General features: G+C 43.8%; 6 protein-coding genes and 1 pseudogene across 7 annotated transcripts; 4 read left to right on the top strand and 3 right to left on the bottom strand.

The window, feature by feature from the left end:
* Positions 1–3,427: 3,427 nt before the first annotated feature.
* Positions 3,428–33,622, bottom strand: LOC109893004 (DENN domain-containing protein 2D). The gene is made up of 14 exons (XM_020485974.2): positions 33,204–33,622; positions 29,213–29,311; positions 24,790–24,935; positions 24,572–24,684; positions 23,793–23,862; positions 23,605–23,682; positions 19,642–19,782; positions 17,580–17,728; positions 17,274–17,445; positions 16,485–16,535; positions 16,112–16,193; positions 11,632–11,871; positions 11,392–11,454; positions 3,428–6,673 (listed from the first exon to the last, which is right to left on the bottom strand). The coding sequence occupies exons 2-14, from the start codon at positions 29,301–29,303 to the stop codon at positions 6,639–6,641; spliced, it is 1,431 nt and encodes a 476-aa protein (XP_020341563.1). The 5' UTR covers positions 29,304–29,311; positions 33,204–33,622; the 3' UTR covers positions 3,428–6,638.
* Positions 33,623–41,950: 8,328 nt separating this feature from the next.
* LOC109869849 (cryptochrome-2-like) lies at positions 41,951–43,694 on the top strand (annotated as a pseudogene).
* A 21,474-nt stretch (positions 43,695–65,168) lies between these two features.
* Positions 65,169–69,268, top strand: LOC109893009 (transmembrane protein 263). The gene is made up of 3 exons (XM_020485987.2): positions 65,169–65,541; positions 66,317–66,401; positions 67,353–69,268. Exons 1-3 carry the CDS (start codon positions 65,533–65,535, stop codon positions 67,658–67,660), a joined length of 402 nt encoding a protein of 133 aa, XP_020341576.1. The 5' UTR covers positions 65,169–65,532; the 3' UTR covers positions 67,661–69,268.
* A 230-nt stretch (positions 69,269–69,498) lies between these two features.
* On the bottom strand, positions 69,499–79,791 carry cry3b (cryptochrome circadian regulator 3b). Its single transcript, XM_020486001.2, has 14 exons — positions 78,871–79,791; positions 77,630–77,802; positions 74,668–74,776; positions 74,369–74,511; positions 74,104–74,288; positions 73,842–73,939; positions 73,482–73,622; positions 72,587–72,898; positions 72,269–72,420; positions 71,856–72,058; positions 71,571–71,669; positions 71,337–71,420; positions 71,004–71,212; positions 69,499–70,693 (listed from the first exon to the last, which is right to left on the bottom strand). Exons 2-14 carry the CDS (start codon positions 77,785–77,787, stop codon positions 70,649–70,651), a joined length of 1,938 nt encoding a protein of 645 aa, XP_020341590.1. The 5' UTR covers positions 77,788–77,802; positions 78,871–79,791; the 3' UTR covers positions 69,499–70,648.
* A 386-nt stretch (positions 79,792–80,177) lies between these two features.
* On the top strand, positions 80,178–88,269 carry rbbp5 (retinoblastoma binding protein 5). 2 transcript variants are annotated; one of them, XM_020486028.2, is made up of 14 exons: positions 80,178–80,538; positions 80,956–80,981; positions 81,116–81,288; positions 81,674–81,814; positions 82,128–82,290; positions 82,421–82,530; positions 82,726–82,845; positions 82,947–83,100; positions 83,284–83,355; positions 83,523–83,640; positions 83,725–83,794; positions 83,938–84,179; positions 84,286–84,363; positions 87,588–88,269. In XM_020486028.2, exons 1-14 carry the CDS (start codon positions 80,520–80,522, stop codon positions 87,638–87,640), a joined length of 1,539 nt encoding a protein of 512 aa, XP_020341617.1. In that variant the 5' UTR covers positions 80,178–80,519; the 3' UTR covers positions 87,641–88,269. The 2 variants fall into 2 exon arrangements, with proteins under 2 accessions (XP_020341617.1, XP_020341611.1); XM_020486022.2 differs by having other exon boundaries at positions 80,387–80,538; positions 84,286–84,504.
* Positions 88,270–88,919: 650 nt separating this feature from the next.
* On the bottom strand, positions 88,920–105,705 carry LOC116374231 (uncharacterized). The gene is made up of 6 exons (XM_031825604.1): positions 105,270–105,705; positions 97,318–97,586; positions 97,029–97,140; positions 94,711–94,803; positions 94,066–94,562; positions 88,920–93,890 (listed from the first exon to the last, which is right to left on the bottom strand). The coding sequence occupies exons 1-6, from the start codon at positions 105,312–105,314 to the stop codon at positions 92,432–92,434; spliced, it is 2,475 nt and encodes an 824-aa protein (XP_031681464.1). The 5' UTR covers positions 105,315–105,705; the 3' UTR covers positions 88,920–92,431.
* Positions 105,706–124,019: 18,314 nt separating this feature from the next.
* LOC109893040 (protein BTG2) lies at positions 124,020–126,577 on the top strand. The gene is made up of 2 exons (XM_020486040.2): positions 124,020–124,539; positions 125,122–126,577. The coding sequence occupies exons 1-2, from the start codon at positions 124,392–124,394 to the stop codon at positions 125,472–125,474; spliced, it is 501 nt and encodes a 166-aa protein (XP_020341629.1). The 5' UTR covers positions 124,020–124,391; the 3' UTR covers positions 125,475–126,577.
* The last annotated feature ends 10,018 nt before the right edge of the window (positions 126,578–136,595 follow it).

The raw sequence follows: 136,595 nt of genomic DNA, 5'->3' as shown, positions 1-136,595 counted from the left end.
GGATATACATCTGGTATAATAGAAGCAATTATTGATACCATGATTGAGGAGAATGGCGCCGGAGGGGATGGCTGCTGTTTCACGGGCTCCTAACCAATTGTGCTATTTTTAACATAAGGTTGATGCAACCGCCTTAGTACTGAAAATAGTTTCTGGATATCAGAACAGTGATTACACATGTCGAACTGGACAAACATTTTTTATTTAATTAGTCTGAGGCAAAGGATATAATGTTGCTCCCAGACAAGGCCCAAATCCCCCTCATTTTTCCTTCTTTTCATGTAGAGAAGGGAATACAGGAGTGCAGATCAGGTTGCCTTGTGAGAATTTATTGGCAAGTAGGTAACCCGCCTCTACCATCTGTTCTATTGGCCAACGTGCAATCACTGGAAAATAAACTGGATAAGCTCCGTTCACGACTATCCTACCAACGGGATGTTAAAAAGTGTAATATCTTATGTTTCACTGAGTCGTGGCTGAATGACGACATGGATACAGTTGGCAAGGTTTTCTGTGCATCGGCAGGACAGAACAGCTACATCCGGAAAGACGAGGGGCGGGGGTGTGTCTATTTGTCAATAACAGCTGATGGGCGATATTTAATATTACGGTAGTCTCAAGGTATTGCTTACCTGAGGTAGAGTACGTCATGATAAGCTGTAGACCACACTATCTACCAAGAAAGTTTTTGTATATTTTTCGTAGCCGTCTATTTACCACAATAAACCGACACTGGCACCAAGACTGCACTCAACAAGCTGTATAAGGCCATAAGGCGCTCCAAGTGGCCGGGGACTTTAATGCAGGCAAACTTAAATCCGTTTTACCTAATTTCCACAAGCATTTCATTTGTGCAACCAGAGACAAAATAAAACTCTAGACCACCTTTACTCCACACACAGATGTGCGTACAAAGCTCTCCCTCACCCTCGATTTGGCAAATCTGACTATAATTATATCCTCCTGATTCCTGCTTACAAGAAAAAACTAAAGCAGTAAGTATCAGTGACTCGCTCAATACAGAATTGGCCAGATGACACGGATGCTACACTACAGGACTGTTTTGCTAGCACAGACTGGAATATGTTCCGGAATTCATCCAATAGCATTGAGTATACCACCTCAGTCCCCGGCTAAAATCAATAAGTGCCTCAACCAGAAGCCATGGGTTACAGGCAACATCCGCACCGAGCTAAAGGGTAGAGCTGCTGCTTTCAAGGGACTCTACCCAGACATTTATAACAAAAATCCTGCTATACCCTCAGACGGACCATCAAACAGGCAAAGCATCAATATATCAATATATCAATAAATATTGGACTACAATTGAATCCTACTACACCGGCTCTGACACTTGGATGTGGCAGGGCTTCCAAACTATTAAGGACTAACTGGCAAGTGACTTCACTGACATTTTTAACCTCTCCTTGACCGAGTCTGTATTACCTACATGTTTCAAGCAGACCACCACAGTCTCTGAGCCCAAAAAAGTGAAGGTAACCAGCCTAAATGACTACCGCCCCAAAGCACTCACATCAGTAACCATGAAGTGTTTTGAAAGGCTGGTCATGGCTCACCGTCATCCCGGAAACCCTAGACCCACTCCAATTCGCATACCGCCGCAACAGATCCACAGATGATGCGCTCCACACTGCCCTTTCCCACCAGGACAAAAGGAAGAACTATGTGAGAATGCTATTCATTGACTACAGCTCAGTGTTCAACATAATAGTGCCCACAAAGCTCATCATTAAGCTAAAGACCCTGGGACTAAACACCTCCCTCTGCAACTGGATCCTGAACTTCCTGATGGACCGCCCCCAGGTGGTAAGGGTATGAAACAACACATCTTCCACACTGATCCTCAATACGGGTGCCTCTCAGGGGTGCGTGCTTAGTCTCCACCTGTACTCCCTGTTCACCCACGACGTGGCCAAGCACAACTCCAACACCATCATTAAGTTTAATGATGACAATGGTGGTAGGCCTGATCACCGACAACGATGAGTCAGCCTATTGGGAGGAGGTCAGAGACCTGGCAGTGTGGTGCCAGGACAACAACCTCTCCCTCAAAATAAGCAAGACAAAAGGAGATGATAGTGGACTACAAGAAAAGGAGGGTCGAACACGCCCCCATTCACATCGATGTGGCTGTAGTGGAGCGGGTCGAGAGTTAAGTTCCTTGGTGTCCATATTACCAACAAACTACCATGGTCCAAACATACCAAGAAAGTCTTGAAGATGGCATGACAAAGCCTATTCCCCCTCAGGAGACCAAAAAGATTTGACATGGGTCCCCAGAGCCTCAAAAAGTTCTACAGCTGCACCATCGAGAGCATCCGGACCAGTTGCAACACCGCCTGGTATGGCAACTGCTCGGCATCCGACCGTAAGGCCCTACAGAGGGTAGTGCGTATGGCCCAGCACATCACTGGGGCTAAGCTTCCTGCCACCCAGGACCTATATACTTGGCAGTGTCAGAGGAAGGCCCAAAAATTGTCAAAGAGCCCAGTCAGTCAAGTCATAGACTGTTCTCTCTGCTACCGCAGGCAAGCAGTACCTTAGTGCCAAGTCTAGGTCCAATAGGCTCCTTAACAGCTTCTTACCCTAAGCCATAAGACTGCTGAACAATTAATCAAAATGGCCACACAGACTATTTACATTGACACACCCCCACTTTGTTTTTACACTGCTCATACTCACTGTTTATTATCTATGCATAGTCACTTTACCCCTACCTACATGTACAAATTACCTTGACTAACTTGTACCCCTGCACATTGTACCTGTACCCCCTGTATATAGCCTCATTGTTATTTTGTGTTATATTAAACTATTTTTTACTTTAGTTTATTTAGTAAATATTTTCTTATAACTGCATTGTTGGTTAAGAGCTTGTAAGTAAGCATTTCACGGTAAGATCTACACCTGTTGTATTTGGTGCATGTGACAAATAAAATTTGCTTAGATTTGATTACCTTCATTTCTGGATATAACAGTCTGCAGTACCCTGGTCGGCCTTTAACTTCATTGCTCCAATGAAATGGGGGCAGTCGTTCTCCCCTGCCACAAAAGTATTAAACTGTCAAGAGGAGTAAAACAAGGTTGTCCACTATCGGCATATCTATTTATTATGGCCATTGAAATGTTAGCTATTAAAATCAGAGCCAACAATAATATCAAGGGGTTAAAATCAAAGGTGTCATTGTATGCTGATGATTCATGCTTTCTTTTAGATCCCCAATTTGGATCCCTAAACAGCCTGAGGATCTAGATACTTTTTCTAACCAAATTATGTTGCAGACAATTACATTGATGGAATCTACAACCTGCACTATTAAAAGCTGGTCTACCTCCATTTTTTTTTTTTTTTTACAAAAACATGAATGAAAAACAAATAAGTTAACAAAAATAGTTAAGATTTTGCTACCATGGAAAGGAAAATAACTTTATTTGTGGGACAAATCACCCTGATGAACTCTTTAGTCATATCCCAGTTTACCTATTTGCTTATGGTATTGCCTACACCTAGCAACCTGTTTTTTAAAATTATATTAGCAAAAAATATGACATTTTATATGGAACGGCAAGCCAGACAAAATAAAACGGGCCCATTTATATAGTCAATTTGAAGGGAAGAATTTAAAATATTAAAGCATTAAACATCTCACTAAATGCAGTGATTTACAAGTTATATTTAATTCCATACTGGTTCTGTAGCAGATTAGTAAGAATGTGTCACCCCATGTTCAAGAATGTCCTTTTCCCTTTATTCAGATTACAACCTCACTTTTGTTTTTTCAAAAATGAAATCTCCAAAATATCTTTATTTTTTAAAACAAGCCATAGAAAGTAGTTGAAATTTCAGTTTAATCCACCAGAAAAGACAGAACAAATAACACAACAAATATTGTGGTTAAAGTGAAATATACTAAATTGTTTAAAAAAGATATAATCGTTGTAAATGATAAATAAGACTGGTGGAGTTGTCCAGGTAGACCCATTAGACCCATTGTAGCAGCAATCGACTCTGACATCCAACATTTCTAAATTTGTGGATTACCACATTAAACCGATGGTTGAGAATCTCCCATTTTATGTCAAAGACACTAGTCACATGATCTCATTGATAGAGGGCTTAGGAAGGTTACCAGAGGGCACCCTGCTGGCCACTTTTGATGTGGAGAGCATGTACACTAACATCCGGAGGAGGCTTGCAGGCGCTGCAACACTTCCTTCAGCAGAGACTCTACCCCTGCTCCATCCAATGATTGCATCTTACAACTTACTGAATTGGTATTATCCCATAACTACTTTGTCTTTGAGTCAGACTTTTCCCTTCAAATTCAGAGTGTAGCCATGGGCTCCCCTTTTACCCCAACTATGCAAACCTGTATGTGGGACAATTTGAAGAAGCATTCCTTTATAAAACAGAGACACACCCCTTACTTGATAAAATACTTCTATGGACGAGATACATAGATGATGTCTTTGTGCTCTGGGAAGGAAGTCAGTAGGAACTAAATGAATTCCAAACTCTACTAAACGAGAGCTTTGAATATCTCATTCACCATGCAGACTGATAAGAGAAAAATAAACTACGTGGATTTATGGATTATCAAAGAGAATGATGCATTACACACAGACTTGCACACAAAGCCCACAGATCGCAATACCTGGCTATGTGCGCATAGTATGCATCCCCTTCCCCTCAAGAATGGTCTACTATATTGCCAGTTATGCAGTTAAACTAATCTGTGGCCACCAGTCAGATTTTGAAAGCAATGCTAAAAGAATGACAGATAAATTCAAAATGAGAGGCTACAAGGACAAAACTCTTGATGCTGCAATGATGAAAATATCTAAAAAACCAAGAGGAATGACAAAAAACTCAACCAAAGAAGAAAAACAACGCATCCATCTTTTGCACTAAGTGCACCAAGGGTTCGGAGAAAATGAAAGGAATCCTGAAAAAGCACGGGATATTCTGCAATCTGACAAAAAACTGCACACCTCTTCAAGAAACCCCCACAAGTGGTCTATAAGCGTGGACACAATATTGGAGCTAGTTTCGTGAGATCTGACATGCCCTCTGAGCCCACCAAATGGGAACTACAAATGTGGCTCATGCACACAGTGCAATAGCATTATAAAAAAGTATTTCTTCAGACACCCACATACAGGTCGAAAGATCCCTGTTAGGGGTATCATCTCATGCAAGACCAAGGGAGTAATCTATTTCATCACCTGTTCATGTGGAAAAGCCTACGTAGGACAAACGAAAAGACAATTAAAACAACACATAGCTGAACACCGCAGCTCAATCAGGTGTAAAAACATTGACTATCCAGTAGCAGCTCATTCTGTTGAAGGTAACCATCCCATCTCCTCCCTCAAGTACACAGGCATTGAGCATGTTGCTCTACCAAGGAGAGGAGGTAACATCGAGATCCTACTACTACAAAGGGAGGCTTACTAGATATCCTATCTAAAAACATTGACCCCTAGTGGTCTGAATATTGACTTTGATCTCAGGCCCTTATGGACAAATTTTCCTTCATGAGCTAGTCTTGTAAATTGAACAAATATTTTTTCAGCTTATTATCGTACACCTAATATGTTCCCCCTGTTGATGCCCATTATATATTAAGGTCGAACCAAAAGATTACATGTAACAAAAATGAAATTGAATGAAATAAAAATGCATGTTGATGCTAATATGTACAATATTCTATTATGTTTCTATATGATAATAGTGTAATATATTTAATATGCCATATAGTATTTTGTAACCGTTTCACTAGTTCATTTGAATTGACTTAATCATTATGACACCTCTCACTATTGTCATTGGTTACACTAATTGCACTGTTTGTCTACCTGGTTCAAGTATTCATGAAATTACCCTGAGGAAGGCACAGAGATGCCGAAACGTTGATAAATACCCATTATATTGCTGAGAGTTTATACATGAGTGTGAGACTTACTTTATTTTTTACACATTTTTACCCCCCCCCAAAAAAAACATGGAAATGTCCACTCTACCCAAAAATACAACCAACTAAATCCAGCATTACTGCAAAAATGGAAGAGGCAAGTGGAAGTGGGAAAAGGTAAGGAACTTGGCTGTTTACCCTGCATTAAAGACCAACATTGGTTAAAGACAATTCTGATTTTCAAAAAAGTATATCACTTGTATTTAAGAACCAAAACAAGGAACAACTGTGCCATATACAGTAACAGTCAAAAGTTGACATATCTACTCATTCCAGGATTTCTTTATTTTTACTATTTTCTACATTGTAGAATAGTGAAGACATCAAAACTATGAAATAATCATGTAGTAACAAAAAAAGTTAAACAAATCTAAATATATATTTGAGATTCTTCAAAGTAGCCACCCTTTGCCTTGATGACAGCTTTGCACACTCTTGGCATTCTCTCAACTAGCTTCATCTGGAATGCTTTTCGAACAGTCTTGAAGGAGTTCCCACATATGCTGAGCACTTGTTGGCTGCTCTTGCTTTACTCTGAGGTCCAACTATTCCCAAACCATTTCTATTGGGTTGAGGTCAGGTGATTGTGGAGGCCAAGTCATCTGATGCAGCAGTCCATCACTCTCCTTGGTAAAATAGTCCTTACACAGCCTGGTGATGTGTTTTTGGTAATTGTCCTGTTGAAAAACAAAATGATATTCACATTAAGTGCAAACCAGATGGGATGGCATATCGCTGTAGAATGCTGTGGTACCCATGCTGGTTAAGTGTGCCTTGAAATCTAAATAAATCACTGATAGTGTCACCAGCAAAGGACCCCCACACCATCACACCACCATCACATGCTTCACGCTCTATCAGCAGGACAGAACAGCAGCCTCTGGTAAGACACGGGGTGAGGGCCTATGCATATCTGTAAACAATAGCTGGTGCATGATATCTAAGGAAGTCTCAAGGTTTTGCTCACCTGAGGTAAAGTATCTCATGATAAGCTGTTGACCACACCATCTACCTAGAGTTTATCTGTATTTTTCGTAGCTGTCTACAAACCACCACAGACCGAGGCTGGAACTAAAACCTCACTCAATGAGCTGTATTCCGCTATAAGCAAACAGGAAAACGCTACCAGAGGTGGCGCTCCTAGTGGCGGCGCTCCTAGCGACACCAGGATGCTGCCTTCTAGGCAGAGTCCCTCTGTCCAGTGTCTGTTCTTTCGCTCATCTTAATCTTTTCTTTTTATTGGCCAGTCTGAGATATGGCTTTTTCTTTGCAACTCTGCCTAGAAGGCTAGCATCCCAGAGTCGCCTCTTCACTGTTGACGTTGAGACTGGTGTTTTGCGGGTACTATTTAATGAAGCTGCCAGTTGAGGACTTGTGAGGCGTCTGTTTCTTAAATGAGAAACTCTAATGTACTTGTCCTCTTGCTTATTTGTGCACCAGGGCCTCCCACTCCTCTTTCTATTCTGGTTAGCGCTGTTCTGTGAAGGGAGTATTACACAGCGTTGTACGAGATCTTCAGTTTCTTGGCAATTTCTCGCATGGAATAGCCTTCATTTCTCAGAACAAGAATAGATTGATGAGTTTCAGAAGAAAGTTATTTGTTTCTGGACATTTTGAGCCTGTAATCGAACCCACAAATGCGGATGCTCCACATACTCAACTAGTCTAAAGGCCGATTTATTGCTTCTTTAATGAAGACAACCGTTTTCAGCTGTGCTAACATAATTGCAAAAGGCTTTTCTAATGATCAATTTGCCTTTTAAAATGGTACACTTAGATTAGTTAACACAACGTGCCATTGGAACACAGGAGTGATTGTTGCTGATAATGGGCCTCTGTACGCCTATGTATTCCATTATTTTTTTTTTTGCCATTTCCAGCTACAATAGTCATTTACAACATTAACAATGTCAACACTGTTTCTGATCAATTTGATGTTATTTTAGATGGACAAATTGTTTTTGCTTTTCTTTAAAAAACAAGGACATTTCTAAGTGACCAAATTTGGAATGGTAGTGTAGGTCCCAGAGGCTTCTAAACAGCTTCTATCCCCAAGCCATAAGATTCCTGAATAGCTGTCACGCCTTGGCCTTAGTTATCTTTGTTTTCTTCATTATTTTGGTTTGGTCAGGGTGTGACATGGGGGATTTATGTGTTTTAGCCTGGTCTAGGGGTTTTGTATGTTTCCTTTCTAGGTAGTTTTGTATGTCTATGGTTGCCTAGATTGGTTCTCAATTAGAGGCAGCTGTCTGTCGTTGTCTCTGATTGGGAACCATATTTAGGCAGCCATGTTTTTGGGGTATTTTGTGGGTGATTGTCTTCTGTCTTTGTGTTTATGCACCAGATAGGACTGTTTTGGTTTTCACTTTTGTATTTTGTAGTGTTCATGTTTATCATCTATATTAAAGATGTTCAACACTAACCACGCTGCATTTTGGTTCTCCTCTCCTTCAGCGGAAGAAAAACATTACAATAGCTAATCAAATGGCTACCCAGACTATTTGTATTGCCTCCCCCCTCATGCTGCTGCTACTCTCGGTTATTATCTATGCACAGACACTTTAATAACTACCTCATGTACATAATTACCTTGACACAGGTACCCCCTATATACAGTCACGCTATTTGCAACGGCCGTTGTTGGTGGAAGAAGAGGAGGACCAATGCGCAGCAAGTGTCCATATTGATAATTTATTATCATGAACACAAAATAACGAGACCGAAACAGTCCTGAACGGTGAATACAATAAAACACTGAACAGAAAATAATCACCCACAACTCAAAGGTGAAACCAGGCTACCTAAGTATGGTTCTCAATCAGGGACAACGATTGACAGCTGCCTCTGATTGAGAACCATACCAGGCAAAACACAGAAATCCCAAATTATAGAAAAAAGAACAGACTGCCCACACCAACTCACGCCCTGACCATACTAAAACAAAGACAAAACAAAGGAACTAAGGTCAGAACGTGACACTATTGTTATTTACATCTTTAATTATTTGTTATTCTTATCTCTTACTTTTTTGGGGGGGGATTTTCTTAGAACTGCATTGTTGTTTAAGGGCTTCTAAGTAAACATTTCACTGTAATTTCACGTTGTTGTATTCGGCGCATGTGACAAATACAATTTGAAATATATTTTATATTTGAGATTCTTCAAAGTAGCCACCCTTTGCCTTGATGACAGCTCTGCACACTCTTGGCATTCTCTCAACCAGCTTCACCTGGAATGCTTTTCCAACTCATCCCAAACCCTCTCAATTGGGTCCTGTTGAAAAACAAAATGATAGTCCCACTAAGCGCAAACCTGGATGGGATGGCGTATCGCTGCAGAATGCGGTCGTAGCCATGCTGGTTAAGTGTGCCTTGAATTCTGAATAAATCACAGACAGTGTCACCAGCAAAGCAACTCAACACCATCACACCTCCTCATCCATGCTTCACAGTGGGAACCACACATGCAGAGATCATCCGTTCACCTACAATGCGTCTCACAAAGACACGGTGGTTGGAACCAAAAATCTCAAATTGGACTCCTCAGACCAAAAAGGACAGATTTTCACCAGTCTAATGTCCATTGCTCGTGTTTCTTGGCCCAAGCAAGTCTCTTCTTATTGGTGTCCTGTAGTAGTGGTTACTTTGCAGCAATTCGACCATGACGGCCTGATTCACTCCATCTTCTCTGAACAGTTGATGTTGATATGGGTCAGTTAATAATTTATTTGGGCTGCAATATCTGAGGCTGATAACTCTAATGAACTTATCCTCTGCAGCAGAGGCAACTCTGGGTCTTCCTTTCCTGTGGCGGTCCTCATGAGAGCCAGTTTCATCATAGAGCTTGATGGTTTTTGCAAATGCACTTGGAGAAACTTTCAAAGTTCTTGACATTTTCCAAATTGACTGACCTTCATGTCTTAATGTAATGATGGAATGTTGTTTCTCTTTACTTATTTGAGCTGTTCTTGCCATAATATGGACTTATTTGACCAAATAGTGCTATCTTCTGTATACCATCTCTACATTGTTACAACACAACTGATTGGCTCAAACGCATTAAGGAAAGAAATTCCACAAATTAAGACACACCTGTTAATTGAAATGCATTCCAGGTGACTACCTCATGAAGCTGGTTGAGTGAATGCCAAGAGTGTGCAAAGCTGTCACCAAGGCAAAGGGTGGCTACTTTGAAGAATCTCAAATATATATTTTGATTTGTTTAACACTTGTTTGGGTTACTAGATTATTCCATGTGTGTTATTTCATAGTTTTGATGTATTCACTATTATTAGAAAATAGTAAAAAATCATGAAATGAATAGGTGTGTTCAAACTTTTGACTAGTACTATGCATGTATGTATGTACGTACGTATGTATGTATGTATGTATGTATGTATGCAAATATATATTGGGGATTGGAAATTATGCAGAGAATTACATTGATGGAATCTACTTTCTAGCCGCACTATTAAATCTGATCCACCCCCCAACAAATGTTATGAAATCCTATACTGTCACCCTCAGCCAGCATCACAACTGTATACAACTATTTGACATTGTACACTGTGTTATATAATTGTAAAAAATGTATTTATTCCTCGTGTCACTATTTCTATTTTAAATATTTTTTTATTTAATATTTGTATTTCACCTTTATTTAACCAGGTAGGCTAGTTGAGAACAAGTTCTCATTTACAACTGCGACCTGGCCAAGATAAAGCATAGCAGTGTGAACAGACAACAACACAGAGTTACACATGGAGTAAACAATAAACAAGTCAATAACATAGAAGAAAAAAAGAAAAATAATCTATATACACTGTGTGCAAAAGGCATGAGGAGGTAGGCAATAAATAGGCATGAGCAGTGAATAATTACAATTTAGCAGATTAACACTGGAGTGATAAATGATCAGATGAACATGTGCAGGTAGAGATACTGGTGTGCAAAAGAGCAGAAAAGTAAGTAAAATAAAAACAGTATGGGGATGAGGTAGGTAAATTGGGTGGGCTATATACCGATGGACTATGTACAGCTGCAGTGATCGGTTAGCTGCTCAGATAGCAGATGTTTAAAGTTGGTGAGGAAGATAAAAATCTCCAACTTCAGAGATTTTTGCAATTCGTTCCAGTCGCAGGCAGCAGAGAACTGGAAGGAAAGGCGGCCAAATGAGATTTTGGCATAGGGATGATCAGTGAGATACACCTGCTGGAGCGCGTGCTACGGGTGGGTGTTGCCATCGTGACCAGTGAACTGATTTAACTCTGTATCGTTGAAAAAGGATACGTAAGCATTTCACTGTTGGTCTATACCTGTTGTTTTAAGAAGCATGTGACAAATAAGTTGTTCATTTTGTCTGAAGATGCCTACATTTACACCACAAGCCCTCTCACCTCTCATTGCTTTCTCTTTCTTCTTACTCTCTTGGTACTCCGCAATTTTTTTGTGGAAGAATCCTACATTTAAAAAAAAAAACAAGACAGGTGAAAAGCAAATTAATCATTGCTAGGTGGTAAGTGAATATACATCTATGAAAAATGTTTTTAAAGTTAACCACACATCTATCTTTGGAAGTACAAAGTTATATTGTATTCTACTACATTCTTTTCTGTCAGATAGTGATGCGGTCAGACCTTCCTGTGTGGGCCGTCTCTCCACTTCCTGTATGAAGATGTCAAACATCTGTGTCTGGATAAAACGCTTGACAAAATGTTGGCTGGCCTTGTGCTCGGAGGCCTTGCAGAAGCTCTTCTTCTGGAACACCCCGGGCTGCCTACCGCTGCTGCCTTTGACATGGGAGGAGAAGTGACCCACCGTCTTCACAAAGAAGGAGAGGAAGGCCTCCGAGACCACCTTGTTTAACTCCTCTGAGGCTAGACACAAAACACAGAGTGAAGAGAATACAGACGTTTCAGTCAGGATGCTGAGGAAGTGTCTATAAAAACACATGTTGGAAGTCCTCCGACAACACGCCTCTACTATGTTCTGAGGCTGGACAAAACACGACGTGAACAGAAGATTCAGTCAGTTTTAAAGTATTGTCTGCTATAAGACATCCTATGATGCTGACACAATCATAGGTTGGAAAGAGCATTTCGTATTATTCTGTTCGTAAATACCGTATACTCCATTTAGAATGATATGTTACGTTTCGTATGGTATGTATTAATTTGAGGATGTCCATCACCCATTTTGTATGATGTTACCCATTACAATTTGTACAATATGTTACGAATTTGTAAAACGTATTATATGTTACGAATTCTAGCTAGGTGGCTAACGTTAGCTAGGCTAGGGGTTAGGGTTAAGTTTAGGAGTTAGGTTAAAGGGTTAGGTGAAGGGTGAGCTAACATGCTAAGTAGTTCCAAAGTAGCTAAAAAGTTATTAAAAAATGACAAATTAGCTAAAGTTGTCCATGATGAGATTGAACTCGCAACTTTTGGGTTACTTTTGGGTTTCATTTTTGCCTTAAGTAACCATCCGTCCTCTGAAACCATAGCAAATGTAACATTTCAAACTAAAGAGTGTCACGGATTTACATACAGAATAACACAAAATGCTCTGAGACCAGGTTGCTGGATCAACTTAGGCATTGCAGTACTAGAGGTCGACCGATTAATTGGAATGGCCGATTAATTAGGGCCCATTTCAAGTTTTCATAACAATTGTAAATCTATTTTTGGACACCGATTTGGCCGTTTATTTATTAATATTTTTTTTTACACCTTTATTTAACTAGGCTAGTCAGTTAAGAACACATTCTTATTTTCAATGACGGCCTAGGAACGGTGGGTTAACTGCCATGTTCAGGGGCAGAACGACAGATTTTTACCTTGTCAGATCGGGAATTCAATCTTGCAACCTTACGGTTAACTAGTCCAACGCTCTAACCACCTGCCTCACATTGCACTCCACGAGGAGCCTGCCTGTTACGCGAATGCAGTAAGAAGCCACGGTAAGTTGCTAGCTAGCATTAAACTTATCTTATAAAAAAACAAATCAATCATAATCACTAGTTAACTACACACGGTTGATGATATTACTAGTTTATCTAGCGTGTCCTGCGTTGCATATAATCGATGCGTTGCGTATTCGCGAAACAGGACTGTCGTTGTTCCAAAGTGTACCTAACCATAAACATCAATGCCTTTCTTAAAATCAATACACAAGTATATATTTTTAAACCTGCATATTTAGTTAATATTGCCTGCTAACATGAATTTCTTTTAACTAGGAAAATTGTGTCACTTCTCTTGCAACAGAGTCAGGGTATATGCAGCAGTTTGGGCCGCCTGGCTCGTTGCGAACTGTGTGAAGACTATTTCTTCCTAACAAAGACAGCCAACTTCGCCAAACGGGGGATGATTTAACAAAAGCGCATTTGCAAAAAAAGCACAATCGTTGCACGAATGTACCTAACCATAAACATCAATGCCTTTCTTAAAATCAATACACAGAAGTATATATTTTTAAACCTGCATATTTAGCTAAAAGAAATCCAGGTTAGCAGGAAATATTAACCAGGTGAAATTGTGTCACTTCTCTTGCCTTCATTGCACGCAGTCAGGGTATATGCAACAGTTTTGGCCGCCTGGCTCATTGCGAACTCATTTGCCCGAATTTTACGTAATTATGTCATAACATTGAAGGTTGTGCAATGTAACAGGAATATTTAGACTTATGGATGCCACCCGTTAGATAAAATACGGAACGGTTCCGTATTTCACTGAAAAAATAAACGTTTTGTTTTCGAGATGATAGTTTTCCGGATTCGACCATATTAATGACCTAAGGCTCGTATTTCTGTGTGTTATTATGTTATAATTAAGTCTATGATTTGATAAAGCAGTCTGTCTGAGCGATGGTAGGCACCAGCAGGCTCGTAAGCATTCATTCAAACAGCACTTTCGTGCGTTTTGCCAGCAGCTCTTCGCAATGCTTCAAGCATTGCACTGTTTATGACTTCAAGCCTATCAACTCCCGAGATTAGGCTGGATGTGAAATGGCTAGCTAGTTTACATTTTTTTTTTTTACCTTTATTTAACTAGGCAAGTCAGTTAAGAACAAATTCTTATTTTCAATGACGGCCTAGGAACAGTGGGTTAACTACCTGTTCAGGGGCAGAACGACAGATTTGTACCTTGTCAACTCGGGGATTTGAACTTGCAACCTTCCGGTTACTAGTCCAACGCTCTAACCACTAGGCTACCCTGCCGCGGGGTGCGTGCTAATAGCGTTTCAAACGCCACTTGCTCTAAGACTTGGAGTAGTTGTTCCCCTGGCTCTGCATGGGTAATGCTGCTTCGAGGGTGGCTGTTGTCGATGTGTTCCTGGTTCGAGCCCAGGTATGAGCGAGGAGAGGCACGGAAGCTATACTGTTACACTGGCAATACTAAAGTGACTATAAGAACATCCAATAGTCAAAGGTATATGAAATACAAATGGTATAGAGAGAAATAGTCATATATTAAATAACTACAACCTAAAACTTCTTACCTGGGAATTTTGAAGACTCATGTTAAAAGGAACCATCTATTGCAGGATAAATCAATCTAAACGTTTACATAGCTGGCCATATATGGATGTTATGTTTTACTTTATGGGTTGGTTGTGTAGGCTTCATCTAACCCATCGCTTTCTACTACATATAGTAATATCTTTACATTAATATGATTTATAAGTCCAAAAATGGATATAGCAACTACAGATTGCCCATTTTAAGTCTATCAAAAGTGTGCAAGTTTGAGCATGTGTCCATTAGGCCTAAGAATTTATTTGTTTTTCATCATCATGAATTAGATTGAGCAATAAAAGCCCCACTTTTATTCCATAGGCTGGGATCTGCCCTATGCAGCTGTTATTCCATAGGCTGGGATCTGCCCTATGCAGCTGTTATTCCATAGGCTGGGATCTGCCCTATGCAGCTGTTATTCCATAGGCTGGGATCTGCCCTATGCAGCTGTTATTCCATAGGCTGGGATCTGCCCTATGCAGCTGTTGAGCGCACTGGCTGTCCACTGGTTTCAAAAACAATGATTGATAAACAGCTTAAACTTCTTGAATTCAACCATTATTGGGTTCAAATACACATTTAGAGTTCTGAACAGCCATCCACAACAACCATAATCCGTAAGGCGCAAATAGCTAAATCAGAGAATAGCAGTGTGATTCACAACAATGCGCTATGTAGATATCAATAATAAGTGATATCCGTATCGCCATAGATGACACCACTGCTCTCATCCTTACCGCCAAGCGTTTTTTCAGGTTGGAAAATCTTTGGATGACATCAGTCGCAACATTGGAAGACATAGCTGTAGCCCACAAAAGCCTATTCCTGCTCTTTTCCCGCGATCCATCATACACATTTGGTGTGTCATCATAGTGGTCTCTGACTTGTGGTCAGACATGCTCAGGTGGAACAAAAAACTTTTTTCAGTGCTGATTTGAATGTCATTGAGACCCCCCCACACAAACATCCTTTCTGAATTTAAAAAGGAATCTAGTTTTTCCAAAGAATCTGTAATCTGATTACAATATTATTTCTGGTACAGTAACTGATTAGATACCGTCTTTCTGTAATCCCTTACAAATCCATTACTTCAACCCTGTGCGAGATATGTATATTTCTATTACAGCAATCATGAAGCCCATTTCGTTGCACATCCATATTCTTTTTCACTCATTCTTCACAGAGGATCTCAGTTCTATTATTGGGTTTGTATGGACCGTGACGCTAACTTATATGGTTCGATCTGTCAGTCTTAGCTGAAATCGAATTAAAGTCTGAGTTATTTAAGGGCTCGATAGTGTTTGCCAGCTAAGAGTACTTGTGAACCAAGCGCAAACCGATTTTACCTGTAGCACGGAAATGTCGGCAGTCAGAGGTCAACAGCGCGCTGAACGATCGGTAGACGAACGGGAGATCCTTATTTGGTGTGACCTGTGAGACCCTTAACTGTTTACTGGAACCTCTTAAAAAGCCATTTCAGCCCAATAAACAAGAGTGAAATCCCTGGATGTGTTGACAGTACAAATTCCCTCAGATTGTGTTTGGCCCTAGTCATCGGTTATCTACGTCGTCATAACAAAATGGAGGACGGGTCCACTCACTGGAGTTGTCTCTTCTGCAACACAAGGCCTGGAGAAGCTCCTCCTGTAGTTTCTCTGGTAGGATGGTGCTCTCGTCTCCTATCTGTGCCAGAGAGAGAGGATACACACACAGACAGGAACCTGAGAGGTTGTTGTCAGACCAGCGGTAATGTTTAGGTATTTCTGAGAACACACACACATTTGGCCAGAGAGAGAGAAAAACATTGAATAGAACTGGTCTGAACTGCACAGACACACACACACACACACACACAGAATACAAAATGAGAATCATGTGGGGAGGAGTGATACTAGTTTACTGATATGATTGTGTTATGATTATTTCTGTATGTTTGTTTCTGAACCCGAGGGGGGAAATACGTGCAATACTTACACAGGTTATGAAGGTTCTCTCTGCTCCTTCTGTCAGATCCACAATGAGCATCTGTTTGTAAGACAGAATAACACACATTAAGACAGATCTGCATGTGTGGGGAGAGAGAGAGGACACACACACACAAATAAATAGACAAACATAAATCTTCAGGTTGGAGATAACCAGCGAGTGTGCGTGTTTTCCATAGACTGTAATCCTGTTAGTAGTTGCTTAACGAGTGTCACTGGATAGCTTCCATCTGCAGCCTGTAACACAGTGTAGAGGCCAGAATGCCTTAACCCAAACACACCAGTAAACAGACAGTAAAACAACTGATTGTTCACGGCACTCAACAACTGCCCTTAAAAGGCATACTTCAGCATCTACTTCCCCAGAGTCAGATGAACCCACGGATAACATTTTTATATCTCTGCGTGTAGTTTGAAGGAAGTAGCTAGCGTTAGCACAATGATTGGAAGGTTATGGTAACTGCTAGCATGCTAGTAGATCCCATAGATTTCCAGTCACTGTGCTAACTTTGGTTAGCATTGGCTCACGAAACAACCTCTAAATTTGTTCATATTAGACATAAAAATGGTATTAATGAGTTCCTCTGACTCTGGGGAGGTAGATAAAGGGTTTCATTGCCAAAATCCCAAAGCATCCCTTGAAACTTATTGGGAAAAATAAAAATGGCAATTCTGGCTTTTTTCCCCAACAAACAACTCATAATCACAGTGTTTTTTTTAAGCTGACATATACACAAACACATTATTCTGCTCTGCCAGACACAGAACACACACTCACATCGCTCTGGTCGGTGACATCATCCAGTTTGCTCCTTTGGACACCAAGTAGGTAGGGAGTGGGTGCCATGACGACATCAATCAGCACTGAGGGAACGATGGAGATGAAGGTGTGTTGCCATGTGAATGGGTAGAGCAGCGCCGCAACTGCATGCAGCACCTGAGACAGGGTACTGTAGGAGGGGAAGCATGTACAAACTTCACACCCATTCAACATGCAGACAACAGGCCTGCCCATGTCCCAGACAACCCAGGCTCAGTGATGTCCTTTTTGGGGTTAGGATTAGGGTAGATGTTAGGGTTGTACCTGAGTTCTTCAGCCATGAAGATGATTCGTCGTTCAAGCACGGTGGACGCAAACACCTTCAGCACCTCCTCATTTGTGAGACAGTGGAACAGTGTCCGGAAATCCACATGCTCCAACCATGAGTCCAACGGCCTCGTCAAACTGATGATCTGGAGACGCACAGGCCAGGGGCAGAGCGACAGCAGGTCTTCAGTGTGTGTATACATTTGTGTGTCTGTATCTTAGTGCCGTAATCTAGGATGAAGGTCCTGATCCTAACGCTTTACCTGAAGCTCTCCCGCACTCTGTTTGTGCCATTGTGTGTGTGCACATGTGCTAGGGTGTGTGTGTCAAGGCAATTATAGTAAACTAAAACGAATCATGAAAAAACAATTTAGTCAAAATCAGGGGGGTAAAAATCAAATGGGGTTGTGATGGAAAATGTTCTGTTTGTGCTTTTCTAATAACCAATTTCTGTGTTCATGCAAGTGCCTGACTATCAGTATCTGCAATTTAATGAAAAAATCTCATTTTCAAGGTCTCAGCTTGGAGAGAAGAAGCCTTGTGAGGTATTGGTCTATCACATGCATGAACCTAACTTTAATGATGAATGATGACTAAGCTAAATCATGCCTTTGTAACATGCCTGTAAACAGTATATAAGAGATCTAACGAGACTGCCCCAATAGAGCTCCTGACAGACGTGTACTATGGTGCATCAAGTTTGTTGGAACCTCTCCAGTTAAATTAACAGTTAAGATCTACTTCCAAGTGTCCCTGTGTATAAAAAAATGTCTAATGGGGTTTTCAACCTTCTGAATCTGGCAGGTCACATTGAGACTGTGTTACGGATACAGGTATCCTGTGTGTGTGTGTATGTATCCTGTGTTGTTTTCTCTCCTTCTCCCCTCACAGGTGAAAATCATCACTCCCCAATCAGTCAACAATCAATCATCAATCAGAAGACACACCTCCTCCTGTTTCCTACCCTATCACAGTTCCTTTCCCTTGGTTTAAAAACCCTGTCAGTTGTTTGCTCTAGAGCTCAATCTCTCTGTAAATGCCATGTCTGTAGCCCCATAGCACTTTTTCATCACCTGTGAGTATTGTTATGGTGTTTGTTTGTTTGCTGGTGGGAAAAGGGGAAACCAAGACAAGTCGCCCATGGGCATACACTACCCGTAGGTAGACTTTGTTAAATACACTAGTTAGAACTGGGCGGACCACCCACTGTATTTTTGGTTAGTTAGTTAGCTATTGTTAAAGTAGGCTAGTCTAGCTTATGGGTGTTTTTGAATACTTATTGTTTCTTTCCTTGGGTCCAGCTCAGCCCCTTTTTCCTGCTCCCCCCCCATTACCGTGTGTTTACAAATAAACCTTGAGTTTGACGGTAGATTTCAGTTGTCGTGGTTATTTCGTTCTCACTTTTTTACTTTGTTACAATTATAATTTGCATGAGTTATGTTACGGGTCTCATTACCATCCCCCCTAGACTGTCGGGCCAAAAGGGATTCGTAACAGACTGATTTTAGATCATAAAAAAAAAAAAAAAGGTAGACTGTTTCCATGGGCAATGCCACAGATATTGGGTGTGTTAGGGTGGTAAGGTTACAGCAGCAGACTATATGCAAAAGTCAAGGAGTGAAATTGGAGGAGGTGCATCGGCGATTGCCGAAAGTCGGACACTAATGTGGTTTTCCTCCACTGCTCCCAGGCATTTGCTACTTTCTGTCACTAACACTAAAACTAAACAATTGAAATGTTTTTATAAAACTTTAAATAAATTAAATCTAGTAAAGGGGATCTGAAAACTAATAGAAATAAAAACAAATATAAAAAAACATTTTAACAACCTTGGTGTGTGTGTGTGAACCATAGCCTGGTTCCTTTAAGTTTCTTCCTAGGTTTTGGCGTTTCTAGGGAGTTTTTTCCTAGCCACCGTGCTTCTACACCTGCATTGCTTGCTGTTTGGGGTTTTAGGCTGGGTTTCTGTACAGCACTTTGAGACATCAGCTGATGTACGAAGGGCTATATAAATACATTTGATTTTAATTTGATTTGTGTGTGTATCGATACTCCATACCTCTGTTCCAGACTCTGGAATGAAGCTCTTGATCTTGACAGTGTTTCCAGGAGCAGGGAACGGCGCCTCCCTCAGGCTTTGCATGAATGGATAGATCATCGCCATAGAGATCTGCCGGCGCTTCTCCACCTCATCAAAGATCTGAAGCACACATATAGAATTATAAATCACCATTAAAACCATAGTATCGCTCTGTTGCGGGAAGACAGGCCTCCATGACTCACCCGGCTCCAGGATAGATTTTGACTCTTCAAACATACCAGAGTCGCTATATGCGATCCCTGACTCTGCTTCTGGTATGCAAGCTATTTTAATTAGTTCCCCGCATCCAGTGCAGGCGAGAGGGATTGCTAATTGCGCTACCGAACTGCCCCTAATCAAAACGAAACAAAACGGCCTAAACCCAGCCGTCAGAAAACACAAATTTAACTTTTTTCAATGTGTCAATCACTCTCGAGTCATCTGGGACCCACGAGCTAAGCCCAAGGGACTACTAGGGGGGCACTTGAACATTCGTAGTGTCATTCCAAAAAGTGATCAAATTCAACATCTACTCAGACTCCAACCTTGACTTTCTCTGCCTCTCAGAGACATGGCTCCATAAACACTCTCCATATGCTGCTTTGATTGTGCCTGGCTACAATGTTTTCAGGAGAGACAGGATTGAAGGAAGAGGAGGGGGTGTGAGGGGGTGTGATGATTTACATTAAAGAACATATCCGATGTAAACAAACTGAGTGGTCATGTGATAATGAACTAGAATGTATCGGCCTGAACGTTACACTGTCTCCCCAAATGTCTTTTACCCTCATTGGAATGTATAGACCACCTTCCACCACCTTGTTTTTTGATCAGTTTAATACCATGCTTAGGGAATGTGATTTTGGGAAAGAGGTCATCTTAATGGGAGATTTTAACATGAATAATGATGAGTGTTGTAGGAAAACCCTCAAACGGATCACTAATACCTTTGACCTTACACAGCTAGTTAAAGGGCCAACCAGGGTGACTTGTTGCTCTAAAACACAGATTGATTTGGTGTTCAGTAATAAACCAGAGAGAGTGACTAAATCATTCAATATGGTTACTGGGCTGTCTGATCATAATCTGACACTTATAGCCAGAAAGCTGTCTAAGAGCAGGTTTAACCTCTCTACTGTTAGAAAGCCGGATCAACTCAGAATACCTAAGAGTGAATTAAACTATTTTGAAAAAGCAATTAAGGGAATAAACTGGAATGATCTCTTGTCCTATACAGACGTGGAAGCTGATAGCCAGGTTTTTGTATCCACAATCCAGACTACAATAAATGGCTTCCTAAAGAAAATCAAATCCAAACCTGGCCAAAAGAGCACTCTTCCTTGGCTAAATGGAGAAATCTGGAAATTGATGAAAGAACGAGATTATGCTCTAAAAATAGCCCTAAAATCTAAATTAGAGCATGACAGACGTAGGTTTACCATGTTGAGAAATAAGGTGATGAAAGAAATCAGACAGGCCAAGGCAAACTTTTTTATTAACATAATTGGTGAAGCAAAGGGAAATTCTAAATTGATATGGGAGAATCTAAAAAAGTTAACAGGGAAAGACCATAGTAACACTGCAAAAAGACTAGAAATCATGGTGAATAACAATCTAACACAGGATGCAGTCGAAATAGCAATAGCCTTCAATTCCTACTTTATTGACTCTGTCAGGGTACTGACACAGAACCCCTCCACTGGTTTCTTGGGCTCAGTGCTAGTGAATGACACTCAACCTGTCTTCATCATAAGGGAGGTTTCTGAGTCAAAGGTGAACAAGGTGATTAGCTCACTAAAGAACTCTAAAGCCAAAGATGTGTTTGGGATGGACTCTACCTTTCTTAAAAACTACAAAGAGTCACTCATTGGCCCCATTACTAAGGTCACCAACACATCTATTGGTCTCGGTGTGTTTCCAAGGGTATGGCCATAATAACGGCCATCTTTAAATCAGCCGACCCTGCTGACGTGAGTAACTACAGGCCCATTAGTATACTACCTGTGGTGTCAAAGGTTGTTGAAAAGTGTGTAGCAGAACAACTGATTGCCCACCTCAACAACAGCCCCTTCACATTACACTCCATGCAGTTTGGCTTCAGAGCGAAACTGTTTTCTTCTGGAAAATGTGAAGTCCAAGATGGACAAAGGGGGTGCTGTTGGGGCTGTGTTTCTGGACCTAAGGAAGGCTTTTGATACTGTTAACCATGAGATTCTCATCACAAAAATTGTCCAAGTTCAACTTTTCCCCTGATGCCTTGAGATGGATGAAATCATACCTTGAAGGCAGAACTCAGTGTGTCAGAGTGAGCAATGAGCTGTCGCCCACTCGTAGCTATGATGTGGGCGTGCCCCAAGGGTCAATACTGGGGCCCCTCCTGTTCAGCCTGTACATTAATTAATGATCTGCCTTCTGTCTGTACTGGGTCTGAAGTTCAAATGTATGCAGATGATACAGTGATATATGTGCATGCAAAGAGCAAACAACAAGCTGCACAAGAACTCACTACTGTAATGGTCCAGGTTACAAAGTGGCTCAGTGACTCGTGTTTGCATCTCAATGTGAAAAAAACTGTTTGCATGTTCTTCACAAAGAGGGCAACAGATGCTACTGAGCCAGATGTCTATGTGTCAGGGGAGAAGCTCCAGGTGGTATCCGATTTTAAGTACCTTGGCATCATACTTGATTTCAACCTCTCTTTTAAAAAGCATGTGAAAAAGGTAATTCAAATAACCAAATTCAACCTAGCTCATTTCCGATTTATACGAAATTGTTTGACTACAGAGGTAGCAAAACTGTACTTCAAATCTATGATACTCCCCCACTTAACATACTGCTTGACTAGTTGCGCCCAAGCTTGCTGTACAACATTAAAACCTATTCAGTCTGTCTACAAACAGGCTCTCAAAGTGCTTGATAGGAAGCCCAATAGCCATCATCATTGTCACATCCTTAGAAAGCATGAGCTCTTGAGTTGGGAAAATCTTGTGCAATACACCGACGCATGTCTTGTATTCAAGATCCTTAATGGCCTGGCTCCCCCTCCACTCAATATTTTTGTAAACAGAAAACCCAGACATATGGCAGCAGATCCACAAGGTCTGCCATGAGAGGTGACTGTATAGTTCCCCTAAGGAAAAGCACCTTTAGTAAATCTGCATTCTCTGTGAGAGCTTCCCATGTCTGGAATACACTGCCATCAGACACACATAACTGCACCACATATCACACTTTCACAAAATGCTTGAAGACATGGCTAAAGGTCAATCAGATTTGTGAACATGGTCCCTAGCTGTGTGTTGCCGCTTTCCATGTTGTCTGTAGCTTGTGAGGTGTGGAAACACTTTGTTGCTTTTATGAATTTTGTCCATTTAGAATGTACCATCAGGTTTAAGTGTATTGCAAATCAGACTTATGATCGATGCTTTATATTACTCATCTATCTGATAAGGTTGTCATCTAAGTTTGTGTGTGTGTGTGTAGGTAGATGAGTGTCTCTCAGGTTGTAAATAGTTATAAGTCGTTTATCATAAACAGACTATCAGGTACCTTTGGAGCCTAATAAAGTAGGGAAATCATATCTCCCTGTTTCTGAGCAAAAGGTTAAAAGGGCAAAACTAAAAACAGCTGGTTTATCTTCCTCTCACACACACACACACACACACACACACACACACACACACACACACACACACACACACACACACACACACACACACACACACACACACACACACACACACACACTTCTGCACCCAAGTAGATGCACTCAGACGCCCACTTAAATACACAGACAAACTGCTGACAACAAATAGACTCCTTACCTGCCTCAGCAAAGATAATCTACTGTAACGATTAGAAGACATCCTCGCGGAATGAGACCATCAGTTCAACACACTCAGTGTCTGCAAATGCATGTGTGTGTGTTACATTGGCCATCACCTTAGAAAAGAGTCCAAAGCAGGCCACCCGGCTGATGATGCAATAGGCCTCCGGAGCCCGCGCCCCTTTGCCATGGGGCTGTAAGAAAACAGTCAACGACATCATGTTCATGAGAAACAAGAAAACACAATACCAGAGATTATTCTCATGTCCTATCATGAGAATCACACCATGGATGATCTATTTACCAGTAACCTCCTGCAGTAGCCATTCTTCCTACTGCCGTCGACCTCCGTCAGAACAAAGGAGAAGGTCTCACTGCAGAAAGAGAGAGCATAGAGAGAGGGAGAAACAGATTAGCAAAGTGAACCTGCATCTACTCTATCAACATGTGTTATATCCATCTTCAACCAAAACTGTTTTCCAAAAGAGAACGTAGGATAAAGAAAAACGAGACCACACAGAACAAAGGTCTCCCCCCCTATCTTATAGTGGACGGTTCCTGCTTCCCTATCGAACATCCTGCTAGTCAGTGGAGCCAGACAGGAAAGCAAGGAAATGGAGAGAGAAGAGAGGTAACAACAGATTGTAGAGTTAATGACAGTAGGTAACCTGGAGACTGATTTGCATTGGTGTCCAGGTGGAGGAACAGAATCATAGAGGAAGCACTGACTGGCTTAAAGAAGGGATCCATTGTAATGAAAATAATACGGCCATTTCTTCTGGCTGTACAAAATAGTCTCTCCTCTCTATTCAAACCTGTTCTCTGGCAGATGAATAGAACAGACAGAGAGATGCCTCTGCTTTCTGGGTCAAAGTGAAGTTGTTTGCAAGATATGATGCTTTGCAGTTTGCAAACTTTGCACACGAACAACACATACACACACAGATATATTTTCAGTCAAGTGTGACTCTGAACGTGAGAGAAAACAATCAGTAAGGTGGGGGGCAGAAACAAAGAGACGAGCACAGAGAAAGAGAGATGAGGACAGTGACAGGTGGAGAGAATATGAGAGGTGGCACGTACCTGGGGTATTCAGTGAGGGGGGCCCAGTTGACCCCCTCTGGGAAACAGAAAAGGAGGATGGCTTTCAGGGACTTCTCTTCTTCCTCTCTCTGTGAGAGCTCCATATTAGCAAGCTACAACACACACACATTTTAGAGTGGTGCTCACTATGTGTGTGTGTGTGTGTGTGTGTGTGTGTGTGTGTGTGTGTGTGTGTATTAAGTCAGTGTCGGTCTGACCTTGGGAAACTGATATGTGATCTGGGGTTCATACGTCCCTTGCCCCCTCTTCTTCCCTAAGCTGACCACCACCAGGTACTCAAAGAAAGAGGTCACCGCGAGGGCTGGGGCAGTAGGCTGAGGCAGGGTCAAATCCCTATCACTCCCTAAAACACAGACAGAGAGGCACAGTCAACTAACTGTGGCTTGGAATGGTGGTTCTCATAAGTCTAGGAGGACCATGACATCCACATGGCTTGGAACAGAATAATTTTATTTTGGTATTCTGCTAGGCCAGTAGGCCAAAGTAATTTGCTATATATCATGCATTGATGACCATGGAAGATGTGAGTGAATATTTAAGTTAGGATTCAGCGCTATACTAGTTTAGGCGGATGCCTATACAATGATTTATAGATTAAAACAAAATACTTAAGGCCTCCCGAGTGGCACAGCAGCTTAACCAGAGCACAGCAGCTTAACCAGAGCACAGCAGCCTAACCAGAGCACATCAGCCTAACCAGAGCACAGCAGCTTAACCAGAGCACAGCAGCCTAACCAGAGCACAGCAGCCTAACCAGAGCACAGCAGCCTAACCAGAGCACAGCAGCCTAACCAGAGCACAGCAGCTTAACCAGAGCACAGCAGCCTAACCAGGGCACAGCAGCCTAACCAGAGCACAGCAGCCTAACCAGAGCACAGCAGCCTAACCAGAGCACAGCAGCCTAACCAGAGCACAGCAGCTTAACCAGAGCACAGCAGCTTAACCAGAGCACAGCAGCCTAACCAGGGCACAGCAGCCTAACCAGAGCACAGCAGCTTAACCAGAGCACAGCAGCTTAACCAGAGCACAGCAGCTTAACCAGAGCACAGCAGCCTAACCAGGGCACAGCAGCCTAACCAGAGCACAGCAGCTTAACCAGAGCACAGCAGCTTAACCAGAGCACAGCAGCCTAACCAGAGCACAGCAGCCTAACCAGAGCACAGCAGCCTAACCAGAGCACAGCAGCCTAACCAGAGCACAGCAGCTTAACCAGAGCACAACAGCCTAACCAGAGCACAGCAGCCTAACCAGAGCACAGCAGCCTAACCAGAGCACAGCAGCTTAACCAGAGCACAGCAGCCTAACCAGAGCACAGCAGCTTAACCAGAGCACAGCAGCCTAACCAGAGCACAGCAGCCTAACCAGAGCACAGCAGCCTAACCAGAGCACAGCAGCCTAACCAGAGCACAGCAGCTTAACCAGAGCACAGCAGCTTAACCAGAGCACAGCAGCTTAACCACAGCACAGCAGCTTAACCAGAGCACAGCAGCCTAACCAGAGCACAGCAGCCTAACCAGAGCACAGCAGCCTAACCAGAGCACAGCAGCTTAACCAGAGCACAGCAGCCTAACCAGAGCACAGCAGCCTAACCAGAGCACAGCAGCTTAACCAGAGCACAGCAGCTTAACCAGAGCACAGCAGCCTAACCAGAGCACAGCAGCCTAACCAGAGCACAGCAGCCTAACCAGAGCACAGCAGCCTAACCAGAGCACAGCAGCCTAACCAGAGCACAGCAGCTTAACCAGAGCACAGCAGCCTAACCAGAGCACAGCAGCTTAACCAGAGCACAGCAGCCTAACCAGAGCACAGCAGCCTAACCAGAGCACAGCAGCCTAACCAGAGCACAGCAGCTTAACCAGAGCACAGCAGCCTAACCAGAGCACAGCAGCCTAACCAGAGCACAGCAGCCTAACCAGAGCACAGCAGCCGGCGTCACTACAAACTCAAATTCGATCCCAGGTTCTGTCATTACCGGCCGCGACCGGGAGTCCCATAGGGCGGCGCACAATTGGCCCAGCAACGCCCGGGTTAGGAGAGGGTTTGGCCGGAGGGACATTACTTGGCTCATCGCACTCTAGCAACTCCTTGTGGTGGGCCGGGCACCTGCAGGCTGACTTCGGTCGTCAGTTGAACAGTGTTTCCTTGGACACATTGGTGCAGCTGGCTTACGGGATTAAACGAGCAGGTGTTAAGAAGCGCAGTCTGGCGGGTCATGTTTCGGAGGACGCATGATTCGATCTTCACCTCTCCCGAGCCCGTTAGGGAGTTGCAGCGATGAAACAAGATCATATTCACAAAATTGGGAGAAAAAAGGGGGGATAACACTCCAAAGGAAGCTAAAGAGCTAAGAGGAACAGTGTGTAAACCAACAGAAACCACAAGAGGAGAAACAAACACAGAGAAATGATAGCAGGAAGTGCCACTGACAACGGCATCAGTCTTACATAAAGGTGGTTTTGGCCTATGGGGTAGAAGATGCCAGTGGAAGCCTGAGAATGAGGATTTGCTCAAAAGACAATGTGACAATTCCCCTTGTTACTTGTTACCCTCCAGTGACAGTTGTGTGACAGTTCAGGTATGACTGTGCTGCTTTCTGCAAAAACAAGCAAATACTACTGCTAGTCTACCATGTGATCACCATGGTAACACCAGTTAAGCCCCAATACAACCAGTAAGCTAGATGGTCACCGACATAACGGTGTCCCTGATGACTTGCCATAGCAGATGATATGCACTGTCAAATACCAGGAGCTGTGTCTTTAAAAAAATACTAAACCATGTCTGAAAGTACATTATAGAAAATATCCAGCAGGGTCCAGCTTATTTTTATTTATTTTTTTATTTTATTTTATTTCACCTTTATTTAACCAGGTAGGCTAGTTGAGAACAAGTTCTAATTTGCAACTGCGACCTGGCCAAGATAAAGCATAGCAGTGTGAGCATACAACAAAGAGTTACACATGGAGTAAACAATTAACAAGTCAATAACACAGTAGAAAACAAAGGGGGGGTCTATATACAATGTGTGCAAAAGGCATGAGGTAGGCAAATAATTACAATTTTGCAGATTAACACTGGAGTGATAAATGATCAGATGGTCATGTACAGGTAGAGATATTGGTGTGCAGAAGAGCAGAAAAGTAAATAAATAAAAACAGTATGGGGATGAGGTAGGTGAAAAGGGTGGGCTATTTACCAATAGACTATGTACAGCTGCAGCGATCGGTTAGCTGCTCAGATAGCTGATGTTTGAAGTTGGTGAGGGAGATAAAAGTCTCCAACTTCAGCGATTTTTGCAATTCGTTCCAGTCACAGGCAGCAGAGTACTGGAACGAAAGGCGGCCAAATGAGGTGTTGGCTTTAGGGATGATCAGTGAGATACACCTGCTGGAGCGCGTGCTACGGATGGGTGTTGCCATCGTGACCAGTGAGCTGAGATAAGGCGGAGCTTTACCTAGCATAGACTTGTAGATGACCTGGAGCCAGTGGGTCTGGCGACGAATATGTAGCCAGGGCCAGCCGACTAGAGCATACAAGTCGCAGTGGTGGGTGGTATAAGGTGCTTTAGTGACAAAACGGATGGCACTGTGATAGACTGCATCCAGTTTGCTGAGTAGAGTGTTGGAAGCCATTTTGTAGATGACATCGCCGAAGTCGAGGATCGGTAGGATAGTCAGTTTTACTAGGGTAAGCTTGGCGGCGTGAGTGAAGGAGGCTTTGTTGCGGAATAGAAAGCCGACTCTTGATTTGATTTTCGATTGGAGATGTTTGATATGAGTCTGGAAGGAGAGTTTGCAGTCTAGCCAGACACCTAGGTACTTATAGACGTCCACATATTCTAGGTCGGAACCATCCAGGGTGGTGATGCTAGTCGGGCATGCAGGTGCAGGCAGCGACCGGTTGAAAAGCATGCATTTGGTTTTACTAGCGTTTAAGAGCAGTTGGAGGCCACGGAAGGAGTGTTGTATGGCATTGAAGCTTGTTTGGAGGTTAGATAGCACAGTGTCCAAAGACGGGCCGAAAGTATATAGAATGGTGTCGTCTGCGTAGAGGTGGATCAGGGAATCGCCCGCAGCAAGAGCAACATCATTGATATACACAGAGAAAAGAGTCGGCCCGAGAATTGAACCCTGTGGCACCCCCATAGAGACTGCCAGAGGACCGGACAGCATGCCCTCCGTTTTGACACACTGAACTCTGTCTGCAAAGTAATTGGTGAACCAGGCAAGGCAGTCATCCGAAAAACCGAGGCTACTGAGTCCTGGCTACCTCTCTTAAAAGACAATCTGAATTCCTCCCATATCTCCAGGATTAGTCTAAGTGAATTTCTGGAGGGAGAAAAATGTGTGTTTATAAGGAGGTGTCGTTTTGTGTTTTAGGAATCCAATGTGTTTGCCCGGAGTGAGAGCGAACAAAGCAGTCAAGGCTAAATCTTGACAGGCGTGTTTAGCTCATGATCACAATGATACATGCTTGCCTCTTACTGTATGTTGGTGTAGAGATTTGTGATGAACCTTTTCCAATGACGTCTAATGTATGTCCTATACACCCTTTGGCTCAGTTCCATTTCACCAAAAGGCCCAAAATGGAATGGGCCCACTTCGAAAGAAAAACACTCACGGTCTCTGTGGAACTTATCCTGGAGGGTTGAAAACATGGTACTGAGCCGTTTCATTGGCCCATAGTCCCCCGCATCAACCTCATTGGACATCTTGGCACCTGTTGAGGAAGGAAGAGAGGCGAGTAATAAAGTGAGATGAGAGGATATAAAGTACCACGTTAGCATTGTGGAAACCCCCAGGATTTCCCACACAGCTTCTTACACTTATCCAGATGTTTACGATTAGAAATTGCCTTAATAAAGAAAGTAAGGAAATAAGGTCTTGTTGATGACCCTCACTTTCACTTTTACTTCCCCCCCTTTGAGCTCAGACAATAGTTGTAGGTTAAGAGGTTGACATGAGGAAAAGTGACCAATCAGTCATTAAGAAAGTGTCATCTCCTGTTGATGCCCTCTTACAGACTGGAGGTATCACTCCTTGTGAAGACGTTTTAAAGGAGAAAATAAGTCACTGACATTTTTATTTAGAAATACAAGAGGTGAATGAGACAAAGGGAGAGAAAGACTGAAGTACTGTACAGTACTGTACAAAAAAATACGTTGAGAGAGAGAGCGAGAGGGAAAAAAGGAACTTGAAAACGAGGTAAGAAAGACTGGTTGAACTACTGCTTAGACGAGTGTTGAATGATGGCGCACAGCACAACACACTTGCCACTTGTTCAGGCTCTAAATGACCTCTGAACCACAAGAACTCTGAACATTTGAACATCTTGGCCATGTTCTGTTATAATCTCCACCCGGCACAGCCAGAAGAGGACTGGCCACCCCTCATAGCCTGGTTTCTCTCTAGGTTTCATCCAAGGTTTTGGCCTTTCTAGGGAGTTTTTCCTAGCCCCAGTGCTTCTACACCTGCATTGCTTGCTGTTTGGGGTTTTAGGCTGAGTTTCTGTACAGCACTTTGAGATATCAGCTGATGTACGAAGGGCTATATAAATACATTTGATTTGATTTAAAATACCAAGTCCATATTATGTCAAGAACAGTTCAAATAAGCAAAGAGACACAACAGTCCGTCATTACTTTAAGACATGGTCAGTCAATCAGGAACATTTCAAGAACTTTGAAAGTTTCTTTAAGTGGAGTCGCAAAACCCATCAAGTGCTATGATGAAACTAGCTCCAAAGAGGACGGCCACAGGAAAGGAAGACCCAGAGTTACCTCTGCTGCAAAGGATGAATTCACTAGAGTTCACTGCACCTCAGATTGCAGCCCAAATAAATGCATCAGAGTTCAAGTCACAGACAGATCTCAACATCAACTGTTCAGAGAAGACTGACAGGCCTTCATGGTCGAAGTGCTGTAAAGAAACCCCTACTTAAAGGACACCAATAAGAAGAGACTTGCTTGGGCCACGAAACACGAGCAATGGAAATCTGTCCTTTGGTCTGATTAGTTGAAATTTGAGATTTTTGGTTGTCTTTGTGAGACGTAAAATAGGTGAACAGATGATCTCTGCATGTGTGGTTCCCACCGTGAAGCATGGAGGAAGAGGTGTGATGGTGTGAAGGTGCTTTGCTGGTGACACTGTCAGTGATTTATTCAGAATTTAAGGCACACTTAACCAGCATGGCTACGACCGCATTCAGCAGCGATACGCCATCCAATCCAGGTTTGCGCATAGCAGGACAATCATTTTGTTTTTCAACAGGACCCAATTGAGATGGTTTGGGAATAGTAGGACCGCAGAGTGAATGAAAAGCAGCCAACAAGTGCTCAGCATATGTGGGAACTCCTTCAAGACTGTTGGAAAAGCATTCCTCAGGAAGCTGGTTGAGAGATTGCACACTCTAGGCAAAGCTGATTTCAAGGCAAAGGGATCTAAAAGGGATCTAAAATGTATTTTGATTTGTTCAACACTTTTTTGGTTACTACATGGTTCCATGTGTTATGTCATAGTTTTAACATCATTATTATTCTGCAAATAGTAAAAAAAATATTACAAAAATAAAAGTTTGGCTGGTCATGTTTTGGAGGACGCATAACATGACCTTCACCTCTCCCGAGCCCGTTGGGGAGATGCAGCGATGAAACAAGATCGTAATCACAAAATTGGGAGAAAAAGCTGTGAATCCTACTGTTATTCTTAGACATTGTTTTATTGACGTGATCAAATAACACAAGCATAGACAGGCCAAGAGACCAAGAGTGTGCAAAGCTGTCATCAAGGCTGTCATCAAGGCTACTTTGAAGAATCTCAAATATAAAATATCTTTTGATTTGTTTAACACTTTTTTGGTTACTACATGTGTTATTTCATAGTGTTGATGTCTTCACTATTATTCTACAATGTAGAAAATTGTCAAAATAAAAACCCTTGAATGAGTAAGTGTGTCCAAACGTTTTTTAAAAGCTCAGTACAGTCCTGTACAGTAAAATATAGTTCATTACGGGACATAGTATAGCACACTGAGTTGAGAACACTATAATGTACTGTACTCTACTAAACTACTTTACTGTAATGTCCAAATTTGTGAAACATAAAACATTTATGATTGGTTCAGAGTTGGTCCGGTCCTGACAAATTTGGTCTTGTTTGGAGGCAGAGCTCATTACAAATCATAGCCAGTGTGTAGAAAAATACCCACATATGCAAAGGAGGATATTGCATATTTCTACAGTTGTGTACCTATTTAGGATACACCCCCATGAGGAGAATGACATTCATATACATATTTATGCATTTCTATGTAGCACAGTTCAGGGATCCATGATGAAATTCCATTACCGCAATTCTGTTACCGGGTGTCAATCTACTTCACTGTAGTTCAATAACAAAAATGAGATGTTTTCAAACTCAAGATGTCATGTCATAGCTGACACCCCACCCCATTCTTTCGGCAGACATCTTTGAATCTTAATTCAGAGCAGATATTTAAGACTTCTTGGGAAAACATTGCTTCAAAAACGGAGGGAGATTTTACCAAAATTCTGTTACCAAACATTCATCTGCACAGTTCTTCCAGTAAATGTGTTTTTGTAAATGTCTGTGTCAATTGTTAAAAGTAGTCCTTCTGCATGGAGTTGTGTGTTAAACTTTGAAATCAATGTTTTCTTTGGAACACTTTTTTTCTGTGAAAAATCTGAGTCTCGGCCCATTTTCGTAACCGTGGAATAGCCCAGGTGTTCCCCTGCTGCCGCCAGATGGCGCAAATGACAGACGACGTAAAGATGACGGCGCCATCTGGCATCAACAGGGCTTGCCAGTATGTATGCTAGCTAGTTGGCAAAACACCATTAGAATGTTTGCCCATATTTTCTTCCATTTTGAAAACTAGCTAGCATACAGAACAACTTCCTACAAAATGTGTCCTACCTGGTCCGAATGCAGTGACTAACAGAACACATACCATCCCCTGCAACAGGCGTGTGGGGGAAAAGTTTTGCAAATCTTGCAGCTGGTAGACAGAGGACCATTTAAACGGGTTTTTCAATACAACATTCTCCAGACCTCCAGGCATGACAACGAAGTGATTTTGGCAGTATTGCAACAAGACTAGCCCATACGCAATTGCCAACAGTTGGAGTATTGCTGCGTACAGAAAATATAGGCCTATGGAGTACCACAGTATGAGTCATAATACCCATAAAAACTACATTTTCGAATTGAAGCATAAATATAGCTGAATATATTGATGTCACCTTTACATGAGAGATTTAAATGGTTATCAAAACGTCACGCCAGGTTAAGCCTACACAAAACAAATTCCCTATGGGAAAATGGATGTTGGAAAAACGATTGGAACTATTTCCCGTTTCATGGGTATTGTGACACATCAACGGTGGGGCTTTATAGCCCATTATAACTAATAATTTGTACTGAAATGGATAATCCATATAAACTGATGTGAAAAGGTGTAGCCTATCTGTGTTTAAGAATGCTCATAGCCTTCTGGAATTCATCGGGATATCAAAAGAAGAAGAAACCTTAAGTATACAACAATTACAGCAAGAAAAACGGAAACAACAGTAATATCAATAGCAAATACTCACTTTTCGCAGAATCTTTCAATAAGTAACCTAAACTCCCCTAAACATTTTAGTTGCTCTTCAATGTAGGTCTTCTTCCAAACCAAACTCACAAGCAACCTCGCAGCCCGTCGTTCAGTTGCCAACTGGAAAAGAGCGGGTGGCACAAGTAATCGATTTCCTGGAACCGTTTCTTTCCACCTCAGTGGAAGATGTGCCGCATTCTGCGGGTGAACCGGAGGGACACTGGTGGAAGACAGCTAGACTCTACTCTCTTTATCTTCCAGAAACTAGATTAGTTACTTTGGTTGCCGGAGTCGCGTGAGTTGCCTGTTAGGTATATTTATTGAAAAAAACAGAACCAAGTACAGGTTATCTAGGCGACAATAAAACTTATTTTACAGACACCATCACTTACGTCAGGTGCTTGGCCAAAGGGGAGGGGACTGACGCGCTCTTTTCCTTTGCTGCTGGAAGCCTATTGTCTTATACTTGCCATCCCCTCTTGCAGTCTTTGAATATGATGAGAAGGTATGGGCCTAATATTGATCTTGGTGCCATGACTGATTTCTCATGTATGTTCTCATATTACCTGACATGCATATACAACAGTCAACAAGTAGCCTAGGCTATGTTTCTCATGTTCCTGGCTGTCTTCTTTTTGTGTTCAGGTCTCCCTCCAACCATAATTTTCTAGTCATGCTAATGGGTCAAAGACTGTAAATTAATATCATAGCAGCAAGGGCGAATAGGGTCATCGTGAAACTTTTTAGAGCAATTGTTCCCCCTGGTGGAAAATATGAGGATATATGATAGGAATGCAGGTTACTGTGAGCCTGTCCAATTACACAAATCAGTGGTGTAAAGTACTTTACTTTACCATTTGTATTTTTGACAACTTTTACTTGTACTTCACTACATTCTAAATAAAATACTGTACTTTTTACTCCATACATTTTCCCTGACAACCAAAGGTACGTGTTACTCTTGAATACATCTTCCACTGCCATCTGTACTATTGGCCAATGTGCAATCACTGGAAAATAAAATGGAGGATCTACGATTATGAATATCATACCAACGGGACATTAAAAACTGTAATATCTTATGTTTCACTGAGTTGTGGCTGAACGATGCCACGGATACTATAGAGCTGGCTGGGTATTCCATGCATCGGCAGGACAGAGAAGCTATGTCTGGTAAGTCGGTGGGCGGGGGTGTGTGTCTATTTGTAAATAATAGCTAGTGTGTGATTTCTAATATTAAAGAATTCTCGAGGTATTGCTCGCCTGAGGTAGAGTGCCTCATGATAAGCTGTAGACCACACTATCGACCAAGAGAGTTCTCGTTTAAATTATTTGTAGCCATCTATTTACTACCACAAACCGATGCTGGCACTAAGACCGCACTCAACAAGCTGTATAAGGCCATAAGCAAACAAGAAAATGCTCATCCAGAAGCGGCGCTCCTAGTGGCCGGAGACTTTAATGCAGGCAAACTTAAATCCATTTTACCTCATTTCTACCAGTATGTCACATGTGCAACCAGAGGGGAAAAAACTCTCGACCACCTTTACTCCACAAACAAAGATGCATTCAAAGCTCTCCCTCACCCTCAATTTGGCAAATCTGACCATAATTATATCCTCCTGATTCCTGCTTACAAGCAAATACTAAAGCAGGGAGTACCAGTGACTCACTCAATACGGAGGTAGTCAGATGACGCAGATGCTACGCTACAGGACTGTTTTGCTAGCACAGACGGGAATATGTTCCGGGATTCATCCAATGGCATTGAGGAGTATACCACCTCAGTTACCGGCTTCATCAATAAGTGCATCGACGACGTCATCCCCACAGTGACCGTACGTACATATCCCAACCAGAAGCCATGTATTACAGGGAACATCTGCACCGAGCTAAAGGCTAGAGCTGCCGCTTTCAAGGAGCACTAATCTGGACGCATATAAGAAATCCCGCTACGCCCTCAGACGAACCATCAAACAGGCAAGCGTCAATACAGGACTAAGATTGAATCCTACGAGACTGGCTCTGACGCTCGTCGGGTGTGGCAGGGCTCGAAACCATTACAGACTACAAAGGGAAACCCAGGCTCAAGCTGCCCAGTGACGCTTGCCTACCAGATGATCTAAATGCCTTTTATGCTCGCTTCGAGGCAAGCAACACTGAAGCATGCATGAGAGCACCAGCCATTCCAGAGGACTGTGTGATCACGCTTTCGGTAGCCGATGTGAGCAAGACCTTTTAACAGGTCAACATTCACAAAGACGCAGGGCCAGATAGATTACCAGGACGTGTACTCAAAGTATGCGCGGACTGGAAAGTGTCTTCACTGTCATTTTCAACCGCTGGCTGAGTCTGTAATACCTACATCTTTCAAGCAGACCATCGTAGCACATCTGCCACACTGATCCTCACAACACCCTGTTCACCCACGACTGCGTGGCCAAACATGACTGCAACATCATCATTAAGTTTGCTGACGACACGACAGTGTCATCGACAACGATGAAACAGCCTATAAGGAAGAGGTCAGAGATCTGGCAGTGTGGTGCCAGGACAACAACCTCTCCCTCAATGTGAGCAAGACAAAGGAGCTGATCATGGACTACAGGAAAAGGCGGGCCAAACAGGTCCCCATTAATTAACATCAACAGGGCTGTAGTGGAGCGGGTCAAGAATTTCAAGTTCCTTGGTGTCCACATCACCAATAAGCTATTATGGTCCAAACACACAATTAATTTTATTATTTATTTTATATTTATTTAACTTAACCCTCAGGAGACTGAAAAGATTTGGGATGGGTCCCCAGAGCCTCAAAAAGTTCTACAACAGCACTATCGAGAGCATCCTGACCGGTTGCAGCACCACCTGGTATGGCAAGTGCTTGGCATCTGACCATAAGGTCGTACAGCCCAGTACGTCACTGGGGCCACACTTCCTATCATCCAGGACCTGTATAATAGGCGGTGTCAAACGAAGGCCCAAAAAATTGTCAAAGACTCCAGTCAGTCAAGTCATAGACTGTTCTCTCTGCTACCACACTGCAAATGATACCGGAGCGCCAAGTCTAGGACCAAAATACTCCTTAACAGCTTCTACCCCCAAGTCATAAAACAGCTGAACAATTAATCAAATGGCCACCCGGACTATTTACATTGACATGCTACCCCTCCCTTTGTTTATACACTGCTGCTACTCGCTGTTTATTATCTATGCATAGTCACTTTACCCCTACCTACATGTAAAAAATAACTTGACTAACCTGTACCCCCGCACATTGACTCGGTACTGGTGCCCCCTGTATATAGCCTCGTTATTGGTATTTTTATTGTGTTCATTTTTATTTGACTATTTTTACTTTAGTAAATATTTTCTTAACTCTTTCTTGAACTGCATTGTTGGTTAAGGGCTTCCATGTAAGCATTTCACGGTAAAGTCAACACCTGTTGTATTCAGAGCATGTGACAAATCAAATTGATTTGATTTGATATGTGCACCACCATGTCAGAACAGTAAGCTAAGTTATCAGGGGGAAAGGGACCAAATAATTAGGGTGAGGCTCATGGGCTCCTAACAGATTACTACACAACAATGCACTTAGTATTACTTTCTTAGCCACAGTATACATAACTCCCTGGCATATTACATATTTTATGCAGCAGCATACAATACATTTTTTGGACTGACCTGTGCTCACTTGAACAGGAAGGTGGCGCGGCAGTCCTTCTTGTGGTCAAATTTTGTTGTGAAACTTTGTCATCAAAGTCTGGCATTCTCTGGATTTATTGTGCTTTCAAGACAACCGGGAACTCGGAAATAAACATGGTCAAATCAATGATCATGTCAGTGATCTTCAGGTCGGAGCTCGAGAAAGAGGCCCAAGTTCCCGCCTTTGATTTCCAAGTTGGATGTTTGTTCAAAACTTATTTCCCCAGTGAGTTCCCAGTTATATTGAACTCACTGAAGTATGAGATTTCCCAGTGCTGAGGTTCCAGTTGTATTGAACACGGCAGAAGTCATACTGGATTGACAGCATGGCCAATGTATTCAACCTTTTCAGGCCCATGGTTATGAATGTGAATGTTTATCCTTTTATGCTTGGGAAAAATACTCTTAAACCCAGACCTGGACCACACACCCTCTCCACCGAATATCAGGTAGGGGAAGCAAAATAGTGATTGATTTGCAGCGCTTCCAAACCACTTTTTGAATTTGCGATTTCCAACTTGTTGTGTAATGTTTATGTCCAATGTTTATGAACACTGAAACGTTTTATCTATTATTTCTCTTTATTTGACAAGAATTGAAAAGGATTTTCCAGTAGATTGTTGATGTGACTCATGGCGATGACTGCTTGTCTAGCTTGCTAGCTAAGATTTTGAAGGTATGATGTTGACATGATCAGTCCAATCAAAGCTACTGTAGATATAACGTGATTTGACTTCATTTTACCTATGGCCAATGAGCCTTCTTGGATGGGCACTTCTAATGTAAATCTATGGCAGCACCCGAAGGGGTTCCAAAGTTCTAGCTCACCATGTAGATTTTACATTGACGTAGTGTCCCTGTGAGTAACAGAGCAGTGAGCCAATCACGGTGCAACTATAGAAGATTGCCAACACCTACGCTCTGTATTTTCCGCGGGCTGCCCCTCCACCACAGAAAGCAATGAGCTAGGCTGAAACACTTGCATTTTGGAGCTGCCTTACTCAAGAAAGAACAACTGATGTGACACATATTAATCCAAAATAACATGCAAAACAGGCACACACAAAAAAAATGGGTAAACAATGCATTCCGAAAGTTTTCAGACCTGTTGACTTTTTCTACGTTTTGGCAGCTTCATTAAATAGTACCCGCAAAACATCAGTCTCAACGTCAACAGTGAAGAGGCGACTCCGGGATGCTGGCCTTCTAGGCAGAGTTCCTCTGTCCAGTGTCTGTGTTCTTTGGCCCATCTTATGGCTTTTTCTTTGCATCCCGTAGTCGCCTCTTCACTGTTGATGTTGAGACTGGTGTTTTGCGGGTACTTGTAACGGATTTCCTCCTCTTCGTCTAAGGAGGAGTAAGGATCGGACCAAATCGCAGCGTGGTAAGTGTTCATGATGATGTTTAATTAAAACTCAGAACACTAAACAATAAATAACTACGTGAATATACAAAACCGAAACAGTACCGTGTGGCCCAAACACTCACACGGAAACAAACACCCACAAACCAAAAGTGAAACCCAGGCTACCTAAGTATGATTCTCAATCAGGGACAACAATTGACAGCTGCCTCTGATTGAGAACCATACTAGGCCGAACTCAAAAACAAACATAGACTGCCCACCCCAACTCACACCCTGACCATACTAAAACAAAGACAAAAACAAAGGAACTACGGTCAGAACTTGACAGTACCTCCCCCCAAAGGTGCGGACTCCGGCCGCAAAACCTGAACCTATAGGGAAGGGTCTGGGTGGGCGTCTGTCCGCGGTGGCGGCTCTGGCGCGGGACGTGGACCCCACTTCACCATCGTTTTTTTGCGCCTCTTAGCCCGCCTCCGTGGCCTCTTTAGAGTGGCGACCCTCGCCGCCGACCTTGGACTGGGGACCCACGCCACGGGTCCCGAATGGACGGGAGACTCCGGCAGCGCCGGACAGGCGGGAGATTCCGGCAGTGCCGGACAGGCGGGAGACTCCGGCAGCTCCGGAGTGAAGGGCGATTCTGGCATCGCCTGGCTGACTGACGGCTCTGGCAGCTCCTGGCTGACTGACGGCTCTGGCAGCTCCTGGCTGAATGACAGCTCTGGCAGCTCCTGGCTGACTGACGGCTCTGGCAGCTCCTGGCTGACTGACGTCTCTGGCAGCTCCTGGCTGACTGACGGCTCTGGCAGCTCCTGGCTGACTGACGGCTCTGGCAGCTCCTGGCTGACTGACGGCTCTGGCGGCTCCTGGCTGGCGGCTCTGGCAGCTCTTGGCTGACTGACGGCTCTGCAGGCTCCTGGCTGACTGACGGCTCTGGTGGCTCCTGGCTGACTGACGGCTCTGGTGGCTCCTGGCTGACTGGTGACTCCTGGCTGACTGGCGGGTCTGGCGGCTCCTGGCTGATTGGCGGCTCTGGCGGCTCAGGACAGACGGGAGACTGGCGCCTCAGGACAGACGGGAGACTCTGACGGCTCAGGACAGACGGGAGTCTCTGGCGGCTCAGGACAGACAGGAGACTCTGGCGGCTCAGGACAGACGGGAGACTCTGGCGGGTCAGGACAGACGGGAGACTCGGCAGCTCAGGACAGACGGGAGACTCTGGTAGCTCAGGACAGACGGGAGACTCTGGCAGCGCTGGGCAGGAGGAAGGCTCTGGCAGAGCTGGACAGGCGGGAGCACCTGTAGGGACGAGACGGAGAGACAGCCTGCTGCCACCGGAGGGCTGGTGCGTGGAGGTGGCACCGGATAGACCGGACCGTGCAGGCGCACTGGAGCTCTTGAGCACCGAGCCTGCCCAACCTTACCTGGTTGAATGCTCCCCGTAGCCAGACCAGTGCGGCGAGGTGGAATAGCCTGCACTGGGCTGTGCTGGCGAACCGGGGACACCATGCGTAAGGCTGGTGCCATGTACGCCTGCCCGAGGAGACGCACTGGAGACCAGATGCGCAGAGCCGGCTTCATGGCACCTGGCTCGATGCCCACTCTAGCCCGGTCGATACGGGGAGCTGGGATATAGCGCACCGGGCTAAGCACGCGTACTGGGGACACCGTGCGCTCCACCGCATAACACGGTGCTTGACCATTACGACGCCCTCTCTCTCCATGGTAAGCACGGGAGTTGGCGCAGGTCTCCTTCCGACTTCGCCACATTCCCCGTGTTCCCCCCCAAGACATTTTTGGGGCTGCCTCTCGGGCTTCCAGCCCCGCTGCCGTGCTGCCTCCTCATACCGGCGCCTCTCTGCTTTTGCTGCCTCCAGCTCTGCGGCGATATTCCCCTGGCTGTGCCCAGGGTCCTTTGCCGTCCAGAATCTCCTCCCAAGTCCAGTTCTCCAAATATCGCTACCTCTCCTGCTGCTGCTTGATCCTTTGGTGGTGGGTGTTTCTGTAACGGATTTCCTCCTCTTCGTCTGAGGAGGAGTAAGGATCGGACCAAAGCGCAGCGTGGTAAGTGTTCATGATGATGTTTAATTAAAACTCAGAACACTAAACAATAAATGACAACGTGAATATACAAAACCGAAACAGTACCGTGTGGCCCAAACACTCACACGGAAACAAACACCCACAAACCAAAAGTGAAACCCAGGCTACCTAAGTATGATTCTCAATCAGGGACAACAATTGACAGCTGCCTCTGATTGAGAACCATACTAGACCGAACTCAAAAACCAACATAGAAAAACAAACATAGACTGCCCACCCCAACTCACACCCTGACCATACTAAAACAAAGACAAAAACAAAGGAACTAAGGTCAGAATGTGACAGTACTATTTAATGAAGCTGCCAGTTGAGGACTTGTGAGGCATTTGTTTCTCAAGCTAGACACTCTAATGTACTTGTCCTCTTGCTCAGTTGTGCACCGGGGTCTCCCACTCCTCTTTCTATTCTGGTTAGAGCCAGTTTGCATTGTACTGTGAAGGAAGTAGTACACGAGATCTTCAGTCTCTTGGCAATTTCTTGCATGGAATAGCCTTCATTTCTCAAAACAAGAATAGACTGACGAGTTTGAGAAGAAAGATCTTTGTTTCTGGCCATTTTGAACCTGTAATCGAACCCACAAATGCTGATGCATTTAATGTCTAAAGAAGGCCTGTTTTATAGCTTCTTTTAATCAGCCCAAAAGTTTGCAACTGTGCTAACATAATTGAAAAAGGGTTTTCTAAATATTAATTAACCTTTTAAAATTATAAACCTGAATTAGCTAACACAACGTGCCATTGGAACACAGGAGTGATGGTTGCTGTTAATGGGCCTCTGTACGCCTATGTAGATATTCCATAAAGAATCAGCCATTTCCAGCTCCAATAGTCATTTACAACATTAACAATGTCTACACTGTATTAATGATCAATTTGATGTTATTTTAAAGGACAAAAACTGACATTTCTAAGTGACTCCAAACATTCCATAAAGAATCAGCCGTTTCCAGCTCCAATAGTCATTTACAACATTAACAATGTCTACACTGTATTAATGATCCATTTGATGTTATTTTAATGGACAAAAACGGACATTTCTAAGTGACCCCAAACTTTTGAACTGTAGTATATTTATAATTTGTATATATTTTTTAACTAATGTTATAATTTTTCATCCACTTTGACATTACAGAGTATTTTGTGCAGATGGTTGACAAAAAAATACAATTAAATACATTTTAATCCAAAATGTGGAAAAGGTAAAGGGGTGTGAATACGTTCAGCATAGATTAAGAAATTATACACTTTCTGGAGCACTAGTCATTGTCATGTCCCATCTCTTTGATCTGCCAAAAATGTTCCCTTTATTCTTTTATGATACAGCAAAGGCCACTCTAACCTCTAAAGTCTGTTGGTCTCCTAACTTTTTGGGGGCACGTCCTTATCTATTCTGATGCACATGGCTTTTTATTCGGATAACTTGGAAATAAAGTGCTAGTATTGAACTCTTTTCCTCTACCTCAACTCCTACAGATATTAATCAAGAGCTTGATTGTCGCTGAGCCTACACACACTGTTGTGTGTTTGCATAAGAAGCCAACCAGATCCAACCATAACACCATGAGCCAACACTGAATCATCCACCTGTTCCAGAAGGGCCTGCGTCTCCATGACAACCTGTCCCGGTTGGGGGCCCTGGAGTCATCAGTGTGTGTGTGTACCCCGTGTTCATCCTGGACATGCGCACTGGGGCCGTGCGCTGGAGATTCCTCCTGCAGATCAGTGAGCTATCTTGGGTATCCTGATACAGGGCTTATAGTAGCACATACAGTTACCTAGCCTGGGTACCAGTCTGTTTTGCTAACATTCCACTCCTTGTACTCTGTGTCATACGCCAAAGATGTTTAGCATGACAGGAACTGCAAGGAGTGGAAAGATGGCAAAACAGACTGGTACCCAGGCTAAACATTATCAGGTATTTTAGAAATGATATGGTTACATGGTAATTACACTGTAATAACCTAGGAATTGATTGTTTGGAATTGTCCTTTGGCCGTACTTTTCTTTTTCTATAAGAAACTCAATATGTTATGAAAGGGACTAGTTGGTCTCTAGAAACGTTAATAGCAACAAGATGCACCAACAGAACTGGCAAATGAGTGGTCGGTACTCACAGATTGGTTTGAAATCATATTGATGTGTTCTTCTACCTGGCCCTGCAGTGTCTGGAAGACCTCCACCATAGCCTCCAGGCCATAGGCACCAGGCTGTATGTGCTCCAGGGGCCCTACCAGGGGACAGTGATGCATCCGGTGGCCCAGTGGGGCACCACCCAGCTCAGCATGGACACTGAGATAGAGCCCCACAACACCCAGCTGGACCAGCAGCACCGCATCCTGGCCAGGGAGCAGGGACTCAACATACATGCCACCGTGGCACACACACTCTATTATGTCAAGAGGTGGGTCACAGTGGTGAGTGTTTGAAAGCAAAGTACTTCAATGCCTGCTTTTCTTCTTGGCTGTGTATGTGTGCGTGTTTGTGTGTCATCTGTGTGTGTGTGTGTGTGTGTGTGTGTGTGTGTGTGTGTGTGTGTGTGTGTGTGTGTGTGTGTGTGTGTGTGTGTGTGTGTGTGTGTGTGTCTTTGTATCTCCAACTGTAAACCCTCTTTGCTTGTTTTCTGACCTCTCTCTCCCCCCTCTCCATAACACCCCCTCTCTATCCCTCTCTCCCCTCTCACTCTTCCCTCTCTCTCCCCACTGTAGGATATTGAAGGCCAACGGAAGGGGAACCCCCTCTGACATACAAGAAGTTTCTACACGTCGTGTCCAATCTGGGGGAGCCAGACAAACCTGCCAGGGAGATCACAGCTCAGGACTTTTATTACTTCTGCTCAAATTGAGGCCTCTATTTAGGCCGCCATTAAGGCGGTGCTGATGTCAAACTCGCGCTCTTTGGCAATTTCGACTTGTAAAAGCGAGCTATTTTTCAACCCTGGTGCCAGGGTTCGGAATTTACCTGTCTTATCAGCTCGCTTCCGCTGAGGTGAGAGGGGTGGAAATATTTGAGATGTGTCCTTAAAACTGTGAGCCAATCTTGGCAGTCTTGACAGTAACGCAATTGGTTATGGCTTCCATTTTGCCAGCAGAGGCACATAGTAGTCTAATCAGAAGCCTATAACCAATGTTTTATTAAAATATCACGAGCAGCAAAACAGTCAACAAACGACATGAAGGGTGACAAACCGCCCTTGCTGTCTGTGCCTGGCCGGTTCCCCTCTCTCCACTGGGATTCTCGGCCTCTAACCCTACTCCGGGGGCTGAGTCAGTGGCTTAATGGTGCCCTTCCATGCCGTTCCTAGGAGGGGTGTGTCACTTGAGTGGGTTGAGTTACTGACGTGATCTTCCTGTCCGGGTTGGCGCCCCCCTCGGGTTCATGCTGTGGGGGAGATCTTCATGGGCTATACTCGGCCTTGTCTCAGGGTAGTAAGTTGGTGGTTGAAGATATCCCTCTAGTGGTGTGGTGGCTGTGCTTTGGCAAAGTGGGTTGGGTTATATCATGCCTGGTTGGCCCTGTCCGGGGGTATAGTCGAGACGGGGCCAAAGTGTCTCCCGACCCCTCCTGTCTCAGCCTCCAGTAATTATGCTGCAATTGTTTATGTGTCGGGGGCTAGGGTCAGTCTGTTATATCTGGAGTATTTCTCCTGTCTTATTCGGTGTCCTGTGTGAATTTAAGTATGCTCCCTCTAATTCTCTCTCACTTTCTCTCTTTATCTCTCTTTCTCTCTCTCAGAGGACCATGCCTCAGGACTACCTGGCCTGATGACTCCTTGCTGTCCCCAGTCCACCTGATCGTGCTGCTGCTCCAGTTTCAACTGTTCTGCCTGCGGCTATGGAACCCTGACCTGTTCACCGGACGTGATACCTTGTCCCGGACCTGCTGTTTTCGACTCTCTCTCTCTACCGCACCTGCTGTCTCTAACTCTGAATGATCGGCTATGAAAAGCCAACTGACATTTACTCCTGAGGTGCTGACCTGTTGCACCCTCTACAACCACTGTGATTATTATTATTATTTGACCCTGCTGGTCATTTATGAACGTCTTGAACATCTTGGCCATGTACTGTAATAATTTCCTCCCTGCACAGCCAGAAGAGGACTGGTCACCCCTCATAGTCTGGTTATTCTCTACGTTCCTGTCTTTCTAAGGAGTTATTCCTAGCCACCGTGCTTCTACATCTGCATTGCTTGCTGTTTGGAGTTTTAGGCTGGTGTCACGTCCTGACCTTAGTTCCTTTGTTATGTCTTTGTTTTAGTATGGTCAGGGCGTGAGTTGGGTGGGTTGTCTATGTTCGTTTTTCTATAATTTGGGATTTCTGTGTTCGGCCTAGTATGGTTCTCAATCAGAGGCAGCTGTCAATCGTTGTCCCTGATTGAGAATCATACTTAGGTAGCCTGGTTTCACTTTTGAGTTGTGGGTGTTTGTCTTCCGTGTCAGTGCTTGTTACCACACGGGACTGTTTTGTTTATTCACGTTTATTGTTTTGTTTCAGTGTTCTGTTGTGTTTGATTAAACATTATGGACACTTACCACGCTGCGCATTGGTCCTCCGATCCTTCTCACTACTCAGAAGAGGAGGACGAGATCCGTTACAGCTGCGTTTCTCTATACCACTTTGTGACATTGGGTGATGTTAAAAGGGCTTTATAAATACATATTCCAGTTTTTAATATTGGACATTATTTTAGAAAAAACAATGTGTCCATGCAGCTTGAAAAGTTGGGCTTCATTTGGCCTTTAAGTGGAATAGTCATTGAATGAAAGGTGTCAGTGACTGTAGGAAGTCTGTTTAGGAGCATCAAGTTATTACAATAGACTGATTATTGTTTTTCCTTTATCATTTTGTTAAAAAGTTTGCATCTTCCACTTTCACCTATTGGATCTGTAAAGTCGGGGGAATACCGATGGCTGTCTGTGGTGCTGAATCTGCTTGTAGCCTAGACTATTGTCCTGTTTGTTTGTTTACCTTTCACGTGATAAAGTCACTAACAGGCAATATCTTTTATTTATTTTTATTTTAACCTTTATTTAACTAGGCAAGTCAGTTAAGAACAAATTCTTATTTTCAATGACGGCCTAGGAACAGTGGGTTAACTGCCTGTTCAGGGGCAGAACGACAGATTTGTACCTTGTCAGCTCGGGGATTTGAACTTGCAACCTTTCGGTTACTAGTCCGATGCTCTAACCACTAGGCTACCCTGCCGCCCTGGCAATGGTAGGCTATTCTTATTATAATGTTTGGCAAATGTTCAATTGTCCATGGCTCGAACACGTGTGTTGACAAATGTTTCCATGTTAAATCCAATTTTTTTAAATATCTGATTGGCTACATGTTTGTTATAACTAGGCCTATTTGGCCGATATACCATGGCTAAGGGCTTTTCTTACGCACGATGCAAGAGCGAGTGCTTCGGTACAGCCCTTAGCCATGGTTTATTGGCAATATACCACAAACCCCGAGGTGCCTTATTGCTATTATAAACTGGTTACCAACATAATTAGATCTGTAAAAATGAATGTTTTATCATACCCATGGTATACGATCTGATATATCACGGCTTTCAGCCAATCAACATTTAGGTCCCGAACCACACAGTTTATAATATTTAATAAACTATATTCAATGAAAGGACAAACATCCATGCTTCCTGCCGAAGAGCCCTTAGGCCTACAGATGTCAGATCTTAATTTGACCTCTTTCATTGCAGGAGGAAAATAATCCTGCAGCAGGAGGATTTTAATATCTGAAGAAAAATTTAGAATCGCCGCCAGGGGGCAGGTGGAAGCGATGATTGTATTCATTGCAGTACTGCAGCTACATTGTACCTTATGTAGGCTACATGCGTATCTCGTGTGAATTCTTATTTAGATTATAATAAATTTACATATTTGCAGGGGGTAGATGTATTTTTCGTGAGGGAAAATCTGTTTAATTTTTGTATCAATTGTTTTATTATGTGTTGAAGGCAAGCAATACATTACATTACTTTGGTTGCCTTAGTGCCTGTGTGACCTTGCGGTTACAGCCACTGAACCCAGCACACATATGCCAGAGTCGGCATGGGTTCAAATCCGTCCTACTGGCCTTTGACTCATGAAAGAACGTCTATTTTTGATGCATTAATTCCGCGTGGTTACAGGGTAAAAACAGAAACCACTCGAAGGTTAACAGTTTAGGCATTCAGTGCTTTACACATTTAAAATATGGGCAGTCTATGGATTTAACCCCCAGTCTTGATAAGAAATGACCATACCAGAGACACTTTTGTCTAAATAGGAAACAAATAAATGAATAACAATAAGCTACGCCAACAGCTTCTATTCATACAAAGTGTCGGATAAATTGCCACAGTAGATTTGAGGTGGTAAACGAGGAAACAGTTTATTTATATTGTACAGAATGCTTGCCATATAGATAAATCACCCTTATTCTGTTCCAAAGGGACTAAGTTGTTCCGATTACAATACTAACCAGAGGATGAACATATCTTGAAAGACTTTGGTTGCAAGCAGGACTAACGTTAAGGTAACACTGACATCTTTTAGGAAGCGGTAATGAGGTGAACAATAATGTGCGAGTGAATTTAGCACGCACAGTTTAACGATCAGATGTAGATAACCTTGTGCCATTGATCGTTTCAATAGGCGCCTTGCTATTTGATTATATTCCAGTAGGCTACATTCTGTAGGCCATCGTTAGCCTATCCATTGTTACATAACGAAATGTGTGAAAATACGATAATAGACTAGCCTACTGTTTGTGTTTCCCTGGCTGAGTTGATGAGCTGATATGGGCCATCAGTTGATTGACAGATGTAGGCCTAATGTAGTACGATAAACTTTCCTCCAGTGTGGATGCTCGCCCACGTTTTATAGTTAGACTATGTATAATTTGTCAATATAACTATGGGCTTTGGTGTGGATTGAAAGCCTGTATTGTGTGGCGTTAATATTTATAAAGGTATATTTATATTTGTAAAGCTGTCAAGATGTTCATGCACTTGAGTCCATCCAAAGACGATTTCGTTGATCTGTGACACTTTTCTTTGATGTGTAAATTATTAGACTATTCGTTTCACTTCTTGGAAACATTTAAATAAACTCAATGAACTTGTGGGCCTAATGTGGCTTTAGGCTGGTCACTAAATGGCCCAGCACTCACGAGGCTCAGAGCCAGGGGGCGCGCTGTTTATACCACCGGGTCACGGCGGTTCACAATGCTCAAGCAAGGACTAAGAATACTATGAATACTGATGACCCAAACCATAGCCCTGACCTTAATTACCCTGTTAAGGCTAGGGCAGAATACTGCCCCCGTTGGTGAAATGCGTGCCCATAGTAAACAGAAAAAAAATCTGTAAAAAATTGCTAATATACGCATATAATAAATATTATTGAATAGAAAACACTCTAAAGCTTCTAAAACCGTTTAAATTATGTCTGTAAGTAAAGCAGAACTCTCAGGGCACTCATTCTCCCAAACTCTCTCTTTTCATCCAAAAAGTTGGCCCAACTTTGACGTCATCGCCCCCACCCTTCCCAAGCACCTACGGTCCTGGGAACACTTCCTATGCCTTCAGCGCGGTGTCCGCTTTCAATGGGGCTTCTCATTGTGTGAATCGCACGCTCACGAGATTAATGACGGGCCGAATCCTTTCGGTCGCGCGAGAATACAGGTTACTCTCACGTGCAATCTGCGCCTGTGCTGTCTTTCTTTCAAGATTGATTAAACGATGCGTGTGTTTCTCTTTGTCCTGAGAATTTGTCCTATATAGCATGCTAACGCTGTGTTCTGAACCAAGTTTGACAAGTTTAGTCGACATATAATATGTAATTTCGACGTTTTGGTGCGAACTAACTTTACTTTTTGGCTGCATTTCAACCGAAATATGTCGTGTTTGATAACCGAAAGACACAGACTTCAAAACTAAAGCTGTTTTTGGTAAGTATAAACCCTTCCAGGTCTTCTGATGGAAGAACAGCAAAGGTAAGGGAACATTTATGTGTTAAATTTGGGTTTCTGTGGAGGAGCCAAAATGCTAATTCCTGAGCGCCGACTCACATTATAGCCTAGTGAACGAAATCTGTAAAGTTAAAAATAAATGTAACACAGCTGTTTTATTAAGAAGAAGTGTATCTTTCTAAGTATATGTAGAACATGTATATTTAGTCAACGTTTATGATGTGTATTTCTGTTATCTGGCAGAGTTACCATAATTTCTCCAGGCATTGTTGTAGCATTTTTTAGCCATGACCTTCTATGTAAACCGTGATTTATGGATATAATTAGCATATTATTGAAAAAAACATAAATGTACTGTATAACATGTCCTATTCCTGTCATCTGATGAAGATTTTCAAAAGGTTAGTGAATTATTTTACTTTTAATCCTGCTTTTGTGATTGCATCTATTGTTCTACAAAATGGCTATGTAAATTAGCCTATCTTTGGTGGTAGTTTGACATAAATATGTGCTATGTTTTTGCCGTAAAACATTTTAGAAATCTGACTTGGTGGCTAGATGAACAAGGTGTTTATCTTTCATTTGAGCTATTGGACTTGTTAATGTGTGGAGGTTAAATATTTCTAAGAATATTTTTTGCGTTCTGTGTGCTACTGTGTCAGTTGAGCAGTGGGGGGAGGTGCCCTAGCGGGACGTGTGGTGCCAAGTATTAATCCTCAGATACCCTAAAATGTAATCAAACTATATTATTTATTTTTCAGAAAGAAGTATGTTCAATAGGAAACCGATTTTAGCAGGTGCGTAATGTCTTCATGGTGCATGCAAATACGAATTTACAAGACTGTGTCCCACTACTAAAACTGATATTTTTTAATAGTTTTTTAATTTACAAGCCTGAAACCTTGGACATAGACTGCTGACACCCTGTGGAAGCCATAGGAATTTCCTCCAGGGAGCAATGACCTTACTCTTGCATTTCTAAGAGGATGGTCTTTCAACAAAAAAAAATATTCTGGTTGTTTTTTCTTTGGATTTTCTCCTACCATATCTATTATGTTATATTCTCCTACATTATTTTAACATTTCTACAAACTGCAAAGTGTTTTCTTTCCAATGGTACCAATTATATGCATATCCTGGCGTCAGGGCCTGATCTACAGGCAGTTTACTTTGGGCACGTCATTCAGGCAGGAAGTGGAGAAAAAAGGGGCCTATCCCTAAGAAGATTTATTAATGAAGGAGCTAAGCCTCGGCATACCTACAACTTGTTTATTCATCAAAACCCAGCCCTTTCGTGCCACCACCAGCTACTGCACCCATAATTCCTGTTGTGAAAATGGCTCAAATATTTCTGACACCCCCCAAACCTATAACTCTACCGCCAGTGCTAAGATTTACCATTGTGTTGGGTTTGTTAAAGTAGAGCACTTAGTGTCAAAAATTACACGCTTATGGAGTGTATACCTAGATCAAGCCAGATATGTGGGCTCTACAGGTTGCCATACATCTCGGGTAGTCACATGTAAGCACTTGAGATTTTCTGAGCAGGTACTAAGAAGTCACACAGTAAGTGCAGTTTTCAGTTGCCACCATAAAACCTTCCATGTTCCCCCACTCAGCACCAACAGGAATGGGATAAAGAAGGATAGGGTACACAGACAGTTTAATGTTATTTTCTATGGGTCATATGCTGCAGGGATTCCTTCTGTTCTGATTGTGGTATGAGACCTTCTGGTCCCTTTGGGAGCTTCAGTCAGCAGCACACAGAGAGCATCATTTCTCTCCACTGTCCTCTCCTGCGAACACAATGCGTGCCAGTTAATTAGACAGCCTCTACTATAATCAACCAATATTTTGATCTAAGTAGGACAATTTAATTCAAAAGACTATTTGCCATAATAGAGAATTAAAACCTCTCTCCCTGTGCTAATTGTATGCTAATTATGGCATTAATAGATAGTGTTGATTGGACACAGCTTCTGTTGTTATTTCCATGTGTGCGTCATTGAGTCACTGAGGGAACAGATGCCTCTCTCTGCTGCCAGATTGCTTGTGTTGGGTAAACTCGCCCCCCAAGGAAGGAATGGGTGTGTCCATATGTTCTAAAGAGATAGTTGACTGAGAAATAACCTGAGATTGACCCTGCCGGTGCCTTTTGTGTGTGTGCTTCAGTGGGAGCACTCTGTTTGTTCCGTTAGTGCTCTAATCTACAATAAATGCCAGCTGTTCAAGCTTCAAAGCAGTGATCTCTGTGTTTTGTTTTATGTGTGCATGTGTGCTATATATTTGAGGCCCTGTGACCCAGTCAAATGCAGATTAACTCTGTGAGCCAGTCAGGCCATCAAAAGCACAGCAAAACCCTACTCCCTGCTGGTCTGCTGCTGTTTGATGTGATCTGGGAGCAGTGTTCTGGGGAGACATACAGGCTTTTCTCCTGTGATGTGAACAGGTGCCACTGTTCTCTGTGCAGTATGAATGTGAATAGGGATAAGAGCCTTGAAGACTGGCTCGAAACCCAGTTTAGACCTACTGGCTGTTGTTAGTGGCTGGAAATGAAGCTTTGGAACACGGAGAGGGCTTGAACATGAACATGAAAGGGTTTGTCGTCCAGGGAGATGGGGAATAAACTAGACATTCGTGATAGGCTGGAGGAAAACAAAAATAAATATTGTGACACTGCAGTCGTGTCCTCCAGGCTGTGCTAAAGACAGATGTTTGAAAAAAAGGAAAAGGGAGCAGAATAGAAACAGATCCAATAACACTCACGGCTGCCCAACATTATTTATATTCGTACTGGGGTAACATTGTATGGATGTTTCCCTTGTATTGTAGGAAGTGTCCTTCCCTGTTGTATTGTGGTAACGTTATAATTATGTTTCCCTTGCAGGACGTGCCCTTCCCCGGCAGCTGAGGAGTACAGTGAAGGTTAGTACAGGGTTCCCTCTGTCTGTTGAGGATCTGGGCATTGAAGGGCAGCCAGATGTGTTGTGGCCTGGAGGAGAGAGCCATGCCTTGATGAGGCTACAGAGCACAGGAGGTTGGTGGCACCTTAACTGGGGAGAACGGGCTCATGGTAATGGCTGGAGTGGATTTGTTGGAATGGTATCAAATACATCAAACACATGGTTAGATGCCATTCTATCCTCTCCGTTCCAGTCATTATTATGAGCTGTCCTCCCCTCAGCAGCCTCTACTGCTACAGAGACACATTGAGAGCCAGGTACTTTATTACAGCTACCGTTTCATATTTAAAGGGACAGCGAAACATTTTGGCAATTTTGCCATGCATGCTAGATGTTCCTATAGACTTCCAGTCATTGTGCTAACGCTAGTTAGCAATGACGCCAGAAACTACCTTCAACTTTCTTCAAACTACACACGGAGACATACAAATGGTATCCATGAGTTCATTTGACTCTGGGTAGTAAATATTGCACTATCCCTTTAATCATGTGAATCCACTCTGAAGTAGATCGACCCCAGTGGCTGCATTATCAATAGATTAATTCGTTTTAGATGTTGATTTTGAAGACCTGAATTTATTTAAATTGCACTAACTCAGATAAATGAACATTCAGACAACATGTGTGATTGTCAATGACGCCCCTGTCCTTGTCCCCGTCTCCCTCCCTCAGGAACAGACAGGCTTAACCTGGATCAACGTCATCATGACTCAGCTGAGGCAGGAGGGCTGGATCCACCACTTGGCCAGACACGCTGTGGCCTGCTTTCTGACCAGAGGAGACCTGTGGATCAGCTGGGAGGAGGGCATGAAGGTAGGGAGGGAGGCGTGAAGGTAGGGATGGAGGTGTGGGAGACATGTGGATCAGCTGGGAGGAGGACATCAAGGTATAGGTGGAGGGAGGGAAGGATGGGGAGGGAGGAGTGGGGAGACCTGTGGATCAACAGGGAGGAGAGCATCAAGGTACCAAAAATGAGGAAAAGTGGGGCAGTGTGGCTGCTGGCTCTAAAATCGGTCAATTTGCAAGGTGTCTACAGTTGTTGGTGTGCTCCTCCAGTAGCTGACTGTGCTTCTCTCTGCATCTCCCTGTGCCCACTGTGTGTCAGGTGTTTGAGGGGCACCTGTTGTATGCAGACTACAGTTTAAATGCAGGGAACTGGATGTGGCTGTCTGCCAGTGCCTTCTTCCACCAGTCCACACGTATCTTCTGCTCTGTACTCGTTGGGTGACGCACAGACGGAGAATACCTCAGGTAGGGCTCCTGAACACACACACACACACACACACACACTTTCTCAAACCCCAGATTTATATTTCAGCCTTGTGATTCATGTCTCTCTCTTTGTGTGTCTTCAGGAAGTATTTCCCCTCTAAGCCCTAGATGGCCATAGACGAAGTGTTGCTGCAGGCTTGCTGCATCATTGGTACGATGCTGTTTCTGTATACAGTGCCTTGCGAAAGTATTCGGCCCCCTTGAACTTTGCGACCTTTTGCCACATTTCAGGATTCAAACATAAAGATATAAAACTGTATTTTTTTGTGAAGAATCAACAATAAGTGGGACACAATCATGAAGTGGAACGACATTTATTGGATATTTCAAACTTTTTTAACAAATCAAAAACTGAAAAATTGGGCGTGCAAAGTTATTCAGCCCCCTTAAGTTAATACTTTGTAGCGCCACCTTTTGCTGCGTTTACAGCTGTAAGTCGCTTGGGGTATGTCTCTATCAGTTTTGCACATCGAGAGACTGACATTTTTTCCCATTCCTCCTTGCAAAACAGCTCGAGCTCAGTGAGGTTGGATGGAGAGCATTTGTGAACAGCAGTTTTCAGTTCTTTCCACAGATTCTCGATTGGATTCAGGTCTGGACTTTGACTTGGCCATTCTAACACCTGGATATGTTTATTTTTGAACCATTCCATTGTAGATTTTGCTTTATGTTTTGGATCATTGTCTTGTTGGAAGACAAATCTCGGTCCCAGTCTCAGGTCTTTTGCAGACTCCATCAGGTTTTCTTCCAGAATGGTCCTGTATTTGGCTCCATCCATCTTCCCATCAATTTTAACCATCTTCCCTGTCCCTGCTGAAGAAAAGCAGGCCCAAACCATGATGCTGCCACCACCATGTTTGACAGTGGGGATGGTGTGTTCAGGGTGATGAGCTGTGTTGCTTTTACGCCAAACATAACGTTTTACATTGTTGCCAAAAAGTTCAATTTTGGTTTCATCTGACCAGAGCACCTTCTTCCACATGTTTGGTGTGTCTCCCAGGTGGCTTGTGGCAAACTTTAAACAACACTTTTTATGGATATCTTTAAGAAATGGCTTTCTTCTTGCCACTCTTCCATAAAGGCCAGATGTGTGCAATATACGACTGATTGTTGTCCTATGGACAGAGTCTCCCACTTCAGCTGTAGATCTCTGCAGTTCATCCAGAGTGATCATGGGCCTCTTGGCTGCATCTCGGATCAGTCTTCTCCTTGTATGAGCTGAAAGTTTAGGGGGACGGCCAGGTCTTGGTAGATTTGCAGTGGTCTGATACTCCTTCCATTTCAATATTAGCGCTTGCACAGTGCTCCTTGGGATGTTTAAGCTTGGGGAATCTTTTTGTATCCAAATCCGGCTTTAAACTTCTTCACAACAGTATCTCGGACCTGCCTGGTGTGTTCCTTGTTCTTCATGATGCTCTCTGCGCTTTTAACGGACCTCTGAGACTATCACAGTGCAGATGCATTTATACGGAGACTTGATTATACACAGGTGGATTGTATTTATCATCATTAGTCATTTAGGTCAACATTGGATCATTCAGAGATCCTCACTGAACTTCTGGAGAGAGTTTGCTGCACTGAAAGTAAAGGGGCTGAATAATTTTGCACGCCCAATTTTTCAGTTTTTGATTTGTTAAAAAAGTTTGAAATATCCAATAAATGTCGTTCCACTTCCTTATTGTGTCCCACTTGTTGTTGATTCTTCACAAAAAAATACAGTTTTATATCTTTATGTTTGAAGCCTGAAATGTGGCAAAAGGTCGCAAAGTTCAAGGGGGCCGAATACTTTTGCAAGGCACTGTATATATATTTTTTTACCATAACTACTGTTAAAGCTACTGGTCCCCTTTTTCAGACTGCTGCTTGTACTGGGCATTTCCATCTTAAAGGACCCGTGAGCACCAAGGTGAAATTCATAGGAACATGTCAAATTGGGTTTCAAATTAAAGCTACGAGTTAAGATTTTTGAGAAATTAACGAATACATATATTTTTCAACCATTTTCCATCCTAAAAATGTATTTGTACTGTGATGTTCAAACTTGTGAAATACAAACTTCTATGATTGGTTCAGATTTTGTCTGGTCTGGACCAACAAAACGTGCTCTTGTTTGGAGATGGAGCTCATTAAAATAAGGATATTGCATATTTCTACCTTTGTATACCTGTTTGTGATACATTACAAAAATGATATTTTGGTATTTGGTATTTTATTAGGGTCCCCATTAGCTGTTGCAAAAGCAGCAGCTACTCTTCCTGGGGTCCACACAGAACATGAAACATAATGCAGAATGACATAATACAGAACATCAATAGACAAGAAGAGTTCAAGGACAGAATTACATTTAAAAAAATTAAAGGCGCACGTAGGCTACATATCAATGCATACACACAATATGAGATTGAAGGAAGTTCCATGCAGTAAGGGCTCTATATAATACTGTACACTTTCTTGAATTTGTTCTGGATTTGGGGACTGTGAAAAGACCCCTGGTGGCATATCTGGTGGGATAAGTGTGTGTGTCAGAGCTGTGTGTAGGTTGACTATGTAAACTATTTGGGATTTTCAACACATTAATGTTTCTTATAAAAAGAAGAAGTGATGCAGTCAGTCTCTCCTCAACACTTAGCCAAGAGAGACAATTAAGAGTAAATTAAGAGCAAAACATGCGGCCGTCTTCTGGGCCAGTTGCAGCTTAACTAGGTCTTTCCTTGCAGCACTGGACCACATGACTGGACAATAATCAAGATTAGACAAAACTAGAGCCAAAACTAGAGTGGTGTCAAAAAAGCAGAGCATCTCTTTATTACAGCTAGACCTCTCCCCATCTTTACAACCATTGAATCAATGCGTTTTGACCATGACAGCTTACAATCTAAGGTAATGACAAGTAATTTAGTCTCCTCAACTTGTTCAACAGCCACACCATTCCTTACCGGATTCAGCTGAGGTCTAGAACTTAAGGAATAATTTGTACCAAATACAATGCTCTTAGTTTCAGAGATATTCAGGACCAGTTTATTACTGGCCACCCATTTCAAACCAGACTGCAACTATTTGTTAAGGGTTTCAGTGACTTCCTTAGCTGTGGTTGCTGATGTGTATATGGTTGAATCATCAGCATACATGGGCATACACGCTTTGTTTAATGTCAGTGGCAGCTCATTGGTAAAAATAGAAAAGAGTAGTGGGGCCTAGTGAGCTGCCCTGTGGTACACCACACTTGACATGTTTGACATTAGAGAAGCTTCCATTAAAGAAAACCCTCTGAGATATATTTGATTGTCACGCCCTGACCTTAGAGATCCTTTCACTTCTCTATTTGGTTAGGTCAGGGTGTGACTAGGGTGGGCATTCTATTTTTTTTTCTCTAGGTTGGCCTAGTATGGTTACCAATCAGAGGCAGCTGTCTATTGTTGTCTCTGATTGGGGATAATATTTAGGCAGCCTTTTTTCCACCTGTTGTGTGTGGGATCTTGTTTCTGTATTGTAGCCTTTTTGCACTACAAAGCTGCACATTCGTTTTGTTACTCTTTATCGTTTTGTTGCTGGTTCACATTAATAAACATGATGAATGCCTTCCACGCTGCACCTTGGTCGCTGCACCTTCCAACAACGATCGTTACATAGATAGATAGCTCTGAATCCAGGATATGGCAGAGGTTGAAAAGCCATAGCACATACGTTTTTTCAACAACAGGTTATGGTCAATAATATCAAACGCTGCACTGAAATCTAACAGTACAGCTCCCACAATCTTCTTATTATAAATTTCTTTCAACCAATCATCAGTCATTTGTGTCAGTGCAGTACATGTTGAGTGCCCTTCTCTATAAGCATGCTGTAAGTCTGTTAATTTGTTTACAGAGAAATATCATTGTATTTGGTCAAACACAATTCTTTCCAACAGTTTGCTAAGAGCTGGCAGCAAGCTTATAGGTCTGCTGTTAGAACCAGTAAAGGCCGCTATACCAGTCTTGGGTAACGTAATTCCTTTGGCTTCCCTCCAGCCCTGAGGACAAAGACTTTCCTCTAGGCTCAGATTAAAAATATGACAGATAGGAGTGGCTATAGTCAGCTACCATCCTCAGTAGCTTTCCATCTAAGTTAAATTACTGATAGATTACACTTATTTTACCACCTCTTCCACACTAACTTTACAAAATACAAACTTGCACTGCTTTTCTTTCATTATTAGTTTTTTTATGCATGTATACAATTGTTCACTGTTCGTTGTTGGCATTTCCTGCCGAAGTTTGCCCACTTTACCAATAAAATTATCATTAAAATAATTGTCAACATCAAATGGTTTTGTGATTAAGAAGGTATCTGATTTAGTGAAAGATGGAGCTGGATTTGTCATTCTGCCCATAATTTCATTTAAAGTACTCCAAAGCTTTTTTTCCCATCATTCTATATGTCATTGATCTGAACTTCATAATAAAGTTTCTTCTTCTTTTGTTGAGTTTAGTCACATAATTTCTCAATTTGCAGTAAGTCAGCCAGTCAGATATGCAGCCAGACTTATTAGCCACTCCTTTTGCCCCATCTCTTTCAACCATAAAGTTTTTCAATTCCTCATCAATCCATGGAACCTTAACAGTTCTAACAGTCAGTTTCTTAACAGGTGCGTGTTGATCCATAATTGGAAGAAGCAGTTTCATAAATTCATCAAATGCAGTGTCTGGATGCTCCTCAATGTAACGGCGTTCTTCGTTTGTTGAAAGAGAGTCGGACCGAAATGCAGCGTGGTGGTTACTCATGTCTTTAATGAAAAAAAAGTGACGATACATGAAATAACTAAATAAATACAAAAACAACAAACGGAACGTGAAACCTAATACAGCCTATCTGGTGAAACTACACAGAGACAGGAACAATCACCCACGAAAGACAAAGCGAACTCAGGCTACCTAAATACGGTTCCCAATCAGAGGCAACGAGAAGCACCTGACTGCTGATTGAGAACCGCCTCAGGCAGCCAAGCCTATACAACACCCCTAATCAGCCGCGATCCCAAATACTACAAACCCCAATACGAAACACAACACACAAACCCATGTCACACCCTGGCCTGAACAAATAATAAAAGAAAACACAAAATACTAAGACCAAGGCGTGACAGAACCCCCCCCCCCCCCCAAGGTGCGGACTCCCGGACGCACCTCAAAACCATAGGGAGGGTCCGGGTGGGCGTCTGTCCATGGTGGCGGCTCCGGCTCGGGACGTGGACCCCACTCCATAAATGTCATAGTTCCTCCCCTTCGCGTCCTGGGATAATCCACCCTCGCCGCCGACCATGGCCTAATAGTCCTCACCCAGAACCCCACAGAACTGAGGAGCAGCTCGTGACTGAGGGGCATCTCGGGACTGAGGGACAGCTCGGTACTGAGGGACAGCTCGGGACTGAGGGGCAGCTCGGGACTGAGGGGCAGCTCGGGACTGAGGGGCAGCTCGGGACTGCGGGGCAGCTCGGGACTGAGGGGCAACTCGGGACTGAGGGGCAGCTCGGGACTGAGGCAGCTCGGGACTGAGGGGCAGCTCGGGACTGAGGGGCAGCCCGGAACTGAGGGGCAGCCCGGAACTGAGGGGAAGCCCAGTACTGAGATGAAGCTCAGGTAGGTAGTAGGCTCCGGTAGATCCTGGCTGGCTGGCGGATCTGGAAGATTCAGGTTGACTAGCAGATCTGGAAGATTCTGGTTTGACTAGCAGATCTGGAAGATTCTGGTTGACTAGCAGATCTGGAAGATTCTGGTTGACAGGCTGATCTGGAAGAATCTGGTTGACTGGCAGATCTAGAAGATCATGGCTGACTGGCGGATCTAGCTGCTCTATGCAGACTGACAGCTCTGACTGCTCCATGCAGGCTGACAGCTCCTTGCAGACTGGCAGCTCTGGCTGCTTCATGCAGACTGACAGCTCTGACTGCTCCATGCAGGCTGACAGCACCCTGCAGACTGGCAGCTCCTTGCAGACTGGCAGCTCCTTGCAGACTGACAGCTCCTTGCAGACTGACAGCTCCCTGCAGACTGACAGCTCTGACTGCTCCATGCAGGCTGACAGCTCCTTGCAGACTGACGGCTCATTGCAGACTGGCAGCTCCTTGCAGACTGGCAGCTCCTTGCAGACTGACAGCTCTGACTGCTCCATGCAGGCTGACAGCTCCTTGCAGACTGACAGCTCCTTGCAGACTGGCAGCTCCTTGCAGACTGGCAGCTCCTTGCAGACTGACAGCTCTGGCTGCTTCATGCAGGCTGACAGCTCTGACTGCTCCATGCAGGCTGACAGCTCCTTGCAGACTGACAGCTCCTTGCAGACTGGCAGCTCCTTGCAGGCTGGCAGCTCCTTGCAGACTGGCAGCTCCTTGCAGACTGTCAGCTCCTTGCAGACTGACAGCTCCTTGCAGACTGACAGCTCCCTGCAGACTGGCAGCTCCTTGCAGACTGGCAGCTCCTTGCAGACTGACAGCTCCGACTGCTCCATGCAGGCTGACAGCTCCTTGCAGACTGGCAGCTCCTTGCAGACTGACATCTCTAACTGCTCCATGCAGGCTGACAGCACCTTGCAGACTGGCAGCTCAGGCTGCTTCAAACAGGCAGGAGGCTCCGGCAGCGCTGTAGAGAAGAAAGGCTCTGATAGCGCTGAACAGGTGGGAGACTCCGACAGCGCAGGAGAGGAGGAAAACGCTGGCTGCGCTGAACAGACAGGAGACTCCGACAGCGCAGGAGAGGAGGAAAACGCTGGAGGCGCTGAACAGGCGGGAGACTCCGACAGCGCAGGAGGGAAGGAAGGCCCTGGTTGTGCTGAACAGGCGGGAGACTCCGACAGAGCAGGAGAGGCGAGGCGCACTGTAGGCCTGATGCGTGGTGCGGGCACTGGTGATACTGGAGCGAGGACACGCACAGGAAGCCTGGTGCGGGGAGCTGCTACCGGAGGACTGGTGTGTGGAGGTGGCACAGGATGTGCAAGGCTAGGGATGTGCACAGGAGGCCTGGTGCGTGAGGCTGGCACCAACTTCACCAGCCGACTAACACGCACCTCAGGACGAGTATGGAGCGCTAACTCAGGTGCCATCAAATCCCCGACACGATCCGTCGGACGAATATGATATCTATAGCACCAAGCTAGCAACTCCCTCATTACTCTCCACTCCACTTTCCCCATTAACTCCTTCACAGTCTCTGCTTCGCTCACCTCTAACACCGGCTCTGGTTCTGGTCTCCTCCTTGGCTCCTCACGATAAACAAGGAGAGTTGGCTCAGGTCCATCTCCTGACTCAGCCACTCTCCCTCTGAGCCCCCCCCCCCCAATACATTTTTTGGGGTGACTCTCGGGTTTCGCTCTGCGCCGCCGTGTCTGTTTCTCCAACTCCATTCGCCTATAGCCTTCTTCGCACTGTTCCAGCGAATCCCATGCGGGCTCCTGCACTCTCTCTGGGTCGGCCGCCCACCTGTCGATTTCTTCCCACGTCGTATACTCCATGACATTGCTGTCCATAACGTCCTCCTTTCGCTTTTCCTGCCTGTTACCACGCCGCTCGGTCCGTATGTGGTGGGTGATTCTGTAACCGCGTTCTTCGTTTGTTGAAAGAGAGTCGGACCGAAATGCAGCGTGGTGGTTACTCATGTCTTTAATGAAAAAAAAGTGACGATACATGAAATAACTAAATAAATACAAAAACAACAAACGGAACGTGAAACCTAATACAGCCTATCTGGTGAAACTACACAGAGACAGGAACAATCACCCACGAAAGACAAAGCGAACTCAGGCTACCCAAATACGGTTCCCAATCAGAGGCAACGAGAAGCACCTGACTGCTGATTGAGAACCGCCTCAGGCAGCCAAGCCTATACAACACCCCTAATCAGCCGCGATCCCAAATACTACAAACCCCAATACGAAACACAACACACAAACCCATGTCACACCCTGGCCTGAACAAATAATAAAAGAAAACACAAAATACTAAGACCAAGGCGTGACACTCAATCACATCAGACCAACAAATATTTTTAACATCATCCACATAAGAGTCAGAGCTAAATCTTTTGTATCATCTCTTATACACTATTTTAGACCCAGCTGTTGTAACTTTGGCTTTCCTGGATATAGCCACTATATTGTGATCACTGCATCCAATGGGTACGGATACAGCTTTAGAACAAAGTTCTACAGTATTAGTAAAAATGTGATAGATACATGTGGATGATCTTGTTCCTGTAGTGTTTGTAAAATTTACAGCAACACGTCCCCCCATAAGCATTTATGTCTCTTTTATAGATGTTATACCCTTGTATTCTTACTGATGTATCATCAAAAGTGAGTCTCAGAAATGGCTAATATATGAATGCTATCTGATGTTAGCAAGTTATTGATTTCATGAACCTTATTTCTGAGGCTACATATATTAATATGGGCTATTTTCAGCCCTTTCCTGGGTAGCTTATCAGAGAAAGACATAATACTGAAAAGAGCAGACAAAGCAAGAGAAAAATATATACATTCTGAAGTCCATTAATCAATTGGTGTGTGTGTGTGTGGGAGCTGCAGGGTTGAGGCTACGAACCCATAGGCTTGGCTCTCTCATCCCTTCCAGGCTTCTGGGAGGGAGGGTGGACAATGAGCCTGGCATAGCGGATGCATGCAATGTCCCCACGCGCTCTGGCAGCTTTCATGGCTGGGATCAGTTCTTTCCTCTTCTGGCGCACAGCTTCAGGATAGTCCTCGTTCTAGAAGATATGCATTCCTCTCAAGTTCTTGGCTCTTTCCAGAACAGCTACCTTGTCCTTGAACCTCCGTAACTTGACCACTATCAGCCTGGGCCTATCACCTGGGCCGGTGGTGGGTTTTCCAGTCCTGTGGGCGTGCTCCACTTCAATCTTCCTGTGGTTCATCTTCAATTTCTCAGAGATCATTTCCCTCACTTTGTCCTCAGACTCCGTCCAGGTCTCATGTGGAGATTCTGCAATTCCGTCCACAACCATGTTGTTCCGCCTTAATTGTCCCTCGAGATCTGATTTATCTTTAGTCTGACCCTGGGAGAACTGCAAACTGTTCTTCAGGTCCTGTACCTCTCAAACAAACAAAACCGAGCTCTTTCTCATTCCTTGTTCAACAGGAAGTGGGAGAAAGACAGACAGAGCAGCGAGGCACAGTTAAAAACTTCTGAGGGCTAGTCCCCTTTTTTCTCAATTTCTGCCTGAATTGCTGAGTTGCTCAGGCCCTGAAGCCAGGATATGCATATAATTGGTACCATTGGAAAGAAAACACTTTGAAGTTTGTAGAAATGTTAAAATAATGTAGGAGAATATAGCACAATAGATATGGTAGGAGAACATCCAAAGAAAGATCAACCAGAATAATTTTGTTTGGCCATGCTCTTACAATGGCAAGTATAGGGGCATACTGTATTCTAGCTCCCAGCTTGCAATTGCTATGGCTTCTACATGGTGTCAGCAGTCTATGTTCAAGGTTTCAGGCTTGTAACTTCCAAAGCAAACAAGAAAAATCAGTTTTAGTACAGGGACACAGTCTAGGAAATTTGTGTATGTGCGCGCCATGAAGACATTACGCACCTGCTAAAATCGGTTTCCTATTAAACATACTTCTTTCCGTAAGAAATATTATAGCTTTATTACATTTTATGGTATCTGAGGTGTAATTAGAAATGTATTTTGACTTGTTGAAACAAAGTTTAGGGGTAGATATTCGGATTCCTTTCTCTGCATGTTGAACTAGTGGATTACTCAAATTCATGGCACCAACTAAACTGACTTTTTGGGATATAAAGAAGGATTTTATCTAACAAAACAACACTACATGTTATAGCTGGGACCCTTTGGATGACAAATCAGAGGAAGATCTTCCAAAAGTAGGTGAATATTTAATCGCTATTTGTGAATTTATGAAATTGTGCCGGTGGAAAAAGTTTTTTGATGTGGGGCGCCATCCTCAAACAATCGCAAAGCATGCTTTCGCTGTAATGGTTACTGTAAATCTGACAGTGCAGTTAGATGAACAAGAATTTAAGCTTTCAACTGATATAAGACACTTGGATTTACCTAAATGTTTAATATCCATATTTTTTATTATTATTTATTTGAATTGCGCGCCCTCCAGTTTCTCCGGGAAGTTGTCCCGCTAGCGGGATGCCCAGCCCTAAGTCCCAGGGCCTTGTCTGTCTGTCTGTCTGTCTGTCTGTCTGTCTGTCTGTCTGTCTGTCTGTTTGTATATCATATCCATAATGATTGATGTCATTCTGTTACCCTAATTCCGTTACCAGTTGTAAATCCACTTCACATACTGTAGTTCAATAAGCAAAATAGATTTTTTTCTAACTCAAGGTGTCATGTCATCGCTGACACCCCATTCTTTCTGCAGACATTTTTTAATCTTAATTTGGAGCAGATATTTAACAGTTTTTGGAAAACGTGGTCGCATAAAAAACTTAGGGCGAATTTACCTTAATTCTGTTATCAAACATTGCATCTGCACATTTCTTCCAGTAAATATGTTTTTGTGAAATTTGGAATGTAAATTGTTCAAAGTAGTCATTGTGCATAGAGTTGTATGATTTGTTTAACTTTGAAAACAATATCTTATGTTTAGGATATATCTTAAAGTGAAAAATCGGAGTTTTATTCTGTTAGTGTGGAATTCCCATACTACATCCTGACCATCTGATGTGTCTAGTTAAAGACTTCCCCCTGCTCATGGTGAGCCACCAGGAGGCCAGCCAGAGGAACCTGGACCTTGCAGACAAATCTGCAATGAACAAGAGAACACAACTCTGCTCACCAGAGGTACACACACACACACACACACACACACACACTAAACAAGACAACGCAGCTAAACTCAAAAGAGGGAATACACACTGACTCACTTTCTCTCTGTGCCAGATGTAGCCGATGACCCCATGGAGATACGTCTAAAGAGGGATGGTGTGGTGGCAGACGAGGAACGTGGACCCAAGAGGTTTAGCCCTGACACCAATGCAATAGGACCGACACGCCACCCCCCCCCCCCCCTAAAAACAATGGCAATAACAGTAAAAACACGGACCAAGTAGGTAACAAACGAGACCCTTACCCCCAACAATCTGGATCAGGCCTCTGTCATAGTCTCCCGCCCCCTCTCGTATAATTTATCAATGGCCTCCTCTTTCACCTTCAACATCTGATCTGATCTGAATGCAGTGGCCAGCTTTTCCATGCAGAGTAGTCTTTTTCCCGTCAGTGTTTTTGAATCATTGATGAAGGATTTTGAGGCTGATTCCCTGACCTGTCAATGTTTTTAATTTGCTGTTTTAAGATTTTGTTATACTCTTGTGAATTCTATGTTTTTTTTTACTAGATTGCCTGTAGTTTTTCATGTTGTCTGTCTGTAATTGGGTAATGACTTGGTACCGCCTATCTTGGCCAGAACGCTCTTGAAAAAGAGTTTTCAAATCTCAATGAGTCCTTCCTGGTTAAATAAAGGTTAAATAAAAAATAAAAAATGTCTTCAGGACAATCGCTGGTAGGAAGCATCAATGAAGCATCAACTGTGACTGCTTTCTTCCAAGACCTGTTCTACTGTCGCTGTATGCCTGACGAAGAGAGACAAGATGCAGAGAAACCATGTTGGGTACAGAGGCTGGGAACCGACGACATGTGATCAGGGGAGATAAGAAGAGTCTCCTGTTGGAGTGGCTGTATGTATTCCCAAGCCTTTGCACGGAGACTCCGTCCTTACAATCACAGAGTTGTCAGACAGTCCATTTCACTGTCAGTGTCCACGCACACAGTGGTTCTGACACTCAAGACCAGGAGTGAAATATTAGCCACATCATGGAAGAAGCTAGCAAAAGAGCATTTATCATGATGGTGCATACACCGCCATTTCTTTGCACTTCATTTGGTTGCCTTGTAGTCTTAGGTACAGAGACTGGGAAACAGACTGTTGCATTGAATTTCACATGCACCTGTTCTGCTGCGTCTTGCTGTAGAAGGCTGGCTCTGAAGCCGAGGCGTAAACATTGCAGAACATGTTCATTCAACCGTCATACTTTATCTGCTCCACAGGCCACGGTAAGGCAGGACGTCAAAGGGGCTTGAATCTAGGACGTGACAGAGAGAAGTAGGCTGCAGGTGTGACAGGCAGTACTCACATCTATTATTGGAAGAGCCACAGTTTTCTTCATTACAGCCTATATGGCATGTGACTCACTTCCGTCACAGGAGACCATTCAGCAGCGGAGAGATGTTTTTCTATGGGCTGGCAGTGGTGCAGCTGTCTGTCTATTCAGAACAACCTTATCACCGTTGGCATGGCAACCAACACTCACTCTTATGATGTTGGTATGGAGTAACATACCAACATGAACAAATACTGAATAAATAAGCCTTATAAATAACTCATCTTTTGTGTTATTTGGGTGAATGAATGTATTACCAAAATATAAAATATGTACTGATCCTTGTGAATTAATCATATGTCATGATCTTTTTGACCATTATAGTCCAAAAGGCCACTCGAAATTCGGCACCATTACATAACATGTTCTCTTTAAGTGAATCCTGAAAAAAATATGTATTCCGTCTGCCCTGTAGAACACATAAGACATGTAACACTCATGAATAAAATAGAGAGAGCTGCAGCCTGTTTGAGGTGACGCAAGATCCGGAGAAAACGAGTGCAGTAGTTGAGGCGCCACGTCGGCAGAACCAACAAGATACATCCTATATTTTTTTAAGGAAAGTTTGAAACCGCGAAAGTACGATTTTACGTGCGTTAAAATACAGGACAACACGCTCTTAAAGTATAGCTTTGAATAGAGGAGTTGGAACAAAAGTATAAAGGCACAGGCTGAAAATTGCAATAATATTTTCAGGAAACAAACGAGCGCACCAAATATTCGTCTCAGGTGCGTAGCAGTCCCTTCTACAAGCGGACATCAAAAATTACTGGAAACATGGTGAAGGTAAGGATAAGTCTGGCCTTCTGTATCGATTTATGTATTTGCGTACGATAAGTATAAAGTGATAGGCTACTGCATATCAATTGGGGTATGATAAAACCAATTGCGCACGAACGAAATAAACGGAATTGATTAGATCCGGACTGAGTGATGCACTGTGCTTACTTTCAAGCAAAATATTACACTAAATCTACAGCCCAAATTATTGACGTTGTGTGTGTGTGAAACTTCGCTTGCGTTATCGTTTGAGTGGTTTCCCTGTGGAGCCCATGTAACCATCTAATTGGAGCTTTCACAACAGGATGACCTTTTTAAAGACTTCTTTAAAAGCCTGTAGCCTTAGCTTTGTCATCTATTTGTGATTTTTGGTTGATTTAACAAAATGGCATTTTAAATCAACACGAAGCAAACGAGGATTGTCGTATGGTTTTGCAGCAAGAGTAAGAACTTTGAACATCCAACAAGCACTGGTTTTGAATGTTTGTGCTTGACGGGCTCCGTCAAATTGAACGTTTTGTGCAAGAAATCCCAGAGCATAACCTTACTAATCATATGCAGTTATTTAACCTACTTAGTTATGCCTTTGAGCACTGTTTCATGGCTGCTCAGAATTTGCACCGATCGTTCTATTCAGAAAAACACTTCTAAGTGTTAGATTATACTGTTGACTTTTCCAACAAGCTTTTAGTGTTGGTGGTTTAACAATTTGTAAGATGTACTACTTATATGAATTAAATTGCGTGTATTCTAGCCTAATCAATATTGTTTGTTCTGTAAGAACGTGAACGCCACCCCAGAGCCCCAGCCTGAAGGTTGTCTCGTGGAAGAAGAACCTGAGCTTACTGAAAGCGAGCCCACAGCAGGTAAATAACACAATCATCAACAGTGCCTACAGCGTTGAACAACATCTCTCTGTGCTGTAAGCCATCTCTCTCTGGGCATATTTTAAAGCCCAGTTTGTCAAGGGACACTTGAACCATCTGGGATAAGGTGCAATTCAGGGTAAAGGGTTGTTGCTATTTAAGAAACTGTAGAGATGTATTAAGGTTGTAGCTCTCAAACTCAAGTTGGCATTCTGCCTTCTCCCTCCAGTTTTGAGTCATTAGCTTCGTTCCCAAAGACCTTGTGTACTACAATCCTGAAGCAGTTTTTTTTTTTACGTTTAGAAATGACAATCATCGCTTGCAATATGGTTTTCGAAACCATATGGCCCTTATTTTTCATCCGCGTAAGAATCCTTCAACAACAAAAAATATGCACACACTGTAGCAGTTTTGCACATTGGTTTCATGTACCAAATAAAAAAAATTGAATGTTTCCATCGCCTCTTTGTCTCTGCCAATAGTTTGTCACAACTGTTGCATTAAATAGCAAATGTGCTTACTCTGGATGATCATTCTCATACCATGCAATTTAAACTGCATGGTTTCCCAATGTTGCAGTGTGGGGGACCACACACCATGTCATCGTGTGACTCGGTTTACTTCGATATGATGGTTATGTCGTACCAAAACTTCCTGTTCCGTCACAGCAGTTGTGATTTTTATCTGGTATGACTTTACTCACATAACTGGATGGAAATGTGGTTACTAAGTAGAATACCTCAATGTATTGACATGCCTGACTATTGTTTAATGATATGATTCATTGTGTGTAGGCCAATATCCAAGCACAAAAGCTGTTTTCTCTCTGGCCTCTCTCTGCTGATGGTCTGTTTCACAAACATGATGTGTGGTCCTCACTCTCTGGTCTTTCACTATCTTTCTAAAAACCTGTTTTGCGTGTGTTCTAAAACCCATCTCTCTCTCTCATAGATGAGGGGAAGGATGCAGGTAAGGAGCACCCCGTGGCCCAGCCGGGCATGATCTGGCGGGTCGGGGGTGGCCTGTTCCGTGCCAGTAAAACTGTGGTGGGCGCCACGGTAGGAGGAGTCGCCTGGCTCGGTGGGAAGAGTCTGGAGTACACTAAATCAGCAGTTACTTCAGTCCCCTCGATGAGCGTCAGCCTGGTGAAAGGGGTCGCCGGGGGAGTGTCGTCGGTCGCCGGGGGCGTGTCATCAGTGGGTTCCACGGTAGCTGGCAAAGTTCCGTTCAGAGCCAAGACAAAGGACAAGGCAGAGTGAGGAGGAGATGATGACGATGATGGACACGCAACACGATGCATCGCCCCACCGACTGAGCCATAAGAGGAAGTGATGAGTTGGAGCTAGTCGCCATGTTTTCAAAGTGGATTGATTTTGGTATTTTTTGGTGTTTTTTTCGTTTGTACATCATTCACTAAGTTGTACCTGGGGAAACATGTTCAGTAGTGCCTTCTGTAGCCCCCCCCCCCCCCCCCCAAACACTTTCACTGAGCAGTGTGTACAGGGGGTCTTTATCCAAACCTACATGGTCCCCTGAAGCCTTAAGACAATGTAAAGCAGTTATATAAGGAGGGAGAGAGATAAACAGGCATGCTAGTTTGGGTTCTTCTCTTCCACCATTTAAAGCCTGGTTTGTGGTTTCTAATGTGCTGGAATTTTTGTATGAGCTTTTTTTGTGACCGCAAACCCAAACACAGAACATTAGCTTGTTTCAAAATGCCACAGTGAACTGTGTGAAGATAGCTTTTTGGGTCTTCTGAAAAGAGTTTGATAGCATTTCCAAAATAAGAGTTGGAGGTGATGTGGTTCTGAGAGCCAATAGCCCTGTTTAGGTTGATGTTGTGGCAAAATGATATGATCACTTTAATCATGGTTATTCAGTAGATCCATATATGAAATGGAGACGTCATACATTTTACAGAAAATAAAATCTATTTATTGATGGACTAGTTTCTCTACTGTCTGTCTTTGGTCCTTTTTATAACGTTTCTATGGAAACTCAACATTTCAATGCAACTGTTTGGGTTTGTTTCTGTATTCTGCCATGACTTGGCTGTTGCTGGTAGAGAATGCTGATATGACTGTCTAGCATGCTTGTACTTTCCAACATAATAAAGTCTCGTGGGAAGTTTGACATTGTGCTTCTGTCTCATTCACAATTTGGGATGTACCTTGTCTCAAGTCAATGCTACCGGGGTGTACTCACTAGGAAGCAAACGCATTGCAATGGTGAGGGACCTACCTGAATTTGTCCAATAAACTTGTTTTTGATAAATGTTTTCTGTTGCGGAAGGTTTTGCAACTGTTAGTCTAAATGAGGCCTGGGGTGTACCCAGGCATTAAGTGGTGAGGCCAAATGAATAGTTGGAGACGGTACTAGATTCGCGAAGTCCATTGGGACTGCATTTCTTCAATGGCAACATACTCTGTGTAATGTCTGTTGCCATGTTGAAGGGCTCTTGAGTGTTGCTGATTCTCAAGGGTTTGAGTGTTTGGGTCAATTATGGGGTCCTATTATTAGCCTTTGTACCAAACTGTTTCTGCATTACTTATCACTATGGACAACACAACAGGTGGACTATTCTACTGCTGAACCTAAGTGCTAGTTTCAATCCGACCACATCTGCATGTATCAATCGGACATTACCGTTTGAATGTCAATCGTGCTGTAACGCAGATCATCTGCAGTCCGTATTGAATCTAGGCCTTACTGGCAACCAGCCAGACAAGATATTGAATCCTCTCTTGATGTTCTTTTGTCTGCTCTGCAATGGTGTACTTTGAAACTTCTCCATGTACCAAAAAGATAAAGTACTTGTAAGTGTTTAACTTTTGTCAGGTGTATTTAAATAAACTGCTGATAAACAAGTCAAGTGTTGTAGCTTTCCTGCTCACATCCTTGGTGCCAGTTTGGAACCAACATGGCCAAAAGGCAACCCATTCCAAACCGGTTCAACTCCGAAGCAGAAGAGGGCCCCAGCTAACGTATTGTACCAATGTTCATGAATTATTACCAATGTCTCTGAAATAATTAGCCTAATGAAATGAAAACATTCATGAACAGAAATGAAATTGGACAAGGAATCCCACAATATGTCTGTGTTTCAACTATTTAATTTCAGTTGAAATAATAGTTTCCTTAGCCAAGAGCACAGATAGGTACATATACTATATCAATTAAGTTATTTAAAAATGTATATGAAATTTAAAGGTCATATTTTTTTAAACCAGTAATGTACAGCCCCAGAGGGAAAACAAAAAACAATCTGTATAAAAAGCAGATTTATGAAAACAACCTACATGATACCAGCCAACATAAAATAGATTGACTTCCTGCTAGCTTTTGAAACTGAAGATTGACTTTCTGCTTGAAAGTTGACTTTACATTTACATTTGACATTTTGGTCATTTAGCAGACGCTCTTATCCAGAGTGACTTATGGTTAGTGCATTACACTATGGAAGACAGTATTAAAGCAATGTCACGGTACATCTTTCAGAAGCTAGTGAATCTGGGAAGAACTCCCAAAGGCAGTGTCCCCAGCAGAGGCAATGGTAGATTACTACTGGGTGTCTAATACAGTAGGCCACTTGTTCACCACCAGCAGTAACACTGATCTTCCGTCCAGGCAGTTCACATCCTCTACCCAGAATAACATTCTTCACCCTCCATTTGAGAAAAAATAAGAAACATGGTGAAAGAACAACACATGATGAACTGCTGAGGCTATTACATATACTTTCCCTACAGAGAGCAGGGGATTTGATTTGACCAATCAGCCTGCTGTGATCCTCAGGGTTAGAGGTCAAAGGTAAACCCTAAAGGTCATGGGTAGTCCAGACCTAAATATCAGGTCTCCAGTGAAATGGTTTGTCTTCGGGCTATATGGCTATGTGTCACACACATACAGTAAGGCACAGTATGGTAAAATGTCATCCACAGTCTAACTGACATATTTACATAATAACATATTATAGACTATCTCATATTCAACCCAGGTGGGGTATTTAGGGTCATAATAAGCGCTCAAGATTAGATTACGAAAAACCCAAACTGATTGACCCTTTTGCCTAATTGAAATAGTACATCTTTGAGTTCGCAACTCTCAAACCTAAGACGTCTCAGGGACTTTCATGTGACATCGCATAGAGAATTTTCCCTTTTTATACAAAAAATAAAAATGTGTCTTTAAACATCTCTGTACAGTATATATCATACAAAATAATATCTATCTATGACGGCAGCAGCTTATGAAGACACAGCCATCCTCTCATCCTGTCGACCCGTACTCTTCTGAAACACAAACACAGAACAAAGACAACATTGTAAAATATTACGACATCATTTTAACCATGTTTATACAGTCGTATGTAAATACCAGAGGGGTTTATAGTTTCACAAAGCAGAAGCTCTGATAAACTGATCATGTGGAGTCTATTTTACTATGCTCCTAAAAGTCTATATTTATGAACTCAGAAATATGAATATTTCAGACTATTTAATAACTTATTGATCATGTTTTGTGACATCACCCCAGGTACATAACATCGACTTTAGAAAACAGAATGTAAACACAAATATTGACCCCTGACCCCTGACTTACATGTTGGTGGTGTCGCTGCACCTTGAAGGCAGGGGCCGGAAAGTCGCTGCCCACTTCCTGTTCCTGTTCCGACTCCCGCCCCCTCTTCCCAGTCCCGCCCCGTGCCAAATGACCTGGATAGTGAGGCACAGCAAACTCATGGGCACATCTTGTCCGACAGAGTTGCTGATTGGACGATCCTGCCTGCTCTGCGTGCGCCATTCCACAGCCTGCAGTGACCAAGAAGCAAACAGAAATAAACCCATAAGAATGTCCTCCTCTACATAACACTGCAAGTGACTGTTGTGACCAGTCTGTGTCCAGTCAGATATTAAATACTGTGTCTAGACTTACTCTGAGTGCATGTTGGTCCAGGTCGTGGCCTCACTCCACTGAGTCCCAGCTGCTCCTCACCGTTCACATTTACTCTACTACGGCCTGGAGAGAGGAGAAGAGAGGGAGAGGGGAGGGTAGAGGAGAGGTGGAGTGTGGGTTAGAGTGTGCTCACTTTGCAGTCGTGGTGTGATATTATTTGGGATAATGTATGAATGGTATCTAAGGAGGTTTAGGCAAATGAGCCTTGCTCACCATGATGGCTGTTGAGCCCGCTTTGTTTTCTACCAGTAGAGGGCGATGCCACCGCATTCAGATCCTCAATGGGACTGGTCGGCACAGCTGCTAGTAAGCCTATTGGGAGAGTGACACACGTTATAATGAATTACCAAGTGTGAGAAAGAGAGCGATAGAGACAGACAGAAAGAAAGTGTGAGAGAGAGCGAGAGAAAAAGAGAGTGGGCAGGTGATAGGAAGAGAGTGAAAAAGAAAAGCGAGAGAGAGTTCAATACAAAGTGAGGGAGGGAGAAAAATACTTACTGAGTCCTCTGTATCTGGACAGCTGCTGGTACATTTGTCTCATCCTCTCTATGTTGAGTCGGCTGGCCTCTGCATGGTTCACCATGGGTTTGGGGTAGTCCACCCCGACCACACATTTGGCCGCCCGCTGCACCTCTATGGGGGCGTTCCAAGGGTCGTAGATGTACTTGTCTGGCATGTCTTTCAGGACAGGTAGGTAGTGTCTGCAAGCAGAGGGAGAAATGAAATCTCAGCACCTCGTCACAACTGCCAGAGGAGTTGGTTCAGCATAACATACAGACAGTAGTCAGACAGAACAGCCTTGCTAATGCATGACTTGATAAAGAAGACACTTTGTGTGTGTGTGTGTGTGTGTGTGTGTGTGTGTGTGTGTGTATATGTGTGTGGGTGTGTGTGCATGTAGCTATACCAACCTAACGAAGTCTCCTTCGGGATCTATTTTTCGTCCAAAGCCCACGGGACAGTAGCAGTGGAAGAACTGCTGGAAGAAGGAACTGCAGGAGTGACACAACCAGCTGCCTGCGTTCACACTCCAGTCTGCATCCAGGAGCAGCTCCTCAAACACCTGACAGACACACACAGAACAACAACACGGTCATTCACACATAACATGTATCTCTTCTGATTCTTCCCCCTTCCCTCCCCTCTCTCTACCTTCATGCCCTCTTCCCAGCCCTCTTCTCCTCCACCCCTCCCTCCCTCCCTCCACACCACCCTCCATCTTTCTCTACCTTCATGCCCTCCTCCCAGCTGATCCACAGGTCTCCTCTGGTCAGGAAGCAGGCCACAGCGTGTCTGGCCAGGTGGTGGATCCAGCCTTCCTGCCTCAGCTGAGTCATGATGGCGTCGATCCAGGGGAAGCCAGTCTTGGCTTCGGCCCACTTGGCCAGCGCCTCGGCGTTGCGGTCCCAGGGGATGCGGATACAGATGGGGTTCCCGTCCATTTTGTCGAAGCGGGGGTTGTTCGTGGCGGCCGTGTAGAAGAACTCACGCCACAGCAGCTTGTCGTAGAGAGAGATGGGGGGACTGCCGTTCGTCTTCACCTGAGAGAGAGGAGAATGTAATCGTGAGGAGCAATCTTATGTGATAGTTCCCTGCGATAAGAGTTGGTGTTGGTGTTAGGTAAGGATACGTGTGCGTTGGTGTTAGGTACGGATATGTGTGTGTTGGTGTTAGGTAAGGATATGTGTGTGTTGGTGTTAGGTAGGGATACGTGTGTGTTGGTTTTAGGTAAGGATAAGTGTGTGTTGGTTTTAGGTAAGGATACGTGTGTGTTGGTGTTAGGTAAGGATACGTGTGTGTTGGTGTTAGGTAAGGATACGTGTGTGTTGGTGTTAGGTAGGGATACCTGTGTGTTGGTGTTAGGTAAGGATACGTGTGTGTTGGTTTTAGGTAGGGATACATGTGTGTTGGTGTTAGGTAAGGATACATGTGTGTTGGTGTTAGGTACGGATACGTGTGTGTTGGTGTTAGGTAAGGATACGTGTGTGTTGGTGTTAGGTAAGGATACGTGTGTGTTGGTGTTAGGTAAGGATACGTGTGTGTTGGTGTTAGGTAGGGACGGATGAGTGTTGGTGTTCGGTAGGGATGGATGTGTGTTGGTGTTATGTGTGTGAGCTACTGTACCTTCTTGTAGAGCTCTGCCAGTTTGCTGTAGAAAAGTCGACAGGACAGACATCCAAAGCGGAGGTAGGGGCTGAGACCTAGAGGACTGGGCAGCAGGGGGCTGGCGGTCTTCCTGGTACTCTCAAAATTCACCTGCCACGCCTGGAGAGAGAGAAAGGTGGAGGATAAATATATGATACATCTATGATATAATTGGACAGGAAAATCTGCAACGCTCGCTCACCATAAAAAGCAATTCACATCTATGATATAAAACATAATTACTAATCAGTCTGTGTGTGTGTGTGTGTGTGTGTGTGTGTGTGTGTGTGTGTGTGTGTGTGTGTGTGTGTGTGTGTGTGTGGGAGGGGGGTTACGTACAGTGGAGAGGTCAGGTCCCAGTTGTCTCTCTATCCTGGTGAGAGCTTCACTCTCTCCTCCTGGCCACACGGCTGGGGCTAAGCCCTCTGTATCAAAGCCTGGGGAGAGAAACACAGAGCATGTTTAGACACTTCAGGTAAATTATCTCGAAAACTCGTTTTTTCCGCTCCTAAGAACCACTCGAAAGAATTGCTAAAACAATTTAATGTTCAACTCCATGAAGCAAGTATGGACACCCATTCCAATAGAAAAGGTGTCTTACCCAGCTCCTCCAATAGGGGTACTCCGTACTTGTCCCTGTGGTTGTCTGAGACAGGGGTGACACATCGACCCATGCTGGCCCGGGACAGAGCCCCTACTGGGGCATCGGGGGGCGGCATGGAGCCAACCAATGTCTGGAAATGCTTGAAGGTGAGAGGAGGATGACCCCCGTTCAGCTCTATGATCCTGCAGAGAGGAGAGGGGTTTCAGTTAGGGCTCTTTTTGATCCAAACCTCCAAGTGATGTCACCCGGGTCTCCCACTCACTTGTCCAGGTCGTAGAGAGTGTGTGAGATCCTGCTGATGACCTCCACTCCGGCCTCTGTGGCCAGTTTCTTAATGGCTGCATCCCGCTCCTTACCGAACGGCTCAGAGTCACACTCAAACGTCAGCTGGGAGGTGTTCCAGTCCTGAGAGGACAGGACACAGCAGACACACACTGGGGTTAAAACAACATATACCGATCGGCTTTGAAATGGTCGGCAAACACTGATAGAGCATGGTGAATATTTGCTGTCCATGGGGGTGAGAGAGGCTGGGGAGAGGGGAGGGAAAAGGGGTCTCACCTTAAAGAGTCGGGGAAAGATGTTGGCCGGCTGGCCTCGGATCACAAACAGACGGGAGTTGAGCTTCCGAAGGCTTGCGTCTAGATCTTCCAGACACTGCAGCAGGAACCTGAAACACAGGAGGGACGACGACCGTCACTACATGGCCATGCTGGAGAGGACACTGCTTCAGGGGCATTCTCAGAGCGCAAAGAGACTCATGTTTACTACTTAGACCTGACACCATGTTACTACTTAGACCTGACACCATGTTTACTACTTAGACCTGACACCATGTTTACTACTTAGACCTGACACCATGTTACTACTTAGACCTGACACCATGTTTGCTACATAGACCTGACACCATGTTTACTACTTAAACCTGACACCATGTTTACTACTTAGACCTGACACCATGTTTACTACTTATACCTGACACCATGTTTACTACTTATACCTGACACCATGTTTACTACTTAAACCTGACACCATGTTTACTACTTAGACCTGACACCATGTTTACTACTTATACCTGACACCATGTTTACTACTTAGACCTGACACCATGTTTACTACTTAGACCTGACACCATGTTTACTACTTAGACCTGACACCATGTTACTACTTAGACCTGACACCATGTTTACTACTTAAACCTGACACCATGTTTACTACTTAGACCTGACACCATGTTTACTACTTAGACCTGACACCATGTTTACTACTTAGACCTGACACCATGTTTACTACTTAGACCTGACACCATGTTTACTACTTAGACCTGACACCATGTTACTACTTAGACCTGACACCATGTTTACTACTTAGACCTGACACCATGTTTACTACTTAGACCTGACACCATGTTTACTACTTAGACCTGACACTATGTTTACTACTTAGAGTTGACACCATGTTACTACTTAGCCATGACACCATGTTTACTACTTATACCTGACACCATGTTTGCTACATAGACCTGACACCATGTTTACTACTTAAACCTGACACCATGTTTACTACTTAGACCTGACACCATGTTTACTACTTAGACCTGACACCATGTTTACTACTTATACCTGACACCATGTTTACTACTTAGACCTGACACCATGTTTACTACTTAGACCTGACACCATGTTTACTACTTACACCTGACACCATGTTTGCTACTTAGACCTGACACCATGTTTACTACTTAGACCTGACACCATGTTTGATTGAATGAAACCCTAATAAGTCCCACTCAATAATACATGATAAGTAAATGAATAAGAACATGTTTGTTGGATCACGATATAAATACATAAACTCTTAATCCCTTTCCCAGAAGCAGACTGACGCCATTTGACCACATGTCCATCATTTATGTTATGACGGTGATGCAATGATGACATCAGAATTGTTACATCACCGCACGTGTAACGATGCCGGTTTCAACAACTATTATTTCACGCAAACTTTCTGAAGCTCACATTTGCCTTTTCGCATTTACGTCCCCTTTCCAGCATTTACGCAGTAAGTCATGTCATTGGGGCACCGATTCAGTCCTCACGGTTGCATATGTAATATTTGGCATGGGAACTGTGCCATGTTTGAGTTAGTATCACAGCATAGCATCCCAGGTGACTGAATGACTGACTGAACGCAGTCACCAGAAAATGCTGTGATCCTTCTGCTCAGCGTAAGAACAGCCCCCTGAGAGAAGAGCAGCAGGTGATACATGGTGTGTTTGTCTGGTGTTTGAGTAAACACCTGAACACCTTTGAAGACAACGATAAACACACCACCTGTGGAGAGAGACAAGATAAGCCGACAGGCCTGCTATCTGTCTGTTGCTTCACACTAGCAATTTTCCAGATCAAATAACTAAGAAAGTATAGGTGTTAACAGTTGAAAAGGTGGCTAATCCAGCTGCGGATCTGAGGGCCACTACCGCCTCCTGCTGCTTGAGCAGTTAAGAGATCAAGCTAGGACGCTCTGCCACTGCACAGCCTGCTGGAAAGTAGGTCATCCCAATAGCAACCACTGACTCAGGAAATGTAACTCTCTTTTGTCACACAAAACCGGCTCCCTGCTTGAACGACACCATTTTACAGGCCTTGGCTCTACGCTCTTTAGTCTTTGAAAGATGCCAGAAAGAATGGCCCCAGAGAGGATTTATTCAATTGTACAGAACGTGAAAATAACATTTTGTCTGGCCGAGGCAACGGTAAGTACTTTGGAGGGAAATATTTATATTATACTATTAATGCTCTCTTAATTAACTGTCACCGGAAAAGAGAAGCTGTTGCTTTTGCCTGCTATTCATCCCATTTGTATCCCTCCTCTAAGTTAAAAGGACCGAGGGATAAGCACCACTGCACTATTTCACAAGCTCGCCATCAACCAATGTTTAAAAGGGAATAGCCTAGTAGATACCCAAAAGAAGACTCAAACATAGGATCCACAAACTTTCAGAACCCACCATAATAGCTACATACAGAAGTCACTACTTTTATCTTGAAAGCAGACATCATTACAATATGGGCCTACTGCTGCCATCCTTACTCTGCGGGGCCAAAACAACTACCTGATGATGTCAGGGTCCAGGCTTTCCGCCGGCACATCTGATCACTCCATACTACCATCCTCTTTAGCAAGGCCAGATATTGGCAACTGTGTGAAGGGAGCTGTTCTGAGAACCACCACAATGCTATAACCACTAGAACACCTGGGTCTGGGACAATTCAGTGTCATTGATGTTCAATAAAGATTTGTACAAAATCTTGAATTGGACTTTCAAGTCACTTCTTGAATTCAAACGGAACAGAGTTCAACCCAACCTACCTCACCCACTCTGTAATAACCATTGAATTGTATTTATGGTAATAACACATAAGCGTCCCGAGCATGGACAATTCATTTAAATCTACTGGGACAATAGAATCATATTGACTGGTTGGTTGATGGGTGAATAGTTACTGTTGTTGTTCCTCACCTCCACCGGTTGACCCCCAGGTTGGAGGAGCCAGCGAACCAGGGGTCTAGGAAGTATACACAGCGCACCGTGTCTGAATCACGCACAGCCTCCAGCAGGGCCGGGTTGTCGTGGAGACGCAGTCCCTTCCGGAACCAGTGGATGGAGTTCTTGGTCATGTTCAAAAACAGGGCCTGGAAAAAAGACAAGAAATGTTAAATATTTAGAAGCACAGTACGTACTTTAGGGAATGGGTCACATTTAAAAAAATGGAAAGAGTTAAAGACTCTAAAAATATTTAGCAGAGAACTGATTATTAAATACACTGGAAGTTAGAAGCATAATATTAATATTACACAATTCAAAAATTCATTGTTCATAATGTAATGGTTATTGGAATGAAATTGTACAGTTGCATGTTCAGTTGGAAAATGACTTTTGTTAGAAACAATGTACAAAAAAGTATACAATTGATTATCGTATTTCTGTTACAGACTATATGATGCACAGAGCTGAGAGTCAAATGGGACTAACACAGTACAACTAGCCTAAACCAAGCAAAGCACTGCTTCAAATCTCAGTCTCCAATTAGTTTGACTTATTAAAACTCATTATTTGCGTTTTTCTAACAAGAAAATAACGATCTCATCTAAAGCAATTTGCGGACAAATCAGAAAAATACAATAATGCACGAAAGCAATAGAAATAAATATTGCCATTATATTTTTTTCATCAACTTGCAAAAAAAGACAATACCCTTAGTCTCCCAACTTTTGAATGAAGTTATATCACACTCAGATAGTACAGCTTGTGGCATGCAAATTTATGACACGGTGTAGGTGATTTGGTCACCGTAACATCAGAAATGTTAGACCACAAGCATCATCAACATAATATACACTGCATAACTGCACACAAATTGTTCAGAAAGCTCAGACACACACACATACATACAAATGTTATGCCGTATCAATGGTCAGGCAACTTTGTTTTTTGATAACTTGGAATTATTAGGTTCTATATGCATCTTTGCCAATTTCAGTTAATTTCAGACCGCCTTGTTCTGTACGATGGTCTACATAGTAGTATACTCTAATTGTATGAATTGTAAATCCAATTAACTCAGAATAATTCTAAGGTCACGATTTGCCAAAGCACAGCCTCAGAATCAGGTCAGTTACATGTACCTTATGTAAGGATAATACATGTGCATGGGAGAAGAGAGACCTACATTCTGATAAGTAATAATGTCCATCGCTTACCTGTAATGTGTTGTCAAGTATGTGTCTCTTATGTCATTACCGTTGACAGGATCGTTTAATTCCACGGGTGGTCTCTCCAAGTGTGAATCAAACAGTCGGGGTTTTCTTGTGGTGTACAGTTAAGTTCTCCCAATGCAAGAACAAGACAGTTGCATAACTGTTCTAGCTACTGCGCATGACCAATGTTCCAGAACAACACGTGATATAGAAATATAAATGAATAAATGTGAAATTCTGTTTCCAAGCACAGTGACTTTACTGTCTAGTTACAAAGTTCTATGCTCCAAGCAACACGCCCCAACAAGCAATAAAGAAGCGACCTAGAAATCCAATTGGTTGAAGCAGTAGGCCTTTCCTCACGTTTTTGCGGCATGGAACGATCAGGGGTACTTTTTTGAGATGCATCCAGCTGCAGCCTCGCAGAATAGCCTGTGACTAAAACTAGCCTGTCACTAAAACCAATACTATCTACTGGCAGTGGTTAATCTCTACCACATACACGTGAATTTATTTTATTTCCTAGATTACTTTCCTTGCCCCATTTCCTTTGCTAGATTCCTTTCCTCTCTACTGGCCGTGATAATCCCTACCGCATACATGTGAACTCCTTTTCTTTCCTTGATTCCTTTCCTCGCTCCCTTTCTTTTCCTGATTTTCCTAGCTCCGTTTAATTTCCTCCTTTCCTAGCCTTCTTTCTTTTCGTACTTTTCTAACTTCATTTGCTAGGTTCCTTGTCTTTCCTCCTCTTCTTTCATAGATTCCCATTCTCATTTCCTAGCTCCCATTCCTCTCCTCCTTTCCTAGGCTCCTTTCTTCCTTTCCTAACTCCTTTTCCTAATTTAATTTCCTTCTTCCTTTCCTTTCCTACTTTTCTCTCCTAGATGCAGAATGTCGGCCAAGTTTCACCTAGTTTCATCCTCTCCACTACTCGCGACCGGACTTCCTCTCACTACCATATTTGGTGATGAGAAAATGTGTAAATGCTGCTTCAAATTTATAGCCCCCTGTGACATCTCTGGGGTTCCCCTTCTGTCTGTGCTGGTAATTTTTGTGACTGGCTGCTGCCGGACTATTGACTTTCTAGTATTTAGAGGTGTACTAGATATGATTTCTTATGTAGTTTTCGTGCCATTTATGTTTTCATTGTAGGTTGAAAATATGTATTTTATATGGAATAACTTAATTTCTATAACCTGAAACCCCGCCCTGTTTTTCCGTGTATTTTGTGATTGGTTACATTGGGAAAGACCCGGATGTTCACGGGTGGTAGGATTTTAGAGTCCTGTGTGTAATGCAGTTGCCTGATATAAACATGGACACAAGAGCAACTGTGTCGGCCTGGATGGAGGATGTTATGAATTAAATAACGTACACGTTCATATATTCAGATGTTGAATAAGTATCTGAAATTCATGCGTACAAAAATCAAAAACACAATTGCAAATAGTTTACTTTGAACACACGATAAAATGAATTAAATCCGTATAGATTTTTATTTGGGCAGTTTCAGCGTCACTTTGTTTGGGGTCCTTCGTTAGCTAGGCGCCAGTCACTCTCTTGTTAGCAACAGAGCTACACGTCTGTGTTTTGGATACATCGACTTGAATACTGTTTATTTTTGATATTCGTGGTCTCAAAATTGGTCAGCGATGAATTTAGAGTTGCTCGGTAAGGATAATTTATAATTCTTCAATAATTTATTGGGTGCAGGACTTCACGTAAAGAAGGAAATTGTAGCTTGGCAGCACTAGCGTGCTAATTAACGAACGCCAAACGCTATACAAAGCAGTCGGAGTACAAGTAACGTTAGGGATAAATACAATCTATTTATTTCAGGATTGTTAATCTTACCTTCTAAATACAAGGTGAAATCACACCGCAAAATAGCAGGCAACTACAACTATTAGACGTTAGCCATTACATTAGCCAATGAACGATCTTCGTACTGTCATTTGGACTCAGATAATGTAAACAGTCAGTAACGTTAGCTAGTCTGTGGATTGTGTGTTCTTCCAGGTGTTATATGACCTAAGTCAATCTATATGTACTAGAGAGCTAACCACATGATTTGTTATTTTTCTATAGAGTCGTTCGGGCAGAACTATCCAGAGGTAAGCTATTCCAATCTTGTTCTACATGTTACTTGTCATTTACATTGCAGACGCTTTTATCCAGAGCGACTTCCTGATGAATACATCTGTGTCTGTGTGAGTGTCTTCACATATAGTTGCGATCTCATTGACAGGAGGCCGATGGCACTCTGGACTGTATCAGTATGGCTCTCACATGCACCTTTAACCGCTGGGGTACGCTTCTGGCGGTGGGCTGCAACGACGGACGCATCGTCATCTGGGACTTCCTGACACGGGGCATCGCCAAGATCATCAGCGCTCACATTCATCCAGTCTGCTCACTGTGGTGAGAAAGCGAGCCGCGGTCACGAGAAAGGGAAAACACCAGGGTTGGGGTCAATTCCATTTCAATTGCAGTCAATTCAGGAAGTACACTGAAATTCCAATTTTCTTCAATACTTTTCAATTAGGAAGAATTGGAATTGCTGTTTGGTTTACCTTATGAATTGATTGCAAATGGAATGGACCCCAACATTGTAGCACAAACACTTTTTAGAATCAGCAAACTATGCTTACATTTATATATGTTAAAATGTTCTTCTTTTATTTACTCAAACCCATGATTTGGTCCTGGAGCACTTGTCAAAAGGTGTTTTGACTGTGGTTCTGAATTGTTTTTAGTGTGGTTCTGAATCTTAACTGTCCTGAACCTTAACCTTGTGCCTCTGCAGTTGGAGTCGAGACGGTCACAAGCTGGTGAGTGCGTCTACAGATAACATAGTGTCGCTATGGGACGTCCTGACGGGAGACTGTGACCAGAGGTTCCGCTTCCCCTCGCCCATCCTCAAACTGCAGTACCACCCCAGAGACCTGTGAGTTTCTATATGTCTAACTTGTACCTGTCTTATACCTCAGCCTAGTCTTGTCCTTTCTAACTCATAACTCCTAACCCCATCCATTAAAGTACAGTTAGTACCACCGACCCCACCCACCTTGGAATATATATCTATACTTCGACCTTAGCTCAGCCTACACCTCAGGCCTCTTATGATTCCTAATTTATTGTTACGCCTAACCTCAACCCTTACACACCCAAAGGTCTGTGAAGTGGTAGTTTATCTAAAACGGTATAAGGGAGTAACTGTATGGAAATGTATAGAAATCCCAAACTGTCCTTTGTTTCAGTGACAAAGTCCTGGTGTGTCCTATGAAGTCCGCTCCGGTGCTGCTGACCCTGTCCGACTCTAAACACGTGGTTCTGCCCGTGGATGACGACTCTGACCTGAATGTGGTGGCGGCCTTCGACCGGCGGGGGGAGTACATCTACACCGGCAACGCCAAAGGAAAGGTCAGAGGTCACTGGGGCCTGGGTTTATTTATTTGTGGATCAGACATTTTGCCATATTCTTTTTCTATTTAGCACTTTATAGGTTATGTGTGTGTGTGAGCTTATTGTTCTCACTGATATGACCCTGCAGATTCTGGTGCTGAACACGGACACACAGGATCTGGTGGCATCGTTTCGGGTGACGACAGGGACCAGTAATACCACAGCCATCAAGTCCATAGAGTTTGCGCGCAAGGGCAGGTGAGAAGACTGAGAGGAAACCACCAATCAGTGTGTGTTGGTGAAGGCTGAAAGGCAATAGGACTATGTTTTTGTGGGAAATCATTCTGGTACTTAGAAGGTAGTTGTGTGCCTCTTACGGAGAATATTTCATAGTTCCGTCAAAGGACTGATCGTGATCCACTCTCTCCTCTCTTCCTCTCCTCCTCTCTCCAGTTGTTTCCTCATCAACACAGCAGACAGAATCATCAGGGTGTATGACGGGAGGGAGATTCTCACCTGTGGGAGAGACGGGGAGCCAGAGCCCATGCAGAAACTACAGGACCTTGTCAACAGGTGAACACACACACACACACATGCCTTCGCTGTGCATACAAACCACACACATGCTCACTTTGATACATCTCTTTCCCTCACTCCTTCCCCTCTCTCTGTAGGACTCCCTGGAAGCGGTGTTGTTTCTCTGGGGATGGGGAGTACATTGTGGCTGGTTCAGCCCGGCAGCATGCTCTGTACATCTGGGAGAAGAGCATTGGCAACTTGGTGAAGATCCTCCATGGAACCAGAGGAGAATTACTGCTGGACGTGGCTGTAAGGAACCACCCAAAACCTTTATTTTTCTAGCCCTCTTCCTCTCACTAGCTAATTCTCTTTTTTTGCCTCGTTTCTGGAGGATGTGCTGCCCCTGTTTTGAATTGTCTGTACTGAAGATTTACAGTAACTCATGGTGCTGATGAACTTTTTCCTGACCTATGAACCCTGACCTCTCTGCAGTGGCACCCTGTGCGGCCAATCATCGCCTCCATATCCAGCGGAGTGGTGTCCATCTGGGCTCAGAACCAAGTGGTGAGTGACACACAATACAGGTTGGACCTGAGTTCTACACCCCGGACTGGTCTCTTTCTGCGACTTGGCTACCTAGGTTTTGATTTCAGAGAGTGATTCCTCTGCCTTTGCAAGTGAATCTGATGGAATGGATTAGCTAACTCAACGCTATGTGTTTTTGTGTTCAGGAAAACTGGAGTGCGTTCGCCCCAGACTTCAAGGAGCTGGATGAGAACGTGGAGTACGAGGAGAGAGAGTCTGAGTTTGACATAGAGGATGAGGATAAGAGTGAACCTGAACAAACAGGTAGACGTGCGCGCGCACACACAGGCACACGCACGCACACCCGTGTATTGTGACTAGTCAGGAACTGATTTGTGTGTGTGTCAGGTGCTGACGCTGCGGAGGATGAGGAGGTGGATGTGACCTCTGTTGACCCCATCGTTGCATTCTGCAGCAGGTAAGTGTGTTTGATGAAGGTAGACAGGTCTTTCAATGGTGACAGCCTTATAGCTTTAAATAGGCATTGCAATTGAATAGAAAAGTCCAATAGTAATACAAGGATGAATATGGATTGTGGTCTCTGATCTCCCCCTGTGTTAGTGATGAGGAGCTGGAGGACTTCAAGGCCCTGCTCTACCTGCCCATTGCTCCAGAGGTAGAAGACCCTGAGGAGAATCCATTTGGTCCCCCTCCGGATGCAGCCGGCCAGACCACCCCCGTAGAAGATGGTTCAGCCCACACAGGGAGCGGGGACAAGAAGCGCCAGCCGTCCTCGGAGGGAGTTCCGCCCAAAAAGAAGGCTCGTACCACCACCATCGAACTACAGGGGGTGCCTAGTGATGGTGAGAGTAACACACACATACACACACACACACACACACAATATGAACACTTTACTTTTTAATCATGAATTAGTACCCTGACCTGTGTTTTCTCCCACTATCGTAGAGGTGCACCCCTTACTGGGGGTAAAGGGAGACAGCAAGTCCAAGAAGAAGACGGCAGGGCGGCCAAAAGGCTCCAAAGGTAAAGAGAAAGACTTTCCCTTCAGGCCCAAACCCTACAGGGGGGACAGGGTCTACCCTGACGGAGCTGTAGCGGGAGGAGGAGCAGGAGGAGGAGGAGGAGGGATGAAGGGCAGAGCGGAGGGGGGCCTGACTGCAGCAGGTAAGGATGCAATATGATATGAAGCCAACATGAGGAGCCATGCTAATCCTGCTAGCTACGACGCTTCACCAGCCCTCTGCTCCCCGCCCCCGCCCACCACACAAACAGACATTGACCCCCCCCCCCCCCCCCAGACCGTCAACCCCTGCACACCACAGCCTCACAACCTGCCTCTAACTACTGATTGGGAACTGATTCTGGGCCAGTTTAATAACCACAAAATCCCACCAAGAGAGATTCTCCCCGTTGCGAGGCGTGGGGTTTAGTTTTGATTCTGATTATTGGGTTTGTTTGGTTTCCAACATGACCGCCGGCCGGCTAGCTGGCTCTGACCTGACCTGCGGCTGGTTTGTCTACTTGCTGCTTGCCCTTTGACCCTCCTGCTCCGCTCCTGCCTCGCTCTCACCAGGGCTTGTGTGTCTATGTTGGGTGTGTGTCTCTGTGTATATTTGTGGAATCAAGTTGTCTGCTCAAAGATTGGTGATGTTTGCTGTGCTTTGTTTTGTTTTTAACAACTGTCAAATCATCCAGCCGGACCACAATGCAAGACACAGAGAGGAGCAAAGCCGAGCCGCCATAGGCTGTGCTCGAATGTCTACTCGTTTTTTATTGGTCAAACACCTAATGCATTGCTGTCCATCATGATCTTGACACCAGGGCTGTTCCACCATTTTGAAACCCACCATTTGATTGTCCTGAAATGATTGGTCGTGTTAGAAACAGATACGATTAGTGTTCTTGCAACATTATTTTGAAATATAATATCGTAATCTGAGAAATTAAGCTAATTGATTGCATCCAAATTGGCCATTTTTATTAGTTTATAGGATTCATATAATATTCAATAACTATATTACGTAACATCTGATTTGGACCAAACGTTTTACTAACAATGAGTCAGGCCCCCCCCCCCCACACACACACACACACATCAATCCCACCACAACGATAAGTATATAGTATCTGTTTTCTGTGTCTGACAAGTAGTATGGAGTTGCGGCTCTGAGGATTGTTTCTTCATCTTATGTAATGTATTCCCAGTAAATTTGGTTAAAGTTTTTTTTTTTCTCTGTTCAGAGAAATTACTCATTGAAGTTGTTTGGTTTATGTCCCGTCCTACATCCAGATATTATGAGATTCTGACCACTATATGGTGCTGTTCCCACGATTAGCATCTGAAACAGTGGCCAGATAAACAGAACCAAAGCATGTGTTCTTTGGTTGCTGCCATACCTTGTCCATAAACTGCTGACTCTTCAGCTCCACTATACACGTTGCGTTTCTTTGCTTTGGTGATGTATGTAATGCTATGATCCTATGTAATGCTAGATGGAGCGCATGAGTCGAGACCAAAGTTGGCACATTTGCAATTTAACCTAACAGTTTTTGTGACAAAACTATTGGTAGATTTGAAAATGGAGACAGTGAATTTGAGATTTTTATTCGGTACACGAAAGCTTAAGCGGAGAAGTACATTTTGTGTGCACTACAACGTCACGCACTTATTTAAAATAATACAATTTTAAAAAACAGTTTATCTGCAATAAGTCTGTTTAGTGGAAATGCATCACTGGTGGGAAAATGTGCATATTTTCTTTGTGGATTCTAGAATATTTGCATGAAAATATGTCGTCAATTGGATGGAAACCTAGCTACTGTTAGAAAAAAGTTTGGTCAAAATCAGATGTAAGGTACTATATTATATGAATGCTATAAATAAAAATGGGCAATTTGGATGCAATCAATTAGCTTAATTTCTCAGATCAAATTATATTTAAACAAAATAAGGTTGAAGGAATGCTTATCTTATCTGTTTCTAACTACAGAAGCGATTTTCAGAACAATCTGAGATGGTGGGTGTCGTGATTTGCAGAACGACACATTTTTACCGAGTCAGCTTGGGGATTCGATCCAGCAATCTTTCGGTTACTGGCCCAAAGCGCTAACCCCTAGATTACCTGTCGCCCCTGTTGGAGAGTGAGGGAATTTCTTCTTTTCAATCACATTTTATTTTCCAATAGACTAAAAAGCATCTCTTTTTCAAGTTGCATTATTGTTTCAATGCTAACTTTTGCTGTTGCAAAGTGAAGGAATTTATTATTTTGAATCCCATTTTACTTTCTAATGCACCGCCCACCACTCTTCAAGTTGCATTGTTGAGAAACTCATTATGCTAAGAGCCATGATATACCTGTAATGCCTCTGTATTGAATTGAGTGTTGAGTTCACGTTGACCGACCATACTGTCTGCTCTGGGAAAAGTAAAAAATTAATCTTGATACACTCTAATTTCTGGACCTGGGAAGGTCTAATGTGTTCAAGGACATCATCTCTGACTGTGTTTCTCCGACAAGAAGGTATGTTGTGAGCTATAATATATTCATTTTATGTAGCGCTTTTCGTTACAAAGACAATCTCGATGAACAAAACAAATGCAGAGATCTGGATGGTCTTGGGCAACAGTCTTCCACAGCTTCAGGTGTTGTTCAGAACGGCTGTGCAGTAGCTTAAGCGGAGGGAGCATCGACGACACAGAGAAGGAGCATCGTCGGTTAGTTGCGCAGACAGCTCGTCGTCAGTCACCTCGTCCCCCCACCCCCTCGTCTGTTGGTAGGCTGGATAGTTCGCTACTGAAGTAGTGGGTGATGCTTCGGCAGCTATTAGCGCCGTGAAAGAGCACCGCACCTCGGCAGTAGTCAGGAAACAGTCCCCTATGAGGCGGGCCTCAACCCCTTGCTGTCCACATCATTCATGCAACCTGGGCAGGTGGAAAAGGCTGGTGCTGATGCGTCCTTCAAATGCCTAGCCAAGACAAACAAACAGTCTTGCCATTAGTCGAGCAACTTCCATGGGTCAAAACCACCAGATATTATATAGAAACACTCAAAGAAGTCATAGGAAACAAAAAGTTGGTGTAAAAAAAAAATATATATATAAAAAAAAACTATACTTGAAACAACATATTTTTGAAATGTATAGAAGCTCTCTACCTATGCTTTCTCTCGTGGTGCCATGGCAACATGTGAGTATTCTATTTATGGGGTTCTCTATTCTGTGTGATATTCTTGGTGTCTTTCCTACAGGGAGCCTGGTTTCACAGTCCTACAAGCAGCATGATATCGGGGGACTGGACTGAGCCAGCCCCATAATCATCATCGCCCCCTGTGGTTCTGGACGGGGAAGGACAGGCACCTAAATTCGGCCTGTTTTTACTCTCCTAAAATCAAGACACTTTGTGATATCACTCAAGACTGTCATTGTGGTATCACCCCTCCCCCACCACCACCACCACAACCCCAAAAGACTCATTATGACATCACAGCCTTCTATTGCTCAGGCTGTGACTTTCCCTACCAGCTGTCTCTCTCTGTCCTCTCTCTGTGCTGGCTGCTATGGTTACCTGGATTATCTCCCTCCTGTCAAAGACTGATGTATGTGACCTGATGATGTCACAAGTTTTAGATGAGAGTTCTGACTAGGAACTCCTGCAACATAGCAGATTCACACTTTCTCATTTTCATGTTTTTTTTTTGGATGAGTAACAGAAACAAACCAAGAGAAGAGGGAAGCAACAGTCTGCAATAGTATAGGGTCACCTCTTCTCCCCTCTGTCTTTTTTTTCTGTAGAATGACTGATGTACAGATACAGTACAGGAGTTATTACATGGAATGTGTCCCAACTGGTCTCCTTTTAACTCTGTTTCTGGACATGTCTTTTTGTGTTTCTTTTTATACATGTTATTAAACCATTTAGATTGTTTTTGACTCGACCGCTGTGTTATTGAGTCATCCTGACTAGAGATCCCCCCCCCCCCCCCCCAGGAAAACCCAATGCAAAGTCTCACTACAGTTACAACGCATACAGTAGTATCCTCTCCACCAATCATAGGTAAGCAGGCCATGCACCATTTTGTAACCGCCAGAATGTTATGACAGGTTTGTGGCACAAGATGGCGCTGCTACAACGCCAATTCCCCCCCCCCCCCCCCCCCCCCCAACAGGACGGAGCCTGGTGAGATACAGCCTCACTCACTGCCTGGCAGAGAGCTAGGTAGTGATAATGAAGAGCTTTTCCCTGTCATTTGGATTCCATTTTGTGCTACTGCACAGTTGGGTTCCATTTTGCCTTTATTTTGTAAGAGCCGATCAGGAACAAGAGGATTCACACAGGTGAATAATTCAGAGTATGGAGCTGATTGCGGTCATCCAGTAAATGAATATATATGGCCCTATACCCACTGCAAAAGTAGTTTATTTAAAAAAAAATTGAAGCTAATGTGATTAAGAGAAAAGAAAAGACACCACAACAGCTAACTGGCTAGTTAAACCTTCCCGGTTCCTGTGTGTGCATTGCTTATATGGTAGGGTGGACCAATGTTGCAGATGGAAATGTGGTAGGCCTATAGGAAAGATTCAAGTTGGGTCTGACTGCCTATGTGTGGACAGCTGTTCACCCTCTTAGGCTGTCAGGGTAATAAAGGAATGTGTGTATGGGCAGAAGGTGCATCTCCTCAGCATGGCTGACTGGCTTATCATTCACACTGGTTATGTAAGACCAAGCTCATTAGATAATTGGCCAGGCGTGGTGTCGCATGTTGCCGTTGTGGTGATGGATGGGTGGGTGGTGCTGACTACATGAGTTTGGAGTCAGACCAGGGACAGGATAGACGTATTTAAACCAGGTAGAAGTCACATTCCGATCAATGTCTGGGCCTCGAATTACGACATATGCTACCATTGCCCATAGAATGTACTTTTTGGATTTTGAGTGGAGTGTCTGTGGTGTTCTGTATGTGAAATAGGGTGTTATTTGAGGTTTGTTTAAAGAATCTGTTTCCCAAGGGTGTCAAGTATTTACTGTAAATCCTTCCAGATATCAGATCACCATGGTCAGTCCTCACTAAGTTCTAATCATCAAAACTGGTTCGTTAGCCTGTTGTCAACGTGACATGAACTTTCGGAGGACCGAGAGGATCAACAATGACCCTATTGATGGGGTGGAATGGGTCAGTTTAGAGGAGTGGGATCCCTCTACTTGTGTCCTTTTAGTTACGCACACACGGATGGGAAAGAAGTTGACAGGTGGAACCGAAGGCCATATTGCGCTCTGGTCTCTTCAGATCAGGTAGGACAGCTCAGAGTGGAGGACCACATGTAAATGGATGTGGAAAAGACTTCATAATAAAACAGGTTTACAAAATGGCTGGAGGAAAATCGGGAAGGAACGGAATAGGTAAGGAGGCTCTGTATGGAAGGCAAGGTGGAGCTAAATGCACTCGTCTGATCACATTGTGGAATCAACAATTCAAACACTGGGCGGGTTTTAGTAGCTAATTAAAATCTCTTTATTACAACCACATGTACATCATCATCCTGCCCCCAAAAAGAGTCTTCTGAAAAGTGAAAACGAGCAGAACCAAAGAGTTGCGCAGACGCTACGGTGTGGGAGACGTTTGGAGCCCTGTCCGAGGGGAAACAGTATAGTGAGAATAGGGAGAGGAACCAGAGGTGTGCACCACTTTAAATCACAAGTCCCCCCTCCACCCCAAGCGTCTCTCCTGTGCGATTTCACTTCTCACAGGAAAGGAAGGCTATTTTCAGCCTTAATAATCCTCACCATACAGTATATATAGAGAGAAATAGAGGGGATGGAGGGAATAAATCCTGTCGTTTTTCATCCATTATTCCGAGCATTTGAGTCATGCCGAGTGTGACGTGGAACACCTCGAGGAGAGAGCCACGAATCCATCACGCTCCCTCTCTCCATCCCTCCCTCATTCTCTTTCTCTCAGTATTTATTTCCCTCTCCCTCTATCTTCCATTTCCCTCTTCCTCTGCCTCTCTCAGCTCACGCACCAGGCAGGTGTGAGTCCTTCTTGCTGTGTGTGTGTGTGTGTGTGTGTAAGAACCACACGCGGTGTGAGAATGTGTGAGTAACACACTCACTGCATTAAGGTGTGTGATCCTGTAGCGCCATGTGCCACTAATGACGAGTGCTGACGACACTAATCACAAAGCAAATTACACTTATTATTACATTAAATTATCAATGACAGTGTGAGTAGTACCTACCACAGTGAACCTTGAGTTAACAGGGCTGCATAGCCCTGACATAATCCTGCATAGCCCTGACATAAGTCTGCATAACCCTGACATAAGTCTGCAATAACCCTGACATAAGTCTGCATAACCCTGACATAAAGCCTTTTTTTAATTTTATTTTTTTATTATACATCTGACCCCCATCTGTCTTATCAATCAAGGGAGAAATACAATTTTACAGACATTGTGGCCCTCGGCAACTAGAGCCGAAAACACCCCATTGTCGACCCTGTACCCTAGCCTTGTACGGTACGTTCCATAATGAATATGTACAGAAGAAAATAACACAGAAGGAACAAGGCTATACATAGCCAGCTAAGACCAATATACAGAATCCTGGTCCGCTCCTTTCAAACCATTAATAAACCATCAAATGACTATTTTTTTTTTTAAATAAAAAGTTTGTTGTTTACATGGATTGTGAGTGTTATATCTGGAAAGGCTCTACACCACTACGACAAAACAATTTCATTCATAATCTTCCATGAATGCTTTGTGATCTAATTAACAACAGCAATAGATCATTCTACAGTCATTCCACTGGACAGTGTCCCTTCCCTGTACAGTCAATGTTCTGTGGGTTAACTGTAAAAACACCAGCCTCTTTCCTGGGCCTAATTGACTCCTAACCTGCAGAGGCCTCCAAGTACCACAACTATTTACCATTAACCTCTGGCCAGCCTCAGCGTCAGCTTACTCCATCTATCTACTCTACAGTATCGATCCCTGGAAACAGGTCACGTAAACGTCAAGCCAACGATAGGGTGGAGAGGGTTGGGTTGGTTGTTGCGGAATCAAGGGTACCAGGCGGGTTGAGCACAATCACATCAGGTACTGGTACAAACATCTCCCACTGCAACACCCTACCCCTATAAGAATGTAAACTGGATCTCGGTGTCAAAAACACGTCGATTGAGCGGGGTGGTTATCAATGAACACACAGTGCTACGCTTGCTGTGCTGTGGCATCGGTGTCAGATCTCATGTCCAGCGAGCGTTGTTCTGGCGGATTCTCTTACGGTGCCGTATTGCTTTTTAGAAATCTCAGTCACGTTTTTAGTTGAGGCGTAAAAGTCAATGTTTCATCAATGTCACCAGTCAGCGTTTTTTTTTTTTTTACATAAATAAATGACCCAAAGATAAGAGCAACAAAATGACATGATACTGTATAGAGCTCGCCAGCTTGTAGTCTTAAAACCCGGAAATAAGTTACCTCTGGTTCGTTCATCCATCCCGATGGGAAAAGTGAATGGGGAAAGAGTTTTGGAACAAATACCGAATGAGATAATAGCAGTCAGTTAACGTGACCTTTATGAATTATGTGATTCAAGTTTTTTTTATAACAACAAAATTAACAAAAAGTGGCATTAGCTGATGAAGATTCTCACAGAACAAAATGTATAAGATCTCCTAAGCCAGCGTTTCCACACAGACCTTATTTTCGGCATTTATCCAAAACCCCTACAAAAACGCCATTCATTTTCCTCATCGGCTTTGTTCAACGAACCATGGCGGAGTTAGTGCCTACAAAAAGACGCCATTACTATTTCTCTCTCTTGTGTTTTAGAAAACTGTTTTTCAAACCCCATGAGCATGAGGCAGCCAGACATGGTGCAGACACACACACACACAAACACATACCGCTCCTCTCTCACACAGACTCACAGATTGTAACAGACACACACTTGCAGTGTGTTACAGTATTCAGTTAGTAAGAAGGTCATGCACTGACACACACACACACACACACAAAGCTATTGTCCGTGGTGCTTTATAGTGGAAAACACGCATGTACACACACACACACACACACACACACACACACCCTATACAGTAGTGACAGTCAGTAGTGAGCTGGGACAGAGGGACATCTCGTCTCGGGTACCCAGCCTCGTCCCATGAGTCAGCAGCTCCTCCACCGTCGTCCAATCATCTAACAGCTTCCTGTTCTGCAGACGACTCAACTTCCTTTGGCTGAGCTCCAGCACCGTGTTGCACCGGCCATCTCCCAAAGACCCTCCCCCTCCAGACATAGCCTCTTCCTCTTGAATAACTCCTCTCCCTCCTCCTCCCATAGCTCCTCCTCTAGTGTTAACGCCTGCCTCTCTCAGAGAACCTGATCCTCCATTGGCTCCTGGCCTTGTGTAAGCCTGTTGCCCTCGGGCCTGCTGTTGTTGCTGTTTCTGCTCGCGGGCCAGTAGGAGGTGCTCCCGTCTCTCTGTGCGGCTCCAGTACCTCCCCCTCATCACCTCCTGACTCTCCTCATCCGTACTCATCCCGCTGCGCTCGTCCGCCAGCTGCGACGCCCGGTCTCGAAGAATCTGGTTCCTCACAGCTCTCGGGTTAGGATGGTTGGAGTTAGTGTTGGGGGTCGGGTTGGGGTTAGGATTGGGGCACTTCCTGGACCCTCCACCGACCCCAGCCCCGACCCCAGTGTGGCCCTCCAGGGTGCTGTAGAGGCCCCCACCACCCCCTGACCCCTGGTGGGACAGCCGATTGGCCGGCTTAGGCCATGTCTCATGGATGTCCATGGATGTCTGGGGAGGGTGGCTGAGGGTGCTGAAGCGGCGCACCTCTCTTTCTCTTTGTCTTTCCCGCTCTCTTTCTTTCTCTCGTTCTCTTTCTCGCTCCCTCTCACGCTCCCTTTCTCTTTCTCGCTCTCTTTCTCTTTCTCGCTCTCTTTCACGCTCCCTCTCACGCTCCCTTTCTCTTTCTCTTTCTCTCTCTTGCTCCCTCTCCCGCACTGGTATCTCTGACATAAAGCTCCTCTCCTGCTGCCTCCTGTCGTTAACCAGCTGATCACGACCTCCACTATTGTCGCAGTAATGTCCCCTTGGTAAGGGCACAGCTCCTCTGTGTTCCCCCAGAGAGGTTGCATGTTGCTGGGGTGAGAGGGCCAATCCTGCTGGGTGTGTGAGGACCAGTTCTGATTCTCCCTCTTCAGGCAGGCCCAGCTCCAGGCCTCTAGGTGGCGCTACCCCACAATGCTCCAGGGTGGCATAGGAGGGGGATGACGGGTGACTGGCCCGTCTGACACGCTCCTGGGGTGGGCCACGGTGGTGCAGGGTTCTGCTTCTCCGCAGCTGCCCCATTGAGCTGGAGCCCTGATGCTGCAGTGGAGGTGGCGGCCTGCGGTGGCCAGAGGGGGTACTGCAGGTGGAGAGGACAGGCGCATGGGCAGAGAGGGGCGCAGGGGCGTGGTGAGGGTTGAATAGGGACCCGCTGCTTGAGCTGTGTCTGCTCAGACAGGGACGATCCGCCTTCCGGAACTGGACGGACGACACCCTGAAGATACAGAGGGCAACAGGAGTTTTAAATGCGATGAAACAGTGACGAACAACATGCATTATCATCGTTCAACACTGGACTGAGGAAACTTTGAAGATGGATGGCTATGGATCACGTTATAATGGAAAATTAAGACAATCATAATGATCATTGTCTGGTGATAAACCCCTACCTGAAGAGTCCGTGGGGTGGGGGGCCCATGGATGGAGCGGCCAGGCCAGGCATGGAGCAGGAGGGCTGGGGCTGCATGGTCAGTGCCTCAGGGATGGCTTCAAGCAGCTCTCTGTGGTTCTTCTGGCAGCTGTCGCGGCGCTCCCGCTCGCACACCTCCCTCTGGTGGTGGAGACGAGCTTTATACAGGCACATGCGCTTCTCTAACAGCCTCTGGAAGCGGCGGAACTCTCCCGTGCTCACGCTGTAGAACCCCGAGTCACTCAGCTCAGACGAGATGAAGGACTCAGAGGATGGAGACCCCCCACCTCCACCCCCTCCTCCACTGACCGCCACTCCCCTGGGGTGACATTCCTCCAGACCCCCCTCCTCTGTCTCCAGGCCAGAAAGGTCTCCCTGGTGCAGGCTACCGTCGGTCCAGCCCAGGCCGCTGTCCAGCTCATGGTGGAGAGGCAGGTAGCCCAGAGGTTTCTCCAACATATAGTCCTCATCCTCAGTCTGAAGGAAGGAGGGAGGGAGGGGAGAGAGAGAGAGAGAGAGGTTAGCGATAGCACACAGTATGCAGCTATACAGCACATACACACAGACATGAACACCCATCCACCCACACACACTCAAGCACACACGCACACATACATACACACACCTGGCTGTGGTAACTGCTGGGCTCCTCTAGGTTGTTGCAGCAGCCAATCAGACAGCTCTGATCCCTCGGAACACGACTGGCCAGCTCCAGGTCCTTAGAGAGAGAGAGGTCCCCAGAGAGGGAGAGAGGGGAGTGAGAGAGCCAGCGGTTAATCAATGTTGAACCAACTATGAATAATGTGTGCTTACGTGAATAAACAAGCATCTGATTTTTTGATAAAGCTAATTAGAGAACTTTGGTTATGTAATTTCCATTTTCAAATATAATTGTATTGGAGCAAACAAGCCTCTCAAAAAAATCCCCCCTAAATATCCCTTTGTTATCAAAAGTCCTGATTATTAAGTGTGGGCGTTAATGCAAGTCAATTGCATGCTGTAGGTTTGCAATACAGATTTACTGCACTGAACTGTAGGTTGTGTCTGGCAGCAGTATCTGCATCAGCGTGTGATGTAGACTGTAAACGAGTATGTTTGTAGATGGGAGAGAGGAGTGTGTTTTTCCCCTCTGTATCCTAAGCTGAGCATCCTTCCATTCTCCAAGGGGATTTCATGAGGCGCAGCTCACATTCCGCCCGCTGAACACGTGAGCGCTGTTTATGGTTGTGCGAGCCTGTGTACGCGGGTGTGTGCGTTTTTCGCTGAGTGTGTTTGGGTATATACTGTATGTGGTGTGTTTGTATGTGCTTGATGACAAACGTGTCAATGATTTAGATGTATCGATTTGGTTATTCTTCTATGTATACAGTGGCAAAGCCCACTGACTGTTTGTGCCTGAGCAATCCTGCGTGTGCGCACACATGTGTCTATAGTTCCATCTCAGGTCCCTAATGCTTGTCGGCAGCATGAATAATTCCAGACTGGGTTGGCTGAGGGAAGCTGCTCCATTTTGAAAAAATGCACCGTTGTACAGCCCAGATCTACACTCTGGTACATAGTCAGCCGCTCTAGAAAATAAAAGGGCCTTTATTTTTTTAAATGCGTCAAAGCCTTGATCAGCGAACTCTTAAGGGTGCGTTTCCTTCAAGAGGGATGCAATATGGACCAGACGGCTGGAATTGCTCTTCTGCACGTTGGCCCTGGTTCAGACGCAACTCATTGGAAGAGTTGGGGCCCTATTCAAACAAAAAGGCTATCCCGATGTTTACATTACCACACACACACACACACACACAACACACACACACACACCCCGGAGAAGTAAGCTCTGAACCTCCTCTAGTTCCGTATCTGTTTTTCCTTAGATGTATCCCTGTTCAAAGAGCGCTGTGTACACTCTCACCTCCAGAACCATACAACCCATTACTAAATCCACGAGCTTCCCGCTAGTCCCCGGGGTCGTTTTCTTCAACAGATAGTATCCTCTCAATGGACTTGCAGAACAACACAGACAGTATTCTGTAGGTCTAGCTCCTTTCATCACATGTACTGTACCATACAGTACAATGGGCTAATTATCTTGGCTAATTCTAATCACCTGTCTACAACACAGGAAGTTATACCAGTCACAAGAATGAGTGAGGTGCAGGATTTAACACTACTGATTGATTGTCTCTATTACAGGTACTGAGTGATGAATGGTGGTCCAATCACAGTCAGAGTACCCACGTACCACAGTCTTAATCATAGGGTATGGCATTGGCTGACAACATCAAGTGATTGTTGTTCATACAAAACCAAAGGAAAAGCTTTGTGACATTACATGTGGCATCCTACTACTAGGGGACAGTTTGTCCAAGTGTCTGTGTGAGTGTGTGTGTTTCAAGTTTTACATGCACAACTACAGTGAAATGCTTCCCTTTCAAACTCTGCAAAACAGGGCAGTAATCGATATCAAAATCGTATGACTAACGAAACACCTACAGTACCAGTCAAAAGTTTGGACACGCCTACTCCTTCCAGGGTTTTCTTTATTTGGACTATTTTCTACATTGTAGAATAATAGTGAAGACATTAAAACTATGAAATAGCACATATGGAATCGTGTAGTAACCAAAAAAGTGTTGAGCAAAAACTCTTGGCATTCTCTCAATCGATTCCCAAAGAGTGTGCAAAGCTGTCGTCGAGGCAAAGGTTGGCTACTTCGAAGAATCTCAAATATAACATACATTTTGATTTGTTTAATGCTTTTTTGGTTACTACATGATTCCATATGTGTTATTTCATAGTTTTGAAATAAGAAATAAGAGAGGAAGCTATATATACAGGGTCAGTTACAGTACCACATTTACAATGTGCAGGGATACTGGAGTACTTGAGGTAGATATGTACAGATATGTAGGCGTGTGTGTGTGTCAGTCAGTCAGTCAGTCAGTCAGTCACCTGGTAACCAAGTGGATCCAACTCCTCTATGTCTTGTGGAGCGGTAGGTAGATACTCATATCTCCCGTTTTCACGGTGATCACGAGGCAGACTCATGTGGCTGCAGTAGTGTCTGAGAGAGAAAGGAAGATAGAAGAGAGAGAATAAGAGAAGAGAGAGAGATATGCAGTCATCAAATCTAACAATTAGTGGAGGAAGATATTTGTGAATTTTTATAGACATTTGAAGTGTGTGTGTGTGTGTGTGTGTGTGTGTGTGTGTGTATGTGTGTGTCTATCTGTGACTGTACCTGTCCTGGTAGGCAGGGTTGACCCTGGGCATGGTTCCGGCTGCTGTGACACCCAGACTGCGCAAGGCCAGGTGGGGGGGCAGGGTGAGAGGCTCCCAGTGTCTCTCAGTCTGCGTGCTGCAGTCCTGTAGTCCATAACCCCTCCCACGCTGGCTCTTGATCTGCAATGTGATTGGCTGCTCATAGGCAGCCAGGATTCTAAGAGCATCGCGTTTGCTCAGGTGGGAAAGATCCCGTTTGGTCAGTTGACTCAGATCCCGCCCACTGACCTGTGAGGAAACACAAAGAGACACATGACACCCTATTCCCCATATAGTGCACTAGGCTACATATTGTGGGGGTTCAGAGTTCACTCATCCACTCTGTAGAGCACTTACTTGTATTTCTGAGAGGTATTGATATGTTGAATGCACCGAGCTGCCTGTTTGAACTACTGGCATACAGCTCGGACACCCATGCATACCCCACAAGACATGCCACCAGAGGTCTCTTCACAGACCCCAAGTCCAGAACAGACTATGGGAGGAGCACAGTACTACATAGAGCCATGACTACATGGAACTCTATTCCACATCAAGTAACTGATGCAAGCAGTCAAATGTTTAAAACAGATAAAAATACACCAACCTCTTGAAGCTAGGGGCACTATTTTTATGTTTGGAAAAATAACGTTCCCAAAGTAAACGGCCTATTTCTCAGGACCAGAAGCTAGAATATGCATATAATTGACGGATTAGAATAGAAACACTATAAAGTTTCCAAAACTGTCAAAATATTGTCTGCTCGATCATCCTATTTTTCTAACTTAATTGAGGAAAATAAGAACAATCCGAAATTCCTTTTTAATACTGTCGCAAAGCTAACTAAAAAGCAGCATTCCCCAAGAGAGGATGACTTTCACTTTAGCAGTGATAAATTCATGAACTTCTTTGAGGAAAAGATTATGATTATTAGAAAGCAAATTACGGACTCCTCTTTAAACCTGCGTATTCCTCCAAACCTCAGTTGTCCTGAGTCTGCACAACTCTGCCAGGACCTAGGATCAAGAGAGACGCTCAAGTGTTTTAGTACTATATCTCTTGACACAATGATGAAAATAATCATGGCCTCTAAACCTTCAAGCTGCATACTGGACCCTATTCCAACTAAACTACTGAAAGAGCTGCTTCCTGTGCTTGGCCCTCCTATGTTGAACATAATAAACGGCTCTCTATCCACTGGATGTGTACCAAACTCACTAAAAGTGGCAGTAATAAAGCCTCTCTTGAAAAAGCCAAACCTTGACCCAGAAAATATAAAAAACTATCGGCCTATATCGAATCTTCCATTCCTCTCAAAAATGTTAGAGAAGGCTGTTGCGCAGCAACTCACTGCCTTCCTGAAGACAAACAATGTATACGAAATGCTTCAGTCTGGTTTTAGACCCCATCATAGCACTGAGACGGCACTTGTGAAGGTGGTAAATGACATTTTAATGGCATCGGACCGAGGCTCTGCATCTGTCCTCGTGCTCCTAGACCTTAGTGCTGCTTTTGATACCATCGATCACCACATTCTTTTGGAGAGATTGGAAACCCAAATTGGTCTACACGGACATGTTCTGGCCTGGTTTAGATCTTATCTGTCGGAAAGATATCAGTTTGTCTCTGTGAATGGTTTGTCCTCTGACAAATCAACTGTAAATTTCGGTGTTCCTCAAGGTTCCGTTTTAGGACCACTATTGTTTTCACTATATATTTTACCTCTTGGGGATGTTATTCGAAAACATAATGTAAACTTTCACTGCTATACGGATGACACACAGCTGTACATTTCAATGAAACATGGTGAAGCCAAAAAATTGCCCTCGCTAGAAGCATGTGTTTCAGACATAAGGAAGTGGATGGCTGCAAACTTTCTACTATTAAACTCGGACAAAACAGAGATGCTTGTTCTAGGTCCCAAGAAACAAAGAGATCTTCTGTTGAATCTGACAATTAATCTTAATGGTTGTACAGTCGTCTCAAATAAAACTGTGAAGGACCTCGGCGTTACTCTGGACCCTGATCTCTCTTTTGAAGAACATATCAAGACCATTTCGAGGACAGCTTTTTTCCATCTACGTAACATTGCAAAAATCAGAAACTTTCTGTCCAAAAATGATGCAGAAAAATTTATCCATGCTTTTGTCACTTCTAGGTTAGACTACTGCAATGCTCTATTTTCCGGCTACCCGGATAAAGCACTAAATAAACTTCAGTTAGTGCTAAATACGGCTGCTAGAATCCTGACTAGAACCAAAAAATTTGATCATATTACTCCAGTGCTAGCCTCTCTACACTGGCTTCCTGTCAAAGCAAGGGCTGATTTCAAGGTTTTACTGCTAACCTACAAAGCATTACATGGGCTTGCTCCTACCTATCTCTCTGATTTGGTCCTGCCGTACATACCTACACGTACGCTACGGTCACAAGACGCAGGCCTCCCAATTGTCCCTAGAATTTCTAAGCAAACAGCTGGAGGCAGGGCTTTCTCCTATAGAGCTCCATTTTTGTGGAACGGTCTGCCTACCCATGTCAGAGACGCAAACTCGGTCTCAACCTTTAAGTCTTTAACGAAGACTCATCTCTTCAGTGGGTCATATGATTGAGTGTAGTCTGGCCCAGGGGTGGGAAGGTGAACGGAAAGGCTCTGGAGCAACGAACCGCCCTTGCTGTCTCTGCCTGGCCGGTTCCCCTCTTTCCACTGGGATTCTCTGCCTCTATCCCTATTACAGGGGCTGAGTCACTGGCTTGCTGGGGCTCTCTCATGCCGTCCCTGGAGGGGGTGCGTCACCTGAGTGGGTTGATTCACTGTTGTGGTCATCCTGTCTGGGTTGGCGCCCCCCCCTTGGGTTGTGCCGTGGCGGAGATCTTTGTGGGCTATACTCAGCCTTGTCTCAGGATGGTAAGTTGGTGGTTGAAGATATCCCTCTAGTGGTGTGGGGGCTGTGCTTTGGCAAAGTGGGTGGGGTTATATCCTTCCTGTTTGGCCCTGTCCGGGGGTGTCCTCGGATGGGGCCACAGTGTCTCCTGACCCCTCCTGTCTCAGCCTCCAGTATTTATGCTGCAGTAGTTTATGTGTCGGGGGGCTGGGGTCAGTTTGTTATATCTGGAGTACTTCTCCTGTCCTATTCGGTGTCCTGTGTGAATCTAAGTGTGCGTTCTCTAATTCTCTCCTTCTCTCTTTCTTTCTCTCTCTCGGAGGACCTGAGCCTTAGGACCATGCCCCAGGACTACCTGACATGATGACTCCTTGCTGTCCCCAGTCCACCTGGCCATGCTGTTGTTCCAGTTTCAACTGACCTGAGCCCTAGGACCATGCCCCAGGACTACCTGACATGATGACTCCTTGCTGTCCCCAGTCCACCTGGCCATGCTGCTGCTCCAGTTTCAACTTCTACCTGACTGTGCTGCTGCTCCAGTTTCAACTGTTCTGCCTTATTATTATTCGACCATGCTGGTCATTTATGAACATTTGAACATCTTGGCCATGTTCTGTTATAATCTCCACCCGGCACAGCCAGAAGAGGACTGGCCACCCCACATAGCCTGGTTCCTCTCTAGGTTTCTTCCTAGGTATTGGCCTTTCTAGGGAGTTTTTCCTAGCCACCGTGCTTCTACACCTGCATTGCTTGCTGTTTGGGGTTTTAGGCTGGGTTTCTGTACAGCACTTTGAGATATCAGCTGATGTACGAAGGGCTATATAAATACATTTGATTTGATTTGATTTGAACAAAACTGATATTGCAGGCAAAACCCTGAGAAAAATCTAACCAGGAAGTGGCTTCTATTTTGAAAACTCCATGTTCCATAGCCTCCCATTGCTCCATTTAAAGGGATATCAACCAGATTCCTTTTCCTATCGCTTCCTCAAGGTGTCAACAGTCTTCAGACATAGTTTCAGGCTTTTATTTTGAAGAATGAGCGTGAACGACCACGTAAGTAGATAGATGAGGGCTCTCAGAGTGAATTGTGCACAAAAGAGAAAGGCAGCCATTGTTGCTCCCGGTCCTAGTGAAAAGCCAACTGTCCCGGTTGATATATTATCGAATAGATATTTGAAAAACCCTGAGGATTGATTATAAAAAACGTCTGACATGTTTCTGTAGACATTATGGATATAATTTGGAATTTTTGTCTGCGTTGTCGTGACCGCTCTTTCCGGTGGATTCCTGGGCATAACGCACCAAACTAACGGAGGTATTTGGATATAAAAAAGATCTTTATGGAACAAAAGGAACATTTGTTGTATAACTGGGAGTCTCGTGAGTGAAAACATCCGAAGATCATCAAAGGTAAACAATTCATTTGATTGCTTTTCTGATTTTTGTGACCAAGTTACCTGATGCTAAGTGTACTTATTGTTTTGTCGAGACGACAGGTGGATTAACAAAAGGCTAAGCTGTGTTTTGCAATATTGCACTTGTGATTTCATGAATATGAATATTTTCTAGTAATATTATTTGACTGTGGCGCTATGCTATTCAGCGTTGCTGATGACAATTATACCGGATCCGGGATGGGTGGTTCAGAGAGGACAGCGGGGACTGTGAAGCAACACAAACACAGGCACAGACACATGCTTACACACGTGTACACATTGATTTTGTGTTGTAGCTATGTGGTAGTAGAGTAGGGGCCTGAGGGCACACACTTAATATGTTGTGAAATCTGTTGTGAATGTATTGTAAAGGTTTCAAAAAAATATATAACTGCCTTAATTTTGCTGGACCCCAGGAAGTGTAGCTGCTGCCTTGGCAGGAAGTAATGGGGAACCATAATAAATACAAACACAAATACAAATCAAGGGAGGGGATGGGATGCAAAGATGAGGACTAAGAGCATATCAGTGTTCCAACCCAAGAGGACAAACAAAACCTTTGGAATTCAATATCTGGCTTCTGCAATGAATCACTCCTGATTCCAAGCATAGCAACAGAGCCATGACACTAGAGCCGCGAGCCAACAACACCATAACCTAACCAGAGTGACACAGTTGTCCACAGTATCTCTTAACTACAGTACATCACTAACACGACTCACCACCTACTACAGTACACACAGAGACAGAGAGAGAGAGAGTAAAGAGAGGGAGAAAGAGAAATAGAATGTGAGAGAGAGAGTGCAATAAATTGATTTACTGTGAAGGTTGCAGAGAAAGCACTGTGTGTGAGCGTGTTGTCTATCTCTGTGAGTGTAACGGCAAAATGTGTTGCGTTTACAATTGAATCGTGTGTGTTTATGATTGTGTATATGAGTTAGAGCTTGTTTGTGCATCTGTGTGTCGACATGATCTGGAGCGATTTTCCTGACATGCTAACCCCACGAGGAGACACCCAGCCAAGCAAACATCCAGCCTTATCTGAGGCATGCTGTAACACACACACACACACACGCATACACATGAACACACACGAACATACACATTTCACAAAGCTAGAGAGATGTAATTTAATGGTTTTATCCATGCAGTCCACTGTCCACACACACTCTCACACACAATGGCAGGATTATGATGGCCTTTTACTGCGGGCCATGTGCACTGATACAAAATCTTGTTGTTTTTACAGTACTATACAATAACACTAACTGTAAAGTACCATATTCATTATTTACGGTAAATTGCTGTAAATGGCAATGCACTCTGGGTGATATTAGGCGTAAACAGTTAATGATCATGTAAATTCCTGAAGAAACTTTGGTTTAACTGTACATTACTGTAACCACACAGCATTGTGGTATTAGCAATTGGTAACTCTGAGTGATCGGATGGAGCGACATCAAGGTCTGAAGTGAATCAACCAAATAAGGTGTGTACAACATTTATATGATTTACAAATTAATGAATATTACACTTAAATGGAAAACTGTGATTTAGACAGTAAAGTTGTACATTTATTAACAGTAAAATACTGTCAAGGGTTATACAACACCATATTGTAAATGATGGTGCATTGTGGGAAAATGTTGTGGGCAGATAAAGAATTGCTTTATTTCGAATTCCACCCCACAGAATACATTAGCGTACTGTATTTTTGGAGCGCCAAAAGCCTTTTGATCACTAGTTGTTGCATGGTATTGTTTTTTATGTCTCATTCACATATTTTGAGGCGTGCCTTGTAAGAGGCTACATTTGTGCTAACCGTTAGTGAGAGTGCTGTACCAATTTGAACCTGTAATATGTAACTTTTTGAGGGACCTGACCAAATTGACATAGAATTGTGAGTTATAGATCTGTCATTCCCATCGAAAGCAAGTCTTAGAAGCAGTAAATCTTTTCTATGGGCACTAAACGGGTGTCCTGACTCTCTGAGGTTATTAAAGATCCCATGGCACTTATTGTAAGAGTAGGGGTGTTAACCCCGGTGTCCTGGCTAAATTCCCAATCTGGCCCTCAAACCATCACAGTCACCTAATAATCCCCAGTTTACAATTGGCTCATTCATCCCCCTCCTCTCCCCTGTAACTATTCCCCAGGTAGTTGCTGCAAATGAGAACGTGTTCTCAGTCAATTTACCTGGTAAAATAACGTAAAAATAAAATATATATTTTTTTCCCATGTGCACCATTTTTAAGTTTTGAGTCTTTTACTTTGGTTTTGAACACCAGCTAAAAAAGCTGAAAATACAATATTTTGGGTTTTGGAAAATATATATCTTGACTAGGTCGCAGTTGCAAATGAGAACTTGCTCTCAACTAGCCTACCTGGTTAAATAAAGGTTAAATAAATAAATAAATAAAAATAATGAATTCATCCATTAATTCATTACAATTACTGCAAAAATATTACAGGAATGCACTGTACTGATGTTTTACAGTAACGTACAGGCAGCCGGTTGTCTGTAAATTACAGTAAAAACCACAGTACGAAATATTACAGTAACAGTATTGGATACTGTAAAATACAGTATGGTAATATACTACCTTTTTTATGGTAACTTACAGGCAACCTACTGCCTGTATGTTACTGTAAAAGCAACAGGAAATGTTGTAGAGTGTACGCATCACCCCACGGCAGATGGAGGGGGGAGGGGTGAGGAGAGGAGAGGAAAAGAGAGGGCAGGAAAAGAGAGGAGAAGAGAAGAGGGTAGAGGAGAGGATGAAGAGTAGAGATGGAAATATGGAGAGGGATAAATGTAAGTTAAATAGGATAAGTGAAGAGAGAGAACGTGAGAGACAGGAGGGGAGAGGATTGAGAAAAAGAGGAGGGAAAGAGTGAAAGAGAGGAAGGAGGAGAGGGGAGAGAGAAAGCGACAGAGATATAGAGAAAGAGAGAGGGGGAGAGTCAGAGCGTCACAGCTCTCAGTGGTGTTGGATGGGCAAGGCTGTCACTGCTTGTAATCATCAACGCTGGTCACAAGAGGCTGCCACACAAACACGCACAGAGACACACACACTGTCAGGCACCCACAATTGTACCCACACACACTGTCATGTACACATGCACACACACACAAAACCTCAAATTCCCCCATCACAGAGCCTCACTATAATACACAGAGCTGAATGTTGCTGGAACAGAGACAGCAGAACAGACACGATATACGCAATCTTTCTGTAGACACAATCATTCTAGAATATAGAATAACTCTTTCACACATATGACATTTCTCTTATAATAAGATACACGCCCATCTAACTCTTATTCTGTATTCTCACACACCCACATGCTTGCATACACATATGCAAGCGTACACACACACACACACACAGCAGGCATCATGTCATGGTGTGTATTCTGTTCCGTTATTCCCCATTTCCTTGATCATGTACATGACACCCACACATCACCACAACCCTAACTCTATATCCCATCTACACAGATACGCCACACACCCACATAGATGCACATACAGTACGCACGCACAAAGCATGCACACACACTAGCATGCACACACACTCACACACAGATTTAGAAGGGTGCACACTAACCCCCAATCCATCGCCGAACCACGGCCCTGAGAGCCGACAGCCCATTGCCACGGCAACGGATGAGCGCCAAGTCTGAGGTTTCCCTCTGTTCTAAAGAGGAGTCCGGTGAACGAGAGGAAGAGGAGGAGAAAGAGTGACGAAGTATTCAGCATAGATCCTTGTGCTCCAGCAGAGATCGAAAGAAAGATCACGCTCTCGCTCGCTCTCTATCTCGCTCTCCCTCCTTCGCGCTCTCTGTTTCTCCCTTGTTCTCTCTTTCTACTTCTCTCTCCTCCCTACCAGAGGCAGAGGCAGCCTCTGCTAAAATCCAGAGAGACAGAAGCAGCTTCCACTGACACACAGAGGATCTCAGCACTCTCTTCTCCTCAGCTCTCTTTCCGCTCTCTCTCTTTCTCTCGCCCTCACACACACACAATCTCACATCCCTCTCTCAGCTGTCATTATACACCCCCTCCCTCTATCTATTACACTCTCTCTCCTTCCCTCTCTCTCCCTCCCTCCCGCTTTCCCTCACTCCTTCTGTGCCAGCCTTGTGTTGAGGCTCCACCCCTTCTTGCATAGTAACCCGGCTGGACTGTGAATGTATGCACGCACACACGCACTCTCTCTCTCTCTCACACACACACACACACACACACACACACACACACACACACACACACACACACACACACACACACACACACACACACACACACACACACACACACACTGTGATTGGTCACCTCTCACATGGTGAGACTAGGGGGTAGAGGACAGGAGAGGAGGGGTATCCTGCCCCCTCCCCCTGCAAAGTTTTCCTCGGTTGGAGGGAGATTCTTCTCTGTCTAGTAGAGGTTCTCCCTCCCTCCCTCCCTCCCTCCCTCCCTCCCTCCCTCCCTCCCTCCCTCCCTCCCTCCCTCCCTCCCTCCCTCCCTCCCTCCCTCCCTCCCTCCCTCCCTCCCTCCCTCCCCTGTTCTTATGCTCTTATTTTGTCTCCCTCTCCATCTCCCTCCTTTCCTGCATAATTCTCTCCTTCTCTCTCCCGTATCTCCCCCCTCTCTTTCTCTCTCTTCTGTATCTCCCCCTCTTTCTCTCTCTCTCCTGTATCTCCCCCTCTCTCTTTATCTCTCCTGTATCTCCCCCTCTCTCTTTCTCTCTCTCCTGTATCTCCCCCTCTCTCTTTCTCTCTCCTGTATCTCCCCCTCTCTCTTTCTCTCTCCTGTATCTCCCCCTCTCTCTTTCTCTCTCTCCTGTGTCTCCCCCTCTCTCTTTCTCTCTCTCCTGTATCTCCCCCTCTCTCTTTCTCTCTCCTGTATCTCCCCCTCTCTCTTTCTCTCTCCTGTATCTCCCCCTCTCTCTTTCTCTCTCTCCTGTATCTCCCCCTCTCTCTTTCTCTCTCTCTCCTGTATCTTCCCCCCTCTCTTTTACTCTCTCTCCTGTATCTCCCCCCTCTCTCTTACTGTCTCTCCTATATCTTCCCCTCTCTCTTACTCGATCTCCTTTATCTCCCCCTCTCTCTTTCTCTCTCTTGTATCTCCCCCTCTCTCTTTCTCTCTCTCCTGTATCTCTCCCTCTCTCTTTCTCTCTCTCCTGTATATCCCCCTCTCTCTTTCTCTCTCCTGTATCTCCCCCTCTCTCTTTCTCTCTCCTGTATCTCCCCCTCTCTCTTTCTCTCTCCTGTATCTCCCCCTCTCTCTTTCTCTCTCTCCTGTATCTCCCCCTCTCTCTTTCTCTCTCTCCTGTATCTCCCCCTCTCTCTTTCTCTCTCTCCTGTATCTTCCCCCCTCTCTTTTATCTTCCCCTCTCTCTTACTCGATCTCCTTTATCTTCCCCTCTCTCTTACTCTCTCTCATGTATCTCCCCCATCTCTTTCTCTCTCTCCTGTATCTCCCCCTCTCTCTTTCTCTCTCTCCTGAATCTCCCACCCTCTCTCTCTCTCCTGAATCGCCCCCCCTCTCTTTCTCTCTCTCCTGTATCTCCCCCTCTCTCTTTCTCTCTCTCCTGTATCTCCCCCTCTCTCTTTCTCTCTCTCCTGTATCTCCCCCTCTCTCTTTCTCTCTCTCCTGTATCTTCCCCCCTCTCTTTTATCTTCCCCTCTCTCTTACTCGATCTCCTTTACCTTCCCCTTTCTCTTACTCTCTCTCATGTATCTCCCCCATCTCTTTCTCTCTCTCCTGTATCTTCCCCCTCTCTCTTTCTCTCTCTCCTGAATCTCCCACCCTCTCTCTCTCTCCTGAATCGCCCCCCTCTCTTTCTCTCTCTCCTGTATCTTCCACTCTCTCTCATTCTCTCTCCCTCTGCTTCTAATATACAGTTATCCTCCTTGTTATCCCTCCCTCACCATGCTCACTCCCTCCTGCTCTCCCTCCCTCTTTCTCTCCCTCAGGTGCAGGGGTATGGCTGCAGAAGCTGTTTGTTATGTACAAGCAACATGAGCTAGAGGAGGGAACCCTTTTCTCCCCAATTGAACATAGGAAGCAGCTCACATAGTAACAACAATATTGTATGCAGTACCAGGACAGATATTGTATGCATTATGTTGCTCCCGGATGTGTGCACGACACACCACACACACACTCACTCTGAATAACCAGTTCACTGTAGCAGCGCTGTATGCTAATATGAACAGGCAGGCATGGAGATGACGGATGGATGAGAGAAGGAGTGATGATATAAATATGGAGAGATTGATAGATGAGAGATGGATGTAGGCTTGATTACATCTGACTCATCCTCTGTGGCCCCTCACTGACTGTGTGTTGCCCTGGATACCAATGTCTGCTCGATAACTGAATGTAAACCTTGACTGTAAGGAAAGTGTGTGCTTATATGCACGTGAGTGTATGAATATGTGTGTGGGTGTCCAAAAATGTATTTTGAATTTGAGTGTGTGTGTCCTCCAGAAATGTCCGTGTTTAAGGTGCTGGCATTCTTGTTTATGAGTGTGTTTGTGTGTGTGTAGGTGTGTAGGTGTGTGTGTGTGTGGTGAAGATTCCTGCAATTGATGCATGCCTTATAAATTCTGCCATTTATATGTTGATTTGTGGGGGTGTTAGGATGAGGAAAACAGAGAGAGGAGAGGAAGGAGCAGAGATATCCCCACCACACACACATTGTAAAACGTAACAAGTTCGAGTAACCCAAATCAAAGTATTCCAGTTCACCACCCATATGGTTATCTTTTTTAAGTTGTAAACTGTTTTGTGTTTTATGTACTTTTTGACACTAATTTGTATTATGTATTCTGAGTTATAACGACTGAAGTTACTTAAACATTAATCATTGTTGTAGTAACGGGTCCCTTTTACTTAAATTAAATCATTTTTGTGTAAGTAGTAGTTCTGACAAGTCATTTTCAGTGGTCATGTCTTAATGTTTAATATTGTTTTATGTATTCAACGATTTGTCACTATAACCCACCTTAGCAGTCATTGCAGGATTCGGCATTCGTCTCTGTCGTTAAGAGTGGTGCTCGCGACCTTGATCTTGTTCTTCTTCTTTACATTTGTAATGGCATATCACAACCAACTGAAAGGTTCGTACACCGTCACCTGCTGTTCTGGAGTGTGAGGCCCGGCCACGGCCTCCCTATTCATCTATTTCTCTAATCCAGCCCTGTGTTTCCACCTGCTGTTCTGGAGTGTGAGGCCCGGCCACGGCCTCCCTATTCATCTATTTCTCTAATCCAGCCCTGTGTTTCCACCTGCTGTTCTGGAGTGTGAGGCCCGGCCACGGCCTCCCTATTCATCTATTTCTCTAATCCAGCCCTGTGTTTCCACCTGCTGTTCTGGAGTGTGAGGCCCGGCCACGGCCTCCCTATTCATCTGTTTCTCTAATCCAGCCCTGTGTTTCCACCTGCTGTCCTGGAGTGTGAGGCCCGGCCACGGCCTCTCTATTCATTTATTTCTCTAATCCAGCCCTGTGTTTCCACCTGCTGTTCTGGAGTGTGAGGCCCGGCCACGGCCTCCCTATTCATCTATTTCTCTAATCCAGCCCTGTGTTTCCACCTGCTGTTCTGGAGTGTGAGGCCCGGCCACGGCCTCCCTATTCATCTTTCTCTAATCCAGCCGTGTGTTTCCACCTGCTGTTCTGGAGTGTGAGGCCCGGCCACGGCCTCCCTATTCATCTGTTTCTCTAATCCAGCCCTGTGTTTCCACCTGCTGTTCTGGAGTGTGAATTCATTACACTTTGTGACACAAAAAGGGAAGGGGAAAAGGGAAGAAATGTTGCCCTGCCTACTAACCCCACATCCATTCAAATCTTACTGAAGCACAATCTTATCTTGACTGTCGGGTAAAGACTCTGCATCAAAACTCAGTTGGACAGACAGTGTCTTCTCTGTTTCACTCCACTGGACACACACTGGTTGAAGCAATGTTGTTCCCACGTCATTTAAACAAAATGAAGTTGACCCAACGTGAACTAGACATGGAATTGACTTCTATGCCCAGTGGGACCACGCTCTCCACCGGGTCTGCGTGGCACCAAACGGAGGGCGTCACAGATGCACGACCTTGTTGATGGTGGGAATTGGTTGTCTCATTATTGAACGTCAATTATCTCCACGAATTTATATGCGTTCATCATGACTTAAAATTCTGAAGTTGAGAGAAATTGCAACAATGTAATTGTTCTATATCAGCACAAACCAGATATATATATTTTTTAAATCCAATACCAATGTGTCTGACAACTACTTTATTATTTTAAGTAAAGACGCAAAATATAATAAAATCTAGTAAGAACTACTTATTCAAATGTTAGATTGACTTTAAACTACTAAATCATTTTTACTTGTAAAAACTCAATAACTTGATATTAGCCAAACACAAATAAATAAAGTTGCATTTACTCAACAACATTACTCAAAAACATTTAAGTGATAAGAAATATTATAGACTGAGTCTATTGACCATCGGGGATGCCTGAGTAGCCACTAATACATTTCTTTAAGGAGGCAGGCAGGTATGTTTTACTGGGCACACACAAACGCACTCACACACACGCACGTACGCACGCATGCACGCACGCACACACACACACACACACACACATTTGTGTCTGATCACAGAGTATAGTCTACCACTATATGAGTCAAAATACCCATAAAACCTAGCGGTCGGAAATGGTTCCAATTTTTTTTCTACTATTCATATAATCCAGAAATACTACATATCCGGGCTGTGTTTCGTGTAGGCTTACCCTGCCTTGACGTTTTGATAACAGAGTAAATCTCTCTCGGACAAGGTGACTTTTATCAATATACAGTGGGGCAAAAAAGTATTTGGTCAGCCACCAATTGTGCAAGTTCTCCCACTTAAAAAGATGAGAGAGGCCTGTAATTTTCATCATAGGTACACTTCAACTATGACAGACAAAATGAGAAGAAAAAAATCCAGAAAATCACATTGTAGGATTTTTAATGAATTTATTATAGCAAATTATGGTGGAAAATAAGTATTTGGTCAAAAACTAAAGTTTATCTCAATACTTTGTTATATACCCTTTGTTGGCAATGACAGAGGTCAAACGTTTTCTGTAAGTCATCACAAAGTTTTCACACACTGTTGCTGGTATTTTGGCCCATTCCTCCATGCAGATCTCCTCTAGAGCAGTGATGTTTTGGGGCTGTTCATGGGCAACATGGACTTTCAACTCCCTCCAAAGATTTCAGTTTGCCAGTGATGTCTACGCCGAGGAACTAGAAGCTTTCCACCTTCTCCACTGCAGTCCCCTCAATGTGGATGGGGGGTGCTCCCTCTGCTTTTTCCTGAAGTCCATGATCAGCTCCTTTGTTTTGTTGATGTTGAGTGAGAGGTTTTGTATTGGACCTTTATAGATGCAGACCCGTAGACATTCAAGCAACATTTTGAGAGAAAGTATCCCAAGTCTCCGATGGTCCCGGTAACGGTTAACGTGCAGGTCTAATCGACCACACACTCAAATGGAGCTACAGCTGGGGTTAAGATTCTTCCATCATTTACACACAGTAGACATAGTGTAAACCACCATGTCAACCAAATGCTCTCCTCAATGCTTAAGTTGTGTTGTCTATGGCTCAGTTCGTGGAAACGCTGTGATCGCTCATCCATCTTTAATGGCAAACCCTCTCTCTAGCTACCCTTTATTCCACACTATGCCTTTTATGCCCTATGGTCCCTCAACTTCAGACTCTTTGGAACTCTCTATCTTATTTGTATTTTTATTCATTTATTTATTTCACCTTTATTTAACCAGGTAGGCAAGTTGAGAACAAGTTCTCATTTACAATTGCGACCTGGCCAAGATAAAGTAAAGCAGTTCGACAGATACAACAACACAGTTACACACAGAGTAAAACAAACATACAGTCAATAATACAATAAAAAAAGAAGTATATATACAATGTGAGCAAATGAGGTGAGATAGCTAAAGGCAAAAAAAAGGCCATGGTGGCGAAATAAATACAATATAGCAAGTAAAACACTGGAATGGTTGATTTGCAGTAGAAGAATGTGCAAAGTAGAAATAATGGGGTGCAAAGGAACAAAATAAATAAATAAATACAGCAGGGGAAGAGGTAGTTGTTTGGGCTAAATTATAGATGGGCTATATACAGGTGCAGTAATCTGTGAGCTGCTCTGACAGCTGGTGCTTAAAGCTAGTGAGGGAGATAAGTGTTTCCAGTTTCAGAGAAGTTTGTAGTTTGTTCCAGTCATTGGCAGCAGAGAACTGGAAGGAGAGGCGGCCAAAGGAGGAATTGGTTTTGGGGTTGACCAGAGAGCTATACCTGCTGGAGCGCGTGCTACAGGTGGGTGCTGCTATGGTGACCAGCGAACTGAGATAAGGGGGGACTTTACCTAGCAGGGTCTTGTCCGAGAGAGATTTACACGGATATCAAAACGTCATGCCAGGGTAAGCCTACACAAAACACATCCCTTATTTGAAGTGTTTCTAAAATCCGAAATGTATATAATGAATTGTGAAAAAACGATTGGAACCATTTCCATGTTTGACCGCCAGGTTTTATGGGTATTGTGGTGTCCACTGTGGGGCTCAAGTAGTATACATTTGAACTTCTTGCCTCTTCCTGCTGGAATTAATTTAGTTAGGTATAGGACTCCAAATGTTACTACAGAGAAATAGCATACAGATATGTTATGTTAGTTCATGTTATAGCATGCTATCTTTTAAAATAATTATTCCCCTAAAATAAATTGTATTATAAATATTGACCCAAGCTGTCCCAAAGTGAAATAATGAAATTATAACCAAGCAAGCCGACATTATAAACAAGCAAGCCCTGTTAAGGCTAAGAGGACTGGACGCTTGCTGAGTCCCTTCAGCATGACCTCCTAAATCTGTTTTCTGCTTTGCTTTGGCGCTGGTTAGGCTGAAACAACGCTGCCTGGTCTGGCCTCTCCTCTATCTGCACAGGGACGCCACACTGAGCAACCCCTAATGAGGTTGGTGTGTATCATCAGGGTCAGCACCCAGCCTCATCCCTCTCTTTTTGACTAGGGAGGTAGGGGGAGGATGAGGGGGGCCGGCGAGGATGAGAGAGGGCAAGGGACGAATGAAGAAGGATATGAAGGATGAGGGAGGATGAGGAGGAATGAGGAAGGAGATCGAGGGAGGAAGGACAGGGTGGATGAGGAAGAGAGAGTCTGAGGGGAGGGTGAGGATGGTGAAGATGGACAAAGGGCCTGGGTTCACCCTGAGGCTGAGGAAAGGAGTCACACAGAGACAAGGCGGAACAATATAAAACAAGCCACGACAAGCAAATATGAGAGATGAGAGGCATTCACTTAAATATCACTTGCATAGCCATACCCATCTCTCGCTCTGTTTGCATCTGAGGAATTTGAATAGTTTTCTCTGAAGAGACAAATATCAGCAAATGACAAAGAAAACGTCCTCCATCATATATGGAATACACTGATTGTTTCTGTTTCTTTACTTTTCTACATGTCTTGTCATGTATCCCTGTTGTAACTGCATAATGTGTGCAGTAAACAGTTCAGTACTCAGCTCTGAACAGGTATAGACTAGCGGTTAAGAGCATTGGGCCAGCAACTGAAAGATCGCTGGTTCAAATCCCTGTGCCGGCAAGGTGGAAAAAGTTGCCCTTCTGCCCTTCATCAAGGCAGTTAACCCCCAACAACAACTGCTACTTGGGTGCTGATGATGTTAATTAAGGCAGCCCCCTGCACCTCTCTGATTTCGAGGGGTTTGGTTAAATGCAGAAGACATGTTTCAGTTGAAGGCATTCAGTTGTGCAACTGACTGTGTATCCCCTTTCATGTCTACCAACTCCCCCTGGTCACTACGATATGCTATTCACATTACTGTACCCACAATCTCTTGGGCATTATCACTCTATTGTGCTGAACACAACCACCCTCAATGCACCCCTGGTTTCACTGTCTGTTTGATAAGGTGAGAGTTTAGCGGTGATATTATTATGCTAATAAGAATCCCCTTCACCTGCAACCATTACCCAATGACGTGAGAATCAGCCGTTGACGCAGTGAAACTTCCTCCAATCAACAGCCACCTATCATCTGAAGCATCGTCAATGGTCACTAACGATCATTCCAGTTTTCTGCCAGGCTACAATTAATCAAGTCAAATAGGCATTAGGATTCAGCATGACAATTGATTAAATGTCTCTCCATGAAGAACTGGGTCTGTGTAGGCAGCATCTCAACAGTTTCGTCCATATTGCTTTCACATATCCAGTCTCATGTGCAGGGGACAACTATTCCGACTGAAATTGTGATTTTGGCAAAGTCTTGACCAGAGCAGAATACGTTTGTTTATCTACGTTTCACATTGACACAGAGAACCTGCCTGCTCATCTCTCAACCTTAAAGTTTCATGGCCCCATTCCCTGGTCTGGAAGAAGTCTTACCATTAGTAAGGAGCCATCAGGAAGGAGAGGAGAGCACTGTAAACACACCACCTCAGAAAAGGCTCATGTCATTTATTTATTCACTCCCTTTTCCCAGAACTCTCCACTCACTAACAAGAGCAACACAGATCTGCACTTTCCAGGAGCTTGTCTCAAATATTCTTACTTGGACACACACTCACTCACACACACACACACACACACACACACACACTCACTCACTCACTCACACACACACACACACACACACACACACACACACACACACACTCACTCACTCACTCACTCACTCACTCACTCACTCACTCACTCACTCACTCACTCACACACACACACACACACACACACACACACACACACACACTGGTCTGTTTGAAAAGCTCTCTTGCATTTGCAATATTTTCCTCAACACTGTCAATTGGTGTTACATATACATCGTCCTCCACTTCACCCGCAGATACAGAGAGCCCAGTCTGGGGTTTAAATCACTGTACTGGTGGCACAATACCTGGAAACACGCTGCCACCTTCTCCTGTTCCGCCATTTAGTTTTCTTTATCCCTTTGGTACTATTTTCACAAGGATTTGGTCAAATTTCACAAAACTCAAAACAGATCATCAAAAAGGCTGTTTTTTCAAAACTCTAAGCATATTTTCAATTGACTAAGTACAACGCACAAAATCCCACAGTAACCTTTTCACCAAACCTAATCAGTGTTTCATCTAGAAATACCTTTCCTATAAAGTAATTGCCTTTCACAATGCAATGCTCACAATAGTTTTCCTATGATTCTCTTCTCATTTGTTTAAATACATTTGACCGTCACTTAATCCAACTGCGCTTAACGGTTAATCACTTAAATCAAATATAATTTTATTTGCCACATGTGCTGAATACGACAGGTGTAGACCTTACAGTGAAATGCTTACTTACAAGCCCTTAACCAACAATGCTTTAAGAAGTTAAGAAGAAAAACGTGTTAAGTAAAAAATGGCTAAGTAAAAAAATTTGAAAATAACAAATAACTAAGCAGCAGCGGTAAAATAGCAATAGCGAGGCTGTATACAGGGGGTACCGGTACAGAGTCAATGTAAACAATGGGCACCGGTTAGTCGAGGTAATTGAGGTAATATGTACATGTGGGTAGAGTTAAAGTGACCATGCATAGATAATAAACAGAGTAGCAGCAGCGTAAAATAGGGGTCTGGGTAGCCCTTTGATTAGTTGTTCAGGAGTCTTATGGCTTGTGGGTAGAAGCTGTTAAGAAACCTTTTGGGCCTAGACTTGGCGCTCCGGTACCGCTAGCCGCACAGTGGCGGAAAGCTTGGCCCCAGTAATATACTGGGCCGTACGCGTCGCCCTCTGTAGTGCCTTGCGGTCGGAGGCCGAGCAGTTGCCATAGCAGGCAGTGACGCAACCAATACTCTCGATGGTGCAGCTGTAGGACCTTTTGAGGATCTGAGGACCCATGCCAAATCTTTTCAGTCTCCTGAGGGAGAATAGGCTTCGTCGTGCCCTCTTCATGACTTTCTTAGTGTGTTTGGACCATGATAGTTTGTTGGTGGACACCAAGGAACTTGAAGTTCTCAACCTGCTCTACTGCAACCCCGTTGATGAGAATGGGTGTGTGCTCAGTCCTCCTTTTCCTGTAGTCCACAATCATCTCCTTTGTCTTGATCACGTTGAGGGAGATGTTGTTGTCATGGCATCACATGGCCAGGTCTCTCACCTCCTCCCTATAGGCTGTCTCATCGTTGTTGGTGATCAGGCCTACCCGTTTTGTCATCGGCAAACTTGATGATGGTGTTGGAGTCGTGCCTGGCCATGGAGTCATGAGTGAACAGGAAGTACAGGAGGGGACTGAGCACGCACCCCTGAGGGGCCCCCGTGTTGAGGATCAGCGTAGCAGATGTTTTGTTACCTACCCTTACCATCTGGGGGCGGCCCGTCAGGAAGTCCAGGATCCAGTTGCAGAGGGAGGTGTTTAGACCAAGAGTTGCAGACGGAGGTGTAACCGTTTGGTAGACCAATAGATTTTAAACTGGTTTGTGTACTATATATGGATTTTGAGAACTACAGAAAAAAAGGTGTTTGTAAATCAAAGAGCCTGTGGCAAAGGTGCCCGTCAGAGAGGTGGTCATGGGCCCCATCAAAGAGGTCAAAGAGGTGGGCATCAGATTGAGGGAGGCAGATGGCAGGGAACTGTTGTGTTTTATGATGTCCGGGCCATCGTAGATGACCATGCCTTACCATGGCAGTGGCTGCCAGATTAGTTCACCCAAATCTGAAAAGATCAACTGTCAATTCGATCATGAGAACATTTCGTCAAGAAAAACCGGTAAGTCTGCAAGATATGCACTATGCTTTACCATTACATTTACATTAAATTACATTTATAATACATGTAAATTCACAGAATATGTTACAGTATTCTTACCGTATGATCTATTGACAGTATACTATGTTCCACCCTCAGAATTGACAGAAGACCCCATGGTGGTGACCGTGGCCGTGGGCTGACAGTGGCCGTGTACTTGTGAACCATCACAAGTATATCTTTGTTGATGAAGTGGGCTTCAACCTGGACAAAACTGGACACCGTGAGCAGAACATCATCGGTCCACACTCTCCTTTCCTCAACCCTACTGAGGAATGTTTTTCAGCATGAAGCTGAGTACGATCGCCATTCCAATGAGCGTGCCACCCTCCTTCTGGCCATGTATGAGGCATGCGCCGACTTCAATGCAGACCAATGTCAAGCTTGGATTCGCTTTGCCAAAAGTTTTTTCCCGCGGTGCATGAACAATGAGGCCAAATGCACAAGACAGGCTTGATGCAAATTAATGCGTGCTAAACATTGTTTTATTGTCATTCATTTAATTTGTTACATCTGATTACAGACAGTACAGTATGTTGCAATTATATCTGAAAATGTAATGTTTTTTTGTTTTGCATGAATGATTGTAGAGGATGTCTTCATTGATCAGACCTTTGACTACACATTGGATAGATATTACGGAAATTATAGGTTTTCTGTCAATTTGATTGGGTAATGTAAGTCTATTGCCTAATGCGAAAACTGTGTAATCGACTGTAATTTACAGGACTGGAGCATATTACTTTCAGCACTTCTAAGGGTGATTTGAAACACGTATCTTGCATTGTTTGCTATTGGATTAACTGGTAGTTAAAACGACTAAATTGAAAAGATATCGTTATGTTGTGTTTTGGTGATTAAACCAATGTTCTCATTACATTTCACAATAAACTTAGATTTTGAATCAATGGTTGTGTGGTGAGAGATGTTTACAATCCAAATGAATGCACAAGGACAGGTTTTGAATGAAAGACTGGCTGCATTACAAGTGTGACAAGTTTGGCATTTTGTACTAACAGTTGTGAAAATATATCACGTGAAAATAGTAGCAAAGCAAAAAAAAAATATTATAATAATAATTTCAAATCAGACTGCATCCTACTGTACAGTACAGTACACAATTGCTCACTTCTTGGCGACACTCAACTTGATACTCAACTACATTAAACACATGCATATTAGCTTTTTTTTGTAGTGGTCATGGTAATAAAATACAATGCAACACACAATTGGAGCTAAGGAATTAGTACTCTTTGGTTGGAGAAAGCAAAACATGATTTAAACCAGGGATGGGCAACTTTGATGGGGGCTGGGCCACAAAAGATTTGAACTCATCATGGAGGTCCGCAGTGGCTCACGGGTCTGTGTACGCACATCGATACCTACACATGCAGTCAGAGCCAGCTGTAGCCTTTTGTGGGCCTTAAGCGAAATTCTACGTTTTAGAGCAAATATCCTTCAATGGGGTATAGAGAAAAAAATTGACGTTTTAAGGCAAGTGTGTTGCAAGTCTACACATTCTGCTCAATATGCAGAACTTTTTTTTTTTAATATGCAATTCTACTTGTTTTGCCATGGGGCGAAGAGAAAATGTAGCAGTTTTACATCAAATTTCCTGCAATTCTACAAATATTGCCATAGGGAGGAGAGAAATGTTTGCAGTTTTTAATATGATATCTGAGTGAGAGTGACTAACAAAATCAATGGGGGCCCCCCTGTCGGTAATCCACCTGGCTACCCCTACCCCGGTCAACTGCCCGGCACCCTCCACATCAACCCGCCCAAGCCCCCACCATTTCTCCTTCACCCATATCCAGATAGCTGATATTCTGAAAGAGCTGCAAAATCTAGACCCCTACAAATCAGCCGGGCTAGACAATCTGGACCCTCTCTTTCTTAAATTATCTGCCGAAATTGTTGCAACCCCTATTACTAGCCTGTTCAACCTCTCTTTTGTATCGTCTGAGATTCCCAAAGATTGGAAAGCTGCCGCGGTCATCCCCCTCTTCAAATGGGGAGACACTCTAGACCCAAACTGCTACAGACCTATATCTATCCTACCCTGCATCTCTAAGGTCTTAAGTTAACAAACAGATTACTGACCATTTTGAATCCCATCGTACCTTCTCCGCTATGCAATCTGGTTTCCGAGCTGGTCATGGGTGCACCTCAGCCACACTCAAGGTCCTTAACGATATCATAAGCGCCATCGATAAGAGACATTACTGTGCAGCTGTATTCATCGACCTGGCCAAGGCTTTCGACTCTGTCAATCACCACATTCTTATTGGCAGACTCAACAGCCTTGGTTTCTCAAATGATTGCCTCTCCTGGTTCACCAACTACTTCTCTGATAGAGATCAGTGTGTCAAATCGGAGGGCCTGTTGTCCGGACCTCTGGTAGTCTCTATGGGGGTGCCACAGGGTTCAATTCTTGGGCCGACTCTCTTCTCTGTATACATCAATGATGTCGCTCTTGCTGCTGGTGATTCTCTAATCCACCTCTACGCAGACGACACCATTCTGTATACTTCTGGCCCTTCTTTGGACACTGTGTTAACTAACCTCCAGACGTGCTTCAATGCCATACAACTCTCCTTCCGTGGCCTCCAACTGCTCTTAAACGCAAATAAAACTAAATGCATGCTATTCAACCGATCATTGCCCGCACCTGCCCGCCCATCCAGCATCACTACTCTGGACGGCTCTGACTTAGAATACGTGGATAACTACAAATACCTAGGTGTCTGGCTAGACTGTAAACTCTCCTTCCAGACTCACATCAAGCATCTCCAATCAAAAAATACTTCTAGAATTGGTTTCCTATTTCGCAACAAAGCTTCCGTCACTCATGCTGCCAAACATACCCTCGTAAAACTGACCATCCTACCGATCCTTGACTTTGGCGATGTCATCTATGAAATAGCCTCCAACACTCTACTCAGCAAATTGGATGTAGTCTATCACAGTGCCATCCAAAGCCCCATATACTACCCACCACTGCGACCTGTACGCTCTTGTTGGCTGGCCCTCGCTTCATACTCGTCGCCAAACGCACTGGCTACAGGTTGTCTACAAGTCTCTGCTAGGTAAAGCTCCACCCTATCTCAGCTCGCTGGTCACCATAGCAGCACCCACTCGTAGCACACGCTCCAGCAGGTATATCTCCCTGGTCACCCCCAAAGCCAATTCCTCATTTGGTCGCCTTTCCTTCCAGTTCTCTGCTGCCACTGACTGGAACGAACTGCAAAAATCACTGAAGCTGGAGATTCCCATCTCCCTCACTAGCTTTAAGAACCATCTGTCAGAGCAGCTCACAGATCACTTGTTCATAGCCCATCTGTATACAGCCCATCTATCTACCTCATTCCCATACTGTATTTATTTATTATGCTCCTTTTGCACCACAGTATCTCTACTTTCACATCCATCTTTTGCACATCTACCATTCCAGTGTTTAATTGCCATATTGTAATTACTTCGCCACCATGGCCTATTCATTGCCTTAACTCCCTTATTTGACCTTATTTGCACTCACTGTATATAGACTTTTTTTTTCTACTGTAATATTGACTGTATGTTTTGTTCATTCCATGTGTAATTCTGTGTTGTTGTATGTGTCGAACTGCTATGCTTTCTTGGCCAGGTCGTAGTTGCAAATGAGAACTTGTTCTCAACTAGCTTACCTGGTTAAATAAAGGTTAAATAAAAAAAGAATAATTCAACCATGATTACTACAAGTTAGATAGCTGGCTGCATTGAACCTGTAGAGCAAGTTTTCTGCAATTCTACACATTTTAGCAATTTAGCAATTTTAAAACAAATTTCCTGCAATTCTACCCATTTAGCCAAAATGGCTAATTGAGTGACTGTCAGCGACTAAGATCACAAGAGAAAAACTGCTGATGCACAACCACATTTCGAAATTGCACCTTGTATATTCACTTATTCTGGCTCTCAATAAACAGTCAGTACATTGATCCGCGGCTCTACAAAAGGGGGACCGCCAGTTGCCCATCCCTGATCTAAACCCACAGGATCAGAAATGTAAATATTAAGCCTGTGGGGTTGAACTCTTCAATTTGCAATGGACCAGAAACCAGCCATGCCCTTATCCTGTGAGAAGACCAATAGAATTTTGATTGAAAAGCTGAGCTTCTCTCACATGGCTGAGCTTCTCTTTCATGGCTGAGTGCAACACATATTTTTTTTGAGAAATACACACATAGAGGTGGGAAGGAGGGAGATAGTGTGTGTGTGTGTGAGAGAGAGAAGTAGAGAGAGAGGGCAGAGAAAGATTGAAGAGAGGGAGAAAGAAACAGAAGCTGAGAGGGAAGAAGAGCGGGAGAGAGGAATAGAGAAAAAGAGGCAGAGAGAACGAGAAAGAGAGATATGTCGTGGGTGGCAAACACGACGGGGCTTGAGGGAGATGTCAACTCTCATCAGATGAGCTAGGAGAAGTGCTAAGGGGTGTGTGAGTATGCTTTCATGTGTGGGTGTGTATGTGAATGCTTACGTCCATGCATTTGTGCATGTGTGTATGTGAGTGCTTATATGTGCGTGGCTCTGTGAATGTATGTGTGAGTACGTGTATATGTGTGTGTGTGTGTCCATGTGCATGTGTGTGTATATATGTGTGGGTAAAGCCCGTGACCATGCCATAATGTGTGAGAGCAGACATCACCTGAGGCTCCAGAGTACGGAGTCAGCCTCCACCTGTAGGTGGCTCCATGCTGCCCACACAGCGCGGGTATCAAAGGTCACTCAATCAGAACAGGAAGTGGCCCTGAGGCAGCAGGAATTCATGCATAGTACACAACACCTGGGTAGCATGAGTTCCTGAATTATAGGCAATACAAGCACAAACACACCTGATTCAACTAATCAGACAGGGATGATCCTAAATCTGTGGCTACAGGCTACTTCTACCTGCAGCTGTGTTCCACTTCCAATAGACCAACATGCAAAGCAAGAGAAAAGTCCCATTAGCATGGTTGGTTCCATTAGTTCATTTAGCATCAAACAGAACACATTTTTGTCTCTCTCTGTAGAGTTCAGAACTGAGTATGGGTGGGGAGAGTGGGGTCCTGAGGGCCAGATGGCTTGCTAGGAGTCAGTCCACTGTGATGACTCTGACTCTATCCATCTGTCCATCACACTCCAACATAGCCTCTCTCTCCTCAGGCATCTATCACTACCTGCCTAGATGTACTGTACAATATGAACAGTATTTCTTCCTTTTCCTTTCCATTTGTAAAGTGTGTGGAGATCCTTTCAATACTTTTTGAATACGTTAGGATTTGATTTCGAATGCCATTGATGATTGGAATGCCCTGTTTTCACAAGCCATCCAGCCAATGTCCGAGTCTGTCACCGGAGAGCAGATCCTCAGCTCCAGGAACATTCCCAGGCAGCACATTTATTAGAGACATGATTGATACAGTAATAAGTTGGTTAGGACGTGTGTGACTAGTTTGAGGCAGGAGAGACTTTTCACAGCTTTCATACACTTGACAAGTGATACAGTACCTTTCATGCATAAAGTAATCAAATGGGATTTCTGAGCAAAACTGCTTAAACTTAAGAGATACAGACTGGAGTCATACAAGGTATTTGGCGTGGACTTATTATAACATGCTGGAGTTATCATATACCGCTCGGAATAAAAGAAATAGAAGGATATTCAGATTTCCTATTTCACAACAAAAAGGCAATCATACATGCAGCCGTTTGCATTCACACACCCAGCTACAAACACACACAAAATGAGAGGAATAAACTACACAAATGGAATGCAAAGTTGCAAGAAAATCAACAGCAGATCACATCAAAAAGGGGGAAAAAAAGAAAGAAAACTCCCGCTTTTGGCTGAAAATCATTCTGTGGTGTTGCCATGGTGAGGGGGTTCTGTGCTTGAAGCCTTCCATTACTGCGACAGTGACATCATCCCATCCAAATATAGCATAACATTTAGGAAGGGTGTCATAATACCCTCAGGAAACATCATGGGCTTATGCTGAAACACTAACTGACGATCCCTTCTAGATGGACCATGGAGAGGGGCTGGAGTCTAGCCAGGCCAGGGGTCACTCTGTTACAGTATCTATGGTCATTGTCTGGTCGAGACAGGCAACAACATCAGAGGTGTCATAACCATTGAAGCTGAGCAACCAATTACCTCCCTCACTTTCATACAAGTTTTAAGACAAATTGCCCCTTATATATTCTTCTATTCTGGCTCTCAACAAACAGTAAGTACATTTCTACAAAAGGGGGGCCACCAGTTGCCCATCCCTGATCTAAACCCACAGGATCAGAAATGTAAATATTAAGCCGGTGGGGTTGAACTCTTCAATTTGCAATGGACCAGAAACCAGCCATGCCCTTACCTGCGAGAAGACCAATCACATACACACAACCTCAGGAGCTGCTGTGGCCTTTGCTGCGTGAGCATAAATGCTAAAGTTCATTTGCTATTCAGACAAGCAGGTCAAGCATGTGGTTGTGGCATTTAAGCAACAGGCAGTCGGCCACAAGAGAAAATACATCTCAGTGGCTCTGGAGAACTAGATATGGATCTTGTCCCCCATTACTACGCCACCCCACTAAAATAAATCTAACTGGAACACCATGATACTAATAGGCAGGTCAAAAGGCCCAGGAGGACAAAGAGCAAACCAGATGGCAAATACCAGAAAGTGTTTGATCTGAGGCCTACTGCTCCTGTTGAGAATGGATTTCTCATATAGCCAACATGTTCACATTGTGTTTTCTAAAATATAAGCTAATATGTTTTTTCAGACTGACGACTCTCTACGCTGCGGTCTACACTGACTACAGTTCACTGACGGGTAAAACTGCACAATTCTATTTGAATTCCCAACCACCAGATGTCACTGAAGTAGCACCAGCGGAACGGAATCACAATTCCACACACTTGAACGCTGTGATTGAACAGTTTGTCCCCCGCAGTCGAGAAAGTATTTAACCACATAAAACTGTATTGGCATTGATTCAATTAAATATGTTGTGTTTAATACTTGGATGCATATTTGGGATTAATGTGTTTGTCAATAACAGTGTGTTCATTTCACTTGGCTGAAGGGGATCGAATAACTTCTCTCGCTGCTTTTCTTCCTGGTGTAGCGTGTTTACTGTATCTGCAAAGTTTAAACAATAACTATTTTGTCATCAAACCTATTTTGAGTTGATGTCAATTGTTGTTAAAGACGGTAGTTAGTGTAGTGGAAAAACCATAAACGAGAAAAACATAAATGTTCTCGTTTGAAATTTACGGTAAGGGGTGTTTTTATCGTACTGTCGTCACAAATACTTTTAGAGCAGGGTTTGACGTCAGTTTCTATATTTGGTGTTGGACGGAACCCTATTTGCATGTTAATCCCACCACACTCTCGGATTGTTTTCCACGATGTGAACCAATCACATCGCACAGTGTGTGCGCTTTCTCTGTGAATCCCATTGGTTAAAATGCCAATCACTCAAAACGGGTACTTGAGGAACGTCATCCATTCTCTGTCCCTTGATAAAAAGAGGCCACAAGACGTAATGTAAGCACAAAGAGAACTTGGAAGTGCTGTTTGAGAGGCCACAGCATCAAGCGAAACATTTTTTGGGGGGGATAAAGAATGCTGATTGTTACGTTGGCCAGAGCCAACTTGGTGCGTTGATATTACTGCTTCTGACTTGAAGATTCCATTTACTGAAGGATTCGCCCTGGACTGGAGTGAGGCCCGCATAGCTTTTTCAGCTAGCTAGCCAACGTTAGTTTACGGTACCTCTGCCTCACACTGCATTCCTGACGAAAAAAACGTCTTATCTTCGAGCTGAAGTAACTTTTTTTGCGGGCAAAATGAACCAAGCATACTCTTCTAGAAGTGAAATAGGCCCCGAAGTAACGGCCGCAGCAACCTTTGTTTCCAGGCTATTGAGAACAAGAGGCTTCCTGAGCGAACACCAACTCCATGATTTCAGAGATTGTCTTCAACAGTCATTATCAGGTAATTAGGTTAGCCATTTCCTACAGAAATAGATTTGCTCGGTACTAAAGTTCATGTCGAAATGGCTTCCTATACAAACTGGTTGCTTGTTTACTAGCGTCAACCTAGCTAACGTTAGCTAGCCTTTGTCTGTTCAACTGACTGTTAGCTAGCGAACGTTCGCTTTCTGTCTTGTTTTATCGATTTAATACTTAATTTCAGCCAAATGCTCTACCTATATTAGATCATGTTGAAATGCAATGCCAACCTGTTGCTTAAGTGTCTTTTTCACGATTTTTAGTCGAATTGCTTTGCTGTTTTTGCAAGGCAGCAAGTTCTCGTTAGCCTAGGTAAGCTTGTCTCGAGACTATACTAGTAATTAGGCCCAATCGGATCGACCAACTGTCTATTCTCGAGCATAGCTATATTTGGGGCGGCGAGCGATGTCGGCAAAAGTTGATGGGTAGTAGTATCCCATATCAGTAATTCAAACTCATTCAAAAGAGGTTGTCTTGTCTATTGCTAGCATCAGCTGTTTTGTCTGGGGCTTTGTTTTCAAAGCAGCACGTTGACTTCTAATTTCGTGTCATTTTCTCTTCACAGAGCACTACCAGAACCACTGGTTCCCTGACAGACCACAGAAGGGCTCTGGCTACCGCTGCATCAGAATGAATCATGAAATGGACCCAATCATTGGCAGGGCTGCTGGTCGGATCGGACTTACTAGCGATCAGCTCTTTGCCCTCCTTCCCCGGGAGCTGACACTCTGGGTGGACCCTTTTGAGGTCTCTTACCGCATCGGGGAGGATGGCTCCATTTGTGTCCTCTATGAGGCAGAGTCCCTAGCGCCCGCAGCAGCCCCTAGCCCTGACCCCACACACAACTGCAAGAATCAGTTTCTGATCGGTGGCCGCACTAGCCCTCCGAAGAACTACCTGATGACTGTCTCGAGCTAGTGTGGTTCAGGCACTACCGCGACGCCAAACCGCATCGGTGTGAAGGCCATCGACCACCCACAGTGATCCTTTTTGTATTTTCATTTCATAGTGTTTCCCCCTATTAAATTAACTTGATTGCTTATTTAATTGAATTTGCGTATTCTAAAAGCACCTGGTATTTGTTAGAGCGTTGGGTAGCACTTTTGAATGTTTGACTACCAGCCCATAGGCTCTAATTGCACTGCTGGGACTCTCAGTATGTAGTGTGCTTATGTCCTGTGGTATTAGCACACTACATGCAAGCATGGGCTCTGTTAAGTGTAAACACAACATCTCTGGGATTCTGATGCTAGTTTCTCATGGTGTAATACTTCACGCCACTTTTAAACTAAAATAATCGTATAACTGGAGTCAAGTATTTGTTCCGTAACCTATACATTTACAAAAATGTGGTTTTATAATTCAGTTCACTGCTGGTTTGTAATCTTACGGGACCACGTCACCTATCTGTGCCCTGAAATCAAAGACTCAAGACAAAATGTCTGACTTCCCAGTTGCAAAAAAAGCTGCCTCTAAAAGGGTTTTACTGCCTCAATGTGACGTCTGCTGCCCAAACACCTTTGAGGAATACTGCCTAACTTTCATAGATTATTTTTTCACAATAGCCAGTGTTAAGAAAAATTGGAGTATGGCAAACTAATTTCACACCTCTTGCATCCCAGTAGACATAACATTAATAATTTAAAATGGCTTGTGCTGTCAACATGTTCAAAAAGGGGTTAGGATTTTAATATTTCACTATTGTGAATTTTTGTTGTTGTTGGGAAGTCTTCTGTTATCCCCCCCAGGTAGAATAAGCTGTGAGGTGGTTGTTGGCGTCATTTTAACGTCTAGCACTGCCAGGTAGTGTGGTGCTCTCAGCCCTCTGTAGCATCCTCTTCTTCCTACCGAGCTGTTGAGCAGCTCACCATTGCTTACTGTTCTAGACAGGGGAAGGATATAGTTTGTAAGCTATTTGAAGCACAGTAAGCATTTAAAGTAACTATTTTAAATGACTTGTGCATCTATAAATATTTGTACAGTTTGTCACAATTTTATTACAATAAACCTTTATGAATTCACATTGTCTCTTGCTGTGGTCGGTTTCAATTTACATTTGTGTCCCTAATCAACACAGCTTTGCACCTGTAGCACATTGTAAGTGATCTATTCCTTTTGTGACCCAAGGGAACCTGTCAACATTACGCTTTCAATTTAACCAGTTACGAACAAACTCTTTACAATGATGGAGTAATGCTGGGCCAATTGTGCGCCGCAATATGGGGCTCCCAACCATGGCTGGCTGTGATACAGCCTGGATTTGAACCAGACAGACCTTTTGCACTGATGCTGCGTCACTCAGGATGCCCCCGCCTCTGCTCTAAGTCCATGTGTTGCTCTGAAAGGCTTGTATAGTATTTGGCAAAAAAATGGCACCTAACCATAGGGCAGGACCATTATACCCTTCTGCTCCTTTCAGGTCTAGTTGGCATGAGTGGCCTTGGGGTTTGTATGAGTGGTGCGTTAATCACTTTCTGTGTTCGCTCTCAGGACCAGGCCTGTCTGTACCTCCAGCACTGGCTTGGCTTAAGGGCACACCTGTGTCTGGACATGCTCTACACCAGCCACAGAGGGATCTATCGGCAGTTTCCTGGATGTAGTCATTAGGTAGAATGTCTTTATATACATTTCTATTGGAGAAATTCGGGTATGTCCCTCCGTTTTTAAGAAACCTTCAACTGAATCTGCTTAATGACTACGCCTCTGTGTCCTGGGAGAATGTGTCAAGTTACATTATGAACCCAGCCTCTGTTTGTGCAGGCTTAATTTCTGTCAAACCCTTAGAGGGTGTTTGTGTGAACATGCACATTTGTTAGGAGAAAGCGGCAGTCTTGAATCAGAAATCCTACCTTCTAGGAATGGAGAGGCCTGTTTGAGCCTAAACACCAGGCTAAACAGTGTTGGAAATCACAACACAGCCAATAGATCTACAGACTTAAGTAATGTTTTCTAAACCTGTATTGGCAAAGGTGCCCTCAGGTTGGTTGTGTGGGGGTAAGTACTATAAAATAAAGGACTGAGGGTGTGTGTCTGGTTCCCCATGGCTTATTTTTGGTCACGCTGGTACTCCCTTGTCTGAAATGCTTTAACCTTTTTGATTTCAAACTCTTTAGTAAAAAACGATTTTGAGTTGACCTGCCCAGACAACTAAAAACTTCAGTTATGTATTCTGCAGTGTGTTTATGTAACAATGTGAGTCATACAACACAATGAATGCCAACACTCAGGGATGTTTTACCTCAAGTAATTACGAACAGAATACGCACACAGATGGAACAGGAAGGGGCTGGTATAAAGAGGAGCAGGGCTCTGTTGTGACCTCCAGTATCACGTCTAGCACACAGAGAATGAAGCTCTGCAGTGGTTCCATTTCCATAAGAAATAAGAAACCCCTGAACCTCCCTCTCTGAGGGGCAGTCAGTGTTGCCTGGCCCTCCTCACACTCCTCTTCTGTGCCCCTAAAACCCAGCAGTGGAGAGGGGGGAGAAAATACCAGAATGCAGCTCTCTTAAGCCTAGCTCACATTGGCAGCTGGAAGTGTATCAAATCCCAATTGTTTGCATATCTGATTCGAATCTGTTATTTTTCCTGTAGCCTGAACAGCCAAAAAGCACATGGAATAGGATATTTCAAACCACCTTCATAGGTGTCAGTCAGATACAAATCTGATTCCTGGTTTGCCCTCAAGTGGTTTTTAGACTTATTTGCATAGCTTGTTGCTCGCTAGCTACTCTGTTGACAGTTTGACAAGAACATGTGGAAGATAAATTAGTGAGTGCGCTAGAAAGCTAACTAGCTAGCTAGTTGATGGCTGTGGCTAGCTAACAAAAATACTTGTTTTGGTAGTTGAATTGATTGATCTTATCCTTTGTGGCTTTAAAAGTGTTCTTACACTATGATTTTGGGAAATGTCCACTGCAGGCATTGTTGTCACCTTAGCTTGCTACAACTTCTGAGTGACAAGAATTACAAGCACCACCACCAATCAGTCTACACAACTGCGCACACACCTATGACAACTAGCGTAGCCATGTCAGAAAATGACTGCTGTCTGAACACACACAGATCTGATTTGGTCACTTGTAACTTGCTGTTTGGACAGTGAGTATTCCAAAACGGATTTGAAAAACAAAACTGATTTGAGAATTAAGGCCTGCAGTGTGAACCAGGCTTAAAAGACTGGAAAGGAGGTTGTTCTACCCCCTCCCTCATCCATCCCTGTTACCCCTTTCTTCTCCCTCTGCTGACCCAGGAGGGGTGAGGGATGGACCCCTTGCAGCACGCTAGCAAGACAATTTGAGACCTTAGAACCTTACAGTCCTATCTGCGCAAAGCATTGTTCTGAGATATTGAGCATTAGTTTTCACAACCCAGATCTCAGAACTGTTATGTAGTGAATTCTTCTTTCATAACCTTAACCTAAAGTGTAGAGTATCAAAAGTTATTTGAAAAAATGTAATTAAATTGGGGGTGCAATAGCAGAAATCTGGGTTCAGTCAAAAGTTTCTATCTGGCATAGAATGTTACAATTACTTCAATTTCAATAGTACAGACATTTAATGATTAAATAAAGGGAATAACCTTCCTTTTTTCTAACCACATCATCAAATATAATAATTCATGTTCATCGCAGATTTGTTAAAGTGATAGTTCCCTAAAATGTCAAATGGACTATATCCTATGGATAACTAACAAAATTGCTGAAGCCTAGCTCTGGATGAGTAAACTGATATATTTGTCTGGTCTCTGACACCCAAAGTCAGCAAAGTACTTGCTAGTTATCAACAAAAATGTGGTACGTTTGAAATTTTAGTGAAATACCCCTTCCATGAAGATTTTTGTAGACAAAAACAGCAATGCCTCTCCTAAGGGCCTCAAATATGCTCTAAGGTACCTGTATTTCTACCACAAAGAGCTTACGTTATGGCCATTCTTCTGAGCAGAACCTATGATATGAATAATCAAGGATTCGGGACAGCAAGGTTCTATCTGCGAAATGTATAGTTTTGAGATAATGAGTATTTTTTAAGTGCCAGATCTCAGAACTGTCTTGTGATCTCTTCCTCGTCAGGACTCAATAAGTATGTCACCTTAAATCGTATTATTTGGGATTGGATTGCAGATAGAACCTTATAGAACCATGTTAAAAGGTGTTTACACAGATATAACTTTCAGATTTGTATTTTTTTTTTTCATCATACATTTAATTTTTCAAAACTCTGACATATCTCACATGTCCACCGGAAGAGCAACTCTATCATTTTTGACTAACATGTCAGATAGAACCTTATAGGTCACAAATTGGCATCGCATCGCTGGGCCTTTCAGGAGAGGGTGTTTGTGAAACCTGGGGAGATGGGGGGGAACAATAAAAGAGGCATGCCTCGCTCCCCCCTCTCACAGTAGCCATAGCACCATCTGTCCCGTCCCCACCTCGCTTCTGCACCCCCGCCCTCCTCACCCCTCCAGCACTAAACAGAGACCAAAAGCACTCTTTCAGCTCAACGGACCCCCTCAGCCCTCCTGTCTTCCTCTCACTGGTACAGAGGCCCGTGAGGTCGACAGAACTTTTCACGCAGCAACATGTACCTGTGGTGGATTACTCCACTTTGACTGAGGGGGAGAGAAAGAGAGAAAAACGGCAAGGAAGGGGAGTAGTTGAGCAGAGAAACAGAGGAGTGGAATCAGTGCAATTTATGCCTTTGAAGGAATCCTATTGATGTGTAGATGTCTGAGAGCAGAAGTTTCCAGAAGTTTGCCCGCTGCTTTTATGTTGGTCTGAGCCTCTGCAGCTACAAAGTAAATCGCTAACTGTCAAAGTACTTCGGTTTTCTTTTATTGAGTTAACTCTTAAGCTGTGAATCAGTACATCAGTCACATTTGTAACTATGTCAATCTCTAATTTCATATACAAAATACATACTACAATATACGCACCATAACTCTCAGAAAATATGGACAATCAGATACTTTCTAAGAGTTGATCTCTACCCTTATTATTTACAGCGTATTGGTTGTGTGTGGTGGAGGGAGCATTTATGTATGTGTGGGAGAGAGATAGGGGATATGTCTGGGTGCAAACAAAATAGTGAGTGAAATGGTGTGAAAAGGGATATAACTGGAAGTGGGTAAACAAGATGTAGGTGTTAGGGCGGTGCACAGAGGGCGTAGTTTATTACCCAGTTTGTCTGTCTCTGTCACTCTGTCTGTCTTTTGGTGTCTGACTAGTACCTGTGTGCTCGCTTCAGGATTGTGTCACTAGACCAATGTGTGCATGCTGTTGTTTACTGAGTTGGTTCTTTGTTCTTTGCTTAGAGGACACCACTGCGTGTCGGTGTGTGCGTGTGTCTGCTCTCGGTTGTGTGTGTGATCCAGTTAGAGTGTCATCCTAAAGTAGGGTGTGAAGGAGGATATAATGGGAGGTGAGGTGATGTGTGTAAACACGGTGTGGGTGCGAGGCTCAACATGGGGCCACTTTATTGACATCACAGTGTGATTGGCGAGGCATAGATAAAGCAGAGGGATATGTCAGAGACATAAATGGAACGATTCTCTGTCTGTTGAAACAGTGTGGATTCCACCTCAATTCAGACCTATCACATGTACGCACACACGCACAATTCACATTTCTCCCTTGATCTAGATTGTAGAGGATAGGAGACCCTCCAATCCTACATACATGTAGATCATTGTGCTTCATCTTAGGTCACGTCTCACATATCACACGGTTGTCTCTTCTCTTCGTCACCCAATCAAGACTGTGTAAAGCTGCCACTCCGTGTCTTAGGAGCACACAGGCAAAGCACACTCTAAATGAGACCCAGTTAAGATAGCAGTATGCAAAGCTAACTATGGTAACTAGCCAGGGAAATTCTGCTTCCCTGATGCCGGATCCTCTTGGGCCCTTGGGAGGTAGACAGGTGGTTAAGAGTGACACAGTGACCCAAAAATGGACTTCATGTAACACTTGCCATAATGGACATTTTGCTCCTGTAATAGTGCTCACGCCAGCCTAACAACGTGTCCCCTGTCTAAAGTAGCCTGCGGATTTGGCCTGCTGTGTTGTAAAACTGGCCCATAAACTGAACAAACACCGTCACAGTCTCTCTTTTGCCAGGTGCTGAGTTTGCAGATTGACGTTCACCATGGTTCCCTTTGTCTGCACTTGGCCTGAAGTACAAGGTAAAGGTTAGAGATAGGCTGAATAGTTTGTGACGTTGTACTCTTGATTGCTACAGAGAGACAGACAGAGTGGACCTCAGCGGGGGCTCTCTGTCTGCAACACACCGGACAGAGTCAAAAGGGCATGTGTGCGTGTGTGTATGCTTGAGTGTGTGTGAAAGAGACAGAGAGAGAATAGTCTGCCTGTCACATTCGGGCCAGAGTGATACTGTGTCCCCATGGGAATAAGTGTGTGTGTGTGTGTGTGTGGCTTTGACAGAGCCTCTCAGGCCAGACTGATAAGTACAGTCGCCTGGAACACACACCAGATAGGAGAGACCATAAAAAGATAAATGTGGAGCATCAATGTTCAAACTGACAGCCAGTCTAATATCTATTCATATGACAACTGAACACTCGCATTTTGAAAAGTAAACACAAATTGGAATTGTGTACTAGTGCAGTATGTGTGTGCTCATTTGATAATTCCAGTCAGTTTGTTGTTTGTGTTAGGCCATAGTTGGGACAAAGATGGGTAGAGTTCTATCTCTCTCTCTGTCTCCCAACCTCTCTTTCTTCCACCCATTCTATTGAGGAAACTGCATCTCAAGTTACCTGTGAATGCCCCCTAACCACACGTAATTTTTTAAAACAAAAAATACGTTTTGGGGTGGAACTGCCAAGAATGTAACACTGTTTCCTATTGTATGTTGGCCAGAATGATTCAGATTCACATTCAGAGGGTTTAACAGTCACATGTACAGGGTTGCAAGTGTGATTGCAGGGTACAGTGGAAGTCTTAGGGTTCGGGTTCCAACACGCAGGACTGGTGAAATAAAAATTATGAAAATGGTAATTAAACAATAGAAATAGCAGTATATACATGATAACATGATTATGGGTGTGTACATTTGAGGTCATTCACTAAACAAACCCCCAGTCTCCCCTGTCATGTGTGTAATAGATCCGTGCCCTCCTTTCCCCTCTCGTTCTCCCAGCCTGTCTCTCACTCTCTCCGCGCCCAATGACAAAGAATGGATGATCTCTGACCTGTAGGGGCTGCTGGGGCCAGTCAAACGTTGAATTCTATTCAATCTGATTCCTTGATAGAAACTTTCTGATCGCGCGTTTGAGCATTTACGTGAGTGCAGTCTCTGCTAAAGCGGGAACATTGCCTTTACTTTTCAATCACTCTGAACATTCACAATTCGGGTTTAATAAAGCACTAAATGTATAGACCTGTCTGCTTTCTCATTGGTCGATGGCGGCATCCTAGCAGGTTTCTTGCTTCTTTCTTTATCTGTCTCTATCTCCCTGTCTATGTCTCTCTCTCTATTTCTATCTCCCTGTCTATGTCTATCTCCCTGTCTATGTCTCAGTCTCTATTTCTATCTCTCTGTCTGTGTCTCTATTTCTATCTCCCTGTCTGTGTCTCTATTTCTATCTCACTGTCTATGTCTCTGTCTCTATTTCTATCTCCCTGTCTGTGTCTCTGTTTCTCTGTGAGACTCACTTCATTCCCACAACAAAGTGAAACTGCTTCTTCGTGCCACAGTGCCGTTGAAAGTCACTTATAGAAGTAGAGAGATGGTAAACAGTACTGCTAGTGTGTCTCTTCTTACCCCAGGGAAATAGAGATTCAATAGGGTCTTTGACAGAGCAGTCCCCACATGTATTTGGGTTCCCCCATGAAAAAAAAGATTCATTTAGAATCCCTAAGCTATAGGATCTCAAAGCTTTTTTTTCTCTCTCTTTCTCATTCATCTCTCCCATTCACCTCCATGCTACCCTTCCCTGTCCTGAGGCTGCCAGTGTCTCAGCTCAGGCTTCATTCCCCATTCTACACACAAAACACACGCACCCACATCCCATTGCCTTAGCCTTGCTCCCCCCCAGACCATCACAACAGAAACTGTTAGGAGGCCACTGGCTGAAGTGGAAGATAGAGCATGAGAGATTCCTCGGTGGCCCATCTCCTCAGAGACCATTTGATGTCAGTGTGAAAGATGATTCTCGACACAGTGTATTTACTGGTTGACCTCCCGGCCCAATACGTTACAAGAGACCCTGTCTATTCTGCTATGTGTGAGAGAAGCATACTAGAGGTACCACTCAATAACCTTCTCATTTTCATTCTCTTATTCTCCTATCCTCTCCCACTCACTCGTTGCGTCTTATGTGAAACCCTACCGTCTCTGTCTGTGTGTTCTTTCTTTCGCCCACCTGTCTCATTTCTCCTGCAGTGCTGGAAAAAGTACCCAATTGTCATACTTGAGTAAAAGTAAAGATAGCTTTATAGAAAATGACTCAAATAAAAGTGAGTCACCCTGTATAATGCTACATAATACTCCTTGAGAAAAATTCTAAAATAATTTGGTTTTAAATATACTTGAGTATCAAAAGTAAAAGTAAGTGCTTTAAATCATTTCAAATTCTTTATATTAAGCAAATCAGACAGCGGGATTATACATTTATTTACACATAGCCATGGGGCATACTCCAACACTCTGACATGATTTACAAACAAAGCATTTTTGTTTAATGAGTCCGCCAGATCAGAGGCAGTAGGGATGACCAACCAGGGATGTTCTCTTGACGAGTGCGTGATTGGACCATTTTCCTGTCCTACTAAGCATTCAAAATGTAAAGAGTACCTCTGGGTGTCAGGGAAAATGTATGGAGTAAAACGTACATTCTTTTCTTTAGGATTGTGGTGGAGTAAAAGTTGTCAAAAACATAAATATTAAAGTACAGATACCCCTAAAAAAACTACTTAAGTAATGCTTCAAAATATTTTGACTTTACACCACTGTTGTCATGTAGCCCATTATCAAAATGGCGGAAGAGAACTGAGACGTAGCTGTGCTGCTAACTGGGGGAAGTCCCTATGGAGGGAAGCTGGGGGTTGTTAACTGTAAAAATGCAGGTTTGAACTTTTATGGAAGTTTTTTATTGTTTCTACTGGAGTTTTACTGTAAAGAACCAAACACTTATAGGACACAAAGCCACAGTACCTCCACAGTACCTCCATCTGTCTAGTGATGACCCGTGTTTTTTAGTTTTTTTTTATCTTTGTGCTGTAATTTTACCTCAGACTAAAGACCTTAACAAAAGTGTGGGAGCATAACTCGATTGTTCGTTGTTTTCTCTAAACCTCTATGTTACCTCTGATGTTATATCACTCGTCTCACAAAACCCAACCCAGACCACAAACATACAAACAGCCGCAGATTAGATCAGACATTTGCTTCGTCTCTGATTCTCTAAGTGATGATAATGAGTAACGAGTTAGTGAGTTGGTTGGAATATGAATCAAAATTCTTTACTGTTAGCTCTGTCCCTGCTAGTTCTGATTGTTGATTCTCTATGAGTCTCAGTGGTAAACATGTTGGACTGTTCCTCTCATATTGCCGGACGTTCATATAGAAATGTATTGTGCAGAAGAGATATGAACAGAACGTTTCACCCCACTGAACACACCCATGGGCTCTTGTTAGTTTCATGGGGGAGTGACCCTAGCAGCTACCTGTGTCTTTAAAGTCAATCTCATTAGAACAGGGAAACACTAGTCAAACAGCACTAAACTCCAGTGAATAGGTAAATAGATCACAGTAAAGCTGCAAAGGTGAGACTTTAAAAGGACAGGGTGAGTTTTATGGGTGCTGTGAGTCTTTTAGCAGCTGTTTACCAACTCTCCCTCTGACCGTGTCCCCCTCTTCTTTCTCAACCCCTGAATTCCCCACCAACACTCCCCCCAGCCCCCTCACCTCACAAAGCCTAAATTGTTCCCTGTGGATGCCGTGAACTCGACCCAATCCAGGGGCAGCTGTCTGAATAAATCCATGCACGCACACACACACACACACACAGGGGCTTGTGGCCCACCCCCTCCCAGACTGCAGCCATATCCTCTCCAACCCCTCCCCCAGACTTCCCCCATAACAAACTCCCAGGTCCCCCCTGATCTCCCATCCCAAAACAACCCCCACTTGATACACATGGGAAACTGTTGAGCGTGAAAAACCCAATAGCGTTGCTGTTCTAGACAGAATCAAACCAGTGCGCCGGGCGCCTACTACCATACCCCATTCAAAGGCACTTCAATATTTTACACGATCCATGTCTCAAGGCTTAAAAATCCTTCTTGAACCTGTTTCCTCTCCTTCATCTACACTGATTTAAGTGGATTCAACAAGTGACATCAATAAGGGATCATAGCTTTCACCTGGATCCACCTGGTCAGTCCATGTCATGGAAAGAGCAGGTGTTCCTAATGTTTTGTACACTCAGTGTATACAGTGTATACGGAAAAATATTCAGAGACCTATATTTTTCAGCCGCCAAAAATATATATTTTCCGGGCATTGAAAATATGTCATTTACCGACATTGAAAATATGTCATTTACCGACATTGAAAATATGTCATTTACCGACATTGAAAATACGTATTTTGTAGTTATTGAATCTATGGCAAAATTTCAACTGCACATAATTTTTTTAATGAAGTAAGCATTATATCACATTCATCAAGGAAAGAGGTGGCAATTTAAGATTGTAACAGAATATGTATTATTGCTCCCATCTTGCACATGCACTTATGTCAGCTTTTTCAAAAGCTTTAAACCGATCAGCAAAGTAGACAAACCTACAGAATAAACCAACAGATCACTTCAAATACAATAATATTCTCAGTCAAGGATACAGATTTTTATTTTCTTGCTATGACTGTGATATGTTGTTGTTTATAGACCTCAGTTTAGCGCATTAACTGTAAGTCGCTCTGGACAAGAGCGTCTGCTGAATGACCAAAATGGAAATGTTAAAACAAACACTTGCAAAGCATGCTGGGTACTTTGACCATTCACTGATGTGTCAGC

The sequence above is a fragment of the Oncorhynchus kisutch genome, linkage group LG1 (genome assembly GCF_002021735.2).
Source record: "Oncorhynchus kisutch isolate 150728-3 linkage group LG1, Okis_V2, whole genome shotgun sequence".
Taxonomy (NCBI): domain Eukaryota; kingdom Metazoa; phylum Chordata; class Actinopteri; order Salmoniformes; family Salmonidae; genus Oncorhynchus; species Oncorhynchus kisutch.
This window is presented reverse-complemented; position numbering and strand designations above follow the sequence as displayed.

What these genes read in the sequence shown, in the direction of transcription:
- LOC109893004 (XM_020485974.2), bottom strand. Translation starts at nt 29,303, where the DNA reads ATGTCCAATGAGGTTGATGCGGGGGACTATGGGCCAATGAAACGGCTC. An exon ending in TTCATGGCTGAAGAACTCAG is followed by an intron (nt 17,446 to 17,579) that starts GTACAACCCTAA and finishes CCCCTCCTACAG; the next exon opens with TACCCTGTCTCAGGTGCTGC. An exon ending in GAGACGGCCCACACAGGAAG is followed by an intron (nt 11,455 to 11,631) that starts GTCTGACCGCAT and finishes TTTTAAATGTAG; the next exon opens with GATTCTTCCACAAAAAAATT.
- LOC109893009 (XM_020485987.2), top strand. An exon ending in TGAAAGCGAGCCCACAGCAG is followed by an intron (nt 66,402 to 67,352) that starts GTAAATAACACA and finishes TCTCTCTCATAG; the next exon opens with ATGAGGGGAAGGATGCAGGT.
- cry3b (XM_020486001.2), bottom strand. Translation starts at nt 77,787, where the DNA reads ATGACCAAGAACTCCATCCACTGGTTCCGGAAGGGACTGCGTCTCCAC. An exon ending in TGGCAGAGCTCTACAAGAAG is followed by an intron (nt 72,899 to 73,481) that starts GTACAGTAGCTC and finishes CCTCTCTCTCAG; the next exon opens with GTGAAGACGAACGGCAGTCC. An exon ending in TGGACCAACATGCACTCAGA is followed by an intron (nt 71,213 to 71,336) that starts GTAAGTCTAGAC and finishes TGGTCACTGCAG; the next exon opens with GCTGTGGAATGGCGCACGCA.
- rbbp5 (XM_020486022.2), top strand. An exon ending in CTACAGGACCTTGTCAACAG is followed by an intron (nt 82,846 to 82,946) that starts GTGAACACACAC and finishes CTCTCTCTGTAG; the next exon opens with GACTCCCTGGAAGCGGTGTT. An exon ending in GGGGGGCCTGACTGCAGCAG is followed by an intron (nt 84,505 to 87,587) that starts GTAAGGATGCAA and finishes TCTTTCCTACAG; the next exon opens with GGAGCCTGGTTTCACAGTCC.
- LOC116374231 (XM_031825604.1), bottom strand. Translation starts at nt 105,314, where the DNA reads ATGGGCTGTCGGCTCTCAGGGCCGTGGTTCGGCGATGGATTGGGG. An exon ending in AACCCTGCCTACCAGGACAG is followed by an intron (nt 97,141 to 97,317) that starts GTACAGTCACAG and finishes TTTCTCTCTCAG; the next exon opens with ACACTACTGCAGCCACATGA. An exon ending in CCACCCCACGGACTCTTCAG is followed by an intron (nt 93,891 to 94,065) that starts GTAGGGGTTTAT and finishes CTGTATCTTCAG; the next exon opens with GGTGTCGTCCGTCCAGTTCC.
- LOC109893040 (XM_020486040.2), top strand. Translation starts at nt 124,392, where the DNA reads ATGAACCAAGCATACTCTTCTAGAAGTGAAATAGGCCCCGAAGTAACG. An exon ending in TCTTCAACAGTCATTATCAG is followed by an intron (nt 124,540 to 125,121) that starts GTAATTAGGTTA and finishes TTCTCTTCACAG; the next exon opens with AGCACTACCAGAACCACTGG.